The 115,422-nt window shown below is 36.6% G+C and overlaps 7 protein-coding genes across 7 annotated transcripts; 4 read left to right on the forward strand and 3 right to left on the reverse strand.

Moving 5' to 3' along the window:
• Positions 1-6,437: 6,437 nt before the first annotated feature.
• Positions 6,438-9,682, forward strand: LOC6042305 (alanine--tRNA ligase, mitochondrial). The gene is given in 6 exon segments (XM_001851389.2): positions 6,438-7,107; positions 7,168-7,305; positions 7,307-8,290; positions 8,292-8,401; positions 8,404-8,646; positions 8,649-9,682. Coding segments are annotated over 6 exon segments (2,985 nt in total). The 5' UTR covers positions 6,438-6,550; the 3' UTR covers positions 9,602-9,682.
• A 14,050-nt stretch (positions 9,683-23,732) lies between these two features.
• Positions 23,733-38,564, reverse strand: LOC6042308 (cohesin subunit SA-1). The gene is given in 7 exon segments (XM_038262942.1): positions 23,733-24,098; positions 24,158-24,546; positions 28,063-29,225; positions 29,228-29,544; positions 36,850-38,181; positions 38,238-38,343; positions 38,423-38,564. Coding segments are annotated over 6 exon segments (3,510 nt in total). The 5' UTR covers positions 38,321-38,343; positions 38,423-38,564; the 3' UTR covers positions 23,733-23,872.
• Positions 38,565-38,679: 115 nt separating this feature from the next.
• Positions 38,680-40,457, forward strand: LOC6042309 (elongation factor Tu, mitochondrial). Its single transcript, XM_001851391.2, has 2 exons — positions 38,680-38,868; positions 38,955-40,457. The coding sequence occupies exons 1-2, from the start codon at positions 38,829-38,831 to the stop codon at positions 40,301-40,303; spliced, it is 1,389 nt and encodes a 462-aa protein (XP_001851443.1). The 5' UTR covers positions 38,680-38,828; the 3' UTR covers positions 40,304-40,457.
• A 5,866-nt stretch (positions 40,458-46,323) lies between these two features.
• On the reverse strand, positions 46,324-48,030 carry LOC119770722. The gene is made up of 2 exons (XM_038266098.1): positions 47,837-48,030; positions 46,324-47,781 (listed from the first exon to the last, which is right to left on the reverse strand). The coding sequence occupies exons 1-2, from the start codon at positions 47,906-47,908 to the stop codon at positions 46,429-46,431; spliced, it is 1,425 nt and encodes a 474-aa protein (XP_038122026.1). The 5' UTR covers positions 47,909-48,030; the 3' UTR covers positions 46,324-46,428.
• Positions 48,031-48,325: 295 nt separating this feature from the next.
• Positions 48,326-49,961, forward strand: LOC6042311. Its single transcript, XM_038263265.1, has 2 exons — positions 48,326-49,633; positions 49,689-49,961. Exons 1-2 carry the CDS (start codon positions 48,329-48,331, stop codon positions 49,827-49,829), a joined length of 1,446 nt encoding a protein of 481 aa, XP_038119193.1. The 5' UTR covers positions 48,326-48,328; the 3' UTR covers positions 49,830-49,961.
• A 4,438-nt stretch (positions 49,962-54,399) lies between these two features.
• Positions 54,400-109,572, forward strand: LOC6042314 (sphingosine kinase 2). Its single transcript, XM_038263060.1, has 4 exons — positions 54,400-54,694; positions 65,544-66,562; positions 101,662-101,761; positions 108,493-109,572. Exons 2-4 carry the CDS (start codon positions 65,652-65,654, stop codon positions 109,429-109,431), a joined length of 1,950 nt encoding a protein of 649 aa, XP_038118988.1. The 5' UTR covers positions 54,400-54,694; positions 65,544-65,651; the 3' UTR covers positions 109,432-109,572.
• Positions 109,573-113,344: 3,772 nt separating this feature from the next.
• LOC6042315 lies at positions 113,345-114,510 on the reverse strand. The gene is made up of 2 exons (XM_001851396.2): positions 114,441-114,510; positions 113,345-114,378 (listed from the first exon to the last, which is right to left on the reverse strand). The coding sequence occupies exons 1-2, from the start codon at positions 114,489-114,491 to the stop codon at positions 113,449-113,451; spliced, it is 981 nt and encodes a 326-aa protein (XP_001851448.2). The 5' UTR covers positions 114,492-114,510; the 3' UTR covers positions 113,345-113,448.
• Positions 114,511-115,422: the final 912 nt, after the last annotated feature.

Genomic DNA, 115,422 nt, shown 5'->3' on the forward strand with positions numbered 1-115,422 from the left:
CTTCACCTATCTGTATTTGAGATGTTCTAAACGCCGCCAACCCAACCCAAGCAAGCCTGCGTGTAAATGTATTCGAGCTGGGGGAACGGCACCGACTGGCGCGCCACCAGCCTACTTTGGCGATTGACGTTTCGCCATCGTCAGGGTCGGTGAGGTGACGCCGCAAGCAGGTGGTGCGACCCAAATTGCATCGCGGCTGCGCCTACTACTAACAAACTAAACCTAACCTAACCGTAGCAAGCGTGGTTTGTCCGTAGCTGCCAATGTTGATTGTGTGAAACTCTCGCTCTCTAACCTGTGTATATTGTACAACCTAGCGCCAGCAACACCTGTCTCTCGACTCAATGTAAAGTTGAACATTTTTTTTTGGTTTGCTCTTTTCCGCGTGTAGAAAACCGCCGGAACCGTCTCTCTCCATCCGGGAGAGGTCATTCCGAAGGATTTGGTGTGCGTTTAGTTGCCACCGGGGTCAGGTTTGAGCTAATGCGTGTTTTTTTTCTTTTTTCGTTCTATTTTTTTCTTTTTTGAAAACTGATTAGCGAAATTTATGCCAGCTGAGCAACCCCAGCAGCCGATGATGATGATGCCGCAGCAGCCGATGCAGCAGATGCCAATGCAGGTCAAGGAGGCCAGGCGCGGCAGCCTATGCGGCACTCGTCCAGGACATTGCATCGCTAGTTTCAATCAGCATCAGTTTAAAAACTAAACACACAGAAAATTAGAGCAGCAGCAGCCAGAGAGAAACAAAATCATAAGAGGAGAAAGAAAAAAACTTAAAGTTATTCAAAAAAGGTAAAAATAAAAAAACAAGAAAAAGACACACACACACAGCACTCACATTAAATGAAACAATTTGAACAAAATAATTAACGTATATAGTGACGAAAAACAAACTCTTTACATATGATCTATTATACATATTTATCGAACAAGAGAAACCAAAAAACTAAAAAAAAGATCGTTTATTTTTACCTTTGTCATTGATTATACCTAACTAAATAAATTTCTATATGTTGTTACTGATCTCGTTTAATGTTTTGTCTAAAAGTTGCAAAACAAAAAAAGGGCAAACAATACATTCTTCGTTAGGAACGTTACTCCAAGTTTTCCACGAGCCTTTCTTCTTTACAACAAATAAAAAAAATAAAGAAGAAAGTGCGAAATGTTCTAATGATGATACTCAAACGAAACCCAGTTACATTAACCAGTACTAAAAGTTACAGCAAGAAATACACTTAACGCAACCCCTCACGAGAAAAAAAACAAACCAACACACACATAAATTCCACCAATCAACCATAAAATGCACTCTCATGTCTCCAAGTGTCGCAAAAACACCAACAAAAAAAAATCTGTGAGAAACTACTGAGAAGATCAACTTAATAGACATCAAAGTGAAAAACAACTCAAAACTACACAAGTTTTCGTTGACTAACTTCACAAAAAGAAAAGAAAAAAAAAACAAATATCCTTAAGTTTCAACGAGATAAGCAAACACCCAGACTCGTTGTTTGGTTTGCTATAATGGCAAAGAAAGAGAAAGAGAGCGAGACAGCATGGAGTTAGAACAAACAAAAATTGTTATAAATTTGAACTTTAGGGAAAACACAAATTTACTATAGGACACAATTAACAAAAAAATAGTGGGAAACCAGCAAGCTAACAAGCAAAAAAAAATACTACTAAACCGATATAATCATTAGCGAGAAAAGAAAGAAGAAGAAAAAACACGTTAAAACGGTACGACTTTTGTCATTGTTTCAATAGAAAAGAAAAAAAAAGATTTAATCGCATACACACACACATACGCCGCCATTTTGTTTAGTTTGGCTCCATCCAGCGCACACCGTGCATAATGTTGTTTACCACACTGAAATAGAACGCTTCTTAGCAAATGTCACGCGAGCGCGCGCGCCATAATGGCGCTCACTGCCATAAAGGTGAAACGTCAAACGACGAAGGCCGGTATTCAGTGGCGCGCAAATGTGAACACCATTTTTTCAAGTTTCAATCAGGCTGAATGTAGAACAGTTTTAACACAACAACAAAAAAGCATTGTCACGATAATCAATCAGATTTTTTCCTCGAAAACACCTCTCTGTGTCCTAATACAACAAAAAAAAAGTAAAGATAAAGAACAAAGCGAAAATCTTTCCCTCGATTAGATTCCCTAGAGTGGAGGAAATCGTTTGAACGAAATCAGCTCGCCACAATCCATCAAAAATTCATATCCACTGGTCACACACACATGGTAAAAGGGAAACTGGTTTAATAATTTGTCAGACATTTTGTAAAACTTACACCAAAATAACTGTATAATCATGCGTATTTCCTCGACTAGCTGCAGCCAGGGCATTTTAGAGTGCCCTGACTCCCCTTTCTAAACCTCTCTCCCTCTCTTTTCGTATGAAAAGAGTGAGACAAAAAAAAATAACGCTCTTATTTTTCCGCTAGTTTCACGCAATGAACTAATCACGAGAATATGAAAGAATAATACAAAGAACAAAAAATGATAAACTCAACTCAACGATGCAACACATAGTGAAAAAAAAAGAAAGAAAAAAGTTTAGTTTACAACAACAAATAAAACAAAGTTAAAAAGTAAAATATATCAGACAGAAGAGAGCAAAGCGTAAGATAGCAGAGCAAAACAAAAACATTCCACACTCACAGAAAGAAAGAAACAAACCAAAGCTACTCAGCTCAGCAGTTTAAGTCTCATTCAAAACACACACACACAGACACAGATAAAGGGACAGACATACAAAACACACATCAAAATTGAACGTTTGAGAGTAAAAGTAAAACGATGGAAAACAATTGAAGCAAACAATGTGTTATGTAATTAACTTAAATTTAATAGAGGAAATATTTCATGGAAACGTTGGGTTTATTTTCTTTTCCTTTTCGATTGAATATCTTTAAACAAACAAAAAAATGAACATATATATACTGACAAAACAAATAATAATAAACAAAAAAAAAGAAAATGGGAAAAAAACATATAAAAATTACATATATATAGCTTTGAAAATTGTAAAAACTATTAATTATTATCTATACTTTTGTGGGAGAACCAGAAGCGATTAGCGGTAACGATGTTGAAAAAAAACGAATGAAAAGAGTAAAACAGTGCTCGCAAAGCGACAGCGAGTGGAAACCAAACAAAGCAAACAACACGCGAAACATGGTGGCGAAAATCAATACAAAGTAAAGGAAAGACAACACCCACGGAGAAAGAAGAATAAGAAAAAAGTATAAATAATAATGGAATAAACAATATAATTAATTATTAAATAAAGACAATTACCTAGTGTATGTAAATAGAAGAGCGTTTTGAATTTGGGAATGATGACAATACCATTTTTATTTGTATTTTTTTGTATTTAAAAAAAAGTTCAAAACTTTTAATACTCCGTTCTTTTATTCTGAATTTGTAAAATAAAATTTATAATTTTAAAATTCTAAAATTCAGAAATTCGACTTTAACTTTTGAAAATAAAAAAATAAATAATTTAAGAAAATAAGAATTTTAAATTTTATTTTTTTTTAATTCTAGGATTTATGGATATGAGAGTTTAAGGATTTTTTAAATTCTAGAACATAAGAATTTAAAATTTCTCAATTTTTTTAATTAAAAAACTTTAAAATATTTAGAATGTTTTTTTAAATAAAATAATTTATTACTTCAGAATTTACAATTTGTTTTACAAATTTTTATTTTGCGATTTAAATTTAAATTACAAATTCTAAAATGCTAAATTTCTAAAACGTTAAATTTAAAAAATCTTAAATTCTGTATTTCTACATTTAAAATTTCAAAACATAATATAAATTCATCAAAATTCAAAATTTCAATATTTTAATTTTTCAAACGCTACTACAACACTCAAATACTTGGTGACAAAAAATATTTGTACCAGCCCTCATTCTAAATTTCCCAAATTCAAAATTTCTAAAACTCAACATTTGTTAAATTTAATTTTATTTAATTCTAAGTTTCTAAAATTTTTAATTTCTAAAATTCTTGATTGCTAAAATTCAATAATTCTAAATTGATAAAATTCTAGTTTTCAAAATTTCTAAAATTCATTTTTAAATTTCTAAAATTCAAAATTATTATTTTTTCTAAATCCTGAATTTCTAAAAATCTTAATGACTAAAATTATAAAATCCTAAATTTCTAAATTGTTGATTATTCAAAAATCTAAATTTAAAAAATTTCTGAAATTCTAAATTTCTGAACTTTTGTACTTCCATTTTTTTTAATTCTACATTTCTTAAATTCTGTATTTCTACATTTAAAAGTTTTCAAAACACTAAATTTATTAATTTCTAAAATTCTATAATCTGAATTTCTGAAATTTATTTTTTTTAAACTTCTTATTTTGTAAAATTATTAATTTCTAAAATTTCTAAATTTTTGTGCATCTAAATTTATAAATTTTCAATTTCCAAATTCATAATATTCTTAATGTTTTAAATCCATAAAATTTTAAATTAATAAAATTCTAAAGTTATTAAATTCTGCATTTCTATATTTAAAGTTTTCTGAAATTCCAAATTTCTTAATTTTTGGAACTATAAATTTCTAAAATTCAAAATTTCTAAAATTCAAAATTTCTAAAACTTTAAATTCAATTTATTTTTTTAATTTTATATTTTTGAATTTATTTTTAATTCTAAATTTCTAAAATTTAAATTTCTATAATTTTAAATTTCTAAAATTCTAAATAGCTAAAATACTATATAGCAAAAAAATTTAAAATTCAATAATTCTAAATCTTGAAACTTCTATTTTTCTAAATTACTAAAATTCAATATTTCTAAAATTTCAAAAATTCAAAACTGATTAAATTCAAATTTTTTGAAATTCTATATTTCTGAAATTCCATATCTCTAAAATTTGAAATCTCTGAAATTTTAATTTTCTAAAATTCTAAATTACTAAAATTCTTGAAAGTCAGAATTCAAAATTTCTAAAGTTCTAAATTTTTGAAGATCTAAATTTCTAAAATTCTCAATTTCTAAATTTCTGTAATTCTACAATTCTTAATTCCATATTTCTAAAATACTAAATTTCGAAAACACTATGTTTCAAAATATTTAAATTTCTCAAATTCCAAAATTCTAAATTTTTTAAATTCTAAATTCAATTTTTTTAAAAAATTTCTATTTTTTTAAATTAAATTTCTAAAATTCTCAATTTTAATTTTTTTAAAAATTTAAACGTTCTAAAATTCTAAAGATTTTTCATATCTTAAATTATTTTTTTTTTAAATTCTAAAATTCTAAATTTCTTAAATTCTGTACAGTGAAACCTCTTTTTACGCGGTGCGTTAAATTTTTTCTGGTTAGCGACATCGGCTGCCGATTTCTAAGTTGGGGCGTGGGTTCGATTCCCACCTTATCCTCCTGGCCTTCTATCGGACGGGGAAGTAAAACATTGGTCCATTTGCGTAAAAGAGGTTTTGGGTGACTCACCACACATAACCTTCGGACCCCTAGAAATGAGCAGAAACTTGCAACAGAGCCCACAAAAGACCCGGGGTCGTTAAAGAGGATTGCTTTGCTTTTTTTTTTTTGTTACGTTTTTCTAATTTGTCGATTTCTCTGAAACGATGCAACATTTTTGCAATCTCTTAAAAGCAACTTGTAGGTTTTGTTCAAATCTACAAAACGCTTTTTGAAGCATGCAAAAATATTATATGGTTTTAGAGAAATCGACGAAATAAAAAGCGTAACGCCACCGCGTGAAAAGAGGTTTCTCTGTATTTCCAAATGTCTAAAATTTCATGTTTCTTGATTTCTAAAATACGAAATTTCTTAACATCTCGAGGGGATTGGGAGGGAGCATCAGGGCAGTGGACGGTGCTGTAATGGCGGAGATTGGATGTAGATAGTGGAAGACCAGAACTACGACACAAGGGGGAAATTGTTTATAAATTATAGAATTCTAAAGGATTGTCTAATTTCTACATCTATTGACCTCTGTCAGTCTCCAGCTGTCCGCCGCGCCCTTTTAGGCCCCCAACAGGGTGCGAGCCCTGTTTTTCAGCTTTGTCAGATTTTTTCGGAGTTTTTGAGGTTACTGTCGGAAGGAGATTCTCTTCCCTGAGGACACCGTGAGTGATTTTGCTTGTTCGCATCCAACCATCCCCTTTTGGCCCTTCATACGGCAGTAATTTGAAGATGCTCCCTTTAAGTCTGAGCCACTGTAACCGCTACATAGGTCATCCTTGTGACCCTGTTGGTTATCACATCAAATCAAAATGTTCGTGAATGTCCGGCAATTTTTCATGTTTCATGTTTCATGTATTTTTTTTTATTTAGTAAAGCTTTCAAATATCAGACCACCCTAACCAATCCAGAGTTTCTCCCTCACCGCAGGTTGCCCATTTGCCCCAACAACAAAAACAACACCGAGAAACGTCAAAACGAACGTAAACAAAAGCTCGACCTGTGACCGCGACGTGCCGGTCTGCGTTTTCTCGCCCTCTTATCAAATCCGATCCGCAATCGTCGATTCCTTCCTTATCGGTCCGTGAGGATGATCCATCCTTTGCTGCGCGCCTCCCGACGTCTTCGCAGCTTCCGCGGCGCGTGGTCCTCTAGCAGCGCATCGGCCCGCCACTCGGCGCCCGTGCCGGAGGTGAGTTCGGCCGAGATCCGGCGGCGGTTTTTGGACTTTTTCGTGCGCGACCATGGCCATCGGGTGGTGCGGTCCAGCCCGGTGGTTCCGTTCAGCGATCCGACGATTGCGTTCGTCAACGCCGGGATGAACCAGTTTAAGAGTGTGTTTTTGGGGGAGCGGGAGGCTCCGTGCAGGAGGGCGGTGAATTCGCAGAAGTGTGTTCGGGTTGGGGGGAAGCACAATGATATTGGGGTGGTGGGGACGGATGGGTACCATCATACTTTTTTCGAGATGCTGGGGAATTGGTCGTTTGGGGATTACTTTAAGCGGGAGGCTTGTGAGATGGCGCTGAGTCTGCTGAAGGATGTTTATCGGATTGATGCGCGGAGGATGTACGTGACGTACTTTGGCGGGGACGCTGCGATGGGACTGCCGGCGGATCTGGAGTGTCGCGAAATCTGGGCCAGCTTGGGGTGAGTTTGGAGACATGGTGAAAGCAGTTGAGATTCTAATTGGTTGAAATTCTTTTCAAGGATCCCGGAGGAACGAATCTTGCCGTTTGGAGCGCGGGACAACTTCTGGGAGATGGGTAGTTCTGGGCCATGTGGACCGTGCACCGAAATTCACATTGACCACTCGGATCAGTTTGGGAACGTGGCCGAGCGGAGCCGATGTAAACGCCGGACTGCCAGACCTGACCGAGGTGTGGAACGTTGTGTTTATCCAGTACAATCGGGGGTTGGGCGATGGACGGATTACAGATCTTCCTCAGCGGCACGTGGACACGGGTTTGGGTTTGGAGCGGCTTGTGGCCCATCTACAGCAAAAGAATAGCAACTATGACACGGATTTGTTCGTTCCGTTGTTTGAACGGATGGAACAGATTTCAAGAAAGGACAAATACCAAGGCGTGTTTGACGCCCGACATAGGAACTACGAACTTGACACCGCGTATCGAATCGTGGCGGATCACACGAGGATGATAACCGCATGCCTGTCCGACGGAATGTTCCCATCACAAAGCCATAAACTTCGTCGGATTCTACGCCGCACTCTTTCCCTGTCCGAGCGCACCTTCGGCAGTCCTCACCTTCTGCGCGAACTAGTCCCCGTGGTGGTGGAGATCCTCGGCGAAACCTACCCGGAAATGGACAAAAAACTAACCGAATCCCTTGCGATCATCCGCCACGAGGAAGAATGCTACCGGCAGCTCCGATCCGCACTGACCTCCGAGTCACGTGACCTTCTCAAACGAAACCCCTGGATCGACGAGTCGGAACTAATCGACCACCCGGGGCTACCGCACGCCCTCAAGGAGATTCGTAAACTAAACGGGGCGAACAAACTGGACGGAACGTTTATCCACAATATGTACGACACGTACGGACTGGACGAAGACCTTCTCGAAAAGATCGCCAATTTTGAACGACTGGAACTCGATCTAGCAGGGTACGAAACCTTCTCCAAGCAGCTCAAGCAAGGGGCCAAGCTGGAACTGGCCAACCAGCTGCAGCAGAGCCTCGGCAGATCGCGCGAACTGCTGAGCTCCACCCAAGCCGGTCCAACTCGAAACGTGTACAAGTACAACTACGTCTACAACGGGGACAAGCAAACGTACGACGTTCCTCAGCTGAAAACCAAGATTACCTCAATAGTCAAGTCGGCGACCTCGACTTTACTTCGAGGCCGGCGGCCAGCAAAGTGACACCGGACGAATCTGGCTCGCGGCGGATCCGGCCGTACAGTTTGAGGTCAAGTCCGTCGGCGAGTGCCAGGTTATGTGATACATTCCGTCGAAGACGGAGCCGCTACGGGATTGATCTCCGTCGGGGACGAAGTCGTGCTAGCGGTTGACGCCGCAAGGCGAACTTCCAACATAATTCATCACACGGCGACGCACCTGCTGAATGCCGCCACCAGGAAGGTCCTGGGCGTGCCAATGTGCCAGCGATCGAGCGTCGTCGGCGACAAAGGTCTCCGGTTGGAACTGGCCGTTTGTGGCGCCAAAGTCGGTCGGACGAGGTCGATGCCATCGAGACCATCGTCAGGCAAAGCATTCGCCAGAACGAACCCGTCCGAATCCGAGTCTGCAACGCGTCAGACGTAGACCTAAACAAGGTCACCACCATCCCCGGCGAGATCTACCCCGAACGAGGTCTCCGTCTCGTCGACATCGGCGCTTCCACCTCAACCGAGTTTTGCTGCGGAACCCACGCCCAACAAACCGCAGAACTGCAAGATTTTTGCATCACCAACCTGGCCCAGTCCAAACCCGGCTGCTTCACCTTCCACGCCATAGCCGGCGAACCGGCCGTCAAAGCTCACCAACTAAGCGCCCAAATCGGCAACGACGTCCGCCAGCTCAAGCACGACATGGACCAGCAAACCATCAGCGACGTGCCCAACATGGACGCCCGCATGCAACGCCTGAAAAACGTCCTCCTCGTCGGCTCCGAAAACAACATCACCCTCCCGTTCGCCGAACGCCAGCGCTGTCTCGACATCATCAACGACCTGTTCAAACGCCTCAAGGACCACACCCGCGAGTCCCTGCGCGAACTCATCGACATCGAGATGAAGAACCTCCAGCAGGAACGACCCCTCTCCGCCCACCCCTTCCTCGTGCACTTTCTCGAATCGTCCATCATCATGGAGGAGGTTCAGCTGAGCAAAGCGACCCGGTACTTCCCCGATCGCCCCGTCCTGGTCATCAGCATCACCGACGACCTGGTCAAGGCACGCGCCTGTGTCCCCGCCGCCTTCCAAACCACCCAGTTTGACGCCCAGCAGTGGCTCAAGTTGGTGGGGGGTGTGTTCAAGGCGGGTGTTGCCGCTCCCAAGGGACAAAATGCGGCCGAGGTGTGCAACATGAAGAGCAGGAAGGTCAAGACGTCGCAGTTTGAGACGCTGCTGGAGCAGGCACTTCGGGAGGCCAGCGACTATGCCCGGGAGCACGTCAAGATTTGAAGAGACGGACGATTATTCAAACAACCACGGATGTTGACTAGGTTCATAGAAAGAGATTAAAGATACTTAACTTTTATATAAGGTTGTGTTGTTATTTTGAAGGAAATAATCATTATAGGGTTTAAAACAGATTTTGTTCGTTGATTTTGACAAAATTTGCAGAATACTTTATTATTTCAAACTTATTAATATCGTGTTTCAAATATCATAATCAATAAAATAAATGATTCAATGAGATTAATTTATTTTTGATTGCGATCTATCTTTTTCTTCTGAAATGAATTTTAAAATTATGACGATGCTATTTTTCCGAAAACTCCGTTAACAGATTTTGCACCATTCTACACTTTATATAGCTATAATAGCTGTCTATCGCAAAATATACCTTTTTAGTCCTCTAAAATTTCTAATTTTTTCCGAAAACGAAAGACGAGGTCAGTCAACTGTCACAAATAATGTCGATTGTTCCCATGTCTTGAGTCAAACAACATAATAGTTAGTTCAATATAAAAAAAAATATATGCAAAAACATTTTTTTTTTTTATAATTAAAGAAAATACAGTCGACTATCTGGCTGTCGATATCAATATTGCTCCTGCTGTCAATAATTTTTTCAGTCCCTTCAAATAGCATGCTTTGATTTTCCGTTCTATAATTTGATAACTCCCGCTCTCGACGGTCCCTTCAACATCGACAACGTGAGAGTCCACTTTAGTTTAAAAAATCCAGACATTTCAGAAAATTTAAAATATGTATCGAGAAATTAAAAGTGAGAGTGTGTGCGTGCAACATGGAGTTAAATTTTTCAAAGTGCCATGGGAACCTTCACAGCAACTGCACAGAAAGTTTAACTCCATGTTGCACACACTCTCACTTTTAATTTCTCGATATTAAAAAAACTAAAATTGACAAAAAAAAACTAGATTAAAATTTTAGCAGGGTAAAACACGTCCAATGGGTTTGAGGTTTGAAACGAGAATACATATTTATTTGCAATCAACAACTAGGTAACTATGCTAACTGTTCAACTGGTCGTAGGTTACTATTCTTCCAATACTCCTCCTTAGACTACGACCATTGAAAAAACTTCCCTAACTAACTAAGCGGCGAATCCGATTGTTCCCCTGACTCCTCCTCAATCGGTATCGCCTTCATCTCCTAGACCTTCGGCGGACTCACGCGCCATCCGACTTCCTTCGAACTCTTCCTGCAACAAACGAACGTCCCGAAGAATCCGAGTTTTCGCAGCGTCCAGCGACATCTTTGAGCTCTCCACATCCTGAACCAAGGAATCACAGCTCACCGGCAGTCCCATCAGCAACAACGCCACGAGCATTGGTTCTCCAATCACGTAACCGTTATCCACCAGACCACGAGCCAGTGCCATGAACTCGTCCACGTATGATTCCACGTCGGCAAACTCGTCCAGCTCGATAGACAGCAACCTCTTGAACGCAGGAACCGTAAATTCGCTCATTCGTCCTCTTTCTGGTTCACGTACGGCAGCTGCTTGACCTCTCGCATCAGCTCCGCCGTCGAGATTGGATCTGTTCCCAGCTTCACAGTCAGGTCGCCGCATGACCTCGACACTCAGTGAACCGTCCTCCAAGAGATAATCGTCTTTTACAGTAGCAGGCTGTGGATAGAAATCCGCGACAGAAAATGTACCGGAACAAACGTCATCGTACTTGCCTTGACAACGGCGCTCCCGGCCGCTGTGCCTCGACTCTTGTTGACAAGTGTCAACGGTTCTATCTTGTTGCGGCGGGAGCGCAAGGCCAGCCTCCCCACGAGCTTCACTATCACCGTCTACCGCAACGGTCCGCTCGTTCGTGTCCGGCTGCTCATCCTCTGCAACCGATTCTGCCGTCCTCTCCAACAGTTTCGCCATGTTGACCAGAAACGCCCTTTCCGGTCGACACACAACCGATTCGTCCATCTTCGGCGACAGCTTCATCTCGGCCAATCGATACAGTCCGCCCTCTTCTCTCCCGGAAGCGACCTGCTTACCGTCTTCTCCCAGTTCCGTGCACTGCCTTGCCGTGAAGATCACCGTGTGGCCCTCTTTACAGATTGTACTCACCGAGAGCAGATTCGAGGCCAGGTCTGGGATCTTCAGCACTCCACGAATGTTCAAGCTGCCGTCTGGACACTCCAATGCCACGTTTCCTCTTGAGACCGCCGTCATCGAACCGTTGTTCGCCGTTCCAACGACGAACTGCACAGACTCCTCTCCGTTGAAGTTCTGTTCCGAAGTTGCCAGGTGACACGATGCTCCTGAGTCCAAGTACCATGCGCCTGCTTGGATACCACCCGTCGTGTCCGTGCTGAACCAGGCTATAGGCTTCGATTTTTCGATCCGCTTCTCTGGACACTTGGCCGCAAAATGTCCCGGCTTGTCGCATACAAAACATCGCTTTTCTGATCTTGACTGCAGCGGCTCCCTGGTCCGACTCGAACTTGTACCCCTGGTACAAAGCGCACTGTCGTATCCGGCGTAGGTGGGTCCCTTCTCGTGCTTCACGTCCTGAAGGATCTTGGCCTTGACTGAATCCGGTGTCAGAGCAGCCCCGAGGCCTCCAGACCCATGACCATGGGCTCGTAGTAACTTGGCAGTCCCATGAACAGCAAAGCTACCATCCAGTCATCGTCGACCTTAAAACCGATCGCAGTGAGCTTGTGAGAGGTCGTCATAAGCTCGTTGACGTACTCTTCAACGCTCGCGCAGTCCTCGAGGCGAATCGACGTCAGCTTCCTGAGCAGGCCGAACTTCCTCGGCAAACCCTTGTCCTGGAACGAAGCCGCCAGCTTCCTCCAGACTTCCTTCAGGTCTTCCTCGTCCTGGATGAGACCGAAGTTGGTGTTTTCTACACCCAGACAGATCGTAGCCAGCGCCCGTTCCTTCAGGTCTTCCGTCACGATGTCACCTTCCGCTCGTCGCACGGCAGGCCAGCTGCCCTCGCGGATCAGGGTCATCCGCATCGAGAACGCCCACGTCGAGTAGTTCTCCCGACCCTTTAGTTTCTCGATCGCCGGCATGGCCACCGAACTCGTGACCCGAACGTTCCTTACTTGGGCTAGCGGGGCTCCATTCCCGCCGTTGCCGGCTCCTCCGTTTCCGTTTGCCGCTTGTCCGGTTCCATTCGGACCTTGGCCACTGCCGCTTCCACCTGCAGCTACTTCCACCGAACCACCGTTTCCATTTGGTGCAACTTCCGGAAAGCTTCCTCCACTGCGGCGAGTTCTAGGCATCTTCAAAACTTCCGTTTCCGTCCGTTACTTGCAAAAATTTCTTGACTTGGTGCAAAGGCCCATAACCTTTAGCAGGGTAAAACACGTCCAATGGGTTTGAGGTTTGAAACGAGAATACATATTTATTTGCAATCAACAACTAGGTAACTATGCTAACTGTTCAACTGGTCGTAGGTTACTATTCTTCCAATACTCCTCCTTAGACTACGACCATTGAAAAAACTTCCCTAACTAACTAAGCGGCGAACCCGATTGTTCCCCTGATAAAATTCTAAAAACCTTTAATTGGGTTTCATACTTATTTCATCACATTAACGCTTAAGGATCCTATTCTAATATCCAGAAAAATAAAATAAAAAGTTATTGATTTATTGGGTAAAATCCAAGCATTCAAAAGATCTACAGCTTAAAGAATTAGTTAAAAAAAATAAATTCAACAATTCAAATTTCAAATCTATGCTAATTTAACCCTTAAGGATGCGACATCGTTTAAAAAAATAGAGATTGAGTGGTTGATTTATTTTTAATTGCTTTATAGTTTTATGTATATTTTTCCATTTTTTTATTTATTTTTATTTTGTACAATATTAAACTTATTAAATGTTTGGATATTGAGCAATTCCAGCTCAAATCAGGAATTTTTCTGATACTTTTGTACCCGACCCTCTCCGATTTTGACAATTTCTATATGACAGACTTGGTTTTCAGTCCAGGGTTGTTACGGAAAAGTCGAGAAAAAATCCGCGCCAGATCCGCGCCGACCCCAAAACCCAATCCGCGCGAAATCCGCGCCATATAAAAAAAATCGCGACAAACAAAGAAGAGAGTAACATAATGAATGAAATTTTAAACGAAAAAAGAATAATACAGAAGGCATTTGGATCAGTACCGTTGATTAGTTTGGGGATTCATATCCCACCTGTACCAAATGGAACCCTTTTTGCAATTTCTGAAACAATATTAGCATTTTTTGCAACACTTTTAATATCGTTGCTTTAAAAACAAATTCAGGGAAAAAAATAAATTCGAAAATTTAAAAAAATTAAAACCATAAAATAAATCACCAATTTATAAAATCTAGGGATTTACTACTTTCAAAACTTTACACTGGAAAATCGAAACACGAAATTTCTATTATTTTCTTCTCTAAATTTCTATAAACTAAAATATGACTCCGAAAATGATCCGAACTAAAAAAACAGCAAAAAAATTTAATAATTTAATAATTAAATTATTTAATAATTCAATAATTTTATAATTTAATAATTTAATAATTAAATAATTTAATAATTTAATAATTTAATAATTTAATAATTTCATAATTTCATAATTTCATAATTTCATTATTTAATTATTCAAAAATTTAATAATTTAATAATTGAATAATTACAAATTTAAGAATTTAATAATTTAATAAGTTCATAATTTCAATATTTAATTATTCAAAAATTTAATTATTCATTTTCGTTTTCGTTTTACGGAGCAAGGTGGGGGACGCGGCCTCAAGTCAGTCCAAGTCCGGTTTCTTGTGGAAAAAAGGGTAGTGGCCGAACTAGTATTGCATACCAAATGAACACCACCGGAAGATATAGGGGATCGGGAGGGGGGAGGTGAAAGAAAATTAGTGTTGATGTGAGTAGTAAGAACTTGGATGATTTGAGCGGTTACGGTAATCTAAGTTTAACACTGAATAAAGAAAATCTGAAATTGTGATTCAAAGTAAGAAGGCGGAATAAATTAAATTATTAGTTAATTAAATAAGAAAATGTAACTAATCGGAGATCTATACAAAAGAAACCTATGATGTATTCCAAATTTAAAGGAAATAAAAATACTAGAGAAAAAAGATGAAAACTAACTGCCGACCTGTCACGTCCGTCAATAGTCTTGTCGTACATTACAACTAGAAACAGATCTGCCAATGAAATGTTACACTTCGTTCAAATCAACTAATCATTTAAGTCCAATTATTCATCCACGGAAAACTATCTAACTTTAATCAACAACCTAAACTAAACTGTCTGAAAGTAAATTTAATCTCAAATCCCCGAATGTTTTATTATAACGCCAAATAAGGTAAAGGATCTTGTTTTTAAACCAGTTTTGCCGCTTCCAAAACCAATAAACATAAATGAACAGTTCATAAGTTGAACACTAGTAATTAAGACGACTATTTCATGCCATTCATTTCATTAGGGCATAGAGCTTTGCAAACAAGAGTGCATCTCTATTATACCTTATGTAAACTGTCATTTGAGTGAAGGAGACACTCCTGTTCACAAAACCCATGCGCCCTTTTGAAATGTTAGACTCCATTTGATCGTCAAGGCTCCAGTAGACCCTCGATTCGCAACAATGGTCGATACAACCATAATCCGAAAACCGTTAGTTCAACAGATTAACGAATTTTGTCCGATATCATCGCACTATTGATTGACCGAGACTCTATGGAAATTTTGACATATCAAAATGCTACGTAATAATATTTTTCAAAATAAATTTCAAAATCTATTCTATCCTACAATGCCTAGAAGAGGCCTCTGTTTCTGTTGTGAGTAAGCGCTGGTTTCAGAGTTCATTTTCAATTTAAAAGAGGTGGGAGACGACTAATTTGCTTCATGAACTCCTACTAGGCCTTGGGACCACCTCTTAAGACACTGATGGCTCCTAGCTAGGAATTAAACCTAGACACAGCGTCGAGGCCCGCTTCGCATGGCAAAAATGTTGGCTGGGGGGGAAGTGATATTATCACGAAATTTTATTTTAAAGCCAACATTGCTAACGGCGTCGAGGTCCTTACTCATGCCCAAGGAATTATTCAAAAATTTAATAATTTAATAATTAATTAATTTAATAATTTAATAATTTGATAACTTAAGAGGCAGTATTTGTAAATTTTGCTCGGTTTGTTCTGGAGGTCGTATCGAGGTGCTCCGATTTGGATGAAACTTTCAGCGTTTATTTGTCTATACATGAGATGAACTCATGCCAAATATGAGCCCTCTACGACAAAGGAAGTGGGGTAAAACGGGCTTTGAAGTTTGAGGTCCAAAAACCTAAAATATTAAAATTGCTCGCATTTGCGTAAACTTCATCAATTCCAACTCTCTTAGATGCATTCGAAAGGTCTTTTGAAGCACTTCAAAATGTGCCATAGACATCCAGGATTGGTTCGACTTTTTCTTAGCTTTTGCAAATTACTGTCAAAAATGGATTTTTAAAACCTTAATATCTTTTGCAACAGCCTCAACACCCATACTCCCATAGGTCAAAAGATAAATAATTACATGGACTATAAGCCTACGGTGTTAACTTTTTGGCCAATCGTTTTTCTCATAGTTTTAGATTTTTCTAGAACAAACATTTACAACGTTAGTTTTGCCATGTAGGCCGCCATAGCGGCACTTTTTGGTCTCAATTTTGTCATATTAGGAATCCTCGGACAATTTCACGTAAGTTAGTAGTATTGGAATTGTAAATTTGATTTAAAAAATAATTAAATAAAACATTTTTGAAAAAAGAAATAGATCTTATTTACCCTGTGATCAATACGTCAAATTCTGTATCAAGTAGGCGAAAACCTGTTTTACCCCTAATCCAACAAATTGTTAAAAAATATTTTAATTCATTCTAAATGGCATTTTTTCCAATCAAATTTACAATTCCAATACTTCTAACTTACGTGAAATTGTCCGAGGATTTTGAATATGACAAAATTGAGACCAAAAAGTGCCGCTATTGCGGCCTACATAAACTAACGTTGTAAAATGTTTGTTCTGAAAACTATGAAAAACTGCGATTGGCCAAAAAGGTGTATAGTCCATGTAATTACCTATCTTTTGATCTAAGGGAGTATGGGTGTTGGAGGCTGTTGCAAAAGATATTAAGGTTTTAAAAAATCCATTTTGACAGTAATTTAAAAGCTAAGAGAAATCCTGGATGTCTATGGCACATTTTGAAGTGCTTCAAAGACCTTTCGAATGCATAAAGTAGAATTGATGAAGTTTTACGGAAATGCGAGCAATTTTAAGATTTTTGGGTTTTGGACCTCAAACTTCAAAGCCCGTTTTACCCCACTTCCCTTTGTCGTAGAGGGCTCATATTTGGCATGAGTTCTTCTCATGTACAGACAAACAAACGCTGAAAGTTTCATCCAAATCGGAGCACCTCGATACGACCTGTTACACATTGGTGAAAAACTCGCTCTTAAGAACTTTCTTAAAAAAATAAAAATTAACAAAAAAAATCAATTGCAATACTTTCGTAATTTTTGAATTTAATAATTCGTACTTTTTCACGTTTTTTGCGCCTGTAAGTTTTGTCAATTTCAATTTTCAATTTTTCAATTTGTGTTTTTATTAGAATTTAGCAGTTCTGTTCCAGGATGTTACATTTGCAATTCAGAGATTTGGAGAACCTTTCAACTGAGATCAATTCATAAGCCTTTGCAGGGAGAGTACATATTTTTACGTTTAGATTTTGCTAGCTGAGTGCTCTTTTAGGGAAAATAAATATTGAGAAAAAACCCTAGATCTTCTTTTTTTTTTGACGATTTCAAATTATGAATTATGTTTCTTTTTTATTTCAAATTGTTGAAGTCCAGATTTCTTATTTTTTAATTTTAACATTACATTTCGCTTTTAGACGGAGATTTTAGCAGATTTCTAAGTGGATTTCTTCATGTTGTGATAATTGGGAGTAGAATCAATTCTACCTGAATCAGAGTGGCAACAGAATTTTTATTTTTTTCAATAAACCAAAAATTTAAAAATTTAAATTTTTATATTGAAAAAACATAAAAAATCTAAAAAGTTTCATAGCTTCAATTTTTTAAAATTCTGTAGTTTTTTTAAATTTTGTTAATTAAATTTTAATAAAATTGGTATTTATTTGAATTGTTAAGTAGATGTTTTAAAAATAATGAATTGTAATGTTATGTTAAATTAATATAACAAATCTCAATACATTTAAAAATATCGCTCCTTGAAGATTATTTCAAAGTTTCGTATGAAAATAATTAATTTTTTAATTAACAATAATTTTTAGAAGAAAATTTTCTTCATTAACAACTCCTTAGAAATTGATGTATTCGCACTCAACGAAAAAGATTGAATTTATTTAATTCCTGATAATATTTTCCTTTGTAATTTGAAAGAAATTCTATCGTTCTCAATTATTTTGTTTATCAAAATTGCTATCCGAAATCCGCGCCTGAGTAAAATTAGCCAGCAAATCCGCGCCAGATCCGCGCGATACGCGCCATTCGCGCCATCCGCGCGATCCGCGCCGTCCGTAACAACCCTGTCAGTCTCGTAAATATTTTTAACGGAAAGCTCGTCCAATTTTCCATAAGTTTGCCTTTGACAGCATTTCAATTGGATGTAAGGGCTTACAGATATAAGCTTAATTACATTGCTTATAACTGAAAATAGAATATTTTTTCAGTGTGGTAGAAACCAGGATAGTAAATTTGATTACGTAAATATAAAAACGATATAAATCAAAAGCTGTCAAAGGCAAACTTATGGGAAATTGGACCAGCTTTCCGGTAAAAATATTTACGAGACTGAAAAACCAAGTCGTTTTTTCAACATTTTTATTTTTAAAACCGCTGTATCTTCCCAAGGATTGGACATAGGACAATGGTCAATATGGAGACTTTTATGTAAAATTATCTGGGGAATCGATTCCCACTACCGGTTTTTAAAAATTTTGACGTTTAGACAACTTTTCAAAAAAACAGTTTTAGTAAATGATTTTTATACTTTTTTAGGAGAGACATACCATCCTGCATTTTTCGTCAGTCTTTTGGTAACATCTTAGAGTATTTCCTCAAAAATTTTGAGCGAAAAAAAATCGTGACATCACCTTCAAATTTAACTTTTAAACTTAAAAAAAAATGACATAAAAGTGGCGTGTATTTTTGTTTCAGTGTATTTTTTTTTGTCAATTTCCTAAAGTTTGTCTTTGACCACTTTTTGATACGATGCAACGGCTTCGAGATAGAGTAATTTTTAAATTGCAAAATACTAAAATATTTACATACCTTACGCCCTTCTCAAATGTTATTCTCGAGTACTATTGGCTCCATATACACAAAAATGACTTATATAGGCCTAGGATAACAATAGGATAACAAAGTTTCATTGAAATCGGAGAGGGTGGGGTACAAAAGTACCATAAAAATCCTGATTTGAGCTGGAATTGCTCTATTAATATTTGTAAATTTCAGAATTTGAAACTTTTATTTAAAGTTTGCAATCAGACATTTTTTTATACCGTCATCTGGAGTGACATTGGGTCTAGGGGGTGAGATTGTGTGATTGTGATTGTTGTATGACGGCCTTATTTTTTTATGTTTTTGAATTTTGGAATTATTGATCTTTATTTTTTTTTATTCGAAAACTCCAAAACTTTTGGAAGCTTCATTTTAAATTTCTGTTTTTGATGTTATATTATAACTTTTGGATTTTTCTTTTAAATTTTAGGATTTTAAAATTGTGGAATTTTAGAATTTTAAAATTGTGGAATTTTAAAATTGTGGAATTTTAAAATTCCAGAACTAATTGTTCCAAGTTTTTGATATTTGAATTCGTAAATTTTGAAATTTTATAAGTTTAAAATTTAAGAACTTTTGGAAAATTTAATAATTTTCATAATTGTAAAATTCTAAAATTAATTTTCTTTGATTTTGAATTTTTAATTTTACAATTAAGAATTTGAGAATAAAACGACAAAAAATTCGAAATTTTTTATTCTAGATTTTGTTTTATTTCAAGATTTTAGAACTTTAGATTTTTTTAGAATTTCTAAATATTTAGATTTTTTATAAATAAAAAAAGAATAAGGAATTTTAAAATTTAAGAATTCAAAAAAATAGGATTAAAGAATTCGAGAACTCTAAATATTCGTTATTTTTGGGAACTCAGAACACAGAACTCTTGAATTAAATAAATTAAGGATTTAAGGATTTAAATTTGTAGAATTTTAGAACTCGGATCAGGTTTAGTTTAAAATTCTAAAAAATAAGAAGTTCAAAATCCTAGAATCTATATTTCTTATATTTTCAATTTCAAGATTTTTTTTGATTTTTATATTTTGAAATTGAAATTTTGCATTTTTAGAATTTTTGTTTTCTTTATTAAAGAAACATAAATTACTAATTTTACAATCACAGTCCAGACTCGATTATCCGAAGCCTCGATTATCCGAAGTTTCGATTATCCGAAGTTCGATTATCCTAAGGTTTGTACGGGACCTCGGATAATCGAATCACAAAAAAATCGTATTTTTTATTGTTGACATCAAATTGGAGTTGGAGAGCCATTTTGGCCGCCATCTTGGATTTAAAAATTCTAAATCACTTTAGAGTACACTCAACCCCCGGTTCTTGGTCACTTTTTCGTTGGACACTTTTTTAGTTTGAACCCCGATGGTTTGACATAGTCAAACTAAAAAGTGGCGAACTGTCACTTTTTACACGGAACTCACACATACTATCAAAAGTGTGTGTGTGAGAGCTTCGTGTAAGAAAGGTGTCAAACTAAAAAGTGACCCTTTTCGTTTGACAACAATTGGTGTCAAACCATCAGGGTTTCAGTGTTGTTTATGGGATTTTTTTTTCGTGATTCGATTATCCGAAGTGAAATTTTTCTGAGGCCTTCGGATAATCGAGTCTGGACTGTATTTTTTTTTTTGGTTTATTTATTTTTGAAGCATAGCATAACTAAAATAGTTGTTTTTTTTTAATTTTCAATCAATTTTTGAAAATACTGATTTTTTAAATAATGAAAAACTTGTGTCAAAGAATTTGAAGAATTCTAAATTTTTAATTTTTATTTCTAGATTTCATGCAATTGTTGTACCTATTTTGTTCTTTTTTAAATTTTTTAATTTTAAATACCGTCATCAGGGGTGACATTGGGTCTGGGGGTGAGGTTGGGTCATACAAAAATGCTGAAATTTGTATGACCCAATTTCACCCCTGATGACAGTACATTTAAAAGATGATTTCCCATCACTCCTGATAGTTTCATGATGATATTTATTTAATGATTAAAGTGAGTAACAGACGATTTGAGGTTGAAATTTTGCCATCCGCAAAGCGAGCTTTCAAACTGTTAAAAAATCGAGCCGATTTGATCTAATAGAAGCAAGTAGTACCAAGTAGCACACTTTGTTCGCCAAAAGATTTCCGAACTTGTTGTTGAACTCATTTACTATGTTTCCCCAACGTCCTGAGAACTCTTGAACGCTGGAAAAAGCGCACGTTTTCTGTTGTTGAACATCTCTTAACCTGTTAGAAATGTGCTTGGTTTAATTAAGTATTACCAGCGCACGTCCTTCTTGCATAGAGAACGTTTGTTGAACATGTCATAAGAACTCTTGACTATAAGATTCTGAACCGGGTTGGATAACGTCGTTAGAACCGTTTAGCAACATTCTGCCTTTAAGATTCAGGAGGAGTTAGGCAAACGTTTTTATAACCGTTCAAGAACATATCGTGGCAGACAAGAATGTTTAACAGGCTTTTCATAAAATATGTACAAGGTGTTCGCTCAAAAGTTATTTTTTCTTCATTAAAACCTTTATTTGTGAGAAATGTCGCTTTACGATATTTAACTACCACTTTTTGTAATTTATTAGTTTGGACAGGGATACGCCATTTATGAATGATGGATAATAAAAAAATATCAACCATAAAAAATCATTCAATTTCTTAATTATGTTTTGGATTTTTTCAATTATGTTTGAGTGCTAACATCGCTTGCTACTACTACTCTACTACTGCTGCTGGTTCCCGGTGCAGTATTTTCAGTTTTCCTTTTTGATGAAGAATGGCTCAGGGCAAGTATCGAAACCAAGATCACTCCAAATGTCAAGTCCGGGCGCGCGTCTGCTTTTTTCCACGAGAGGTTATGTTGGATGAGCAGGCCTAAACGTAAATAAGAAGTCTGCGGTCATCTAGGTTTTACCAAGTTCACTAACAGTTTGCCAAAACTTCTTTCGAACATAAGCTGTTTCTGTTTTAGAACTATCCTTGCTTGTTTCGTCAACATGTCCGTGCTCGGTGTTTAGAACACGAACGCGAACTTCACATAAACAACTAGTTTACGAGAAATCCCAGCCGAAGCCAAAAGTCAAATCTACTATGTTATCACGTTTAGCAAACTGAAATGAAACATCATGTCTGCAAATGTCATTTTGCTTTTCGAGTTCTACAAGCATGTTGCATTGAGATCAGAATAAACTTCAAAATGAACTGTTCGTAATCCGGTGCTAGATTTGGCATTTGTGTTACACAGCCATGTTGAACAATGGTTTTTTGGTCAAAATGTGAACAATTGACCAAATTTGTTGACACTTGTTCAATTATTAACGAATAAAAACACTTATGCAACAATTGTTGAACAACAAAATAAAGAGCGATGTTTTTCTTGCTACTTGGGAAGCATATTGAGATATCGTGACGGCCATTTTTAAACCGCTATCTTTTCCAGACTCAATTATCCGAAGGCCTTAGAAAAATTTCTTTTAACTTATTACCTGATTGTTTTGCAGATCAAAAAAAAATACGAAGATTTTCAATTTCAATTTGGTTTTATTTGTGAATAATCAATTTACAATGAGTTCATTTAGGTACACAACAGAGTTTTGGTGTTCCTTTCAGCTGTGATTTACATTCAATCGAAAAATTATTACTTATAACTATGGAATAGACAAGAGTAAGAAAAAGTTTTCAAAAAACTAACAGAAAGTGCAATGGGAAAAGGATAGATAGAGAGAAAGTTTAAAACTAGATCACAGACAAAAATAATATCAATTATAGATGTGCTTGATCATCAGCTCCCCGAGGGCCAGAAATTGCTCTGCCTTGTTACAGCAGCTCCGAAACCGCGCCTCATCTGCCCAACTGCAGGAACGGCTGCGCTCGTACTTCGCTGAGGAGAGTGGGACGCTGCTGCTTTCTTCTTCCTCTTTTCATGCTCCTCGAGGTAAGCCTTGCGCGCGACGCATCCGCGGTAATTGCCGGTATGGTTGCCGTCACAGTTCACGCACTTTACGCGCGGCTTAGTTTGTTCTGCGTTTTCCCCCAAGTCCGCCTTTCGTGGCAGTGCGCACGCCTCCGAGGTGTGACTCACCGCACTTCACGCAGCGGGGCCGGAGTTCCGCGAGCCATGGCCGAATTTCTGGCAACGGTGGCATTGCGCTACGTCTGTCGGATTCTTGGTGTAAAACCGCCAGTTTACCCAAAACCATCCAGTGTCCACAAATTGGAGGTGGTCTTCGTTCCGTTGGAGAATTGTTCTTTTTGGCGTCGGCACTTTTTCCGTGCATCATCGTCGTCGTCGTCGTCGGTAGTGCTGCTACCGTCGGTATTGTTGTTATTTTCTTCGTCGTCGCTCAGCATCTGGAACTCGTTCCTGATGGGGATGTTGGCGGATGTTGATGTGCCACTGGTCGTGGCACCGGAAGTACCGGAACGGGTTCGCACTGGTGATCTCGGAACATACCCGGGATGTAGTAACTTTTTGTCGATTCCATCTGCGCTCACGCTCCCCTGCGCGATGGCGGCCGACACGGCGTTGGTTTGTTTACCTTTTTGCACGGCCGGTAGACGAACTTCGCGGGTTTTCGAGGCCGCACTCGAACTGCCACGGCCACGGCCGGCCTTTGGCATGCTGCAGAAGCAAACTCGCGGCTAATCACGGTAAACTACGACAAAAAAAAATCGAAAAAACGATGGAGCACTAAGCACTTGACTGCTGCTTGCTCTCGTGCGTACACGGAGGTGAAAAAATACGAAGATATTTAAAAACATTTGATTGAATTAGTTTCATTTCAAAACTGGACTGTCATCGAAATCAGAATTCGACCATTCAATTACTACCAGCAGTATGATATATTTAGTTGTGGGACATTGAAACACGACGATACTACCACGATTAAAATCCAAACAGTAAAGATTTGTTTTAAAATACTCACATCCTGCGGCGAACGACCTGACTTCTCCCAAACTTACGCCACGTAATCCGCATCGTCCTCGTCGTCGTGTTCCTCCTCGTCGTCCTCGCGGTCGTAGTCCTTCTTCTTGCGCGAGTAGGCCCGCTTCGCGGCAGTGGCCGGCGGCAACTGGTCCGTTTCGCCGTGGAGCAGCGAGTTTTTGTACGCCATCAGCGGCTGCCAGTCCTCGGACCGGCTCGACGGGATTCCCGCGTTCAGGCGACGCTCCAGGAAGCTGAGACTGAGAGGAATTTGATTTTATTAGCATTTGTTAGAGGTTTAGACTTTCCCACAACTCACATCAACTTCTTGTCCTGCTTGATCAGCTTGTTGGTCAGCTCGGCCAGCGCTTCCAGGAAGGCAATGCAGGGCGGCGGAGCGGACGGATCTTCGTACCCATCGGCGGGCACCGTCACCGCGAACAGAATCCCGGCCCGGTGGAACACCGTTATCGCTTCCCGGTTCTTGACCGCGTCCAGTCCGAACGAGAGCGCGAACCGCTTGGCCAGTTCTTTGAGGTCGGCGAACTCTTGCGAGTTGCGAGAGACGCGACCGCCCGGCGACGCGTCCTGGATGTCCTTGAAGATGTTGATCAGGCTGAGACACATGGTCATGGCGCAGTTGACCTTGTTGATTTCGCGCGTCTTACCGAGCGTCGTTTTGATGATGTCGCCGTACTCGTTGTAGCACTGAAAGTAAATAAAGTATTTTTTTATTGAAAAGTTGAAATTTTAGTTAGTATTAGACTCATTCTGAGTCATCCATTTTTAGTTAAGACCATTTTTGTAATTATGAATGTTAGATTTTGTCTGCCAAATCATTTAATGATTTTGTTATGTATTTTACCTTAAACTTCATTCTGCACCAACTTTTTAATTTTTACTTTAAATTTCTGATTTAAAAACAAAAAAAAATAGAATTTTTGCATTTTAGAAACTGAAAGTATTAGAATATTCAAATTTATGAATTTGAAACATCTCAGTATAGTAGAATTCTAAAATTTCAGACTCTTATAATTGAAGAATCAAACAATATTAGAATTTCACATTTTTAAGATCCTTTGCATTGAAAAAACATTTTGTATTCTAAGTTTTTTGTTTTTGAATTTATGATTTTAATATTTTTTATGCTCGCGTTCAACTCTGAAATTTTTAAAGTTTTGATTTTATATTTCTTTTTGGTATCATATAAGATTTTTGGAATTTCAAAATTTTAGAAATTATGGTACATAATATATATGGTATCATAGAATTCTTGAGTTCAAAAAGTACAGAATTTTAAAGTTCTAGAATTTTACAATTTCGAATTTTAAAATTGTACAGTTTTTAAAATTTTAGAATTTTTAAATCAAATAATAGTTTAAAATTTTCAAATCTGTATTTTTTTGGATTTACAGAATTTTTGAATTCAAAATCCTTAGAATTATAAAATTGCATTTAATTCTGCAAAAATGATTTTTAAATTTGTAAATTATACACATCAGAATTTTAAAATTTTAATGGCTAAAAATGTTAGATCTCTTGAATCATACAATTCTTACAGTTTCAAATTTGTCAAATTGTGGAATTTGTATTCTTTTAAACTATACAAGTTTAAAATGTCAGAATTTTAGGATTCAAAGAGTTCTTAAATTCAAAAAATTTCAGAAATTTTTGGATCTGTTAGTTATATAATTGCTTATTTTGGATATCAAAATTTATAAATATTCTAATTTTTATGCATCATGAATTTAAGAATTTTAGACTTCTAGAGTTATCGAATTTCGGAATTAATTTTTTTATTTTTATTTGTAAATTTTAGAAATAAAAATCCAGAACTTGAAATTTTAGAAAGTTTTTATAATTTAAATTTCTTGTATTTTAGAATTAAGGATTTTTTAATTACAGCCTTTTTTATTTTAGAATTTGAAACTTTGTTGAATTCTAATTTTTTAAACTTTCACAATTGTTTACCTTTTAAATTTTCGATTTTTGATTTTGGTTTTAAATTTTACAACTTCAGAATCTAGATTTAAGAATTTTTAGAAATTTTTAATTCTTACGATTTTTAAAGTTGTTTTTAATTTAAAATTGAGAAGTTCAGATTTTCGGATTTTTGAATCTAAAAATTTAAAAACTTTCGAAGCATAGAATTTAAGAAATTTTAAAATCATAAAAATCTTGAATTTAAGAATGTTTGGATTAATAAATTTTACATTTTTTATATGAGAACTGTCATTTCTAGCGCTGCTCCATTTGAAATTTTAAAATCTTGGTGTGTTTTTATTTTCATACATACAATACTTTTGAAATTTCAGGTTCTTTTAAATTTCAGGAACTTTAGATTTTTCTAAATTTTTTTTTTTAGAATTTAAAATATGTATTTTCGTAATATTTAATAATTTTTAATTTAAATGTTTTTTTTTTGTGTTTTGAATTTGTAATTTTTTTTCATCATATAGATTTTTGGTTTTTATAATTAGGATTTTTAATTAGCAAATTTTAATTTAAAAAAAAATTGAGGAGTTTTAATAGAGATTTTTTTAATGGTCCATTTATTTTAATGTCTATAATTTTTCTGAATTTCTGTAATTTTTTTTTTTTTTTTGGTAAATGGTAGAATTTGTATTTTTTTAATAAGGGACCATCCATAAACCACGTGGCCACTTTTATCAAATCTATTTTTATTTTTTGTTTTTATATTAACCCTCTACAACCCAACCCCGCCTATAGACGGGCTTCGATTTAAAAAATCGCCAAAAATCCATTTTTCAACCAATTTTTGATCTTCAAAAAGCATTGGAAAGAAGAACTTTTAAAATTTTGGGAAAATTTTAGGGTTTGAGGTTTGACTTGTTTTATGTGACTTTGCCAATGTTTTTAAAAATGTAATTTTTTTAGGGGTCAACTTTGGCTGTGTTTTTTACTAACATTTCCTATATTTGAAGTAAACAGAAGTATGCAGTAATTTTTCTAGTGCCCCAGCCTATGCCTCTACGCATTTATTTACAATTTAAATGATAATGGTTCCATTTTATAGCAGAAAATGTGAAAAACATGCAAAAAATTGAAAAAGTGACTGTAAAAACATGAAAAAATTAGATAGGCGAAATGTAATGATAGGAGGTGGTATAGTAGGCCAAATACTACCAAAAACAAACTACCAAAAACAAACATAAACAAGATAAATACAAATTAAAATACTAAAAATGAAACAAGAAAAACATAAAACAAGAGAGGTAAAGTTTTTCGTAGAACAACAGTTGCTCAAAATGACCTCCTGAACACGGAAAAATAAAAATTCTCGAAAAAAATTTGGGCAGTAGAGGGTTAATTACAATTTGAGAATTTAAAGTTTTTGAACTTTAGAAGTATTAAATTCCAGAATTTTTGAAATTTGACAATTATTGATTTTTAAATTATTTAAAATTTATAAAAATTAGGAAGTAAAACATTTTGAGTATAAGATTTTTTTTGGATTTTTGATTTTATTAAATTTTAAAATCTAACTATTTAAAATTTTGGAAACATAGATTTTCAATTATAAAATTTAACAAACCTTAATTTTTAATTTTAGAGCTTCAAAATTTTTAAGTCATGCAACTTTAACAATTTTATAAAAATGTAAATTTAACAATTATTGATGTTTTGGATTTTTACCTTGTATTTTTTAACTTTTAAGATTTAAGGAGTTTATATTTTCTGATTTTGTTTTAATTTTACAATCTTTGGTTTTAAAATTATAGGATTCTAGAAATTTTTATTTTTTTCTTTTTTGGTTTTTGAATTTGAAAACAAATCAGAAGTTTTAGCATCTTAAAAATCACGAACATTTTAGAATTATAATATTCAAGTATTTTATGATATTTAATTTGTTTGAAACTTTAAAATCAAACAATTCTTGAATTTTATTCATAAAAATTCGATTTGTAAATTTTAAAAATTTTGAATTTTTAAATTCAAGATTATGAATAATAGAATGATAAAATTGCTTGGAATTTTTATTTTGAAATTGTACAATCTTAAAATTTAAAAACTTAAGGGGCATAGAATATTAAAAAAAGTCGAATCTAGAAATGTTTGGATTTTTGAATTTGTAAATTTTCGAATTTAAGCATTCTGGAACATTAGAGGGTCACGAATAGAATACGCAACTTTTCTTGACTGCCTCCCAATCTCCGTACTCAGTTTCAAAAGGAAATAATCATGTAAAAGGTATCAACTCACCCTCAAATAGTGCTTAAAGATATCCGCGGCCGACTTCATCGGCAGAATGTTGTACACAATCAGTTTACAATACGCGGCCAAAAAGTTCCTCCGCTTGTGCAGCTCCTCGATGCGCGTCTCGTCGTGACCTTCCTCCTGCTCGGTCGAGAACACGTTCGCCTGGACAAACTCGTTCAGCAAGCCCTGCTGCTCCGCACTCGGCACAAACACCAACTTGCGAATGCTTTCGTTCTGATGGGTGGCGAGCTGATCGCTGAACACCACCACCAGGTCGCAGATGGACATGTAGGCCGCTTCCTGGACGGTGGGGGCGACCTCGTAGTGCATCAGCTCGTTGCACGCGTTGAGGTACTTGTTGAGGTTGGTGGACAGTTCGTCCACTTCGGCTGCCGCCGATCGGTCCATGGTGTTTTCCAGGAAGTAGAGGCCCCAGTTGATGGAGAAGAAGCACGCCTCGATGCAGTAGACGAGGGCTTCGTGCGGGATTCCGTTGTCGCCGGCGTTTTCTGACAGGCTTTCTTCGATGTCCTGGTACAGCGAATCGAACAGGTTCCACGGGTTTAGATTGTGGCACGAGTACAGGATGGAGACCTTTTTGAGGCTGATGTTGACGTTGTAGATTTCGTCTTCGTTGGGGGTTTCTTCGCCGGCGATTAGGTTTCGATAGTCGTCGATGGCTTCCTTGTACCGGTTGACGCACTCGTCGATTACGTTTGATCTGGCCACGTCGCACCGGGTGTAGATGGCGCTTCCCTCTGTGCACAAAAATTCGAACGTCTTCGAGCACGTCTCCAGCACTTCCCGATCAACGTGGATCGACATGATGTGCGTCATTTTGTCCAGCAGCGCCTGCAGGTTCGCCTCCTGCCTGGTCGTCGTGTACAACTCCAGATCGAAGTACTGCGGAATCGCTAGCAGATTCGTCAACTTCTCGCTGTCGGCACTGTACTTGTTCAGCAGCAGCGGCAACGTCTGGATAAAGTGCTCCGTCAGCTTCTGCTTGTCGTCCTGAACCTGCTTGATCTCCTTGGCGCTCAGCGTCATCTTCCGGCTGCTTCCCCGGCCCACCGGAGGTTCCCCCGTCGCAGCCTGCCGCACCGCACTAACCATAATCTCGATCAGCGTCGATTCCTGCTTGTTGTCCAGGGTTTCCTCCGCCGGTCCGGCTCCTCCAGCAGCAAATCCGTCATACACTCCCAGTCCTTGACCATGGGGTTGCTGTCGATAAACGAATCCACCAAGTAAGCTCCGTGTTCGTGCAGTTCCGACTCGATGAAGAACTGCACTAGATCCCGGATCAGCGGGGTGTTGGCGAGCCGCTTCTTGCCGCGCTTCGTGTACGTCACCTGGGCGTCGGCGTCCAGGCAGAACAGGCGCACGTTCAGGAACTCGGCGGCGGCCTGCGCGACTCCACGGTGCGACGAGTACACCAACTCGTACACGATTTCGCAGTCCTTGTCCGTCAGGATGTCCTGGTGAATTCTGAAATGCATACATAAAAAGTAGTCAAAATTTGAATATTTAGTTATATTGTTGAACTGAAAAAATGCTTATCAGCCCAGAAATAGAGTATACAACAGTCAAAAACACAAAGTTTTCCTCTGTAAATTACCAACTGTTTAGGAGCAATTATTTCCATTTTAGAGAAATTATTTCTGTTAACTAAGGGTTTACAAGAATAAGAAAAAGTTTCCAAAAACTATCTAAATTTTTGTATAAAAGTCCATTTTTAAGCGTTTATTTTTTTTATGTATACTGAAACTGAAACACCAAATTGATGTCAAACGAACGGGTCACTTTTTAGTTTGACACTCTTGTTACACAGGGCTGACACTAACTACCAAACGTTTGGTTTGATAGTAATTGTGAGAACTTTTCAGTTTGTCTTTGTTTAACCACCGGGGGTTGAGTATACTTATAAATTCAGGGTTGTTACGGAAAAGTCGAAAAAAAATCCGCGCCGACCGAAACCTCAATCCGCGCCATATATAAAAACGCGACCAGCATTCAAGAAATGTTACTTGATAAAAAAAATGAAACTCGTTTTATGTTTGAAGGAATTAAAGCAAAAACTTTGTGTTGTGTCACCAAAAAAAATCTTTTTGCAAATCAGAGGGACACTACAATAATTTTGAACAATATAAACAAAATAGAAAATTATAAACCAATATAAACAAAATTTAAAAATCTAATAAATAAAATTAACCTTCAAAAATATAAGCTCAAAAAAACCAAAATCTTAAATTTTAATATGATTAAATTTTAGATTTCGAAATTTTAAAAAATTCAGAATCTATGAATTTTAATACAGATTCTTTTGTAAAATTTCATTCCGAATTTAAGAATTTAAGAATTTAAGAATTTAAGAATTTAAGAATTTAAGAATTTAAGAATTTAAGAATTTAAGAATTTAAGAATTTAAGAAGAGTTCGATTTGGAGCGTCGTTCCGTCGGTTCGTTTGATTTTTTCGCGTCTGCGGCTGGCTCTGGTCGCTTCGATGACAACCAGTTCGCCAGTTCGATTTGGAGCGTCGTTCCGTCGGTTCGTTTGATTTTTTCGCGTTCGCCGTCGGAATATTTTGGTGTTTTTCGGGATCGTATAGATTCCAGAGACAAGCAGACGCTGAATTGGTGAGCTCGTTCCTTTAAGGAACATTCTACTCAAAAGATTCTTGAAATATGTTTAAGTCTATCTTATCTACGTTTCGTTCAGCCTATTAAATTTAATTTTCTACCCGGGTAGATGTTGTAGTTGAAATGTTGCGATCGTATTTCTAGTTTGTCGAGGTTCACATTCAGCCGGGTTTCTTTGTTTTTTGTAATTGTTTAATGAGAAGATTCGTTTTAAATTTCGCGCTAGATATACACCACCTTACAACTCGACCAGTCGTTTCCCGTGATAAGACTTCCGCTTAGTAATTTAGCTCGTAAAGCATGACAATGAATGTTAATTCAACGTGATTATTTAATTCCTTTTCATAACATCGTATCTTCTCAGTCATTTATTGGTTGCTTATTTTATAATAATTCAAAATTCAAATCGTTTCTACTCCATGGTCGGTTTACTCTATGTAAATGTTATGCTGAGTATAATATTTCAACATTTAATTACATACTATTTTGATTCTTCTTTCCACAGCCGGCTGTCTAAGATTGAATCATAAATGCTAAATTCAACAGCAAATAAACGGGAATTGTCTCATCAGCAGCATTCGATTGTTTGCCTTGAGAATAATACATCACCCTATAAACAAAACTTATTGATTTTTGGGTCACATCATCATCTTCTATGATGAATCCTGACCATTACCCTTACCCACTAACAAAATCCCAAGTAGAAGTAGTTTTTCCGGCACACGTGGGGGTGTGGATATCGTATAGAACCCACCCTTGGTAGCAACCTGTGCTAACTAACATTCCCGCCCCAATCCCCCGAGATCTACAAACTGACATGGCGGGCGCCGTTGGTGGCCAATGACTGTTACTTATTCGCACCTGCTCTAGTTTTGATGATCTTGTTGTTTTATCTTTTCAGCGCATTCATGCATGCTGTTGATAAGAGAAACATCATAGATCGTTGAATCCTTTGAATGGTAGTGCTGATAGGATATTACGGTCCTGTTCAGCAACGGAGAAGGACAACCATGGGTGGTCTCTCATGCTCATGCTCATGCTCAATTTAAGAATTTAAGAATTTAAGAATTTAAGAATTTAAGAATTTAAGAATTTAAGAATTTAAGAATTTAAGAATTTAAGAATTTAAGAATTTAAGAATTTAAGAATTTAAGAATTTAAGATTTTAAGAATTTAAGAATTTAAGAATTTAAGAATTTAAGAATTTAAGAATTTAAGAATTTAAGAATTTAAGAATTTAAGAATTTAAGAATTTAAGAATTAAGGAATTTAAGAATTTAAGAATTTAATAATTTAAGAATTTAAGAATTTAAGAATTTAATAATTTAAGAATTTAAGAATTTAAGAATTTAAGAATTTAAGAATTTAAGAATTTAAGAATTTAAGAATTTAAGAATTTAAGAATTTAAGAATTTAAGAATTTAAGAATTTAAGAATTTAAGAATTTAAGAATTTAAGAATTTAAGAATTTAAGAATTTAAGAATTTAAGAATTTAAGAATTTAAGAATTTAAGAATTTAAGAATTTAAGAATTTAAGAATTTAAGAATTTAAGATTTAAGAATTTAAGAATTTAAGAATTTAAATTTAAGAATTTAAATTTAAGAATTTAAGATTTAAGAATTTAAGAATTTAAGAATTTAAGATTTAAGAATTTAAGAATTTAAGAATTTAAGAATTTAAGAATTTAAGAATTTAAGAATTTAAGAATTTAAGAATTTAAGATTTAAGAATTTAAGAATTTAAGAATTTAAGAATTTAAGAATTTAAGAATTTAAGAATTTAAGAATTTAAGAATTTAAGAATTTAAGAATTTAAGAATTTAAGAATTTAAGAATTTAAGAATTTAAGAATTTAAGAATTTAAGAATTTAAGAATTTAAGAATTTAAGATTTTAAATTTTATTTGTGATTTTTGAGATTTCCGTTTTATTTTTGTTTTCAAATTTTTTTTAAATTTAATATTTTTTAGTTTTCAAATTTTGATTTTTTTTTAATTTTGATTTTTTTTGAGTTTTGAATTTCAGATTTTTAAAATTCTGAATTTAGAAATTTCAGATTTTTTAAATTACGATTTTAAAAATTCGAAAAAAATTAAGCCTGAATTTTAAACATTTTTATTAAAAAATATAAAAAAAAGTTTCGAAATTTTGAAATTTGAATTTTGAATGATGGAGCATTAATTTTTGAATGTTCTGATCTTTTTATTTTTCACCAAGAATGTGTAAAAAATACTGTAAGTTAATGTTGTTAATATTCGAAAAACAAACATTCAAACACTTTAAATCATTTAAAAAATTACAAAATATCAAAAAAATCTACAAAAATAAACAAAAAATCAATGAAATTTTAAAAATTTAAAAGGGAAAGGAAAACAACAAAAAAAATCTTAAAGTTTTTTAATTTTTTTTTTGCAATTTTTCTTTATATTTCTATTTTTAATTATTCAGGATTTTTTTTTTGTTTAGAAATGTTTTATGATTTTTTTATTTGCTTTTTTATAATTTTTTTCAATACTAAAATCTTAAAATTAAGATTTTTGATCGAATGTTTCATTTTATAATTCTGAATGACACTAAAATCTCAATAATTTGACAATTATTGATGTCAAATCATTCGGGTTCTATTTTTTTTTTGTTTGACCAACCTCTTAACACGGTGCTCACACACACTACCAAACCAATTGTTTCGCTCACGCCGTGCAAGGCATTTAGTTAAGATAAGGTAAGGCGGGGTTTCCAGCTATCAAAACATTGTTAGCACTGAAACCGGATCTTGTACTGATCGTTTCCAAAGCAAATTTCACCGGATTTTTTTTTCTGTAAGGTTGTTAAGCCAAAAAACGCTTTGAAATGAATTTTATTTTTTGAAAATTATTTTTTTTTGCGTTTTTCATTTTAGTTCAGTAGTTAAATTGACCCGGAAAACGGTAAAATTACCGCTTTTTTAAAGTATTGCTTGATAAATAATAAAATTTAAAAGAATTAATGTTTTTAATTTATATAATTATCACAGCTATGCATTGTTTGTTGACTGGGCTGCAAAGAGTACAGGGTCAGCAATAACTTTCATTTGGGTTTAGATATCTCAAAGCAGTGCTGCCAAACTAACAAACTTGATAACTAAACGGAAAGCTTATTTTTATATAGTACTTGTTCGGTAGCTGGGTGTTGTTAACTGAGCGAAAAAACAAACAAACGTCAAAAGTAAAAATAAAGCAAAACGATCGAGGGGTTAGTGGATGCAAAAAAAAATGCCAAAAATAACTTTAAAGTTTTCAGAAAGTTGCATGTTTATAGTTTTAAAAGATTTTGCTATTGGTGAGTTACATTAATTTTTATTTTTTGTTAAGAAAATATAATGCATCGATGTATCTTGTCATTTTTCGATCAGCCCAGTTAGCGAACAAATAGTGTGTAAATATATCTTATGTTTTTCATTAACAATTTTATATACACTCAACCCTCAATTTTCAAAAAATCAGATTGTTTAGAAAATGAACCTTGTTCATCAATAATGTCATTAATAATCTTTCTTCAGAGCAAATTTTTCTCGGATTTTTACAAAATTTATATTTGCAAAAAAAAACAATACTACCTATCACAAGATTTTTTTTTACTTATGAATTTTTTTTATTAACTTAATTTTTGCAATTTTCAATTTTGTATTACTCTTAATTAACCCTCTACTGCCCATTTTTTTTCTAAAAATTTGATTTTTCTATGTTTAGGAGGGTATTTTGAACAATTTTTTTTCACGGAAAACTTTTTTTTCTTGTTTTATGTTTTTCTTGTTTTATTTTTAGTAGTTTAACTAGCATTTATCTTGTTTAGTTTATTTATGTTTTGATAGTATTTCTGGAGTTTTTTTTAAATGTCCAATAAACCAAATTTTCAGATTTTTTTTTTTTGATGTTTTTTAATACTCCTGACTCAAGGCGGTTTCAAAAACACCCAACAAGCAAAAACTGGAAATTTAGTTTATTGGACCTTTTCAAAAAAAACTCCAGTTTTGTCCTATTTTACCAACTCCTATCATTACATTTTGCCTTGCCAATTTTTTCATGCTTGTTTTTCACATTTTCTGCACCAATACCATTAAAATTTAAAAAAAAAATTACAGTATATTTTTTTTATTCAAAATATAGAAAATGTTAGTAAAAAAACACAGCCAAAGTTGACCCCACAAAAAAATGAAATTTTTAAAAACATTGCCAAAGTTACATAAAATAAGTCAAACTTCCAAACCTAAAATTTTCTAATATTTTTAAGAGTTCTTCTTTCCAATGCTTTTTAAAGATCAAAAGTAGGCTGAAAATGGTTTTTTGGAATTTTTTTGGATCGAAGCCCGTCTAGAGGGCAGGGTTGGGTCGTAGAGGGTTAATTGAATTAGCTTTATTAGTTTTTTCCAACAAGACTCCATGCAAATTTGGCAATTTGTCATACAGGATAGGCATGCGACTATTTGAAATCTAATTATCTTGAGAAGGTTATTTTCTGATCGATTTGGTGTCTTGAGCAAGGATGTTGAATAAGATTAGGACTTTTCAGAAAAAAGGGACACAGAAAAACACAGTTTTTTTTTTGAGTTTTTTTAAATAAGTTTTTTTAAATTTAATTTTGTCGCCTTTTTAAATGACGAAATTTCGGAAACTATTAGTTTAATTCTCATTGTTAAAAAATAAAGTTTGATGAAAAGGGCAGACACCTTACATTTTTTTTAAATCTATATTTTGAGATTTTTAGTTTGAACTAACACTCACACTTTGGAGCTAAAATTATCATAAAATACAGTACAAATCAACAGTAAAATCTTTCAATATTGAGTGTGATTTTTATCTTTCCGAATTATATATTTTTAATTAGGGGAAATTTTTTTTTTTTTTTTTTGGGAGGGTGATCCAGCCGCACATCGTTGATGTCGAAACCTCTAAACTGGGCCCTCGTCCTGTCACGTCCGTCAGTAGTCTTGTCGTACATTACAACTAGAACCAGATCTGCCAATGAATTAGTACACTTCGACCAAATAAACACTGACGCTGTATGGATCTGACTCTAGAATAAATGCACAGTTGTGTGTTATTCATAAGTCCAAAATGTTCAATTATTCATATAAGTCCAAATATTCATTTGCGGATAACTACCTAACTTGAATTGAATACAAGATTTAAAGCAACCTATCCGAAAGCTACTCTTCTCTCAAATACCCGACATTTTAATTAATAGCCAAAAAATCTAGAACGTTTCTTTTAAAACCTGTCTGGCTTCTTTAAAAAAAAAAACAAAAACAAAAAAAAAAATAAATTAACAGTTCATATTTTACAAGTCATGAATTAAAAAAGAGACGACCATTTGATCGTCAGAATTCCAGTAGACCCTCAATTCGCAACAATGGTAGATACAATCATAATCCGACAGTCGTTAGTTCAACAGATCAACGAATTTAGTCTGATATCATTTCACTATTGATTGATCGAGACTCTATGGAAATTTTGACAAATCAGAATGGTTTTTATGCTACTTGAATGAAAATCACCGATTCTGATAGAATTACTAAATTCACTGTTACTAATTTTGTCCCTAAATAACTAAAGGCAAAGTATAAAAAGTTGATATTTATAGTTAAAATCCTAAATTCTACAAACACTATTTTTTTAAACCCGCATCCTAACCTGACACCCACATTAAGATAGGGAAAATCACATCTGTAGCGGTTCATTGTACAAATGTGATATTTCCACTATCAGAGAACCTCCTTGTCTCGATGACAGCTTACCGGCCATCGATTAAGCCCTGAGACTACGCCAAAGTGGGTTCTCGCAGCATGAAGTGGTGTCCATGTGTAAAAATGGAAGCTTCAGCAATATACTGAACACTTCGATTTTAATTCCACATCGAATCAAATCATACTCTTTGCCAAACAAGCATCATACCTATGACACTCATTATGACAAAGCCCAGGGATATTTTTAATTAGGGGAAATTTGCAAGTGTTTTAATTATATATTTGAATATATTTACTTTTGAAAGTAGTACACTGTCGATTTACGCATAATTGTCTCATGTAACTAGAGTCCAACGAGCAAACCTCGCGTAGAACGGCAGTAAATCAAACAATGGTCAAATAATTGTTAAAAAGCGATTAAGAATACTCACTTCAAAATGTTAATCACCAGCTTGACCGCGTGCACGGCCGCCTCGAACTCCTTGTCCAGCGTCATCGCCACGATGCGGTCCTTAAACTTGGACGTAAACAGCTCCAGCTTGCCCTTCAACTCCTCGTTCTCGTACAGCGGCAGCAGCGCCTGCAGGCAGCGCAGCCGCACCTCGCCGACCTTGTCGTGCAGCGTCCAGCCGATGTACTTGAGGTACGAATCGTCCAGGAAGTTCTGCGAAAACTTCTGCATCCAAATGCCGATCTCCGACATGCAGATGGCGCGAATCTCCGGCAGCGTGTCCCGATAGCGGTGCACAAACACCGACTTGAACATGTACGTGAGCATGTTCTTGATTTCGTCCATGTTTTCCTCCAGCTCGGTTCGCTTGGCCATCAGGGATTCCAGGCGGTCCGGGGCTCGCTTGTCACGGGGCTTCAACCGTTCGGCGTCGTACTGGCGGGCGGCGTTGTCAAAGTTGACGGACACGAGCAGCGCAACGTCCACGAGGGCGGTCATCAGCTTCATCGCGGCGAGGGTGGCCGTGTGACGGAACGCACGAACCTGCGAATCGGACAGACCGGTCAGCAGTGAGATGACGTTGTCCATCAGGAACTGGTCGTAGATGATCGAGTACTGGCACTGCTTCACCAACGTCTGCACAAAGTCACAGAAATTCATCTTGAACTTCTTCCACTGCTGCCCGGGCATAATCAGCGGATATTCGTGGCTGTCCTCGTCAAACTCCTCCGTCATCTTCCGGATGATCGCCGTGTGCTCCATGGTCTGCTGCATTTCCGCCGTAATCTTCCCTTTGCAACCGCTCGCGTGCACGAAAAAGTTCATCAACGCAATCAGCGCCGAATCCTTGTCCAGCTTGTAACTCTCGATCCAATCGTCCACAATGCCCGTAATCGCCGACTTGGAATGTCTCAAAATGTAGTACAAACTGTTCTCGTCCATGGTGCTCTCCCGGTCCGTCACCACGACCCGATCATCCGCCTCGTGATAAACCCGCTTCTCCTTGGGCTCCTTCGGCGTGGCTCCCTCCCCGCGTGCCTTCCGCGGCGCTTTCCTCTTCTTCTGCAGCTCCTGCCGCTGCTCGAACCTCCCCGCCCCGAAAAAGATATCGTCATCGTCCTCGTCGATGATCGGCGCCTTCAACGGAACTCCTCCGCGCGCTCTCAACCGAGTCATACGCCCTACCCGACCACCCCCCGTCGGTTGCGGACCAGCTGCCACAGCAACAGCGGAACCACCCTCCTCCGGGTGATGTTCCTCCGATGGACCCTCTCCGGCTCCGCCGGAAGACCAACTTTCGTTGTGGGGCTCACTATGGAAAAAAGTAGGTCAAATCACGCAAAATTACACATTTTGATTAGAGCCAACCTGTGGTACGGTGGCTCGATCGGTTCGTCGAAATCCGGGGGCGGTTCGTCCATCCGAATTCGTTTTCCTCCGCGGCGATGCATTTTTGCGCAAATTTCCGACCCTTCTGAAAGTTTGTAAACAAAGCGGGACGCTTTCAAGTTATTTCACTTTTTCTTAAGATAGACTAAGAATTTGTTACGTACCTTAATAGATTTTCGAACCCTCTGCAAGAGGGTAAGCGAATTTAGTGGAAAATACTCTGAAAACGGTTTATTTTAATTTAAAATCATAAATTTTCACCAACTCAAACAAAATTTCCCAAAATGTCTGGCGTTGGCGCTGAGCAAACTGTCACAACACGTTGAGCGTCACAAACATCACGCGTCTGTCGAGAGTTTGATTCGACGATCAAAAGTCTTTTCGACCTCCGCAACCCAAACCCCGTCGCTTTCGACCCAAAACAAAACGTCAAAGTCACACTTGCGGACAGTCCGTGCGTGAGGTCTTGCGCAAGAAAATTCAAGAACTTTTTCACTCCCGTGTTTTCGCTGCGAAAAAGTGCACTTTTCGTGGTGAACAAACGTGAAAACAGTGCAAATCGAACTCACAATGTCCGGCTACGTCGCGCTGCGCACCTTTTTCAACCCCGGTAAGTTGTTTTCAACGCGGACTCCGCCCCGGCGGATCACAACAGGAAAAAGTGAGGTTAATGCTGTAATCATTCTCCCGCAACAGTGGCCCGCAAGCCGCTGGCGCAGATTCTGCTGACGAGCGGGGCGGCGTTCCGGCCGGCGGCCGTGGGCTTCCAGCAGCAGCGGTTCTACGCCGAGAAGCAGGTCTTCAAGCGGGACAAGCCGCACTGCAACGTCGGCACGATCGGACATGTTGACCACGGCAAGACGACCCTGACGGCGGCGATTACGAAGGTGCTGGCCGATCAGGACCTGGCCGAGAGCAAGAAGTACGCCGACATTGACAACGCGCCGGAGGAGAAGGCGCGCGGTATTACGATTAACGTCGCCCACATCGAGTACCAGACGGAGAATCGGCATTATGGACATACGGATTGTCCGGGGCATGCGGATTACATCAAGAACATGATTACGGGAACGGCCCAGATGGACGGAGCGATCCTGGTGGTGGCTGCGACGGACGGTGCTATGCCGCAGACGCGCGAACATTTGCTGCTGGCCAAACAGATCGGGGTCAATCACATCGTGGTGTTCATCAACAAAGTGGACGCGGCGGACGCCGAGATGGTGGAGCTGGTCGAGATGGAGATCCGCGAGTTGATGAGCGAGATGGGCTTCGACGGGGACAACGTTCCGATCATCAAGGGTTCGGCGCTGTGCGCGTTGGAGGGCAAGAGTCCGGAAATTGGCGCGGAAGCCGTGATGAAGCTGCTGGCGGAGGTGGACAAGTACGTGCCGACGCCGACGCGTGACCTGGACAAGCCGTTCCTGTTGCCGGTGGAGTCGGTGCACAGCATTCCCGGACGTGGAACCGTCGTGACGGGAAGGCTGGAGCGTGGCACGCTGAAGAAGGGCCAGGAGTGTGAGTTTGTCGGTTACAACAAGGTCATCAAATCGACCATCACCGGAATCGAAATGTTCCACAAAATCCTCGAGGAAGCGCACGCCGGAGACCAGCTGGGCGCGCTCGTCCGCGGCATCAAGCGGGACGACATCAAACGTGGCATGGTCATGTGCAAGCCCGGAACGGTCAAAGCCAACGACAACTTCGAAGCCCAAGTCTACATCCTCTCAAAAGAAGAAGGCGGTCGCCACAAACCGTTCACCAGCTTCATCCAGCTGCAGATGTTCTCCCGTACGTGGGATTGCGCCACCCAGGTTCAAATCCCCGGCAAGGAAATGATCATGCCCGGCGAGGACGCCAAGCTGCAGCTCCGGCTAATGAGGCCCATGGTGCTGGAGCAGGGCCAACGGTTCACGCTTCGGGATGGCCACATCACGCTCGGAACGGGAGTGGTGACGAAGGTGCTGAACCAGCTCTCCGAGAAGGAACGGCTCGGGCTGGTCGAGGGCAAGAAGGCCCGCGAGAAGGCCGCCAGCGGTAAGGCTTAAGGACGGGGGAGCAGGTCGCGTTTTTAAAGTAACACATTGTCATAATTATTAACCGTTAACGATTAAGCGTGGAATGAAACAGCAGCAGTCTGGCACTAGATGAAGGTAGAACTATTGGAGCTAAATGTACACTATTAAAACGATAAAAACCAACGAGAAAGGTGTTTTGATTTCGTTGAGAAATTATTGCCCTTTTTTTGCACAATCTTTGTGAAAAGATATCGACATGTTTCATTCAAATCCAAAGCTCAAACTAAAACAAAATCAAAACTAAACTAAAATTTCTCTTTTAGCCTTGGTAACGCACAACATTTGGGTATGTTTAATTTGTTTTCAATAGAACAGACACAAAACAACAAAAACAGTGATCGTTTTCCAATTTTCAAGGACTGAAGTACTCTGAAACTGCTGTCACTATTCGGACTGTTGTACCGATTCTCCCCAAATGACGTTATTACGATTTTCATGTCGTTATTTCTACCCTACATAAAGCCAGGATATCTGAAATTTTCAAAACCGCGATCAAAATTCAACTTTTTTTTTAGATTTTTCGACTTAAAAATGTAAAAAATATAAGAATTTCAATTTAAAAAGGCAACAAAGTTCAGTTTTAATGTAATGTTTTACAGCTTTGATTTTTTTTTATTTTCAGCGTTATATTTTTCTTGAATTTAAGTCAATCAAGTTTATTTTGAGAATATATTACCTGCCTACGAATTACCAACTTTTCAAAATTTTCAGAATACGCAAAAAAAAAATTTTATGATTTTTTGAATCAATATTGATTTTAAAAAATTTGTCGCAAACATTTTTCAACTTCATTTTTTGATGTAAAATTGAATTTGCAATCGGAAAGTAAAATAAATTTTGATAAAGTGCACCGTTTTTAAGTTATTGCCATTTTTAGGTTAGGTTTTTTATGAAGGGGCAGTCGCAGTTATTCATTTCTTTAAATTAGTGCACATGTTTGCACTTTATTGAAAAACATATTTTTAAAAAGCTTAGAAAATATGAAACATTTGTGATATTTTTCACCGTTTTCTATTTTGTTAAATCAAGACTAACATTTCAAACGTATCTCAGTCCCGGGTATTAGGTGGTGATAGCCCTCGCGCTGCTTCCAACGACCCGTTTCAGAATGACAGAGCTCCTTGCGGTCCAATTCCGAGGTCGCTGGGCATTGTTCGGCCCCGCCTAAATATAGAAGCACCTGAAGGAAACTCGATCTATATTTAGACTTCCAATCCCCTCAGGCAAATCAGGGATCAGCGCGTATTTAATATGGGAATGTTTCAACACTACGGATCAATTCACTGCTAGAGTGTAAACCCTCTGATGGACGACTTCTTAGCGTCCCAAACCAATCCAATCCAGAGGTGTGAGTTCGAATCCCACCAAATTCAATTTTGTTTTTGTTCATATTCAAAGTTCAAATTCCGGATTCCAAATTTCAAAGGTACCGACCGGGATTTGATCCCTGAACCTACTGCTTGTGAGACAGAAGCCGTAACCATTAAGCCACGGAGCCGGTCAATCAAGACTAACATTTCAAAAGGGCGTAATATTAAATGTTAGTCGTAATTAAGGGCGTCCAAAAATCGCCCAATTGGGTCCTAAAATGAAGCTTAGATTGCTGATTATTGTTTACAGCGATAAAGCTTATTTTTCTGAGTACAATGACCCTTTGTACGAGCACAAAGAGTTTAAAATGGATTTTTAAATCAATTTTGAAAAATTATCCTCGCGGTCCTTCTTGACAGTAAAGCTCCTACTCCTACTAGCTCGTTCCAAGGGGACCATAGTTGATCCATCGGAAAAATGTTGTCTTGTCAAAAAAAAAAATGCATTAAAATGAAAAAAAGTTATTAGAAATGGTTTTTTATCGTGTTTTTTACCGTTGTACATAAAAATTGACATAGGGCTTTAGTACCCAATTGGGTCCTAAAATGAAGCTTCGATTGCTGATATTATTTACAGCGATAAAGCTTATTTTTCTGAATACAATGACCCTTTCTGGAGTTTTTTTTTTTAAAGGTCCTATAAACAAAATTTTAAATTTTGGCTTTTTGGGTGTTTTTAGAACCGCCTTGAGTCAGGGGTATTCAAAAACACCCAAAAAGCAAAAAATCAAAATTTGGTTTATAGGACCTTTTCAAAAAAAAAACTCCAGCTTTGTACGACCACAACGAGTTTAAAATGAATTTGGTACTGCGGCACACGGTAAACTAAATCATGCACAAAAAAATAAAACAAATGACAAAATATAAAAACAATAAAAAAAAATTGAAACTAAAACAAATATAAATATTAGGGTGTTTCATCCAAAACCAAAAGTTCTCAGAATCGGGCAAACCGAGGTTCCCCTAGTAGAGGATACCCATAAGGACTCTCATGCCAAATATCAGCCCATTTGGTTGAGAATTGGCCTGTCCCCAGCGGTTTAAAGTTTACATGGAAATTACTATGGGATTTTTGTGCTTTTCGTTCAATCGTTCCTACAGGTCTGGGGACAACATGGATTCACTCGGAATAAAGACAGGTGTGTAGGGGATGGTCCAATGAACACATTCCAGAAGGAATTAGGGTTGTCCATTCTGTCCCCAAGGTGCGCATTGGATCGACGTCCGGTGTCTCCAGAATCATCGATTCACCCTTCAAATGTACGCATTGTCCTTAGTATGCTATGACGGCTAGGAGAAAATTACGACGCCCCATGTCAGACGGTGAACACGTGGCAGAGCATCTACTCGAGTTTTGGCTTAGAAACATTCTTTAAAGTACTAAAATTATAATTATTGATGTTCCTGGAAGAATTTCAACTATTCTAAATAAAGTAAAATGATGATTTTGTGTTAATAATGCAATCGATGCCTCTCCACGTGTTCACCGTCTCATATGGGGCGTCGTGGTTTCTACCTAGCCGTCATAGCATACTAAGGAAATGCGATGCTTTTGAAGGATGAATCGTTGGTTTTGGAGACACCGGACGTCGATCCAATGCGCACCTTGGGGACAGAATGGACAACCCTAATTCCTTCTGGAATGTGTTCATTGGACCATCCCCTACACACCTGTCTTTATTCCGAGTGAATCCATGTTGTCCCCAGACCTGTAGGAACGATTGAACGAAAAGCACAAAAATCCCATAGTAATTTCCATGTAAACTTTGAACCGCTGGGGACAGGCCAATTCTCAACCAAATGGGCTGATATTTGGCATGAGAGTCCCTATGGGTATCCTCTACTAGGGGAACCTCGGTTTGCCCGATTCTGAGAACTTTTGGTTTTGGATGAAACACCCTAATAAATATATTTTTTAAGAAAATTAAAAAATTGAAAAAAAATGTAAAAAAAATACAAAAAATTAAAAAAATATTAAAAAATTGAAAAAAAATAAAAAATTAAAAAAAAATTAAAAAAATAAAAAAAAATAAAAAAGAATCAAAAAATTTAAATAAAAAAAATTTAAAAAAAAAATTAAAGAAAATTTAAAACATTAAAACAAATAAAAAAAATTAAAAATAAACAAAAAATTAAAAAATAAAAAAAATTACAAAATTAGAAAAAAATAAAATTAAGAAAAAAATAAATATTTAAAGAAAATTATAAAAATAAAAAAAAATAAGAAGAAATATCAAAAAAAAAATAAAAAAATTAAAAAAAATCGAAATTAAAAAAAAAAGAAAAAAAATAAAAAAATTAAACATTTTAAAATAAAAAAAAACTTATTTAAAGAAATTAAAAAAATTAAAATTAAAATATTAAATGATTTTAAAAAATTGAAATATTTTCAAAAAAATTGGAAAAATAATAAAAAAAAACGTTCTGAGATCCGGCCTTTTTTGTATTTATGAGTTTTTTTTATTTTTGTATATTTAAATTTTTGAATTTTTAAATTTTTGAATATTTGAAAAAAAATAAGCTATTTAAACGCATTTTAGAATTTTTGTATTTAAGAATTTTTGAATTTTAAAATTTTCGAATTTTTGACTAAATTTTAATTTTTTTGCCTTTTTGAATTTTTAAATTTTTGAATATTTGAAAAAAAATTAAGCTATTCAAACGGATTTTTCAATTTTTGTATTGTAGAATTTTTAAATTTTATAATTTTCGAATTTTTGACTTTTTAAATTTTTGAATTTTAAAATTTTTAAATTTTTGATTTTTTGAATTTTTGATCTTTTGAATTTTGGAATTTTTGAATCATACACAAGAATTTGTGAATTTGTGAGTTTTTAAATTTTTTAAATTTTTGAATTTTGGAATTTTAAAATTTTTGACTTTTTGAATTTCTGAAAAAAATAAGCTATTTAAACCGAGGTTCCAAACTTCTCCCGTGTGGTAGGCGCAGAAACCATGTCGTCAGTTTTGTGTACCCGATCCACACCGCCGTCACACCAAACATCGAAAAACCGGTATCATATCAAACCGTTGCCGCACCCGTCACAAGGTAAGTCTTGTTCTGTTCATTTAAACAATATCAGAACATTATGTTAAAAAAATGGTTTAAACAGCTGCCTTAATTCTAAACTAAATATTGTCCTGATTTGGTCCAGATGCCGATATTTGATGAAAAATAATTAAATATGATATGATGATAAATAAGTTTAAAGTCATCATTAAATTGTCATTGAACGTAAATATTTAAAAAATAAATAAAATTTAATGGAAAAATTCAAAACGCTAGGCATTTTGTGGAACCGTACACTATTTTTTTCCAAATTTTCCAAATGCTTTAAAATTCTTATCGATTACTAAGTAGTCAACTGTTCTTCACAATTAAATCTGAGTTTCCATACCAACCTTTTTTTTCAATTTCGGGAATTCCCTTGTCCCCTAAAAAAGGAGTGGAGGACTCCATACAACCTTTAAAGAAAACCCATTTGGCCCCGTCTAAATATTTTTGAAAAATCTAAGTACACGTGTTTCTAGGAACCCCAAAGTTCATGCTTCCCCTATAGAGTTGAGCCTGCGAAGAAACTCGACTCTTCTAATTCTAATCTAATCTAATCACTCGACTCTTCGAAGAAAATATTGATAGCTAGGTTGATAGCAACTTTGCATAGTCGAATCTTATTTTTCGTTTTCAACGGAAGATTCGAAAGAAGATTGACGGCAAATTAGACCACATCTTATATAATCAGCCAGTCCGTTCCAGGACACCCAAAAATGCATTGCAAAATTTTTAAGCGGCCAGCCCTACTGCGTTGCGTTTACCGCAAAGAGGATTCTAAGAACGGATCATCTTTCACAGAATCTACAGGGGAGGAAGGACGTGTGGACATACCGTACCAAACGTTTAGATTTATGATTGCATTGGTTTTGGGTGTGTTATTAACTATTTTTACAATTGGGTACTAAAGCCCTATGTCAATTTTTATGCACAACGGTAAAAAACACGATTAAAAACCATTTCTGATCACTTTTTTTCATTTTAATGCAAAACAAAATTTTGACAAGACAACATTTTTTCGATGGATCAACTATGGTCCCCTTGGAACGAGCTGTCAAGTAGGAGCTTTTCTGTCAAGAAGGACCGCGAGGTTAATTTTTCAAAATTGATTTAAAAATCCATTTTGAACTCTTTGTAGTCGTACAAAGGGTTATTGTACTTAGAATGATAAGCTCTATCGCTGTAAACAATAATATCAACAATCTAAGCTTCATTTTAGGACCCAATTTACCATATGTCATATAATAATTTATATTCATACCTTGGTTAAATAATAAAAATGATATCAACATTAAATAAGGCAGGACGGACATTTAAAGTAGGAACTATACCCTTTCTCAGCCTATTTCTATTATCGGCCTATCAGCACTTTGATCATGAATTACAGCTTTCTTAAAGTGTTTTTGACTGTTTCAAATTTATAAATAGCTCAAACAAAAGTGAGCAAGCAACTCTCAATTGTTGATAGATCTGAAAATGTTGATTTCATAGCGGAAACCGGCAAAAGTGATGAGAATTGGTCGAATGGCTTAGAGTGATTAAAATGGGCATATTTCCCCTAACTCATTTTATTAATTCAATAAAAGGTATCCAAAATATTACCTTACTTTTTACACAACAAAAAAATCGTAAAGAATCATTCCGAATGAGCGTTTTGCCCATACGCTACCAATCTAATCTTCGTCACAGTCACCCTTCAGCGTGTAAAGTTCCAAAAAGCCGTGCCGTCCCAGCGGCCGCTCTTCCCGGGCAACGACCTCCCCGTTCCGATAAACCCGACAGGTCGGATTAAGCCCACCGGGAGCGCCGTCCCACTTTCCTTCGACGCGCAACTCCTCCAGCGTACCGATGGCCAGCACCGTGTCCAGTACGGCGAGGTCCTCCCGGTCGCTGATGTAGTTGTTGAGCAGCGTGAGTTGACGCAGCTTTGCGAACCGGTGCAGCACAACTAGGGAATCTATTTCGACGGGGGCGATTCGAACCGTCAGCGATTCGAGGCGTGGCCAAGCCAGCGAGAGGCTTTCGAGGCCCGGTTCGCTCAGCTGGCAGGACCGGATGTCCAGCGTGGTCACGTTCGGGAAGATGCGTCTGAGTTGAAAGGTGTCCACGACGATCGCTTTGGCCAGGTTGAGCTCGGTTAGGTGTTCGAGCGGGTTGACGGCGTGTTCCGGCGGGTAGGCGATTCGTTCGATGAAACAGCGGAGAACTTTGAGGTTGCGCAAGTTCCAGATGCCGTCGAAGGCAGGGACGGGCCTTGGACTGTCGGTTGTGGCCACTTCCAGTTGTTCCAAGGAAGCTAAAGCGAAGATTTGCGGAGAAATCTCCGGATAGCTGTTGGCGCGAATGAAGATTGAAAACTTCTTCAAATTCTTGAGCGATGCCATGAAAGTGTCGAATACGTTCCGCCGGAAGGAGGCCATTTCCGAGAGCAGCGCCTTGGATCGGAAAACCAGCGAAAGTCGCAGCGAACCGAGCCCCGCCAGGTCGCACTGGCACAACGAGGACAGCAGCTTGGCCGGAACGGTCACGTTGAGCGAGCGCAGATTCGGCGCCAACCTGGCCATCAAATCGAGAACGGCCGCGTTGTTGCAGTAAATTGTCACGTGCCGCACCGAAGGAATCCTCCCTGGAAGCACCTTCCGCAGCGCATTCCTCGCCGGTTTGTCGCTCCGGAACGATTCCGTCCACAGCGAAAACGACTCCAAGTTCGGAAACTTCCGCAGCATCTCGACGAACAAATCCCCGTCCGTTACGCTAATGTCCAGCGTAAGTGCAACCACGTGCCTCCCCAGCACCCGTAGCCGCTTCGCGTGCAGCATGTTGAACCGCAGCAGTGACATACACCGGATTTCCACACGCCGGTAAACCCGATCCTTCGAAAGCAGCCCCGGATCGACCAGATCGTCCAGCTTGAGCGCAAAGTGGTCCCCAAAGAAGTGGAAAACCAGCTGGTTCCAGCGGTGACACACCTGGGACACGCGCAGTCGACAGGCCAGCTCCAGCCGGTTGAAGATCATCAGCAGAACCTGCGCGACGGAACGTGTCGTCAAACCGACCTCGTGGAAATGTTGACGATCTTACCTCGTTGGGCAGGTCGCTGATGGAGGCCGCAACCGGTTCGGTTTCTTTCTGCTTCATTTCACGTTTTCCCATGGCGGCGGCGAAATTCCGATTGTGCCGGAACGATCGATAAAAAGTGGTCCTCCTTTGTTCCGATCGGATTAGGGATCTTCTCGAAACGAGTGTTGAAGTTTGACAACAGCTGTTATACACGTTTCTTGGAAGATGGTTGAAAAGTACCTAAAACAAAATTTGGTTTGCAGTTTGATGAGATTTTTATAAACGTGCAAAAGTTGGAGTTGAAAAAGCGCGCGAAATTCCTATCTCTTCTTTGAAATCGTTTTGTCAGTAAACTTTGCAGTAGATTCCGCAGTTGTTCCGAGAAAGCCGATCAAATCGAAATGGAAGCTAAAGAAAGTGGCCTAGCCGATTTGCCGCCCAAGGTAACCATTGTGTCCCCCGTAAGTTTGCGTAACCAACTCAAACTCCCCCACTTCGCCGCAGGTTCTGGTGATGATCTTCCGCCGGATGCCGTTCGCGGAACGACTTCGGATGAGCGCCGTCTGTCGCCACTGGAACCGACTCATCTTCGAGCACTTTCGCGATCGCATTCTGCTGCATCTGGAGGACGGGAAACTCGCGCTGGACGTTCCACGTGGGGCTCTGTGCGGCGACCGGAAGTACGCGAACGTTCGGCTGATCGGTGCCTTCGCTGAGACGCTGCTGTACACACATGAGCTTCGATTCGGTGCCCTGAGGGATCACGTTCGGCATTTGCACTTGGTGGTGGTTTGCCTGGACGTGGACTTGCTGGCGGAACTGCTCCGGAAGTTTGCCAATTTGCAATCGTTGATACTTTTTGTCGAGAACTTCCAGATTACCGGTTCGGTTCGGATCCTGAAAGAGGGAACGCTGCCAAACATCAGAATCATTGAAGGCAAGGGCTTGCTGCCCAGTCTGCAATCCCTGAGTTTGGACCAAGTGGGCAACACATCCAAGACCGGACTGATCGCGTTCCTGAAGATCATGCGCCAACGGAATCTACCATCGGTGCGCCACATCACGATGACCTGCATGGGCAAAAACAGTAACTTCCGAAGAAATCCCACGTGGCTGGCCTGGCTGAACGAGTTTGCTCCGGTTTTGCACTCGCTGAACATCGACTTTATGTATTCCTTCATGATGGCCAGGTTCTTCGCCCTGAACTTCCCCAACCTGAAAGCGTTGACGCTCAGAATGTTTGCTCTTTCGCCCATTTTGTTCCCTTCAATGGACCCATTCTGGCCGGAGTTGGGCGTCCTCGAATTGGAACGTTTCGAGCAATTTCTGTCCCGTCTGGTCAGCCTGTACTCACTTACAATCGCCCTCCGAGATGTGCACTTCGGTGAAGTCGCCGACGCAATCTACTCCATGGACCACCTGCAGGAACTAACCGTTGAACTTGTCTGCGAGCCGGGCATTGCGAACCCCCTCCAACTGGAGGACATCTGGTACATGAAGAATCTGCGCAAGCTGGCAATCTTTTGCGACCACATCGAGTATCCGAGCGTGGACAGGATCAAGCCGATGCCACTCGTGGAAGATCTTACCCTGGGGAAGGTCAAGCGAATCGATTTCAACACACTCAAGACCGTTTTCCCTTGCGTCAAAATCCTGGACGTTCGCCAGTGCCCCATGGTGACGCTACCTGAGTTGGCCAAATCGTGGCGATCGCTGGAGAACCTGTCGCTCAATCTAGACCAGCCGAGTTATGCCGAAGACTTGATTTACTTGTTTGGGCTGCGAAAGTTGAGAGTTTTGCGAGTTTTCTCGAAAAAGGTGATAGAAAAAGTAACAACTTTAAAAAAAGCTAAGCCATTATCTTTTTTTCCAGGGGCTTGTCGACCGCGTTAAGTTTGTGCTGGGATTTGCTAGCCTCGAGCAGCTGTATCTAGACGGAGTCTGGAAGGGAAGCCTGGAGCCTCCGCATCCTAACCTGTCCTGCCGAGTCAAGTCGTTTTTGGGTGATTTGTGATCAGCGATATCCGTTTCTGATAACGTGGTTATCTTATTATTTATCACTTCGAAATCTGTTCCTTGTACTTGATCTTTTATTATTCAAAAGCTGTTAACATTCCTACTTTCGCTGAATTCGATTTATAATAAATGCAGGGAAATACGTGATATTTTTTTACCCTCTTCACCTCACTGAGGAAAGGCTATAAAAGCACTGGAAATATGACCTGAGTCCCGGCTAATAACGACCGGCTTCACCGCCTGTGCCACAATCAGCTTGCACAACACTTAGTAAAACAACCAGTCAACTTATTACAAAATCCACAACATTCACAATCCCAGCAACAACAACATAATCAACAACAACAATCCCAGCAGCAACAACACCAACAGCATATCCAGCTCCAACAACAACAATCCCAGCAACGTCAACACCAACCCCAGCAGCATCAACATCAATCCCAACAACAGCAACAACTTCATCAACTCCAGCAACCTATCAAGACCAACAACAGCAGCAGCAACATCAACAACTTCAGCAACCATCTCTACAGCAACACCAACAACAAACATTTCAACACCTACAGCAGCCGCAACAAGCCCACCCTCCAGCAACAACAGCAACAGCAACATCAACAACAACAACCACAACCCCATCAACAACATCATCAAAATCTACAGCAACAACTACAAGCCCAGTCCCACCAACAACAGCAACCTCAATTTCACCAGCAACACCCACCGGCACAACAGCAACCACAACTTCATCAACAGCAACAGCCCACCCAAGCTCAGCTAATACATAGAAGCGCACAGGTATACAGTGAAACACCTAGCTGGATGTTCCGGCCAGCGCAACGTAGCTCTTTTTCGGAAACAGGAAATTTTATGAACTAATGACGCCTTCATGTGAAGCTAGCGATAATTTAATTTTGACAAGTCCAACCACTGCGTCTAATAATTTAATTGAAATTTTGACTTACTGTCAAAACTTCAATAGAATGAAAAGTGCCGCAAAAATCGACACTATTAATCAAGCTATCAGCGGATGCCTTTATACTGCTATTCTTGGCACGGAGACCAGTTGGGACGCTAGTATTTTAAGCGAAGAGGTTTTCTCTAGCAACTTTAATGTATTCAGGAATGATAGAAATCTGTTATCATCCGGGAAAAGTCGGGAGGCGGCGTTTTAGTCGCCATTAAAACCAATTTTGACTCAGAAAAACTTGATTCTGACGTTTTTGCACATTTGAACACGTATGGGTCAAAGCTCAGATTGCAAAGAGACTCACATCTTTGCATCTGTGTATTTTCCCCGTTATCGCCACTCAGCTCATATGAAGATTTCTTCAAGAACGCTGAAAAATTATCTCCAGTCTAGATCCCGAATCCAAAATACATTTGTATGGCGATTTCAATCTCGGTGCTGTCGACTTCATGGTTGACGCAGAAAACGAGTCTATTCTTATTCCCATCTTAGGGGAAAGTGATAGATTACAAGTAATTTTTGACAAAATGTACTCTCTCGGCCTAAATCAAATTAATCATGTTAAAAATCAAAATAATCGCTTTCTTGATCTTCTTTTTACTAATATGACTGAAGACTTCTGTGTGACTGAAGCAAATAAACCACTTTGGAAAAATGAAGCTCATCACACAGCAATTGAATTTTCACTTTTCGTGCATAAGGCTAATAACAGACCAGATGGTTCAGATTACGAAGAAATTCCTGATTACAATAATGCCAATTATCCCTTAATCAAACGTAGACTATTAGAAGTTGATTGGAAAGCATTACTAGAGAAAGAAGCGAACATCGAGCTAGCAGTTAACACTTTCTATAGCATTATATACGACATCCTCGATGAAAGCGTCCCAATACGAAGAAAAAGACGCACAATTGACAAACACCCGCCTTGGTTTACAAGAGGTTAAAAACCTTAAAAATAGAAAACAAAAAGCTCACAAAGCTTACAAAAGCAATAGCCAAAAACTTGATGAGTATCTACAAATATGCAGTCAGTTAGAAGTCACCATCCAATTTGAATTTGAAAAGTATCATAGAAAGGTAGAATCGGAAATCAAGAGTGATTCCAAGCAGTTTTTCAATTTTGTCAAATCAAAATTAAAAAGTAGTTAATTCTCCAGAGTTGTTACAAACATTAAATTTCTATGAACCCACACGCGTATTGAGAGCACGTGAGCCATTCGCATTGCATTTTCACAGAACTGACTACGCTAAACACGGGCCCATGAATAGAATGATGGAAACTTATAACAAATATAATAACATAATCGATTTCACAATGACAAAATCCACCATGAAAAAACAGTTCTACAATCAAAGATAGATGTTCCCCCCTTGTAATTAGAAACTAAGCAACGATCATGTAGTCTACGTATGTTTGACGAATAAATAAATAAATTTAAAATCAGCATGTTCAGACTTTGATTTTTGAATTTGAAGTTCAGTTAATATGTACTTCAAAAGTCATGCTCTAAAACGATATCAGCTTAAGAAGTTTGTTAAAATGGCGTATTTTGCAAGCAAACCCATCATGTTGTACATTTTTGTTATTGAAAATACCTTTCCAACAAGTCCAAAACATTTAAGATCGGACAACCCTATCGGAAGTTATAAGCACTTCCACCATCACCATGATTTTTAGTCCAAAGATATAAATTTTGCGTAACTTTCTATATTTTGACAAAATTCCTTCTACAAGTTGTTTAGAATAGTGCCCTACACATGCTGATTCTTTTTGATAACGATTACGATTACACTCAAACCCCGATGGTTTGACACCAACTGTTGTCAAACGAACGGGGTCACTTTTTAGTTTGACACCCCTTTACACGGAGTTCACACACACTACTGAACGTTTGTTTTGATAGTGTGCGTGAGCGCCGTGTAAAAAGTGACAGTTCGTCACTTTTTAGTTTGACTTTGACCAACCAACGGGGTACAAACTAAAAAAGTGTCAAACGAAAAAGTGACCAACCACCGGGGGTTGAGTGTATCCCATTCCTTGCTAAGTTATGGTAATCGTCATTAAACAATGATTGCCAACTAGGACGTCAATGACTGTAGCACAAAATTATATAAATGTTGAAGCACAATTGATTTAGATCAAAAATTCCTTCAGTGGCTTCAAGAAGGCAACAACCGGCACATGCTGATTCATTTTGGAGCAGAAATTCGTTAAATTGAATTCAATACAGAGCATTTTAGAGTGATGATCACGTTTCTTCAAAAATTATCAACGGCTTCACCTTAAGTTTTTGATATTTCGACGGCAACATTTCAAAAGACATCATGTACATTTTGACACTTTCTGGGTTATTGCATATTCTGAAAGTACTCCTAAAAAGCTACCTCTCCACCAAAGATGAGCAAAATTTCTTCAGTAAAGTCTGTTGAATAATGATTTTAAATAAAGTAACATAAACAAAATCTCTGGCATCAGCAGTGCCTGTTTATATAGCCCTGTCAACCTGTCAAATAAAAGACTACATGAACCACCGCTCAAAATTTGATCAAGTCCGTCCCACACCCTTACCAAAATCATGCAATTGATGCAATTTGGTTCGAAATCATGTAAACTGTCAGAAAAAACTAATAAACTTTAGTACTTTGTTCCAGAAAACCGTATAAAATTTACTTTTTCGTGAAATTCTAACACGTAACCTTATGGGTGGGACAAATTTGACTTGCGTTTTTCTCGGCTTGCTGTTTTTACAAATGGGACGGACTCGATTAGAGCGGCAGTGAACCTCGTGGCGAAAAAAAAGCATCATGAAAAAGACGCCATGTACATTTGTCGATGAAAAGCGAATCATAAAAAAAACTACCCCTCCACTTGCAAAAGGGGCCATGTACATTCGGCGAAGTAAAACGAATCATAACAAAGGGTGATATAGACGTTGGTGATTTCAAAAGAAGTTATGTTTGTTTTTCTTAAATATGATGACAGAAATAACGTTTAATTGAATATGGATGATCAATTATCAATAAAGGCAACGTTTTTCATCGTTTGTTATAATTTGAACATCTTTTTTTGCTTTTATATTAAACTGGGAATTAAAAAATGATGCTCAAAATTCTAATCTGGAGTTTTTTTTTGAAAAGGTCCAATCTAGGGTTCAATAAACCAAAATTTCAGTTTTTGCTTTTTGGGTGTTTTTAATACCCCTGACTCAAGGCGGTTTCAAAAAACACCCAAAACGTAAAAACTGGAAATTTGGTTTATTGGACCTTTAAAAAAAAACTCCAGAAATGCGTTTTTCTCTAAACGCACGGTTTGTACATGATGCTTTTTGAAATGTTGGATTCGATTTATGCACATTTTGAAAGCTGAAAATTTTGCTCATTTTCCGCTAAACGTGCAACCATCACCGCGCGGTATAACAGGTCGAAAATCGGAATCGTCCTTTCCGGTCGAACACCGTTTCGATCGCAACTTCATCAAAACCCGCGCAAGCAAAAATAACCCAACCTTGCACCACTTCAACCGAACGTGCACACCATGACAGCTGATTGTTTACCTTTCATCACGCAATCGCTGCTGCTGTGCTGGTATTCGTGCAAAATAAGTTGTGTGCCTCGCGGGACAAGACTTAGTTTTCGGGTCTCCGCCGCAGAACCGTTTCTACCATCGACCGTCGCGGACGTGTGTGCGCGTGATTGTGGGTGCTCCTCTTGTGACAACAATCTTGCCTTGCCTTCCTTTTTCGTTCCCGACCTAGTCGTCGTGCGTTTTGTTCTTGTCGGCCGGAGAACTGTTTTCTTTTGGGTGTGAAATTTTGTGTTCCGATTTTTGGCCACGTTCCCTGTCGTGGGGAAAAAGTGTTTGTTTCGAGAGGGCGAGCTTCCAGAAGCAGGTGGTTAGTGTGTGTCATGGTAGTAATCCAGAATTAGCACAGTTATTTACTCGGAGAAGAGAGAGGAAAAATGTAATTGTTATTGTGGGCGTACCCGGGAAATCCGGAACGAATCGTTTCAGAGGTGTTTTCGGTGCCACTTGTTCTAGAGAATCGATGCTAGAAGGAAAAAACCTTCTTAAACTCGACTGAAAAAGAATTCATGAAAAAAACATTACACAGGAAAAAGTGTCTAGGATTCTCCCAAGGCGGATTCTGCGGCCAAATCGCCCTCCAAACTATCGTTCTGTCCCAGCAAAAGGACACACACGCGCACACAGCACACACTTTGTAGACTGCGACTTGGTTCTGCCAATGCCACGACTGCCAACATCAGAGTCTAGATAACAATATCGGAACGTGCTGGACTCGGCCACTGCTGGCTTGACTCTGGTTCGGCAATAAAACGAGCATCAATCTAATTTGATTTTGTCTAGTTTAGGATTAAATTGAGACTTGCTGCCGGGGCCTTTGTAGGGACGGACGCACTTTAGGTTTTCTGGGGGTCATCGGGATAGAGCATCGCGTGCTCCTTTAATTTAGCAACTTCGTTTTTTGGCAAGGTCATGATACTATGTTTGGTAGACAGTGCTCTCGTTTTAAACTATTTAAATAATTCTATTTTTCCGAAAACATTGTAGAATTATTGCTTTAAAAACGGAGTGTCCTAGACAAATTTATAGGAAATTGTCTGATCCTTCCATTTTTGTAGACTTTCGACCAAGGGCACTATTAAAAAAAAAAGACAAAGAATAATTGTAAAACTGTGCAATTTTTTTGACCGTGTTTTTAAAAATTTTCAAAATTTAAGTATTTAAAAAATTGCAACACATCATGGTGGTCACTCAAGTCGGGAAATCTGGAAAAAGTCGGGAATTCGCCAAAATCCGCCAAAAAAATCGGGAAAAAGTCGGTAATGATTTTTTTGTCAAAAAGTCGGGAATTCAAAGCAAACTTGTTTGAAAATTCATTTTAACTCTTGAATAATTTTGTAATAGTTTGTATCAATTTTCAAATTAATTTCACTCAATTCTGCTTTAGTGACTTACTTTTATTTTAAGGTTCCTTTCACTATTTCAATACATTTGAGAATGGAAAAGCTGTTTAAGACATTCAAAATCTTAATAAATATTGGATGCAGTTGACACAGATTTTCATAATATTTTTTTATGAATCAAATGATCTCTATTGTTTTTTTTAAAGGTAATGAAAAACTAAAATAAAAAATAGAGCCTCATGCCCAGCTTAGAGTTATGATTCTATTTCATTTTGTCACATAGATTGAATATTTGAAAACAGATGTCAAAAATGAAGAAAATATTGAAATTGCTAAAAAATAATCCAAGAACACTTGAGTTATGGCAAAATTGTTAAAAAAAATTGTCTCTTCAAACATTTTGCTTAAAATAAGTGGGAAAAAATATGAAAGAAATTTCGGTTATCTTAAAAAAAAAAAAAAAAAAAAAACTCGTTGCCATTTCCAGTTAAAACGAAGTATCAAAAACTATACGTTCGACCTCGCGTTCGACAATTTAAAAAATAAAATGACAGTTATAAGTTTTTTTGAACTTTCGATTTTTTTTTTTGAGGATAATTGTTTGTGATTCTACTCTGAATCATAATGAAGAATTTCAATTTTTGAAGTATTTTCTTATTAATTTCGAGCCAAACATTTCGTTAGGGCACAAAGCCAAAAACCGCGATTCGAGAAAATCGCTTGCAAAAAGTGGACAACTTGTTTCAATTCCTATTTAAAAAAGAAGCCTGACTGTTGGTATTTTTACTCATGATACTATAAAACACATAAAATAAATACTCATAAATTAAGAAAATTTCGTTATTAGGCCCTTTTAACTTTCCAACTGTTGTTCATAATGGGCCCTTTCTAAATGCAATTTTTGGCGAGTTGATATTCAACTGTGGTCTTAGCCTTACCCCCCAAAGAAAAAAAATGCAATTTCGAAGAGAGCTGAAAGGGCACTAAAGCGCTGTCACCGCATTGTTGTTTGGAATGATGTTTACGGGCCCTTTTGTTTAGTTAGAAATGAGGAATTCAGTAGAAATTTTGTGAAGTTTTGTGATTGAATAGTGTAAATAAGGTACGTGAAACATAAAAATTCTTCTAAAGTGTACTGAACAGTAGCCGCGGGACCGTATTAAATATTGTTTTTTGACGAAGTTTTTCTCTGCAGAAATCCTTGGTGAAAAGTAAACCAAACTTTTTTTTGAGGTGAATTAGTGTTAAGAATGGATGAAAAGTTCACTTTATAACACAAAAAGTTCCTTAAGTACGAGAAACTAACGAAAAATAAAAGGGCACATTTGAACTTTTTTTTTTTGATTCGCAGTGAAAATGGTTATGTGCCCTTTAGTGTTTTTGATTTTTTTCAATAGGAAATTGTTTGTTATCAATCTGATTCTTGGAGGGCATGTAGGGAGTGTACTATTGAATGGAATAGTGGAATAATCCCGAATGTTTACGTTTTGGTTTTGTGCCCTAATGAAATGTTTGGCTCGAATAATTTGTTGTTCAGTTTCTGTGTTTACAAAAATTGCAAATAGTTGGGTTTTTTTAAATAAATTTAGATTTTTTTTGGTAGTTGATATTGGCTTTTCTTATAGAGAGTTTTTTGTTTGAAATCATTCTTTAGATCAAAAATCAAACCATCCACCTTAACGACCCCCGGGTCTTTTGTGGTCTCTATTGCAAGTTTTTGCTCGAACCTAGGAGTCGGAAGGCTTGAATGGGGAGGGCACCAAAACCTCTTTCTACTCCAAGGGTTCCTTCCACCCCAGTGTTTGAACTGACGACCTTTGGATTGCGAGTCCAACCGCCGCCAGCGATTCCACCGGAGTAGGCTTGGTTTGGTGTGTTGTTTGTACTTATGGCATGGAGACGACTCCTACACCTGGAATGACTTAACGGCCTAACAACCAAGGCCGGGACCGACATTTTACTTCCTCATCCGATGGAAGGTTGGAGCAGATGGGAATCGAACCCAGAATCATCCGCTTACAAAGCGGACAGCGTAACCATTCGGCCACACACTGCCACAATATTGACGTACCGTAAACTGGGGTGACTTTGATAGCCCGGGGTGACATTGATAGAAATTTGATTTGGCCACTAATTTTGATACATCCAAAGTAACAGTCACATTTTGGCATATATGTTCGATAATAAGCTATCCCTTAATGCTTACATACTCAATATTCTCAATAATGTTTAGATATTAATTTGACGGGCATTTGAAAAACCTATCAAAGTCACCCCGGGCTATCGAAGTCACCCCAGTTTACGGTACTACTTTTGTATTAACAGTTGACTAAATTGTATGGAGACTTGTTTGGGTAAACCAATGACACAAAAGGACTTCTTTGGTTATAGGGAAGGTCTCCACAAAGTTTGAGCCAAATAACAAAAAATAAATATGGTCGAAATCGGCCGATTTGGAGAAAATTTGTATGTATGAAAACATGCATGTATGAAGAAAAAACTTTAACTGAATTTCTGGAGAATTGCCCACTTATCAACAATAAAGTGAAATTAAGAAAACGAAAAATCACAAAATAAAAAAAATCTTTACGTGCGGTTTTATTATTTTCGAAGATGTATATTTTTCGTTTCAGGAGGTAATTTTCAGGCAATTTACTTATGTTATGTTTTATTCTTTCATGTTAGTATTATTAAAGGCCTTATATTTTTTGCTGTTTTTTCGGTAGATTCAGTCTGTTCCACCTGATTCAATCATTATAATTTACCTGTTTAGTGATTTTTCATATTTTTAATGTATCTTTTTCCTATTTCGCTTGTTTTTTAAATTTTCTGCATGGAAAAATTAAATCCCTTTTATTTTTACACTTTATTTTTTTTTGCAATATATTATAAATTGAATAAAAATTATTTAACGATTTAATTTTTAACAAAAATTTGAGCAGGAGCTTGATTTTTCATCTCGATTATACAATAAAACTGCATACTCGAAGAAATAATAAGCTGAAACCCAAGAATTCGTCGATTGTTCTATCTTGTCTCACGGATCTCAAAAATTCGGTTTAAATCCGAAGATATCCACCAAAAACATTGTAGATTCTGTGCAATAATGTCACTCTTTGTAAAGGAGCCATTACACTTCCGCAAACTTTTCGGGTTTAACAAAGGTTTAACGCAAAGGTTTCAGTTTTAATTTTGAGACAATGCACAGAATGGTCAGGCAAACAAAACTCGTTTGTTATTGTTTACATTGCGAGTCCTTGTTTTTGTTTATTGTAGACCAAACATTACAAAATTGCATAACATTTGAAATTGAGCTTACACAATCACGCTTAAAATTGCTTGGGCAATTTAAAGAATTCATTTAGAGTTGAAAAGTATTTAAAGTTTTCCTATTCGAATTTGAACAAATGGTCGTTACCACTTGCTTCTTAGACCATTTATATTAAACAAAATTCGAGGTTTACTTGGGGGTACCCCGTGGAGAATTTCCCTTGTCCCCTGAAAACGATTAAGAAACAGATTTGTTGTCCAGAACTGCCCAAATAGCGCACGAACTACTTAATAAAAAGCTTGAACTTGCTTCCCATGAAGGCAAAGCAAACAAGGTTCCAAAACAATACATCAGAATAATAATAGGTCAGCTGGAATATTCGCCGTCAAGGTGAGGCCAAGAAAAGAGCAAACCGTCAACTATGGAATATATACCTATACTTATACAACACATGTTAAGGTTGATTTAATGTTGCATTTAACGTTTGCATACATATATATGTGGCACAGTAGACACACAATGCCCTTTGCTTGTTGTAAGCTAAGCGGAAAAAGGTCGGTTTCCGGCCGGCCGGCCGACGAATCGGCAACCCTGGCAAGGAAGGGTTGAAAATTTCTGACAGGGAAACGAAAAAGGCCACCGCAAAAGTGAAACATTGCGGTGGAGGACAGAAAACCAATACGGTTTGTGGTCACGCAACGGCTTTTTTTCAACATTGTGCCAATTTTGCATTCAAAGTATTGAGTTTATTTTTGTCAAAATGTATGAAATCGGAATTTAAAATGTGAAAAATATTCAAAGTAAGGTATTTTTAAAACCCTGCATTTCATGTACTCCACCTGTCCTGATGGATCGTACCTGGCTTGGCTTTTGGCGGCCCCCTTTTTCGCAGAATTCGCGGCCAACCAGAGGTTTGTTGTGGTGGCATTGTGGTTGGAACGGTGTGCACTTGAAAACGGAAATGATTACGACTGTTCCGACTTTACTAAAATAAAACCACATTACACGGACAGGGAGTGACTTGAATCTAGATTCCCTTGTAGAATATATTGTTCGTTATCGCTGCCTTTTTAGAAATATCAAAGGTGACGCTAAATAAGGACAGTAGAACTCTTAGAAGGTTCAAAAGTCAAATTTAAGTCCTTTTGAAGTACACCCAAAACAAACTCCGCTGACATTCAGTGATGACCAAGCAACTGACATACGTTGTCATTTTTCGTGCTAACGAATGCCTCTCAGCTGCCTCCAAGACTTCGTAGCGTATTGGTAAAGAGCTAGACTCTCATTCAAAGAGCTCCGGTTCGAATCTCGGTACAAATAACTTTTTGTGTTGCATATAAGGTCGCTCAATAAGTTTCCAAAAATATTTATAAGTATAAAGATAATATATTTGCAAATCGATGCCAAAAACCTATCCTCCTTCAAAAAAGAAACCTTCCATCATGTCCCAAAAGCTGCCAAGCACCTACTTTAAACGTTCAACATACTTTGTGCAGCAGCAATCCGACACCAGGAAGCAAAAAGAGACCGCTCGGATTACATAAACAGCATAAGTACCTAGTACTAACTATAGGAGTAGTTGCCATAGACGTGTAGGTACCTGGTTTGGCTCGTTTGCCGGTTTTTATTTTCTTTTTTTTTTCGCCTTTCGTTTGGGTGCGATCAAATGTGAGAAGGTACCTAGTCAAGTGTGTTTCCTGCGCTGCAAAAGAGAGTGTTGTGTGTTTCACCGAACAAGTACCTACAAGAGGGCTGTTTAGTCTATGCGACTGGTGAAAAGTGTAAAAAAGAAGTCTCAAATCACAAGTGGTGCACTTGTTTCAATTGTTCTTGGAGCTGGTAGATTTGGGCATAGGACATGGTGAAATGGAGCCTAACATAACTTTTGTAAACAATAGTGTATCCCTTTCACTCAAATGACAGTTTACATAAGGTGTGAAAGGTACACACTCTTGTCTAAAAAAGTTATGTGCCCTAATGAAATGGCAAGCACGAAATGTACTCTGTAGTAGAACCTAAATAAAATATGACTTGTTTTATCAGTAACTACCCGAGCAGACGGAAATAACTTGGGAAGGTCAGTTTTTGATATTGTGAGAAGATCGAAATATGTTATTGGGATGATCGGATTAGTTGTTAAAATAACAAAAATCAATAACAAAGATTTGTTCGAAGAATAACTTAAACTGTTATTGTGTTGTTATTGCAATAACAAACCAATAACACAGAAAGAATCATGAACAAGATTTGTTATTTTGTGCGGAGAGGTGGAGCAGCATAATAACAAAAAATGTTATTGAACTGGTACGTCTCCATAACAAAAAAAGTTATTGTTTTGGTTTATTTGTAATTTTCAAATAAACCTGCAGTTGCCATAACTCCTTTGTACTAGTCAGGGCTGCAGAGTCGGGTACCTCCAAGCGACTTTGAATCCATACTTTGAAGACAACTCCGACTCTGGATGCAGGATATGACGTCAACGATGACTTCAGCTCTCTAAAAATACCCGACTTCACAGATTCCGACTCCAAGTAAAAGTTGCTGAAAATTTGCTGAATTCCTGGCTCTGTGAAAATAATAACAGTTTTTGTTAGCCACACTTCAAAAATTCTCAATAAATAAATCAATTCCGTTAGGGAATATAACAAAATTTAAAAAAAAAAATTAACTCTCAAAAGTTAATTTTATCGGATTAATTTTAGCTTGAAACCCCATTTCATGGTGAAATAAATGACCCCGATGAAATTGGTCAAAATTATCCCATAGTTCTAGCCAATTTTAGTAAAATCCCTTAATTAAAAAAATTAACTTTCAAAATTTCAACTTTTTAGAATAATTTTGGCTAAAAGACCGCATTTCATGGCCAAAATAATGACCCCGACGAAATTGGTCAAAATTATCCCATAGTTCTAGCCAATTTTAGCAAAGTCCTTTAAGGGGGTATATCAAATAATAAAAAAAATCAACTTTCAAAATTTCAACTTTTTAGAATAATTTTAGCTTAAGGATCCCATTTCATGGCCAAAATAATGACCCCGACGAAATTGATCAAAATTATCCCATAGTTCTAGCCAATTTTAGCAAAGTCCTTTAGGGCAGGGGTGCCCAACCTTTTGGCCCTGCGGGCCAGATCTGATTTTTCTGATGAAATGGCGGGCCGGAACTAATATTTGACAAAAGTTGAAAAAGAAGACAATATTTTTTCATAATATAATTTTGAAAAGGTTCTTTTAAAGTAAACAAATCAATAAACTTGTATTGCAAATAAGATTCTTGGTTTTAGGAAAAAAAAAATATCTGTAAAAAATGTGTATTATCATCATTGATTATACAAAAATATCAAAAATTCATTGGTCGTTGCAAATTTTTCAAAAGCTTAATTTCTCCAACACAACAAGATATTTCAAAAATCAATGAGGCATGATAAAATTTATTAAAACTAAATTTGGATTAATCTCCTTACAAACAAAAACACTTTTTACGTTGTTGTTCAAATTTATAACAAAATATTTCAAAATGGTTTTAAAAATGTTGAAAAATGTATATTGAATAGTTTAAAATTCGTTACTTCTCAAATTTCAGTAAACTATTAAAATTTATGAAAAAAAATAAATTTTGTTCCCTGATTTATTGACTCATTTTGATATGTTTTTGTTCATAAATGAAAAAAATATTTGCAGTTATCTTTCTTTTCAGTATGAATTATTTGCTTTTTAACGGTTGTTCTCAAAAATTCCAATATTTTTTGCTTACTCATTTATTAAAAAATAAATTTGAATCATGTTCTTCAAAACAGAAAAGCATCAATTTGTAGTAAAGAGAGTAAAAACTGAAAGAAGTTTTAATTTAGTGTCTTTTTATACATTTTTTGACAATAAATCTATATTTCAACGAATTGGATAATTTAGTTTTCCTGTGCCATGATAAGAATTAATTTAATACTTAATATAAAAATGAAAAGAATTAATTTCAATTATAAAGAATGTTAGATTTTGAAAAACAAAAAACAAAATTCAAATAAATGTTGGAACAGCACCATTTTATTGCAAAAGCAAAAAAAAACAAACATAATGTTTCTTATTTAATTTTAGTTTAAAACACTTTTTTTTAATTTATACACTCATTTTATTAGTTGAATATTTCATGAACAGCCTTGAGTTGAGGGCCGGTCATAGAACTATTTTGAAAAGCCGTCGCGGGCCGGATGAAATGGCTCTACGGGCCGGATCCGGCCCGCGGCCGGACGTTGGGCAGGCCTGCTTTAGGGGGTATATCAAATAATAAAAAAAAAATCAACTTTCAACTTTTTAGAATAATTTTAGCTTAAGGACCCCATTTCTTGGCCAAAATAATGACCCCGACGAAATTGATCAAAATTATCCCATAGTTCTAGCCAATTTTAGCAAAGTCCTTTAGGGGGTATATCAACTAATAAAAAAAAATCAACTTTCAAAATTTCAACTTTTTAGAATAATTTAAGCTTAAGGACCCCATTTCATGGCCAAAATAATGACCCCGACGAAATTGGTCAAAATTATCCCATAGTTCTAACCATTTTAAACAAAGTCCTTTAGGGGGTATATCAAATAATAAAAAAAATCAACTTTCAAAATTTCAACTTTTCAGAATAATTTCAGCTTAAGGACCCCATTTCATGGCCAAAATAATGATCTCGACGAAATTGGTCAAAATTATCCCATAGTTCTAGCCAATTTTAGCAAAGTCCCTTAGGGGGTATATCAAATAATTAAAAAAATCAACTTACAAAATTTCAACTTTTTAGAATAATTTATGCTTAAGGACCTCATTTCATGGCTAAAATAATAACCCCGACGAAATTAGACAAAATTATCCCAAAGATCTAAACATATTTAACAAAAGAAAAAAATAATAACAGATTGTGTTATGGACACTTAGAAACTTTTCTATTTGTGCGATTTATGGTAATTTTATTTCTAAGTCAGTTTACCGAACGAATAACAAATTTTGTTATTAGGAGAGTTTTTGAAATGTATAACATTTCCTCTTATTAGCGTGTTATTAAACATTTTCAATATAATATCACTTCAATACCAAATTTTGTTATTTTATCAGAAACTGTTATTATTTTTTCTTCTTGAAGTTGAACTTCAGGATAAAATAATGACACTTTTTGTTATTTTTAACAGGATTTGTTATTGAAATATTATTAATTTTGTTATTACCGTCTGCCCGGGTATAGTTTGCTTACATTGAAAATGTCAAAATAAGTGTTGTTAGCCCTTTCAAAAAGTGATTTTATTTAACATTGAAAATCGGCCTAATAGTTTCCGAGATACATACCTAAACGCGAGGATAAGTTTTTTTTAACGTTGCAAATGCCGTATCGAAGCAAAATGTTGAAATTTTTCTCAGAATTTCGATGTTTAATTCCAAAAATGGGCAAACGTGGGTCACCAAAAATTACGATTGCTTGAAAATTGTGCACTTTAATGTTAAGGAGTTTAATGTTATTTCTCTCTGAATCCAAATTATTTCATGTCTTTGCGGTTTAAGCAAACTGTCAAAGTTGCATTTTCATTGGAAAAACTTGTGGAATCAATTTTAAATTATTTATGTATTTAAAGCAAATAATGATTTTCTATTCATTTAGCAAATTTTGAATTTATAGAACACATATCAGCACAGTTTTATTAAATTGTCAATTGTATGATTATTTTGTTTGATTATTTGAAATTTTGTTCAAGTTTTTGATATGCAACTTTTCTTGGAGCAAGAAATGCCTATTATTTTAAGAGTTGGGAAAAAGTCGGGAATTCGAAAATAGTATATGAGTGGCCTTCTGAGTTTCCAAAATCGGGAAGAAAATGTTGCCAAAATGGGTTTTGTATCTTTAATAGTTTCAACATGAACTTTGATGTAAACCATAGCTGAAAAAAATGCCAAAACATAGGAACGCAAATTGTATTGGAGGTTTTTGTCTTCCTGTCTCGTCCTGATTTTCCAAACAACAAGGAGAAAGAAATTTCGCTGGACATAAACATTTCATTAAAAAAAACTTGAACAATTGATTGGGTAAATGATTTATAATAAGTTTTGACAAGTTTTTTTTTTTTTTCAATTCAGTTCTGTTTATTTCTTTAGTTTATTAGTTACTAACAATTAATTGTTTTTTTAAGAGCCATACAAAGTTTTGGAGGATCCTTCTATCTCGGCAGATACAATTAGGGTTTGTTGTAGGAGTAAGCGATAAACTGAAGAAAAAAAAAACTCGCAAAAAACCCGCAGTAATGTGTATTGTTTGCAATTTAATCATGATTTGAACACACATACCAAAAAAGTGAAAAATGTTTGAAATTATCCAGATTGATTTCAACTCCGATTGCTCCGCTCATTCTTCAGATTAAACTTTTTTCCCCTTGTTATCATAGATTTCATAAAAGCCAGTTAAGCACTTGGTTAAGCAGCGAGTTGTTGGTACGCAGAACAAAAAAGAAATAAAGTTGCAAGTCACATTGTGTGTGTGTGTGTTAATGATTATGATGGTAAAAACTCTGCTCCCACAGTCTCCCACAGTTAGTTGAGTCAAAAAAAAAAAGTCAACGATTAATGCCGACCACCGCGGGGACCGTTACGCACGACGAACTCGCCTCCGGTCGGGCAGCAGCGAAAGAATGGTGGACAAACCGAAGATGGGCCTTGGCGAGGAGATAGTCGGTCCAAGGTCACCGACGTCGGCCAAGTCCGGTGCGGACTGCGGAAGTCCGGCCCATGTCGTGTATCTGACGGAGACGTTCTACATCAGTTCGAAGAAGAACACGGTGTTTGAGGTCCGGCTGACGGACAAGGGGTTGAGCTTGAAGAAGCAGAGTAACGGCTCAACGAAGGAGCAGACGATACCGCTGAAGGATATTATCGGGTGTCGATGTTTGAGGAGCAAGCGGAAAACGAAGGGCAGTTCGGCGTGTGCCTGCACGTCGATATCGGGGACGGCCCAGCTGAAGGTCGTGGAGGAGAACTCGGGCGAGCAGGACGAGTCGGACGTCAGTGCGTACCTGTACATCTACGCGTACATTCTGAAGCGGAATCGACGTGGTGGGTTTCGGGAGCGGACGACAATTACGCTTCGGTTTCGGTCCTTTGACAAGTACGAGGACAACAACAAGGAGGCACAGAAGTGGCGCGCAGCGGTGAAATACCTCGTGGCGGGGGAGTCCGTTGTGAGGCCCGTGTACCACGCGAAAGATTCGCGCAAGATGCTCGTCATTTTGAACCCCAAGTCCGGTTCGGGCAAGGCGCGGGAGATGTTCCAGCAGCGGGTGGCGCCGGTGCTGGCTGAGGCGGAGATTTCCTACGACTTGCACATCACCAAGAAGCCCAACTGGGCGCGTGAGTTTGTGCGCAACCGGGACATCTACCTGTGGCGGGGGATCGTCGTCGTCGGCGGAGACGGAATCTTCTACGAGGCGCTGAACGGGCTGTTTGAGCGCGAAGACTGGCAAACGGCGGTGGAGGAGCTGGCGATCGGGATCATTCCGTGCGGGTCCGGGAACGGACTGGCAAAAACCATCGCGTACTTGTACGAGTGAGTATCTTTTTTGATTTCTACTAGCATTAAGAATCGCATTCCAAAGTTAGTTTGGCTTAAGGCCATCCGGCGACCGCTTTCTGGCTCTCTGCAAATAGTCAGTCAGGCAGTCGGCTAGCAACGGCAATGAAGTGTTGAAGGTCACGGTCATCATCGTCGACGGCGGTTTGTGTGCTTTTGGGTGTTGCGTCTTTTTTGCTCTCTGCTTCTTTTTTCGTGAAGTGAAAACGGCACAGCAAAATAGCCTGACTGTGAGTCTTTTGCAGAGTCTCGGCCCGAAACTTCAAACACGAACAAAAGCAGCGAACCGAAGATTGGCAATGACGTTTTGGAATTTTGACAGTTTGGAACGCATGAATTACCCCATTATCGGTTTCCCGCTTGGGTGGTGTGGAAATTGTTGCACCTGACTGAAGTTGGGAATTTGGCAACTTATTTTAATTTATGCTTAATTTCAAAATTTAAACACGAATCTACAGCGAATCGATGTGAAAACAAAAGATACACTAAAGGCACGGTGATTTGATGTGCAATCTTGATCAGAATCGCGGTAAAAGCGGTTTAAATTGAAAAATAATAATAAAGCAAATTCTGGTCTAGAATTTAAGGAAATTTTGTCTGTTTTGTAAGACTGCCCAATGGTTATAGAATTTCTCACAAAAAAGTAAATTTTTCGGTTCGTCCACAAACAATCTCATGTTTGTAAACAAACGACGCCATATTGCCAATGTTGTTTGGTAGCTCATATTAGGCCATCGCCGGGGCCCTGGTCTTTTGGAAGCAAATAGTTTGAAGGCTTTTGACTTTATTGAGAGGAAACATTATTCTTTACTTTAATTGACGATAAAATTTAAAGTTCAACTTCAACTCAAAGATTTGATCTACGTTCTATTCATAGTGCCAATTTGATAGCTTATCAATCTCAGATATTTGGTCAGTAAGTCAACGTTCGATAGCCCTATCGCGCGGTGCGGGGGTGCTACCCAACCAGAAATCTCTCCCCAGTCATAAAACTACCTTATCATATTGCCCCGCCACTTGACGTCTTGTTTGTCGCAAAGCTGACCTAATCTAGTAGGCCCACCGCGCGCGCTCGACCATGTGTTTGTTTTTATTGACTTTTGTGTGTACAGAGTGCAAACTCTTGTAAACAAATCCGACTTTGGTATCGTTGACTTTGGCGACCAGTTCAACGGGGGAAAAGTAGTGTGGATTTCCTTGGCCAGGGCGCTTTGTACGGACGGGCGATTGCAATCGATTTGTTTACGTGAGCGCGCTCGCGCTCAATACAGGTCTTACTCTGTTTAAGAACATAGCAGCAGCAGCGAACAACAAGCTGAGCCAATATAAACAAGATTATCTCCGGGGCGAACTCAAGCAGAGAGGGGGTTTCAGATGAGGCAGCGATAGCTGAATGAATGTAGCGTCAACGAAGCTCTGTCAGGGAGTTGACATTGAGTGAACAGGTGAAGTCACTTAAGATTAATATAAATTAATCGGAGGAAATCTCTGAAAGTATTTGTAGTGCAATTTCAATTCAGTTTGATTGTTTTACAGCAATTAAAATGGGTTTCTGTATTTTTATATAGACAGAATCAAATTCTTTAATTCAGATTTACAAATGTTTCCATGATGTTATTAATGTCAATAAAATGTGATAAGAAAAACCCATTTATGCGAAAAAGAAAAGTTGCTTATGTGGCAAATTGGACATAGTTTGTGAGATATTTTTGCCTTTCTTACAAAAGAAAGGTTTAAGGTTTGCTTTTGGAAAAACGCTTTTTTCAGAAATGTAAAAAAATTCGTGCACGGCGAGGATTCGTCCCAGGAAAAATCCTATTACTAAATTGAAGGTTTAGATGCGTTCTTTCGATTGAATTTTGGCCCGAAACCCGGAACTCAAAGTCTGATTTTTGAGAGCTCTTTTTCTGAAATACATGGCCGATGTCTGTATCCGCTCTTAAAAATTTGTGTCTTCCATCACTGGAAAACCGCTCGTAAACCCCACAATTTTTTTTTTTTTTTTTTTAACACTATCAAATTTAAAGAATTCATTTTCAAACAAAAAGCCATTCGAAAACATGCGCCATAAACTGTTTGGGCCCAAAATTTGAAGCTTTTCCAAAATGTATTTCCAGAGATATAGCGATTTTAGTGTTTTTCGTCTTATTTTTACCCTATTTTTTCCTATTAAATTTTTGGATTTATACAAAATCATATACTGAACATCAAATTCGAAGTCCCGGCTCGTTCTCGCTCGAAAAGTCGTCAAGTCGAAGCTTCAACGCCAGCGCTTTTACGCTTGCGCGTTTTACGCTGCGCGTGAATGTGTTCTTTCTGGCTTCTCATAATTGATCGACAAAGTGCAATAGCGATACATATTTTTTTAAGTTAATCATAGACTAACATTATAGACTGAGTACCCCTTATTTTTTTTTCTAATAATGTCAATCCAATATGTTTTTCTTAATTAAATTTAAATGTCTTGCGACAAATAATGTACTTCTGAAATTTAAAAAAAATGGCATTTGAGGTTTAGCCTTAAAAGATTCGAAGCTTTTGGTAAAATTCTCACTGGATGGTATCATTATGTTTTTGAAAAAATAATTGCACCAATATATTTCTCGGAGTTTCATCATTTTGTAAGAAAGGCTCTATTTCACCTCTGGTGATATTAAATCGGGTTTTTTACTTTGTTTGTGGAGTAATTTGGACACAATATGTTGTAGAACGAAAAGATTTTTTTGAGAGTATAACTTTTTATTTTTTTTTTTTTGCATCACAGTCCAGACTCTATATTTAAAAGGCCTCAGAAAATGTTAATTTCTTATTTTATTTGTCTTAATGTCGAGCTTAAGGCTGGTCTCTAAACTACTTTAAAGTAAATAAGAATTTTAAAATTCAAGATGGCAGCCAAAATGGCGTTGATGAAGTATTGAAAAAATGCATTTGGTAATTTTTAAGGCAATCAACCATCCAAATTGGACTAAAATGGGGTAGCAGAATTCGAATTTGATGTTAAAAGCAAGAAAATAAAAAAAACACGAACATTTTTTTGTCATGATTAGATTATTTGAAGTTCCATACAAACCTTCGGATAACAGAAACTTCGGATAATCGAGTCTGGACTGTACTGAAAAAATGTATTTGGTGGTCTTATAACTAGCTAGCTCAACAATCTCTATTTTTGAGGTTTTTCTTTTAGACATCGTTGCACTTTTTGGATGTTTCGGAATCTAACAACTTCTAATAATCGTCAAAGGCAAGATATACTGTAATTTGTTGTAAGGAAGTTTGTTATATTTTTGGCAAATTAAAATATTTTGTATGGAATGAAAATAATCGTGATCATAGGGCTATGAAAAAACTTCAAATGTTTTCTTTTTAAGCTTGTTTGATAGTATACATAAGTGAAAACAGTTCCCATAATCTATGAATTGTGTATTGTTCTTCCTGAAATCTATACTTGACTAAGTTAAAAAACGATTTGAGACTAAGCTTGATTTGGAGTCGGAGCCAAAAGCAAACCCTATACCTTTCTTTAGTAAGAAAGGAAAAAAGTGTTATATTTTTTCTAGAATAGTCAAAATCCCGGTCTTGAGTTTGGTATGATACCATTTAAAAAAACTAGAAATAAATTTCAATTACAATAGGGTAATTCTCTACCAACTCACACGAAATCGGGCAAAGTTGCCCCGACCCCTCTTCGATTTGCGTGAAACTTTGTCCTAAGGGGTAACTTTTGTCCCTGATCACGAATCCGAGGTCCGTTTTTTGATATCTCGTGACGGAGGGGCGGTACCCCTTCCATTTTTGAACATGCGAAAAAGAGGTGTTTTCAACAATTTGCAGCCTGAAACGGTGATGAGATGGAAATTTGGTGTCAAAGGGACTTTATGTAAAATTAGACGCCCGATTTGATGGCGTACTAAAATTCGAATAAACGTATTTTCATCGAAAAAAACACAAAAGTTTTAAAAATTCTCCCATTTTCCGTTACTCGACTGTTTTTGAACATGTCATTTTAAATTTAATGTACTTTTCGAATCTACATTGTCCCATTTTTTCATTTAGAACAAAATTTTTCATTTTAAAATTTCGTGTTTTTAACTTTGCAGGGTTATTTTTAGAGTGTAATGTTCTACAAAGTAGAGCAGACAATTACAAAAATTTTGATATATAGACATAAGGTTTGCTTATAAACATCACGAGTTATCGCGATTTTACGAAAAAGTTTTGAAAAAGTTACTTTTTGCGTTTCTCTTTGTTTCGTCGTCCGTGTCTGTCACGGGTGACCATGAATGGCCATGATCGATGACGACCAACTTTTTCAAAACTTTTTTTCGTAAAATCGCGATAACTCGTGATGTTTATAAGCAAACCCCTTATGTCTGTATATCAAAATTTTTGTAATTGTCTGCTCTACAACTTTGTAGAACATTGTTACACTCTAAAAAATAACCCTGCAAAGTTAGAAAAAACACGAAATTTTAAAATGAAAAATTTTGTTCTAAATGAAAAAATGACCCTTCTGGGACAATGTAGATTCGAAAAGTACATTAAATTTCCCATAAAATGACATGTTCCAAAATTTTTACAGTCGAGTAACGGAAAATGGGAGAATTTTTAAAACTTTTTAGTGTTTTTCGATGAAAATACGTTTATTCGAATTCTTAGTACGCCATCAAATCGGGCGTCTAATTTTACATAAAGTCCCTTGACACCAAATTTCCATCTCATCACCGTTTCAGGCTGCAAATTGTTGAAAAACACCTCTTTTTTCGCATGTTCAAAAATGGAAGGGGTCGTACCGCCCCTCCGTCACGAGATATCAAAAAACGGACCTCGGATTCGTGATCAGGGACAAAAGTTACCCCTTAGGACAAAGTTTCACGCAAATCGAAGAGGGGTCGGGGCAACTGCTGTGTGAGTTGGCGGAGAATTACCCAATATCCCTATTTAAAAATTTACTCAATAATAACAGATGGCAATTGGGTCGTTAAATGAAGCTTAGATTGCTGATATTATTGTTTACTTATTTTTCTGAGTACAATGACCCTTTGTACGACCACAAAGAGTTTAAAATGGATTTTTAAATCAATTTTGAAAAATTAACCTCGCGGTCCTTCTTGACAGAAAAGCTCCTACTTGACAGCTTGTTCCAAGGGGACCATAGTTAATCCATCGAAAAAATGTTGTCTTGTCAAAAAAAAAAATGCATTAAAATGAAAAAAGTGATCAGAAATGGTTTTCAATCGTGTTTTTTACCGTTGTACATAAAAATTTACATAGGGCTTTAGTACCCAATTCATGGAGTAACTAATTTATCGAAATTTGTATTCTCTCACACACGCTCTGATAATATGCTATCTATTGTTAATCGCATATTACATTTAATTTTATATCTCGAAATAAATATCGGAGCATATCTTAAAAATCATAATAAACATGCCAGGAACGCAGCGCAGCGGATAGTAAACGAAATCGACGACGACGACAAAACGACGGAAACATTTCAAACGGCATCATGTACATTTTGACACTTTCTGGGTTATTGCATGTTCTGAAAGTACTCCTAGCTACTAGCTACCTCTCCACCAAAATGAGCAAAAGTTACTTCAGTAAAGTCTGTTTAATCATGATTTTAAATAAATCAACATAAACAAAATCTCTGCCATCAGCAGTTCCTGGTTATATACTGCCGTTCTACGCATAATTGTCCCATGTCAGTTTTTGACGATTTTGACTTTATGCCATTTTTAAGTTTAGTCTGAGGTGTACTTTGAGAAAAACACATAAAATCTGATACTTTGTTCGGAAACTCATCAAAAACAACACCAAGTCTGTTTGTCCCATCGTTGAACTTCTACGCATAATTGTCCCACCAAGTATTTTCTTACACGGAATCCTTAGTTTTACTAAGCATTATGCCTTGTTTACCTGTTGTATAGCAAGAGGATCACAAATAAGGGTGATAAACTGCTAACTGGGGTGATTAGGGATACATAGGGCGAATAGGAACCCACGGGACAATTATGCGTAGAAACACAGAAATCGGTCGAAAAATTTCAATCGCGTTTTTCTCAGTTGCACTTTTTTGAACATGGGACAATTATGCGTAGAACGGCAGTATAGTCCTACCAACCTGTCAAATAAAAGACTACCGTCATCAGGGGTTACATTGGGTCTGGGGTGAGATTGGGTCATACAAATTTCAGCATTTTTGTATGACCCAATCTCACCCCCAGACCCAATGTCACCCCTGATGACGGTACATGAACTTCGTGACGAAAAAAAAAACAACATAAAAAAGCGCCATGTACATTCGGCGAAGAAAAACGAATCATAACAAAGCGTCCCCCTCAATGACAGCAGGGTGATATCGACGTTGATGATTTCAAAAGAAGTTATGTTTGTTTTTCTCAAATAAAATTACGGAAATAATGTTTTATTGAATTTGGATGATCAAGTATCAACAAAAGCAACGTTTTTCATCGTTTGTTGTCATTAGAACATCTTATTTTGCTTTTATATTAAAATGGGAATTGAAAATGGATGCTCAACATTAAAATGCGTTTTTCTCAAAAATGATGGTGTGTTCATGATGCTTTTTGAAATGTTGGCATCGAAAAGTCCAAGCAGAGAAACAGCGCGCGCGCTTGCAGGCAGGCAGGCGAGCAAGCTCGTGAGAGAGTTTAAACCTGAGAGAGAGCACTTGCGTGTACGAATTGGAATTAAACATCGTTGTTAGGTAGCCCCTTACAGCTAGCCGCGCAAAAATGGTCAGTTTTGGGCGCTAATAACTTGGCGGGAAAAAATCCTAAAAATATGGTGTCTTCGGGAAAGTTGTTCTAAATTTAATGAAGATTCTACATTTGAGAAATGGTAAAAATCGGATGACTATTGCGCCTTCCACAGGTAAAAAGGTACAACAGTTGCTTTTCTCCATACATTTTGACGATTTTCCCCATACAAACTTTAAGCGATTGGAATGAGCGGTTCCCGTGGTCAGAATGAGCTCAAATTTGGAATTTAGCCTAGTGATGGGTCAATCTTTGATTTCAGGTGGTAGCCCCAAAAAAGCCCGGTTTTGGACCACCCTAATGGACAATTGTCCATTAACAGATTCCAAAAAAAAGTGTCCACGTGGTTTATGGATGGTCCCAATACAAAAACATGATGTTTTACTAGAAAAATGTTGATTTTCGTAGAGTGTCTCATTGTTCCCCAGCTGTCTCATTGTTCCTGCCAAGTGCGTCTACAATGAGACAGTTGAATAACTCTGGCTGTAGATGTCGGATCGATCGCATATTTTGGTCAATGTTAAAACACACTAAAAGAAAGAAAATGCCACAAAAAGCTCATTAAAATTTGCTGATGAAAAAATTAAGAAAAATCGTTGAAAGTTGAAATTCAAAAGTGTCTTCCTACCCTACAATTTATCTCACTATTTACAATATTATTAATTGCCGCAATATTAGTCAAATTCGAAGGGTTACCCTTTGTTGACTCAAATTCGTCTATTTAAGTAGATTAGTTTACAAATCTAAACTAATGTAATTCAATTTAAAAACAATATTTTTTTACAGCTTCCAATTTCTCAATTACTTACAAAGCTCATTCACCTAATGGTTGTCACTTAATATCTCGTCATCTTCTCGCCTCTAACGAGTGTCATTAAGTGAGTTGTGCAAACAAATTCACTCATTTGCCATTCTACACACTGTACATTTTATCACCATAACTCTGTTAGCACAAGTCATTTGTTCTCAGTCCAGCACAACTAAAGAGTAAACCTCTCCTCCTGTCTAGTTGTTTGGTTTGGTACTTCTTCTGCAAAATCTGCGGTCTTGCGGGAATACGCGCGCGCGTCCATCAACTTGATGAGCTCACGTTCGATTACGCAATCGTGTCGCGGGATGATGGGAAATCGACCAAACAACACCTTGCGGATTTTGCTGCTGTTGGCGTGACGAAAGATTTTCCCAATCGAGCACAACCGTTCAGTTCGGGCGGCGGAAGTAAGAGCAAAATGTGTGCAAATTTTAGGATTTGCTTTGAGCTGGTTCGAGTGAAAATCAATATTCACAGGGCACCCCCTTCTGCCGTGACGAATTTGGCATCCGTGGTAGGAGATTGGGAACGCGGTTCAGTCGGAATATTGTTGTGATTGATGTTGAAACACTTAGAAAAAACAGATATTAATTTGAACTTGATTGTAGTGTCAAAAAATTTAAGACACCAAACATATTTGTTGCATTCTTCTTGAAAAAATGTTAGTGCGTAAATTTTTGTCAAAATCATTATATTTGCTCAAAAAGACTTCGATTTCGTCAAAGTTATTCAAATGATCACAAGATTCAATTCCGACCAACTATGCGGGGTTATTTTTTATCTATTACTGGCGTTAAAGTTAGTTTTTAATTTAGTTTTCAATTGGGGTTGTTATTTACCCCAAATCAAGATAATTGTATGTTAAATTGATTTATTTGAACTTGGCAAATTTCGAAATTTCGGATAATCAAATCAAGATTTTTTTCCGTTGTCTTATTTATGATTGTTCTAAGGCTCAACAATGACCCTGAAACTACTCTAAAGTGATTTAAAGTTTTTAAACCCAAGATGGCGGGCTAAATGGTGGTGATGAAATATTGAAAAAACTGCAATTTTCAATTAAATACTCAACCAACCATTCAAATTTGACTAAAATGAGGTCGCAGAACTCGAATTTGATGCTAAAATAAATAAATAAAAAAATACGATTTTGTTCGTGATTCCATACAAACCTTCGGAAAATCGAAACTTAGGATAATCGAGGCTTCGGATAACTAAAGTTTCATTTTTAGGGGTTAACAACCTTACTGTTTTCGCATAATTTTTATCTTTTGGTCCGATTTTGGCAGTTATTAGTTATTTTGAATCAAAACCATCAGAAATAATAGTTGTTTGAATTTTTTTTCATAAAAAATGTATGGAAATTTCAGTGCGTACCTTTACCCAATAAATTTATTTTTAGGAAAAAAGATGGCAACAAATAAGAAGAAGTGGAATTTAAAAATTCTTCGAGGATTTGAAAGGGTATTGTAGAGACTAAACACTAGTTAAAAGGTTATAAAGATTTCGTGAACCTGAAGTTTTGCAAACCTTTTTTTTTAATTCAAAAATGAGACTTTTCCCAATAACTTTCACAAACTTTTTTGTTTCACTTTATTTTTGTAAATACATACAATTTACCCTCGAACAAGTCGAAAACCCGTATATGAGCTTTTTAGGTTAAAATTAAGTATTAAAAAGGCTGGTGCACACTTTTGCCCAGTACTAATCTATGAAATGGGTAATTCTCTACCAACTCACACGAAATCGGGAAAAGTTGCCCCGAACCCTCTTCGATTTGCGTGAAACTTTGTTTTAAGGGGTAACTTTTGTCCCAGATCACGAATCCGAGGTCCGTTTTTTGATAACTCGTGACGGAGGGGCGGTACGACCCCTTCCATTTTTGAACATGCGAAAAAAGAGGTGTTTTTCAGTAATTTGCAGCCTGAAACGGTGATGAGATAGAAATTTGGTGTCAAAGGGACTTTTATGTATAATTAGACGCCCGATTTGATGGCGTATTCAGAATTCCGAAAAAACGTATTTTTCATCGAAAAAAACACTAATTTTTTTTTAAATTCTCCCATTTTCCGTTACTCGACTGTAATTTTTTTTGAAGCAAGTCATTTTATGGGAAATTTAATGTACTTTTCGAATCTACATTGACCCAGAAGGGTAATTTTTCCATTTAGAACAAAATTTTTCATTTTAAAATTTCGTGTTTTTTCTAACTTTGCAGGGTTATTTTTTAGAGTGTAACAATGTTCTACAAAGTTGTAGAGCAGACAATTACAAAAATTTTAATATAAAGACACAAGGGGTTTGCTTATAAACATCACGAGTTATCGCGATTTTACGAAAAAAAGTTTTGAAAAAGTTACTTTTTGCGTTTCTCTTTGTTTCGTCGTCCGTGTCTGTCGCGGGTGACCATGAACGGCCATGATCGATGACGACCAACTTTTTCAAAACTTTTTTTCGTAAAATCGCGATAACTCGTGATGTTTATAAGCAAACCCCTTGTGTCTTTATATTAAAATTTTTGTAATTGTCTGCTCTACAACTTTGTAGAACATTGTTACACTCTAAAAAATAACCCTGCAAAGTTAGAAAAAACACGAAATTTTAAAATGAAACATTTTTTTCTAAATGAAAAAATGACCCTTCTGGGTAGGGCGTCCAATTTTCCCGGGTTTTGAATTTCCCGGGAAACGGGAAAAATATTTTCGAAATCCCGGGAATTCCCGGGATCCCGGGAAATTTTTAAAACAGTATTAAAATCTATGTTTTCATTATATGTGCATGTTTTTCAAGCTTAAATTCATAGAATTAGCACAATACTATTCATTGGTGGTAATCTACACTTCAACCTAAAAAAGGATAGCAGTTTTTAGATAGCTTGAAAGATTATTTTTGTTCTTTGTTGAGCTTTGGTTTGTTATTTTGTATCTTATCCAATCTGATTCAAATTTAATAAGTCTCTTATAAATACATTTTTTACTTGTCATGACTAGAAAAGCCTCTTTTAAATGTCTAAAATAACAAATAAAAAGACAACAAATAAAATTATAACAGTTAAATTTTGAATAAGTTTAGACATGCATGTTGTATATAAAAACTATTAATCAAGTTGTCTTAAAGTCATTACCGCCAACTAGGGGAAAATTGGGACTACAGTCTAATTAGGTACAGGAGATTTTAGAGCATTTCATTTGGAGATCGGTGTACTAATTGTTTTGCTCTGTTCCTGTTTTAACCGAAATCAATCAAAATAATTGAAACATTATGCAAAAACAATGACTAAAACAGCTGTCTTAATTCGATACATTTGTCTTGAGTTGCCAAAAATGTTTCATGAAAAATAATTTAAAATGATATTATTTATTAAATTTAAAATCATAATTATAACTAGTCTTTCCAAAAATATATAAAATTTGATAAAAAATATTTAGATCGCTAGGCAATTTACGGATCGGTATTTTGTTTTACAAGTTTGCTTCATAAGTCAAATTAATGCTGATACCTTGTTTGGATAGGTCCTATAAACATATGAAAACGTAAAAGCTTGTAGGACCTTCAAAAAAACCCTGGATATATGCTTAATATATATTTTTTTATCGTTGTTCATCTATTTCAACAACAAAACCTAAATTTCCAGAGATTTTTTTTTATATTTTTCCCAATTTCGGGAATTCCCGGGACAAAATACAAAAAATCCGGGATTCGGGAATTCCCGGTTTTGGAAAAATCCCGGGAATTTTGTCCCGGGAATTCCCGGGATGGACGCACTACTTCTGGGTCAATGTAGATTCGAAAAGAACATTAAATTTCCCATAAAATGACTTGTTTCAAAAAAAAAAATTACAGTCGAGTAACGGAAAATGGGAGAATTTTTAAAACTTTTTTAGTGTTTTTTTCGATGAAAAATACGTTTTTTCTGAATTCTGAGTACGCCATCAAATCGGGCGTCTAATTATACATAAAAGTCCCTTTGACACCAAATTTCTATCTCATCACCGTTTCAGGCTGCAAATTATTGAAAAACACCTCTTTTTTTACATGTTCAAAAATGGAAGGGGTCGTACCGCCCCTCCGTCACGAGATATCAAAAAACGGACCTCGGATTCGTGATCAGGGACAAAAGTTACCCCTTAAAACAAAGTTTCACGCAAATCAAAGAGGGGTCGGGGCAACTGCTGTGTGAGTTGGCGGAGAATTACCCAAATATGATTAATTGAAAAAACGGATTTTGGTACATAAATTGATATCAATGAATCATGCTTCGCGATCGAAATGAGTTCTCAGTTCATTAAGCTGGAGACGCATGGACGCATGGAGACACAAACCAGTAAATGGATAATCACCATTTTTGGATATGATACGTAAAGTACCCTAAAAATCATAGAATATTTTCTTTAGCTGTGAGCTCTTTGGCCCGAGACCTTAAAATTGTTTTCATTAAGTGTGTATTTAGCTATGTTTTTTTAAATGTCTTAGTAGTTTTCATTAAAAGCCCAACTAAACACCTTTCTTTTGAAACGTAGCGAGCTTAAATTGGTTCAGCCGTTTCGGAGATATGATTTTTTAAGTATAATTATTGTGAAAATCGTTCAAAAAGCTATTTTTGGACAACCCTATTTCAGATATGTCCACCCTAATCGCCAAACAAAAAAAATCGGGTCTGATTATTTTGGTCAAGGAACTTACATGTCAAATTTGAACCAAATCGAAGCACTTTTGATCTGGATCCTGTTCACGACAAAATATCTTAAACAGTTTATGTAAATTCAACCATATTTTTGTCGATTCTATGAAACTGTATGTTTTATGAGTTTTTTTTTTTAATTTTTGACACAAAACACGAAATATTTTTAAAATTAATAAAATTGTGTTCCGCGGGTTACACGAGCATTCCTTCAAAAAACAACCCATCCTCCTATCAGCTATGGAAGCTTCGTCCAAAGATTTCCCTTTGACAATCACTAAGAGAGAATTCCGAAGAGAACTCTCTCTCTCTTCTCTCTTGCACGACATATCGATGAAAAGAAACTCAACCAATCGATTTCGACATTTTCAGGCTGAGTTGTGATTCACTAAACGATGCCTCTATGCTCTCTTGTACTAAGCTTGCTAGTTTTCCTATCTAGTTAGCATAAAAGCGCACAGATGCATTGTAATACTACATAAAACATTTGCAGGTGAAACGTCACACTTCGAAAAATGTCCGAAAAATGTCGAAAATTTTTTTAAGTGGTTTTAACAGGGAAATTCACAAAAACGTTTATTAAATCAACGGTCCTGATTTTCGGTGCTAAGATCAGAAATCACTCACTCATCGCCGAACGAATCTTTGCCAACCAAAGCGCGGGACCATTCGTGAGCGAACACTACTCGCTCGCTGCCAGCGATTTGGGCAATTGCTTCACCCAGCGATACAAAAACTTTGTGAATTTCTTTGCCTACTCTGGTCCGTCGACCCGAGTCTCAAACGAATATGCTCAGAGAGGAGAGAATCTAACAATATACCAACGCGGCGCTCCTTTGGCCTGCACTACCATAGTTTGCCGTAAATTTGGCATGGTGAAAAATTGCTGTCAAATGTGTCTTTGATGTTGTGTTATCAACAATATTGCAAAATGTTTCTGTAAATATTGATTTTAAGCAGATTAACAAATGATCAAAACAAAGCAGAACGCAGACTATTTTGAGTCAGCTTTAAGCGACATAGCGCAATCGGCCTCTCCAAACCATTTGCTGTACTACCCGATTTGAGTGAGAGAAAAGAGAGAGTATTCAGTAGCGATCGGTGTAAAAGTGACAAACGGTAGGAATACATCAGAGCAGTTTTGCGTCACTACTGCAAGAACTACTTTTTTAACTGTGTACTTTCTGAAAGTGTGGGCGTTTAATAAAATCAAATATGAGATGGGACATGAATCCGCAAACTCGCGAGGGTTACGCAGCGCGAAGAGACGAAAAAGAAATAAAAACTAACGGATTTCTGTTTTTATTTTTACTTTCTATTTTGATAGTGCCTCTTTCGGGAATGATTGTGCACATTTTTCAGCTCCGCTGGCATTTCGTCCCGTTTGCTTTTTATTCGACCCGATTGCAATTGTCTGCATTTTGTACCTTTTGTGCAATTTTGTGATTTATGCTTCGTGACTTGATAGCGTCACAAACACATTTTGACAAAAACCACTTGAGAATGAAGTTTCTTGTTTGGGGTTTGCTACGTGGAATTTAGTATTTCTCCACCTCTCCCCGTAGGTATACCTACTACTGTAACATAGTTTCTTCTATAAGGAAAAGAGCACGATTCCGCGTACTGACGTCAGTCTGATTGTTTTGCAGCCACGGCGGGACACGATCAGAGAAGTTGTCGTCGCCGTGTGACGCAAAACTATTCCCGGAAGAAAGCTCTATAGAGTGTTTGGTGACTCTTGAGGAAAGGGTTTTGTTTTCTTGTTGAGAATCTAACTAGTTTAATGTTAGAGATTTTAAATTATTTTGTTTAAATCTTAAAACCAACTTCTAAATCATTAAGGCAGATTAAAATAATGAACCTTTTCCGCCGTCAACTCACTGATAACGCTGATAATGCTTTTTGCAGCACAAGCCGACCTTGCAAGGTCGTACCATTTCACGAATGTGAATCATCATAGAAAAAATACGAAAATCCCAGGCGAAAGTCTGGCGACCAGCTTAGTTGTTGTTGTCGTTTCATTTCAAACCGGTAAACTTAATCCCGGCGGTTTAGCCTAAATTTGTTCGCTGAAATCATCGCTTCTAATCGATTACACAATGTTATTGAGAGGATGTTGGGCAAAACAGCGATTAACCTTCAAGTGTCTAAATATTACATTTTTTTTTGAATATTTTTTGAGTTTTTTTTGTGATAAATTTCATAAGAAATTTAAAGAATGATCATTTTAAAATTAAAAAGAAATCGAAACTAGTCAAATCAAAGGTTTGCTGTGTTTATCCGCGGCAATCAACAGTGCCCTGGATCTATAAAGTCCCCCGTAATTGAGCCAAACTGACAAACCGAGGAATGGATGTGTGTGGCGGCGCGCAAAAAGAGTACAGAATACAAAAAAGAAAGACAGAATGAAGAGAAAAAAAAACATTGGTTATAAATGATCCAATCATGAGCGCACACCAAATCCGGCCGTCTCATTCAATTTTATTGGGTATTTGCCGGAGATTTTTGTTTTTTTTTTTGCTTGCTCCATGAGAAGTGTCTAATTTTGCACCAGATGCTTGAGCTCTGGTGGTCGGAATTGATTGCGAGAGGCTGTTGAACTTGTTGCATTTTTTTTTGATTTTTAATAACAAGTGATGTTGTTGAACTTAATTTGTTCACGAATTATTTAGATGTTTTCATCATATTTAATGTTCATTTTTAAAATTGAAAAGTAAATATTTTTAGTTTATTACAGTGCCACATCCAATTGTATGTGGTCATTTGGCAGAATTTGTCCCATAATGTTGAAATCGTTTAGGGAGAAGGTTCTCGAAAGTCGTTCAAGCTGAAAAGGGGAAACGGAATTAACTCAAGGAAATGTATTAACTTGTTGCAACATCCCAGTTGCGTGAGGCACGTTTTAGCTCTTACTTTTTCGTTCGATAATGGGTTGCATCGAAAATTTTCAAAAAATCTTAAGATTTTTTAATAAACCCAAACATGCTAAAAATGATTTTAAACGCAGGAGAATGTATTTTAATTTGATTTCAGCTGGTTGCACTTGAATTTTCATTGAAATTTTGAAGTTTATTGTAAAAATATTTTTTTTGCTCCCTGATTTTTCGGGCCAATTTTGAAGTGGGGGTGACAAAAACTTTTAAAAATATTTGTACCAGCCTTAATAAAAAACAAAAAATAATATATAATAAACAGTTCGGAAGTTCACTGGTTCACTTTTATGTATACAGTCCAGACTCGATTATCTGAAGGCCTTTTCAAAATTATTCTTCGTATAATTGAATCACGAAAAAAAAAAATCCGTTATCTTATTTTTGATTGTTCAGCTTTACTATGACCCCTCAAATACTCTAGAGTGATTTAGAATTTTTAAATCCAAGATGGCGCCCAAAATGACGATGATGAAATATTGAAAAAAAAAAAAAAAAACATTTTAGTTTGACTAAAACGGGGTCGCCGAGCTCGAAATTGATGTTCAAAGTAAGAAAAAAATGCATAATTTTTTTTATCGTGTTTCGAGAAGTCGACGGCCCATACAAACCTGCGGATAATCGAACTTCGGATAATTGAAACTTCGGATAATCGAGGCTTAGGATAATCGAGTCTGAACTGTACAGTACTACCAAGTTGTTTTTTCATCTAACAATAGTTTGTTTAAGATATCTATCCAAAATAACTGAAAATTGCACCGAATTTCAAACCTATATTTTTTAATGATTTACACACTATTACAGTTATAATTTTCAAAACAAAAAATGTCAATGCACTCCTGAAAATATATATTTTCGCAAATAAATACATCTATTTTGATCTGTTGTCCCAACATTCAATACTTCAAACCTTAAAAATAGCCCACTCGATTGAAAAATGTTTTACAATGAATTCTAAATAAATTACAATTGTACAAGTAAATCAAAAAAGTCAAATTATTCGCTCTACAGCATTGCCTTGGAGTTCTGGATTGCGAGATTTCTACTCGAAACTAGGTGTGGCTTGATTGTTGAGGCAATTGCAAACCTCTTTTTACACCTGAGCTTCCATCCACCCCGGGATTCGAACTGACGACCTTTGGATTGTTAGTCCAACTGCCTACCAGCGACTCCACCGAGGCAGGACCCAGCGAGACGACTCCTACACCTGGACTGAGCTATAACGACCTAACCTTTTTACATAATTTGATCAGACAAATTTCGTCTCGAAAAAATGCCACCGGGACCGTTTGGGATCGAACCCAGGCCGACTGGGTGAAAGGCAATCACGCTTACCCCTATACCACGGTTCCCGTATAATTGTACAAGTAAATATTTGAATTATTTTTTTTAACATTATGATACGGGGGTTAAACATTCACATTAACATTACATTGATCTTATTTATTCAGACCTCGAAAATTGCCAATTGCTAAGCACTCTAGAAATTGATCGACACAAAGCACATCTTTCTCAACCTCTCTCTTTCTTGCTCGTGCGGTGCTTCGGGATTTTTTTTACATGAGCAATTCTCTGAGATTTCGGTCGTTCGATTTTTTTTGTATTTTTTAATCAGGCTGAAACTTTTTTAGTGCCTACGGTATGCCCAAAGAAGCCATTTTGCATCAGTAGTTTGTCCATATAATTTTCCATACAAATTTGGCAGCTGTCACAAATATACAATACAAATATGATATATGAAAATTCAAAAATCTATATCTCTTGTAGGAATTCCGGCAAAGTTGTACACAGAAAAAAATATTCCTGTAAATTTACATTATTTATCATGTACCAAAAGGTATCATGATAAATAATGTATATTTACATTAGGTTCATTGGAAATTTACATTAAATTCATTGGAAATTTACATTAGTTTTGAAAATTTACATTAGTTTCGGAAATTACATTACTTTAGCAATTTACATTAGTTCAAAGCAACTAATTCTGATTGGCCAATGGGAATGAGAAGCTCGACTTGGATTGCAGTAGGAAAAGGGTGTGGCTTATGTTCTATTTTAAAATGATTGAAGCGGGCAGCAAAAGGAAATTCGGATTTTAAAAAGTTGTTTCACAGGTAGGGGACGCTTTCTCGTCGACGGCCAAGTGGAATAACGCTGGACTGGAATCGAACGGACGACGGGTAGGATGTTCGATGTTACTGCTGCTACCCGCTGCCGACTGAGCCATCTTCGCATTTTATAAACGAGCGGCTAAAGCATCAACTTGTTCAGGTCGAGGCTCAGGCAGTAGGCCAGCGAAGTATGAGAGCGATAGAAAGAGAACCAAATATAACTATTTTTAGTTCGGGTAGTTTTGAAGTCTACGTTTGGCAGAAATACATTGGATATGATTTACATTAAATAGGAATTTACAGGAAGCCGAACACGGGTAGAAATTCATCAGATTTGAGTTTCCATGCTCAACGTTTCCATTAGATTCATGATTTACATTAAATTTAGATTTACATTGGAGTAATTTCCATGACTTTTTACTCTTTACATCATATTTCAACATTACATTGAGTGAGTTTACATAAGAAACAGTAATTACGTGCTGTGTAAATTTACATATTTTTTTCTGTGTAGGTATGAATAATGACTACACAGAAAAAAAAATTGATGTACGGTAAAAAATGGTGATTTTTAATTTAACTTTTTGTCACTGGGTAATTCTCCGCCAACTCACACAGCAGTTGCCCCAACACCTCTTCGATTTGGATGAAACTTTGTCCTAAAGGGTAACTTTTGTCCCTGATCACGAATTCGAGGTCTGTTTTTTGATATCTCGTGACGGAGGGGCGGTACGACCCCTTCCATTTTTGAACATGCGAAAAAAGAGGTGATGAGATAGAAATTTGGTGTCAAAGGGACTTTTATGTAAAATTAGACGCCCGATTTGATGGTGTACTCAGAATCCCGACAAAACGTATTTTTCATCGAAAAAAACACTAAAAAAGTTTTAAAAATTCTCCCATTGTCCGTTACTCGACTGTAAAAAATTTTGGAACATGTCATTTTATGGGAAATTTACTTTACTTTTCGAATCTTCATTGGCCCAGAAGGGTCATTTTTTCATTTAGAACAAAAATTTTCATTTTAAAATTTCGTGTTTTTCTAACTTTGCAGGGTTATTTTTTAGAGTGTAACAATGTTCTACAAAGTTGTAGAGCAGACAATTACAAAAATTTTGATATATAGACATAAGGGGTTTGCTTATAAACATCATGAGTTACCGCGATTTTCCGGAAAAAAAGTTTTGAAAAAGTTGGTCGTCATCGATCATGGCCGTTCATGGTCACCCGCGACAGACACGGACGACGAAACAAAGTGAAACGCAAAAAGTAACTTTTTCAAAAAAAATTTTCGTAAAATCGCGATAACTCGTAATGTTTATAAGCAACCCCCTTATGTCTATATATCAAAATTTTTGTAATTGTCTGCTCTACAACTTTGTAGAACATTGTTACACTCTAAAAAATAACCCTGCAAAGTTAGAAAAAACACGAAATTTTAAAATGAAAAATATTGTTCTAAATGAAAAAATGACCCTTCTGGGCCAATGAAGATTCGAAAAGTACATTAAATTTCCCATAAAATGACATGTTCCAAAATTTTTTACAGTCGAGTAACGGAAAATGGGAAAATTTTTAAAACTTTTTTAGTGTTTTTTTCGATGAAAATTACGTTTTTTCGGAATTCTGAGTACGCCATCAAATCGGACGTCTAATTTTACATAAAAGTTCCTTTGACACCAAATTTCTATCTCATCACCGTTTCAGGCTGCAAAATTTTAAAAAACACCTCTTTTTTCGCATGTTCAAAAATGGAAGGGGTCGTACCGCCCCTCCGTCACGAGATATCATAAAACGGACCTCGGATTCGTGATCAGGGACAAAGGTTACCCCTAAGGACAAAGTTTCACGCAAATCAAAGAGGGATTGGGGCAACTTTTCCCGATTTCGTGTGAGTTGGTAGAGAATTACCCCACTAAAACTTGATTTGCAAAAAAAAAAAAATATATTTTTTTTTATTTTTTGATGTTTTAAAATGCCAATTTTTCAGAAATTTCCAGGTTGTGCAAAAATCTTTGATCGAGTTATGAATTTTCGAATCAATACTATTTTTTTTTTCAAAAAATCGTAATATTGGTCGCAAACATTTTTCAACTTCATTTTTCGATGTAAAATCAAATTTGCAATTAAAAAGTACCTTAGTGAAATTTTCATAAAATGCACCGTTTTCAAGTTATAGCCATTTTTAGGTAAATTTTTTGAAAATAGTCGCAGTTTTCCATTTTTTTAAATCAGTGCACATGTTTGCCCACTTCTAAAAAAAATATTTTTTTAAGGGCTTAGAAGATTCTCTATATTTTGCTTTTATGAACTTTGTTGATGCTTTTTTGATCAGTATTAATTCGAAAATTCATTACTCGGTCAAAGATTTTTTGCACAACCTGGAAATTTCTGAAAAGTTAGCATTTTATGTCCCCTAAAACATATCAAAAAATAAAAAAATAAAAAAAAGTGTTTTTTGCAAATCAACTTTTAGTGACAAAAAGTTAAATTAAAAATCACCATTTTTTTTACCGTGTATCATTTTTTTTCAGTGTAGTCATTATCCATACCTACAACTTTGCCGAAGACACCAAATCGATCAAAAAAATCTTTCAAAAGATACAGATTTTCGAATTTTCATATATCATTATTGCATAGACAGCTGCCAAATTTGTTTGGGAATTTATATGGACAAACTAATGATGCAAAATGGCTTCTTTAAGCACACCGAAGGCACCAAAAAAGTTTCAGCCTGAATAAAAACTACAAAAATTAAAATTCAAAAACAAAAAAAGATCGATTTCGTAGAGACAATCTTACATTTCCAAAAATGTCACTGTAGTTTATGGATGGTGCCACATAACTTAAAAAAAAATAAATAAAAATCGAAAAAGTAATAAAAAACATTTATTTGTTTGCAACCAGCATTCTCTTTATTCGCAAATTGCCACAATAAGTACAATGTTCCATCCAAATGAACCCATTTTTGAACCCCCACCTTGAACCAGAAAATCCGCAATCACGATAAACTAAATGGCCTCGACCACCTCCCCCGTTCAAAAGAGAATAAGAACAGGGGGCTCGGATAGTGCGGCGAATAAAGCTCCGTACATCCGCCCATTCATTTATCAGCCGTGCCAATCGGCGTATAATATCAAACACCTCTCCTCTCCCTCCTTTGTTCTGAAAATGTTGTGAGGTTTTGGCACATTACACACTCAACTCGTTCACCTCAACATTGAATTAATTAGGGCTTGTTCCAGATTACGCGTGACCCCCGGTTGGGTTGGGCTGGAAATAGTTTGCAATGAAGAAACAGGGTAAATTGTGCCCAATTTTGAACTAAAAAAACAGATGGGTCGAAAACAGGCACCTGCCCGCCAAAACCAAAACAAAAATCTGCTCTCTAATTTCCCCCTAGACAGCGATTAGCAGCTTGTCGACAGGGGTTTCGTTCGTTCCGGATGGACGCGCGCCCTTCCCACCCAGTAAGCATTTCAATGTCACTAAACCGGCAAGGGGTGAACTTTTAGTATGCAAATTGAGCCGTTTTGTCACCCCGTCCGGAGAGAATGGAGCTGTCCCCCAGCTGGGTGGGGCGACGACACGCCGGAAAGGTTTGGCGTTCCATATATTTGTGACAGCGCGCGGATGTGCATTAGTTGAATTTAGTTGACGGGGGGTTGGACACTGTAAAAATAGTGTTTGCTATCTTATGTTTTTTTTTGCATCAGATAAAATTGTACTTATTTGTTTCTAGCAGTTAGAACGATTGTTAGCGAAGCTACACCAAAAAGTCACTTTTTTCAATTTTCAATAAATTTTTTTAATGAAAAATTTCATGATTTAAAAATTGCAATGTTCTTTAAATGCGTTTTCTTACCTCAAAAGCCAAAAATATTGACCAAATCAGGTCTGCAAGCCATTGACTGGGAGAGGAGTTTTTTCATAAATCTGCTCCTTTCGTTGTCCCATCACGCGAAGAAATGACTGGCAAAAACTCAAATTTCATCCAATTCCTTCAGTTCAAAGAGCATAAGATTCGTTTTTCAATTTGTTATCATCACAGAAAAAAAAATTATGGTAATATTACACATCTTACATCTTTTATGTCAGAAAAAAGTGTAATTCTACCTCTGGAAATGTGTAATTTTACCACTTTTCTGGTGTAATGTCACTTTTTCAGTAAATTACATCATAAAAGAGGTAATATTCAACCTTGCAAAATTACAGCTTCCAAATTTACATTATTTTTTTCTGTGATGCGTAGAAGAGCAAAAGTTAAAAAAAAAAATAAACTGATAAAACTGTAGCGATTGTCTTGGTGTGCCTTTAAAAGTCCAGTTTTTTATGATGTTGTCCCGTCACGCTACATTTTCATTTCAGGGGAAGCACATGACATTTCTTTGTAGGAAAATCAATTATCTTTCCAAATATGTAAAAACATTGCGGGGTTGCTTCTTTTGTTTTGCCACTACAGCCAAAACGATATAAAAAACTTTGGATTTTTTTTTAAAGGAGATAAAGAATCGGTCAGTATTACAAATATGGTTAAAAGTTTTTTTTTCAGATAAAATTTAATTAAGCCGTTGAAAATATTTTTCAAACTTCAAAATTTCAAAGGAAACAGATATCTATTAACTGGAAAAATTTAACGCATTTTCCCGCGTTTTAAATCATATTTAGCATGTCGAGCAGATCGATCATTTTTTCCAATTTTTGTAAAATTCCAATGTTTTTTTCTGCGAAAAAAAAAAATATCTTCAATACTCTGATATTTTGAAAACTAATGATTGCAAATCAACTGGATAGGTGTAAAATGCATTTGAAAACACTTTTTTCATTCAAATGTTAATACCGTGGCTTGTTATTTAAATTTTTATATTTTTATTTTTTCTGCCCCCCCCCCCCCCTGCATTTCCCTGCATTTATAACAATTTTTAACATGTTCAAAAATATTTTAATTTTGTTGAGAATTTTCATTGAATAGTACCGCAAAAAAAAAAATATCAGAACCTATAATTTTTGAAAACTATTAACCTTCCCTTGGTATTAAAAAAACACACACATAAGGTATTGGGGTCCTTTTCGACCCCAAACTTTAAAAAATCGTCAAAAATCCAGTGTTTAACCGATTCCGATTCTTTTGGTCACAAATGAAAGCTTAGAACGTCCCCTTTCCGAAACCGCCTGGAAAACCGGATTTGGTCTCTGTGGCCACCGGGAATAGGCTACAACCGAAAAAGGATCTTTTTGAGACCCCAACTTTGACAACCTGTATCTCCGGCAAATTTCAACCAATCAGGATGCTCCGGATTGCATTCGACAGGTATTTACCTGTACTTTGACCACAAATATTAATATCAGGGCCAGGTGACCTACCGGTTCCGGAAATCCGGAACATCCGAAAAGTTCATGTTTTACTGTTTTTCACATATATGTGATACCAATACTCTCATGATAGTTGAAATTGATCCATAAAACTTACTAAGAACACAATACACGATTGCCAGAACCACTTTGGAGTGTTAGTTGCCACTTCCGGGTAACCTGGAACCGGTTCCCGGGTATCCGATAAACGGCCCACTTGACTTTTTTGGTGAAAACCCATCATGTTGCACATCAAACTACATGAAATTGAAAAATATGTCCATCTTTAGTAATGCCGTTGTTCACTGAGCCATCCTGGCCAATCTGGAACCAGTTACCGGTGGCCCCTTGGGGACACTTTCGGAATATGAGAGAAACCCTATCATCCGACATATCAAACTTCATGAAATTGAAAGATACGTCAATCTACGGTCATGCTGTTGTTTGCTGATTCATCCTTGCCAATTTGGAACCGGTTACCGGTGTCCCCTTGTCCCTTGGGGACACTTCCAGATTATCCAGCATCATTCAAACACGACCGCTTACAAGGCTTAAAATGGGTTTATTTCCCATAATTGTGAAAAAAAAAAAACTTGAAAATCGGCAAAAAAGTGAACCTGTTTTTTTTTCTTCAGAATATTCCTCATTAATACATACAACTTTGCCGAAGATACCAAATCGATCATAAAACTCCTTAAAAAGATACAAAATTGTATGGAGACTTGTATGGGTGAACCAATGACACAAAATGGCTTTCTTGGTAATAGGGAAAGCCCACAAAAAGCTTGAGTTTTAGAAATTCAGTTTTACAGTTTAAGTTTTTAAAGAAAGTTTACTGATTTTAGGGTAAAAATCGTGAATAACGAGGAATATGTGTTGTATGACAGACAGAATAATAAGTGCAAGCAGCTTCATAACAGTTTTAAAATAAGTTAATTTTGCGTTTTAACTTTTATATTTTTGTACTGTGCACGTTGTCATAGGTCACGAACTTTGCGTGACTATTCGTGCACCCGAAGCCCCGCTCCTTAGTCTAGCAAAACTACCCATTATCCACAGTGGTAGCAACGTTGTCAAATGATTGTGTCGTGTGACTTTTAATAAACATGCCGGGCTTCCTCTGCACGACAACACACACACACACACACCTGCAAAACATGACACAACTCCCACAAACTTAGGGGGAGATTAGTCCTCCAAGACTAAACACAGAGGAAGCAGAGAACTCGCTTTTTTACGTGTCACGTGCCCATAACGGAAATGGAAGCTTTGGTATCTAACACGATCGTGGTTTTATTTTGCTGCCACACTAATTTAAAACTGAAAAATGCGTCCCGGAGCGTGCCGAAAGTGGCGTTGCTGAGGCGTTGATGTTGGTGGTGTTGGGCAAGATTATACTAATTAGTAGAAAGGTGTGTGATGAATGGTGTGTTAGTTTTGGTAATTGAAATGCAGCGATAAGGGATTTATTTGAAACTACTCGACTCTGAAAAGAGTGAAAACTTGATTAAAATTTTTAAGATGATTTCAAGATTTTGACGTTCCAATTACATACATTCACAAAATGCTGAAATTTCCCAAAGCAAGGCATACCTTCAGCAATTATTCTGCATAGAGCAAAGGTGAACAATTTTTCCACAGATTTCCAACAGATGATTAAATTCAAGCAAAGAAATTTCACCCATCCGCTGACCTTAAACTCGTCCTACAACAGAGTTCAAATGCAAAGTTGATTACAAGTTAGTGAGGTAAAACGAAATCTGATTTTTTCTCAGTTCGCATCAAACCTACGTGGTGAACACAAATGCATCAACTCCGTTTCACAAAGAACAAAACAAAAAATCCAATTTCCGCATTGACGAGGCAGGAAAGTGGACAAATTGGCAAGTATCGTGTCCGTGGGGTTTCACCACCTAAATCTTGGCTCCTTTGACGCGATTTGCGCACTCGACCCGGATTGAAACCCGTTGATTAAAATCAGGGGCAGAAAAAAAAGTGAGGTTAGTTTCGCCCGTGTAATGCCCACTAATGGGCGGCGAATGAGTAGGGCTTTTCTGCCCGTTTTGACTCCTGCCCGGCTTTTGCAGGTTAAAGTCGTTAAGGTGGATTTCTAATGAGGTTTTTTTTCTTGCGAACCGGTACGATCGTTATTTGGTGACTTTTTTATGGTTTTTGTTTAATCAGATTAACCCTTTTTGAAACAAAGCAATCATTCTTGGAAGTGAAATCGCGATGCAATCTCCAACAGAGCTTGGTGACTGAATGAGCATTCCTAATGAGTACACACATTAGGGTGACCAAAATATTCCGATTTCTTTTATTTGATCAAACAGATCAACTGGTCAGTCAAATTTATAATTGAGCAGTTTTTTTTTGTTTTACAGGCATCGTTGAGTTCTTCATACAGTTCTTTAAAAAAAACTGGGATTTTCCAGAAAAAAGTGACATGAAAAGATTTTTTTTTACTATTTTTGATTTTTTGTTAATAGATTGTGATGGATACAATATGGCAGTTTTTGATTTTTTTTTGGAAAGTGACATAAATACCTTCGATGATATTTTTTTTTGAAAATTATGTTCTATGTTAAAAATAAAATTTTAATCGAAACACTTTTTTTAAGAGTGAAACTTTTTTTTATTGTCCAGATGGAAAATCCAAGTCAAAATACAGTTTAACGTTTTTTCGTTGAACGTTGAACTGAGACTTTCATAATTAGAACTGAAAAAATATGCAATTAAAAATCAACTTGGGAAAATTTCAGAAAATAAAAAAAAATTGGTACGGTTCTAGAAAAACCTTTGGATAATGTCCGGAAGATGCTTAATAAGATATTTTGTAAGATTCACTAAAGGAGGTATAAGATTGGGACAAACAAACTCGCAACTTTTTTCAGGGGGGATGAACTTCAAAATGTCCTGTACCACTCATCCAGCATTATGGTCACCGATATTTATTTTTTTGTAAGCCAAACTTAAATGTGATTGGAGAACATTTTGAACTGCTAACACTATAATTTTTGTTGAACCTATTAAAAAGTAATCTATATAAAAATTTCGTTCCAATTATTATTTTTAAACTCGCGAATAGTAGTCTTTGTAGTCAACCAATACGTTGGATATTTATAATATATGATCAGGAAACATTTAAATCTCTATATATATCAACAATTTCGAAGGTTTTGTTCAAAAGCGAATCAGTTCAATACGGAGCGTCGGATCGAGGTGCTCTTTATTGGGTTCGTATAAGTCCAAGAAAGATTCTTACGTCAAAAAGCGACAACTTTGGCCACTCTGGAACCGATCCCGGAAAATCTGCAGATTGCACGGGAAAAGGTTCGGAAAAACAAATTTGGATCACAGTAGGCGTCAAGAAACGACAAAAGACAAAATGAAGTTTGTCGGGTTTAGCTTTTTTATTATAATCATCCAAACTATTGAAAAAAAAGAACTGAATATTTGTAATTCAATTTCCAGAAAAAGAACGTTACAACACGTTTACCCTTTTAAAACTCTGCGTTGGGGTAAACGGTTCACAAAGTGGGTACCAGGTTGGTTACATATCAATAACGCTTCGTTTGTATGGGTTTGACAGTTCGTGAAAGTTCCCTGATTTTTTCGTGTTTGACAGTTTGCAAAACTAGCTAAATTGTTTGCGGAATATTGCATGTAGGCTGACGATTCTGCAAACAAATGCAGATAAACTCTCAAATTGTCAAAAAGTGCGCGTTTGTTTATTTGTTTGCTTGTCATAGTCTAATACCTCCTTAAAGGAAGAACTCTGTCATATGGAATATTAAAATTGATACATATTTCCAAGGCCAAAAACAACACAACTTTTTATTTTAAATCTGAGTTTGGAATCGTCTTATACTGTATTCGCAATTTATTTTAGTTTAAAATAATGATATACAATTTGAAATGATTTAAAATAATTCAATCTAGAATCAATTTCATTTTTTTTAAATAATTTGAAAAAATCAAACAGTTACAGTTCATAACATAACTTAAAATAATGAAAAAAAATCAAATTATCTAGAAGAACCTAGTACAAAAACAACTAATAACTATTTTTAATACTGACAACTTAAAAAACAATATCAAATAAAAATTTAATTTAATCAGAATAATTAATTGATTCATCGTTTCATTTAAAAAATATGACAACCACAAATAACTTTTAAAACAATCCAAATAATTGAAAACAATTCATCAACTTTTCAAACAGCTTAAAACTATTTGTACATTTAAAAACATTAAACTTTTTTTGCAACTTAAAACAATTTTAAACAACCAGGCCAAGGTGAATTTTATTCAAGCTATTGTCCATACATACAAACAAAAAGGACTGAAATTTTCATGGAAAAAAAAAACTTGTTAGATCGATTGTAAATCAATCAGAATACATTGTAGAAAGCTTATTGATGAATTTAAAATCGAATAAAGACTTTTTAATATTTTGACAAACTTTGATTTTTTGGGCTGAAATTCGGTACAATACGCGAAAGCTCAAGAAAAAAATATTTTCATTAATTTATTGACATTTTGTTAACTTTTGATGCAAGCATAATTGTATTGACTTTTAAAGAATTTTGTGATATTTTTTTGTTTTGAAATTCTAGAAATTGTCCTTAAAAATGATTTAACCTTAAACAATGTTTTTACTGTTTTTAACAAATTTAAGAACAAGTGCAATTCCAGCTCAAATCAGGGGTTTTTCTGGTACTTTTGTTCCCGACCCTCTCCGATTTCAATGAAACTTTTTAGACATGTCATCCTAGGCCTATATAAGCCGTCTTTGTGTATATGGAGCCAATTGTACTCGAAAATGATCTTTGAAAAGGGCGTAGGTAATTTAAATATTGTTGTATTTTGTAATTTAAAAATAACTGTAACTCAAAGCCGTTGCGTCGTATCAAAAAATGTTCAAAGACAAACTAGTAGGAAATTGGGCGGGTTTTCTAAAAAAAAAACGCACTGAAAGAAAAATACACACCACTTCCATGAGACTTTTCAATTTTTAAGTTTAAAAGTTTAATTTGAAGGTGATGTCACGATTTTCTTTCGTTCAAATTTTTTGAGGAAATAGTCTAAAATGTTACAAAATGACTCACGAAAAATGCAGGATGGTATGTCTCTCCAAAAAACAAAAAAATCAAAAATCATTTACTAAAACTGTTTTTTTGAAAAGTGGTCAAAACGTCAAAATTTTCGAAAACCGAGAGTGAGAATTGATTTCCCAAGCAATTTTACTTAAAAGTCTTCATATTGACCATTGTCCAATCCTTGTAAAGATACAGTGGTTTTAAAAATTAAAATGTTGAAAAAATAGGTTTTTTGATGTTTTTTTTTTGCAATTTCCAAATGACAGACTTGATTTTTCAGTCTCGAAAATATTTTTACCGAAAAGCTCGTCCAATTTCATATAAGTTTGCCTTTGGCTGGAACTGCTCAATTTGTTTCAACGTCAGGTGGGTACAGATATTGAACATAATCGCAAAAATGGCCAAAACGCACCAAAACTGACATTTCTAAAAAAAAAAAATGAAGTCGAATTCCGTTTAAAACCTCAGAAAATCATTGGTTCGATCCGATGGACGGCAAAAAGTCAAATTTGATTTTTTTTTTTCTCTAGTCACCCTAATCCCCCATCTGCGAGTAACTATGACTGCACATGCCAAGGGTGGTGCGGAGGGACAAATGCGTGTGGAATGAACGTTCGAAACTCTCAAGGCAGTCGAGATTGGATATTGCGTCAAAGGTCTTCCGCAGCCCTGCGGTGGGATTTCCCCCCAACCAAGCCCTGTGGCCCTGTGTGCAATGTCATCAACAATCAGACTTCTTGCCGTCGAGATTCGAACCAAACCGACCCCAAGGTTGTTGTTTGTTGTCTGCCAAAACAGACTTGTTGTTGGCTTTGTGTTTGGCGTGCAGAAGTGACCCTCTCAACTGGTATTTTATGACACCTCATCAAGGGGGATTCCGGGGAGGGATTACACGATGGCGCTTGTGATACGGAAAGAGATTGGATACGGAATGTCAACAAATCTGATGACTGATTAATGTACTCTCCAGGGAGGAAGAAGGTCGGGATTGTTTATGCGGGACCGTTTATCACCATGTGATTTGCTGACAGGCTTACTTTGACTCATGGTTCAAATCGAATGCTTTGTTATTCTGCTTTTAAGAGGATAAGGGAAATTCTCCATCATAAAGTTAAGTGATGAAGTCATGCATGAAATGTCAGCTAAAGTCTAAATTTTAATCAAATCAATAAAGCTCCAACTCCCGCTGGCTTTCATCACTCAATTTGCTAAACATTTACCCAAAATTAGCACCATTCAATTTGGCCATACGTGCAAACTGATTCGATGGCATGTCTATATTAAGCACACAAAACCCATGAGAGCCCGAGCCCTCGTCACGAAAAACATGAAGAGTTCACGTTGATTAATAAATGTGCCAGACACTTCCAGGCCGAAAATGTACCGGTTGTGTTGTTGTTTATTTATTCGACACTCACGAGCTTTCGGTGGGGCGAGGCCTGTCGCCGGTTTCACGCCAGCTCGAACTGTCAAAATTGCACCAGCGTTTCAAGGCACTAAACACTCAAGGTATGCCAGATTTTCAAAAAAAAAAAATCAGTTTGTGAAAAAACATTTCAATATAATATATTGATTTGTGTTATTTTTTCCGCTTTTGAGAAACCTTTAAAAATATTTATTATATAAATTCCAATAATGTATTTTTGGAAAAATTTACAGCCCACAAAAAAAAACAGCTGTCGTTCCAAAAAAAAAAAAAAAATGATTGTGTTTCACGCAGAAAAAGAAGCCTCGGCGTCGCCGGTCGTTGGACGAAGATTCATATGCAGTTTGCATACATAATTCAGCAAAAATACACATTCGACTATGGCCAATTAATTCGGTAGGATGCACACTATATTGTAGTCCGGATTTCTCCCAAATGCCGGCCGGCTAGAGGAGCAATCTGTGTCAATGCGAGCCGGTTTTTTGTTTGTTTTCATTTGTCAAGGATTGTTTGCGGTGCAAATTTGTCGTTCCGTCGGGATTGTGCTAGGTTGTCGCATGTGCATTTTTATTTTTTCACGACACTCGATTTCAATTATCAACTTTGTAAAATCAATAAATAAACTCCGTGCATTTTTGACACACGTCATACAAATTTTGATCAAAAATTTTATTTGTTATTGTTTACATTGCGTTAAGCATGAAATGCATTTTTCTTAAATTGTCAAAATGCTTTGCTGGACAAGATATCTCAAGCGTAGCGAAAGTTGCCAAATTGAATTCATTTGCATGATTGCCACTCCAGATTGATAGCATTTTGATGAACATTGATGGGTTGCCTAAGAAACCTTATTTTCAAAAAATAAAAAGAACTCCAATTGAGAAGGCTAAATCTGCCCTCCCAAGGAGATGTTCAAGCTCATAATCGCGCAGATGGTGGTGCTTTGATATGCTAAACCGCTGTCGTGCCGCTAATTGTGGCCAATAAAATAATCTAATTTGCATTAGCTGCTGGCGACGAGCTAGGAGGAACACCGCCAGAGCAATCTTTACGATGTGGTCGTGTAGCGTTTCGTTGAGTACAATGTGGAGATAATCAAGTTATCAGGCAATTCACAGTAGCTATTCATTCTCGGAAGTGGAAGAAGATATCAACATGAGAGATATTGGTCAGATTTGGTCGAATTTGAAGAACATATTCATGGACTACACCAAGGAACTGTTCTGATTTTTTCAATTTAGAAAAGAAAAAACGAAAATCGTTTCGAGGACCAACGAAATCAAAAAGAAATCAATTTTAGCCTCGACTTTCCTTAAACTGATGCAAGGTTGACCTGACCAAATTTAAAATTTGGTTTATTGGACCTTTTTAAAAAAACTCCAGAGTTGTCATTTGAAATTGGGCATTTTTTAATGATGCAGTCCTAATTTCTTCTCTTACTGTAATTTGCCGAAAAACAAATCAAAATCTACCTTTTGTACTATAGATGAGCAACTCTCTAGAGCAGTTCTCTCAGATTTCGGTCATTCGATTTTTTTTTGTATTTTTCAATCCGACTGAAACTTTTTTGGTGCCTTCGGTATGCCCAAAGAAGCCATTTTGCATCATTAGTTTGTCCATATAATTTCCCATACAAATTTGGCAGCTGGCCATACAAAAATGATTTATGAAAATTTAAAAATCTGTATCTTTTGAAGGAATTTTTTGATCGATTTGGTAACTGGAAAAAAATGATACACGGTAAAAAATTTTGGGGATTTTTTGTTTAACTTTTTGTCACTAAAACTTGATTTGCAAAAAAACACTATTTTTTTTTGTTTTTTGATATGTTTTAGAGGACATCAAATGCCAACATTTCAGAAATTTCCAGGTTGTGCAAAAAATCTTTGAGCGAGTTAAGAATTTTTGAATCAATACTGATTTTTTCAAAAAAATCGTTCAAAAAATTCATTCAATATTACGCCCTTTTAAAATGTTAGTCTTGGTTTAAAAATCTTAAAAATATTTTTTTTCAAAAAGGTCGGAAAATTTCACGAATGTGTCATAGTTTAACATTGGAAATCGGACCATTAGTTGCTGAGATATCGACATTAGAAAATGGTGTGTTGTTTGGGTGGGACTTAGAAAACATCAATTTTCCTGTTTTTAAACCTTTGCATGGCAATATCTCAGCAACGAAGGGTCGTATCAACAAAGTTTAAAAATGCAAAATATAGAAAATTTTCTCAGCTTTTTAAAAATATTTTTAAAAAATTAAAAACTGCGACTATTTAAAAAAAAAGTCACCTAAAAATGGATTTAACTTGAAAACGGTGCACTTAATCAAAATTTCACTGAAGTACTTTTTGATTGCAAATTTGATTTTAGATCGAAAATTGAAGTTAAAAAATTTCTGCGACCAATTTTTCGATTTTTTGAAAAAAATAGTATTGATTCAAAAATTTATAACTCGCTCAAAGATTTTTTGCACAACCTGGAAATTTCTGAAGAGTTGGCATTTGATGTCCTCTAAAACATATCAAAAAATAAAAATAGTGTTTTTTGCAAATCAAGTTTTAGTGACAAAAAGTTAAATAAAAAATCATCAAAATTATTTTTACCGTGTATCATTTTTTTCCAGTGTAGTCCACATCCATACCTTCAACTATGCCGAAGACACCAAATCGATTAAAAAATTCCTTCAAAAGATACAGATTTTTGAATTTTCATATATCATATTTGTATGGACAGCTGCCAAATTTCTATGGAAAATTATATGGACAAACTAATGATGCAAAATGGCTTCTTTGAGCATACCGAGGGCACCAAAATAGTTTCAGTCGGATTAACCCTCTAACGCCCAGAGCTGTTTGCTTATCTTAAAAATAGTAAATGGCTTAATTTTGGTACAATAATGCAGGAAATACTTTACTTTGACCCACAAACATCGAATTGGAGAAAAAAAGTAGAATTTGAAGTGGTGCACCAGAGCACCATCAGAAAGATGAGCAACTTTTTTTTAAACCACAAAATCTCGTTTTCTTCAAATCTATTGGAACATTTGTTTGAAAACGCTTCGAAATGTGTTTAAAACTACTTATTCTTTGCTGTAAGACCATATTTCTGAAGTATTAACTACAAATTCTAAAATCTCTGCATTTTCAGGTTTCTTTGATTGGCTCATTCAAAACCCACAAACAACCATTTTCATGAAAAATGAGGAAAATAATAAAACTATTGATCTAATAACAATGTTTTGTCTTGTTTATGAATAGTCAAAACGTTTGTAAACTTTTGTTTTGATAAAAATAAGCTTTTTCTGTAATTTAGAAAAAAGTGCTCCTGAATATTTAGTTGTTCATATGCCTAGGTGGTGCTCTGGTGCACCAAATGAAAAAGGTTAAAAAACACTTAAAACCGGTCCAAACTCACAATGTTATTCACAGGGGTTCTTGTCCGAGGTTCAAATGATAGCAAAACATTTTTTGTTTCATAAAATTTTGTGTTTGGTAATTTTTACGGGCTTTCGAAAACAGGTCTTATTTATTTCCCTCAAATTGGCCCATTTTTGTTTACATTTCACATTGTAACTTTGCTTGTGCTTAACCAAATTTGATGAATTTTGGGGAGATGTTAGTATACATTCTACATGAACACCTGCAACTTAAAGCACCATGAAAAGTTGTGTCAGTTCCGAGATATTGGAGTTCAAAGTTTTGGTGCTCTGGAGTAACCATGGGCGGGAGAGGGTTAAAAAATACAAAAATTAAAAATTTAAGAAAAAAGACCGATTTTGTAGAGAACTGTTCTCTACCAAAACCGGAAATGGATTTGTATTTTTTTGATTTGGCTCAAACTTTGTGGGGGCCTTCCCTATGACCAAAGAACCTACTTTGTGTTATTGGTTCACTCATACAAATCTAGATACAATTTTGGACGCTGTCCATACAAAAATGGTACGTAAATATTTAAACAGCTGTGACTTTTGATCGAATTTTTGATCAATTTGGTGTCTTCGGCAAAGTTGTAGGTATTGTTGAGGACTTTAGAGAAAAAAATAGGTACACGGAGAAAAAAAAATTGCCGATTTTTTAATAAACTTTTTTTTTACTAAAACTCAATTTCCCAAAATACTATTTTTTTTTTATTTTCGATATTTTTTAATATGTTTTAGGGGACAAAACCCGTAACTGAGCTATAGAGAAGTATGGTCAAAAAACCTGCCGCCGAGTTATATATTTTTGAAAAATTATGATTTTTGGATAAATTCGAAATTTTATACCAGAAAAAAAACTCACCGCAACCTTTTATGTAAAATTGAACTTGCAATCGAAAAGTACTTTACAGATTTTTTGATAAAGGGCAATTTCATAGCAAATTTTCTGAACTCTAAAAAAATATTTTTAGGAGTGGTTACTCATGGTCACTATTTTAAAAAATCGAAAAACTGCAAATATTTCGTTAAAATCAAACTTTCGGTGGCTACATCTTGAAAAAGGAGTCCTTTATCAACAAATCTGTAAAGTACTTTTAGATTAAAAATTCAATTTTACATGAAAAATTGTGATCAATTTTTTTCAAAAAATCATAATTTGGCAGCAGATTTTTTGACCATACTTCTCTTTGGCTCAAAAGTTGCGGGTTTTTGTCCCCTAAAACGTATCCAAAAATCTCGAAAATTAAAAAATAAGTATTTTGGGAAGTTGAATTATTTTGAAAAAAATGTTAATAAAAAAAATATGCATTTCTTTGTGTACCTATTTTTTCTCAATATTCCTCAACAATACCTACAACTTTGCCGAAGACTCCAAATTGATCAGAAAATTCACTCAAAAGTTAGAGCTGTTTGAATATTTACGTACCATTTTTTGTATGGACAAAATTGTATCTAGACTTGTATGGGTAAACCAATGACACAAAATAGCTTTTTGGTCATAGAGAAGGCCCCAACAAAGTTTGAGCCAAATAAAAAAAAATACAAAAAAAAATAAAAAAGGTCGAAATCCACCGATTTCGCAGAGAATTGCTCAGATGCAGAAATAAAATAAAAAAAAAACCTTGCCTAATCGCCCCCTAAGTATAACATAATCGCAAAAAATGTCGCATTTGCCTGCCACGGTCGTCATTTCGAAGCGATCGTCAATGAACGCACACTACGTTGAAACGAACGAAACCTAGCTCGGCACTCAAGCAGCCGCTCGACAACGTAGGTGTGTGCTCTCTCTTTCTCGCATTCTCTCTTTTTTGCATGCTCTCTTTTTCTGTTTTGCTCGTGCGTTGCTGCGTGGTAACGGCAACCATTTGAACGCAGTCATGGGGAAGGTGATCGGAATTTTGCTGGTGGGCAAAGTATGCGTTTATAGTAACTATAATAAAAAATAGCGAATGAGGTTTTCTCATTTGTTAAAAAATGCATTTCTGCTTAGTTGTTTTGTTTGTTAAATTTGTCAAATATGTTTGAAGCGAAACAAATAATATTTTTTGATTAAACATAAAGTAACAATTATTCAGAATGTATTGGATATACAACGGAGATCAAAAATAACTTTAATTGATGATGCAGTTTTGCTTCAACACGTGACTTTTATTGATTGGCCAGAAGCAGATGCTAAATAAATCACGTAATCGTTTATAACTTGGCTGGTAGCTGGCTGCTTCTAGTATCGATAAGTGCCCATAAGTGAACAGATATCTTTGCACAAGACATCGTTGTCATCGTAATTGTGTCCCATGCACACACACACAATCTTACTCACCAGAGTGGCTCGTTGCAACAAGTGAAGTGTGTGCGGCTTGGCTTCCGTCTTCCTCCCTCCTCACCTCAGTTATTGTCTAATAAAGCAAGTACTTATGGTTGTTTTATCCCCCCATTTCCCTTTTCCTCTCTTTTTTCTCTTCTAGTGAACCGTTCGAGACGAAACCGATCCTGGCATCAGCTTTAACCGTAGTCAAAGGCAAACATTCCATGTTAGATATAGTGCGAGTGGAGACACGTTCTCATGTGAGTATATTGGCTATATTGGTGTTTGTTTAGTTTAGAATAAGCGAAGAAAGTGCCAACCCTACAACACCCTATTGGAGCTGTAAACAACAACAAGCACCAGCACACTATGGTACATTGGGAGGCCAAGTTTCAAAAAAGTGACCTTCTCCAAATATTTTTTGGTATTTTTTTCTCGAAAGTAAACATTCTAACTAAGAAAAATCCAAATTTTCAAAGCTCTAAGTTTGTTCACTACGGAGATACGCAAGCTGAAACTAAAAAAATGGAGTAAAAAACAAGCGTTTTCGTAAAAAAGGCTGATTGTTTAATTTTAACATAGCTCAGCCATTTTAAATGTTTTATTAGGACAACTATACATCGTTGGAAAGGTAATGAGATAAGCTTTGAAACTATTAATAGATAAAATGTTGTTTCCAAACCAAAAATGAAGCTTTCATCGAATAACTGGAGCATTTTTTTTGACAAAACATATTTTTTTGTGTTTGTTAATCGAGTACTTTTTTTGCTAACCGATGCTAAACATGAAACTAAGATCACTTGAAAGATTGAATTATAATCTAACATTGCTGAAATTTCCAGCCTGCGATTTTTTGCGTTTTCGGAGATATGCCATTTTGAACATTTACGTTTTATCAAAATTTGCTGCAATCTACATATGCGCCCGTTTATTTCACTTGCTTTGCTACCTACTTCGTGGGCATCAATACCTGGTTTCAAGAAGTTCGAAATGACTTTATTGGAATTTTCTGTTGCCTACATTTAAAATTGAGTACCTTAGTCAAAATAAGGTATTCGTACCGAAGTTTCTCAAGAGGAAGGGAGGGGTTGTGTCCTTAAAGTGGGGATGTATTAGCTTATCCATAATTTAATAATGTAAACTTGCAATACAATATATACGCAATTCTGTTGCACTTGCAAATGTATGAAAAGACTATTTATTATAAACAATCAACTATTCAAAAACATGAAAAGTCATAAAAATCGACGTATATCATTTCAATACCATACAATTACCCAAATTTGTATGAAAAACATTGAAAAAGCAAAAAAAAAATAATTTGGCCGCCTGTTTGTATGGAGATGGCCCATAGTGCAGCAGTGTTTAACGTCTGGTGATCTTTGCGACTCGAATCGTTTACCGACGACTTAATGGCTTGTTAATTGCGGTTTTTAGTTTGCACTCGATTGAAGAATGTGTCATGATAACATTTTTTTTCAAGCTTTTTGCTTTTCCCCCATCTTGTCGCTTAATACAAAGAGAAACTCATGTTATTTTCCTATATGTTCAATCTGATTTAAATTTTACTCAACTATGTGGTCGAATTTTTCGAATATTCAAACTGATTGTGTTAAATTAATAACAATAATTCAAGAATAGAACATTAGAACACACAACAAAGTTATACTGTAAAACAAAGTTACCAAAAGAATGAAATTTTCTAATGAGCAAAAAAAAAAAAATAAATAACCTCTCGAGGTTATTTTAGATTATTTTGAAAAGTGCTTTTTGTTTTACCGACTGTTGGTGGTTGTTGGTTTATTTGAGGCAGCATTAATTTTTGATGTCATTCGCTGCTGATTTTATTAATAAAATCTTGATTAAAACAACTATTTTCATGAATTACTTTGAGATACTTGCCAATATTTAGCAATATCTTGGTGCCTACTTAGTTATAACTTTTGATTTATGATTTTGAAAACCAGGACTCAAACTTTTTCTAACCTTCTTTGAACAGTTGTTTTTATCTCTTCCTAAGTTATTCAAAAATAAAGAAACAAAAAGAATATGTTCGTTAAATGCCAACCAAAAAGCACATAACTTTCATATGCCTTAGCATGTAATGATCTTATGGTTTCGTGATTTTTTTGAATACACTCAACCCCCGGTGGTTGGTCACTTGTTCGTTTGACACTTTTAAGTTTGTTCCCCGTTGATTTGACTAAGTCAAACCAAAAAGTGACGAACTGTCACTTTTTACACGGGACTCACACTTACTATCAAACCAAACGTTTGATAGTAAGTGAGAGCTCTGTGTAAAGCGGGTGTCAAATAAAAAAAATGCCCTGTTCGTTTGACAACTATTGGTGTCAAACCAACGGGGTTTCATTGGAAAATATTTTGAAAATTTTAAATTTTTGTTTAACAATTTTTTGGAAAGTGTCGAACAAAATCTTATTTGAATAGGTCCTATAAATATTTGAAAGATCTCTTAAAAAAAAAAAAAAAATCTGGAATTATAGGAAGGAAAAGCACCCAAAATTTTAATCTTTACTTTCATTTTTTACAAAAAAGTATCACAAAATGCTTAATTTACATGACGAAATCCAGTCTGCAACCCGCTAAGATCGTCATCTCCCTGCAAATGCGAAAAGTATCACAAAATGTTTTATACATTGGAACAGTCATGCTTCTGTCAAAATTTTCAAAATATCAATAATTTTATGAAAATATTGTATTTCCTAAAGTGTTGCATCTTTTTGATGTTGGGTTTAAAATTATTATTTTTAAAAGAATAGAAATCTTATTGTTCTTTTTGGAAAAAAAGTCTCTTTTAGAAATGATCAGTCATGACTGGTTTTAATCATCAAAAATGTTTTTTTACGGATGCAAATGAAAGGTTAAATGTTTCAAAAATTTAGTCTAACATTTAAAAAGGTCGTATAAACACTTATATTGCTGTGGTCTCAGGACCGAAGAACCTATATATTTTTAAGTATTTTTATTATTATTTTATTTTGATTGAATTTATTTACTGATTTTGAAGTTTCGTTAATATAATTCAGCAATTCGTTTTTGCATATAAAATCTTGGTTTTTCACGCGTTTTTTTTTAACTTAATTTGAAAACCAACACAATATTGTTAAAATCAATCAATCATTCCCAAATTTTGCGGGTTGTTTTTCAGGCCTAAAAATGCAGAATGGCCCGCCTAAGTAAAATGCGCCAAAACCATAGAAAATCATGCGAATTTATGAATTCAGTATACTGCCGTTCTACGCATAATTGTCCCATGTCAGTTTTGGACGATTTTGACTTTATGACATTTTTAAGTTTAGTTTGATGTGTACTTTAAGAAAAACACATAAAATCTGGTAATTTGTTCGGAAATTCATTAAAAACAACACCAAGCCTGTTTGTCCCATCGTTGAACTTCTACGCATACACGGCGTGTTTTCTGGGCAACCTTAAAGAGAAAAAATAGTCATCACTACTTTCAAAAGTGTCTTATAGGAAATTTTCTCAGCTTTCCAATGCTTCTAAGAGCGAAATGTTTCATCGGGAAATTTGTGAGATATCTCTATTTAAAGTTTTTTCTTTTAAAATCTTTGATCATTTATTGGAAACTTTTAAATAACAGCCCAGGAAACTTGTTAAATGATGTGTTTCATGTGTATTTTACTGACCAAAATGTGCAAAATAAGACAAGAAACAACTTTGTAGAAGTTTGCAAACCGCTGAACATTTTGAAAATTAAGTTTTAACCGAATTTTTGAATATGTTGGATTTATTCAAATAATAAAATAATAAAACCGTATTGAAACATTATTTTTACAAGAACAAATAGATTATTACATCATTGTTGTGTACAAATAACACTGATCTGCTCTGATTCAGCTTGGAATTAGCTGATATAACCGAAATTTCTACAGGTTCGAGATTGATAAGGTATTACAAGATTTTTAAAAATAAATATCATATTTCCTTAACTAGTTGCATGGATACAAAACATGTTTTATACTCGAAATTATACTGCAAATTACTGTAGCTAGCTTTAGGAGAAATACTTTTCATTAGTATGAAATGATTGTTTCAGTTTTTTTGTATTAAATGATCAAGGAATTAGCAATATTTTAGAAGTTTATAAGACTCTCATCTTCAATCTCATCTTAAAAAAATATATGTGTCTTGATTTTTGTTCAATTAGTTTGGAAATAAAGTTTCTGTAAGATTTTTTTTTGTTAAAATACTATTTAATTTTTGTTCAAGCAAAAATAAATGTTTGTGACGGTATTTTCAGAATTCTGAATTGGATGACTCGAGTTTTATTGCTACTTTTAAGTGCATTTTCTACAGAAAACATTTTATAAAATTATACCTTTATTTTATACTCATGAAAATATGACTTTTAAAGCTTGATACAGTAATATGTAGTACATTTTCGATTTCAAATCATATTTGTATTTATGTTGCTGGCTAATGTTTGTTTAAGAAAATATCAAATTTATTCATTAAAATTCAATAATACCATTAACAATCTCAAACCTGCCAAAGTTTCTGTTGAACAAGCTAAATCAGATTAGACACGTGATATTTGTACACAAAAAATATGAAGTTATCAAATAATTTTTGTAAAAAATACATTTTTACACTGTTTTATGATTTTAATTTCTGACTTAATCCCATGTATTCAAAAACTTAGACAAAACATAATTTTCAAAATGTTTAGCGGTTTTCAACCTTCTACAAAGTTGTTTCTTGTCTTACTCATCAAAATGTGCAAATATTTCGATGAGTAAATGACTCATGAAACACATCTTTTGATAAGTTTTCTGAACTGTTAGTATAAAGTTTCCAATAAATAATAAAGGAATTTGAAACCAAAAAACTTAAAGTAAAGATATCTCAGAAATTTCCCGATGAAACATTTCGCTTTTAGAAGCATTGGAAAGCTGAGAAAATTTCCTATAAGACACATTTGAAAGTGGCGATGACTATTTTTTCCTGATAAGGTTGTTCTAGAAAACACGCCGTGCATAGTTGTCCCACCAAGTATTTTCTTACACGGAATCATTAGTTTTACTAAGCATTATGTCTTGTTTACCTGTTGTATAGCAAGAGAATCACAAATAAGGGTGATAAACTGCTAACTGGGGCGATTAGGGACACATAGGGCGAATAGGAACCCACGGGACAATTAAGCGTAGAAACACAGAAATCGGTCGAAAAAAATCAATCGCGTTTTTCTCAGTAGCACTTTTTTGAACACGGGACAATTATGCGTAGAACGGCAGTATAGTAGGCTTATGTTTTGGTATGTTCCCTTCTATGTTGTATACTTGATTGATGGAAATTCTTAGCTTAAAGCTTTTTTTGATGCAATTTAAAAAAAATGTGTTTTTCGACTTCAATACTTGTTCGGTAACTGGGCTGAGAATGTAGCCCAGTCACCGAATGCTGCTCGCTAACTGGGCTGAACAAAAAAGTAACGAGGGGACCACCGATGCATAATATTTTCCTGATTGAATAAAAAATAAAAGTCAATCAAATTTATTTACAATGCTTACTTTTCATATTTCCTTAATTGTAAATTGAAATTAGATAAAAGTTTGAAAAAAGTTTTTTTTTATTTCTGGGGTTTTTTTTTGAAAAGGTCCAATAAACCAATTTTCAGTTTTTGCTTTTTGGGTGTTTTTGAATACCCCTGACTCAAGCCGGTTTTCAAAACACCCAAAAAGCAAAAACTAAAAATTTGGTTTATTGTACCTTTTTTAAAAAAAAAAAACTCCAGATGTATTGAACGTGATTTTTGCATCCAGTAACCCCTCGCTGATTTCAGTTTGTTTTGATTTTTTGACGTTTGTATGCCTTTTAAGTGAGCTATGGCCCAGTTATCGAGCTCTGTTAAAAAGCAGCCCAGATAAACAAGTTACCGAACAACACCTGTACTTTTCCAGGGTGCGGGGCAGGATGGACCACCCTGCGGGACAGAATGGGCCACCTTAGAAAACAAGGTATTTCTTCTAATAATTACAACATTGAAGAGAGATATAAAATGACTTAAGGAACCTTTCTAACATAAGGATTTCTAGTCAGAAATTTACCAATACATTCAAAGTATGTTTACATGACAGCTGGACGTTTGTTTGCATGAGGTTTCCTATCTCTTTCTAGCCAAAAATTTTGTCAGACGACTTCTAGCTGGTTTTTTTGACTGACTGCCCGATATGTCAGCCAACATATTTCGCAGGGCTGTGACAGCTACAGCTCGATCTTTGTTTGCATCAGGACACTGTGACGAGGAGTTCGTCATTTTTGAGTTAAAATATATTTTTTTCACTGGGACTAGAAAGCCTTATAGTTTCTATGAAGTTAGACCACTTTATAAAAATAGTCACTTACCAAAACAAACATTTTTGAAAATAGTGTTAATGTGTTGTAATAAGACACTATTTCTACAAATAAGCATCAAAACAAATAAAAAATTAACTAATGTAGAATTTAATGTGATTTTTGAAACTACCACGAGTGAAATAATCCATTTAGTTCGAAATTCGTAACTTTTGATTGTTTTTATAAGGCAGGTCAATTCTGCCCCAAGTGGATTTTCATTTAATACTTCCACCACCAAGCCTATAAATAATTTGAAGGTTCCGTTGTTGTTTGTTTACCTTGGTAGTAACATCTAGTAACATTATAAGCATTGAACAAACTTATTTAAAAACCTCGAAATAAACAAAATTTGCGTGGTTTTATCAATAAAATTTTTGGTTTTTGGTTTGGTGATGTTATTTGATGTCTTTTATCAGACCCTGCCTTACAGTTGGTTTTAATCCATTCTAAAGTCCAAACCCAAGGGTGGCTCATTCTGCCCCATGGTCCATTCTGCCCCACTGCCCCTATTCCAGTCTTCTTTGAATGTCGTTAAAAAAATCTGAAATTTAATTTTATATTTTATAATTCCTTTTTTTGCAAGTGAACATAACACAAAATTCCCTCTCCGTTCCAGATAATGTTCTCATTCCTGTCGGTCGGCTGGGGCCTCATCTCGGACATCGACATCGAGAGCGAGCGGCTGCGGGCCATCGGCGGCCAGCGGTTCACGCTCTGGTCCGTCCACCGGTTGATTAGCTTGCGCACCTACCAGGGCAAGGTGTCCTACATTCCGGCGCTGGTTAATCCGTCCCATCCGTACCACCGGTCCAACTCGTTACCCCGGGACGGTGTTGGCGGCGGCGGCGGCGGCCATGGTGGCCTCGGTGGTGCCGCCGGAATCGGCCTCAAGCATAGCATAAGTTACAACACCACGCTCGACTGCCAGGACTGTCGGACGGCGGACGAGGAAAACTGTGATGCTTGCGATACCAACTTTAGTGACGTGCTGTCGCTCGAGACGGGGAGTAACCTGGAGACGTTCCGGCCGCGCATCGACAGCTGGTACTCGGCCACGTCCCGCAAGAGCACTTACTTTTCGACGCAGGACAGCATCTACGAGAGTGATCGGGCTTCCAACGAGGGCACGACGGTGGGGACGAACCAGATGTATGGGCCTCCGTCGCGGCTTCCGGCGTTGACGGCACCCGTGCCCGACACGTGGAAGTCGCTCGCCGGAGAGTTTGTGATGGTGCACGCGGCCTACCAGACGCACCTTAGCACGGATTGCTTTTTTGCGCCACTTTCCAAGCTGAACGACGGGATCATTTGGCTGCTGATAATTAAGGCCGGAGCTAGCCGGGCTCAGCTGTTGTCCTTTATGCTGGGTCTCGGCACTGGGACGCACATGCCAACGCAGGAGAACGAGTACATCCAGATGGTGCCGGTGACGGCGTTCCGGATCGAGCCGGTTGGGACGACGGGGCACATGACGGTGGACGGGGAGGACGTCGAGTATGGGCCCATCCAGGCGGAGATCTTTCCTAGTTTAGCGCGGGTTATGGTTCCGAAATGATCGTGAGATAAAACACACACACACAGTTTTTGTTGTATTGTTAGTCTTGTTTTAGTGGTTACATTAAGGGGTGCACCGATTCCGTTCCATGTATTACGATTGTTGGAGAAATAAACAGCAAATCTTTATTGCAGGCTCAAATGTAGCTATTATTTTCCGTTTTCGTCAAAATTCCGATACAATTCGTTCAGGATTTTACAGATCATTCTCTGTTGATAAAGCTAACTTATTTATCTGTTGATAACGTAACTAATTTATCTAAAATAGTTGATTGCACCTATCTGCATTTTTGTCGAAAAGAAATTGAATTTTTCATGTTTAATATTAAAAAGCATTTGAAGGAGCAGTTTAAAACATTTTTGAATTATATTGATAATTCGAATTATATAAGAAGATGGTACAGTCCAGACTCGATTATCCTATTTTTTCGTTGTAAGTATGACCCATCAACTACTCTAAAATGATTCAAAATGTTGAAATCCAAGATGGCGGCCAAAATGGCCGGGCGGAAATGTTGAAAAATGCATGTTTTGATTTAAAATGCTATCAAATATTCAAATTTGACTAAAACAGGGTCGCAGAACTCAAATTTTAGATTGAAAGTAAAATAATAAAAAAATATGAAAAATAAATTTTTTGGTCATGATTCGATTATTCGAAGTCCCATACAAACCTTCGGATAATCGCAACTTCGGATAATCGAAACTTCGGATAATCGAGTCTGGACTGTATTTATTTCAGTAGCTCGACCATGCTCTGACAGAGGGGGAGGGGCAAACGCATAGGAAATATTTTTATTACGGTGTTTTTGAATGACCCCTCGGATAAATTTAGAAGAAATTTCTGTCGATGGGGGGGGGGCGCTCAGGACCCCCCCCCCTTCTGGTACCGCCAGTGATTTATTTACTTATGTGAGTTTTTTTTTACTCTAAAACGACAACACGACAAGTTCTTTGAAAATACATGTTTTTTTCTACATTCTTCTTAATACAAGCAGTTTAGAAAGAAATATCCGAAATACTAGTTTATGTACAAGTTGCAAAAAGAAGATGTTTTCAGCTCGAGTCGTACATTTATCCAACGAGGTTCACCGAGTTAGATAAATACGAAGAGTGCTGAAACAATCAAGTTTTGCAACGAGTTCCAAACAATAGCTAAAAAGTAGAACTTTTCAGCATTTATTCGAATGTTATTTTTGGCACAGAAAAGTAAAGTAACAAGATTCCAGAGATTTTTTTGTGGGGATTTGCGTTATTTTTATCATGACCAGAACTAAGAAAAAAAATCGAGAAAAAGCTAATGGGTTTTGTTTTTGGTTAAGCCCTGGGTGATGAATAGAGAGTTTGCGTAACGTGATTTTCGAATGATCCCACTTTGTTTACATCCACAAAGTAGGAGGCTGTTCAAGCACAAGCATGACTTTTTTCTTACTGGTAAATGAGCTGTTTTAAAATCAGTATGTTGTTTCGTATTTTGTCTAGTTTTTGACATTTTTTTTGCTAGAAACATGTCGCGTTTCGATCGGTTAGAAGAGATTTTTCTTTTTTACGGGTGACGAAGAACTGCGGCGAGAGTGTCATTCTGCGATGTTGTAGATAAATTCCCTGGCTGATTTTGGAATCCTGCAGCTCTTTCTGGTCCAGCGAAAAACATCTCTAATTCTAGCGAAGCTGATCCAACAAACAGAAGAGATTTTCACACACAGGGTTTCAACCGGAATCAAACAATAAAGACAGCTTCTGGATGGATGCAACCGCATCGACTCCAAAATCAACTTCCATTCATAATTATAAAAAAATGACGATCTCGCCTTCTACTTTCTTGAGATTTCTTGACGTTGAAGATTTTCAAAAGCCAAAGATTTTTTATTTTTGCAAAAAAAAACTTTTTTTAATGATCGAAGCAATACTCTCTACTTTTGGCGAACAGTAAATTGGTTCCACCTTGACAGTTCAAAATTGAGGCCGTTTTGCGAACCACTATTCAGCACCCAGGTTGAGCCTCAAAAATGTTTCGCTAAAAAAAAAAACTGTTCTTTTATTTTTCCAAAAAGAAAAAAAAATCCCGTGATTTTTTGGGCAAAAAAATTCTAGCGAAATGTTTATTCGTCGAATCGTCTTATTCGACAAGCGTTTTATTTGACGAAATGGACCAGATTCTTTAAAAGGCAAACGATTGTTTTTTTTTGTGAAATAGGGTTTTTTGCACTTATGAGTAAGCGATTGAATGATCTCAAGCAGAAGAAACTTAAAGATAAATTACTGAACTATCACTGAGAGAGTTTTTTAAAAGAGACCAATTTTATCTTCTCTCTTGTGCGAAATATTGACAATTATTTTAATGATTTCAAAAAGATAATTCTAGACTCATGCAAACATTTTCTACGTCTTTTTGAAAAGTTACCTTCGTTTTTTTTTTGGTTTATTGTGCAGTGTCTTCAAACTGCTGTTTATTTTTGAATTTGTTTTTCTATAATACCTGAGCGAGTTGTGGCGCTATAACCACGGCAAATAGTGTCCAGGGCATTTGTGGAAATACGATGTCCCATCCTCGAGGGTCCCGGAGCACCAAAACTTCTTAGCATGGTGGCTCCCAACGATTAATTGCCTAAATAAACAGGAACGTGAGCGGGGGATCCCCACGTTTCTTCCTCCCCTGTAGATTCAGAAATGTATTGCTGTTTGAACATTCGTGTTCAAACTCAATCCAATTCAACGAATCATCTTTGCGGTTAACTTTACGCAGTTGGCCTGGCCGTTTCGACGTTTGTGATGTTTCAATGCATGTTAATGCAATGGCGCACTGCAAATGTTGATAATGACAAGAAGATGCTAGGCGTCAATCAACCTAAGGCATTCTCCAGGATGCCCTCGAAAGACTGGCTGCGCTAGGGTTAGATTAGATTAGATTAGATTAGAATTTGTTTTTCTATAATACCCTTTTTTTGTAAACTTGAAACTAACAGAGAATAATTTGTAAAATTCGCGCCATTCCAATCACATTTCGTATCAAATTCAAACATAACCTGCAACAGCAACGAGTTACCGTCGGTCGCGCCAGGACTAACTAAACGTGTCATGCAAACGAATTACCTACCACTAAGCAGTTAGTATGTTAGTTAGAAGTAACACACCATTAAATACACACCACCACACACTCAACTCACCAACACACATATTTGCGCCAGCAAACAACACCACAAAAGCAATTGTACTGAAAAGGGTAAGTTAAGAGAGAGGAAAAAAAGTGATATGATGATATCACTGAAACGGAGCAATTATCAACACTACAAGAAACCAACTTTTACAACATCCACCAATTTAGAAACTTAAAAACTCATAAAATGATATTCAAAAATAAACATTTCATCCCACTCTGTCTGTACTCAAACGGAAAATTAAATACAAATGTGCTAAATATCCTTCTAGAGCTAACGATGATTTCACCTACAATTGGAACAAAATTAAACCATTTTAGCCAAATAAATAAAAGTATCTAGCGGAAAGGCAGCGGCAATTAACACAAATATCAAACATTGAATTTAAAATCTAAAAAAAAGAAGGTTGTAGACTTTTAGCCAAATTCGAAACATTAAAAAAGCACTTTCTCCCCCATTCCAATCGAGCGCAACACTAATTCCGTTGAGTTTTAGCAAAAAGCTGTTATCTAGTCTGTAGAATTCGATTTGATGATTGGAAAATTATATTTTTTTTTATTTCAAACAAGCATTCTTCGGTTCAGTTTTGTACAGCGCTTTTTGGTTGAATCATTTCCGTTGAGTTTAGAGAATCTTTTTATATAAGGCTTATTAGGGACGGTGATTTATTACTAGCGTGTAAGTTAAGGTACATATTTGTTGCGTATTGTAGCGGGTGGTGATGAGAATGCAAACATAACAATAAGGCAGTTTATAAACGCAGTAAGTGAAAGTAATGTAACACATTTTCATCCATATCTATGAAATGATAACGAAAATTGCTTGGTGGGCTTATTTGTTAGAAAGAAATGATCCGTCCTTCAACGACACAACTGTCGATCGTTCAGGAAAATCTCGCAGCTCGGGTTCCGGTCCGGAACGCTGAAATCTCCGTGGCCAAAGATGACCAACATCTCGAGCGATCGAATGCGGAGCAGAGAGTTTAGCAGCCGGAAGCTGGACCGCAGGCTGAACGCTCTTTGGCCGACATGGTGCAGCACCAGTGTGCGTAGGTCCGGCAAACGGCGCAGGTCCTGCGTCACCCCGGCCAGCCGTGTGACTTTGATGGACAGTCGGTGAAGCGTAGGCCACGAGATGGCGATCTGGTGGAGACATTCGCCGCTTATTGGTTGAATGATTTCCAAATTGAGCACGTTGTGGAACAACATTTGCAGCCTGGAAACGTCCCTGACGTCGAGCTCGTTCAACGTAAGGGCTTCAAGTCGCATGGGCAGGGATCGTATGGAGTTTTCCGGAGGGTAGTCGACTACTCCACAATCCAAAATTTTCAATTGGTCGAGGTTGGTCGAGGCACATATTACGGCCACTTTCAGTCGCTTGAGGCAACCCAAGAACTGGTTGAGAAGGTCGACCTGCTCACTGTCATACATCTCCAGCTCCACGTAGCGGCCAATACTCAACTCAAGTTCCACGAGATTTGTGAGTTCCACTTCTTCCAACAGATTTAGATTTCCAACTGTGATGTCCAACGTCTCCAGGGTCGATGCCACATCCCGCAGCCAACGCACCCACTCCATGACGCGGTGAAGCACAAATCCAAGCTCAAAATTGATTGCCACGTGCTTGGGATGGCGGAATCGACTCATCATTTCCACCCTTTCGTTGGTTCTGATGCGCAGCAGAACTCGGTGACTGCAAAAAGTGGCCACAACAGCGCTCCAGCGCCCACAAACGTGAGATGCACGGAGCAGATCGGCGAACGGAAGTCGGTCAAAGATCATCCCCAGAATCTTGGCCGAGGGAGAAAATCGAATGAATATGTGAGATTTTCGCAAGTGAGAATTCGTCTTACCTCGTTCGGAAAATCATCAATTTGGAACTCGTCCATTCTTTCATCTTCCATGTCGATTGCGGGATTTTCAACTCTGACTGTTCCAACAAAAATTTCTTTTTATTTTAACTTTTCAAAACCGTCGGTAGTTTGATTTTGGCGCGCTTTTCCCCTCAAAATCACGTCAACGAAAATCACAAGCAAGCGTCTGAAGCAGTGCTGTTAAACGTTAATTAACGTTAACGCGTCCGTTAATCGTTAAAATTAACGTGAACGCGAACGGAGCCTACGTTGATCTTAACGAGAACGCGAACGGAACACGTTAATTAAGTCCCCGACTTTGAAGGCCTGTATATCCCGAATGACAACATTTAGCGGGTTACTTCCAGTTGCATTTTACGGGCATTAACTGTGACTATGAGTTCCCGGTGAGGTTATTTGTCCAAAGTTACCACCGGTTCCGGCAACCCGGAACATCCGTCAAGCATGTTTTTTTAAAGCTTTTGTCATTCAATCGACATTTGAGCCAATGTTATGAAACCTTGTTTGTAGTACAAAGGTACACTGAATACCTTGGGACAGTTCAGGACATCTGTGGCCACTCCGGAACCGATTCCATGGTACCACGCAAATGGTTCCGATGATTGTGATGTTCAAAAGTCGACATGTTGCTTATCAAATTTAGTGAAATGAAACTCATTAATCAGCTATTATCATGCCGGTGTCCTTTGACCCGATCGGACCACTCCGGAACCGGTTACCGGAGACCGGAGGAAGTGTAGTGAGTATAGGAAAAGTCCTTTCATGCGACATATCAAACTTCATGAAATTGAAAATTATAACCAATGAAGGCCAAACTGACGTCATCAGGGTTGATCCTTCCGGAATCGGCCATTGGAGGCCACAGTGCTTCCCCCTCCCCTCTCGCTTCTCCTGCATCATAGATAAAGTGTCGACGCCTTATGAAGAATTTCATATTATTAATAAATATATTTTAGCTATA

The sequence above is a fragment of the Culex quinquefasciatus genome, chromosome 3 (assembly GCF_015732765.1).
Source record: "Culex quinquefasciatus strain JHB chromosome 3, VPISU_Cqui_1.0_pri_paternal, whole genome shotgun sequence".
In the NCBI taxonomy this organism is placed as follows: domain Eukaryota; kingdom Metazoa; phylum Arthropoda; class Insecta; order Diptera; family Culicidae; genus Culex; species Culex quinquefasciatus.

Coding starts and splice junctions, on each gene's coding strand:
- LOC6042309 (XM_001851391.2), top strand. CDS start 38,829: ATGTCCGGCTACGTCGCGCTGCGCACCTTTTTCAACCCCG. Junction 38,869..38,954: donor GCGCACCTTTTTCAACCCCG/GTAAGTTGTTTT, acceptor CTCCCGCAACAG/TGGCCCGCAAGCCGCTGGCG.
- LOC119770722 (XM_038266098.1), bottom strand. CDS start 47,908: ATGGGAAAACGTGAAATGAAGCAGAAAGAAACCGAACCGGTTGCGGCC. Junction 47,782..47,836: donor TCAGCGACCTGCCCAACGAG/GTAAGATCGTCA, acceptor TCCGTCGCGCAG/GTTCTGCTGATGATCTTCAA.
- LOC6042311 (XM_038263265.1), top strand. CDS start 48,329: ATGATCTTCCGCCGGATGCCGTTCGCGGAACGACTTCGGATGAGCGCC. Junction 49,634..49,688: donor TGCGAGTTTTCTCGAAAAAG/GTGATAGAAAAA, acceptor CTTTTTTTCCAG/GGGCTTGTCGACCGCGTTAA.
- LOC6042314 (XM_038263060.1), top strand. CDS start 65,652: ATGGTGGACAAACCGAAGATGGGCCTTGGCGAGGAGATAGTCGGTCCA. Junction 66,563..101,661: donor ACCATCGCGTACTTGTACGA/GTGAGTATCTTT, acceptor TTTCTCTTCTAG/TGAACCGTTCGAGACGAAAC. Junction 101,762..108,492: donor GAGTGGAGACACGTTCTCAT/GTGAGTATATTG, acceptor TCTCCGTTCCAG/ATAATGTTCTCATTCCTGTC.
- LOC6042315 (XM_001851396.2), bottom strand. CDS start 114,491: ATGGAAGATGAAAGAATGGACGAGTTCCAAATTGATGATTTTCCGAAC. Junction 114,379..114,440: donor TTGATGATTTTCCGAACGAG/GTAAGACGAATT, acceptor CCCTCGGCCAAG/ATTCTGGGGATGATCTTTGA.